Source organism: Pieris rapae, chromosome 21, assembly GCF_905147795.1.
Source record: "Pieris rapae chromosome 21, ilPieRapa1.1, whole genome shotgun sequence".
NCBI classification, from domain to species: domain Eukaryota; kingdom Metazoa; phylum Arthropoda; class Insecta; order Lepidoptera; family Pieridae; genus Pieris; species Pieris rapae.
Genome location: NC_059529.1, coordinates 7,621,896 through 7,747,961, shown reverse-complemented (window position 1 = coordinate 7,747,961; position 126,066 = coordinate 7,621,896). Strand labels below are relative to the sequence as shown.

The following is a 126,066-nucleotide window of genomic DNA, read 5'->3' as shown; positions in this document are numbered from 1 at the left end:
CTCTTGATTTATATAAAATATATTTAATTTTTTCGACCCACAGCGTCATTTATAAATATTATCGACACATCGTCTGATAAAGCTCATGCATAATTCTCGTCGTAGCTTACGATAATTTCCCGAGAGATATCGTTAATTAAGTTCAAACGCTCGTTTCAATGGAAAGTTTAACCGGAAGCTTTTTTATTTAATTTCGAGATTTACGTCGATGCATGTAATGTACCGATTTTGCTCTTTGAAGAATACATAGGTCGCTGATTCAACGCGATTATTAATTACAAAATTAGTTTCACTAGCATCATCCGAAATTATGACATAATATTTAAACCCAGTCAGTGCACACGTTCGGCGCAGGCGCCGATCAGAAAGCAACTCAAGTACTCCACCGTCTACGATCGATTCTACTGACTAATAGAACAAATGACATCGTGTTCTATTATAACATAATGCATGCAAAAGTCTTTTTTAAAAGCACATAATCATTATTATACACATAGTCAAACTATAATGTTCTAGGAAATAACTAGTAGCTAACTTGTACGTAACACAATAAATAGAAAAAAACATGGACTATACAACCTTTTTACGCCTGGCTTTCAGGTTTCTATATATGTTTTTCTATTCATTATCATTTGTCAATCTGATAGGCAAGTACAGCCACATGTGACCGACACAGGCTCTCTACTTTTTGGGTAAGGCTACCCGGTTTCCTCACTATATTTTAGTTCACCGTTTGAGCGAATGTTAAATGCGGATATAGAGAGAATGTCCATTGGTGCAAGGATCGAACCTACGACCTCAGGGATGAGAGTCGTATGCCGAAAGCTCTAGACCAACACTACTCATCGTAGCACAATACAATTACTAAAATATACCAAAAAAATTTTTATATAATTATAAAATTATATAATAAGTTCATACTTAAATGAATAGCGATATCAGGAGGATTTTGATTTATCCTACCATACCTAGTTTTATGTAGTAATAACATGAAACAAATAAAACGTATATTAGTAATCACATCAGTCAGATATAAAAATCTTTTTTAAGCTATTTAGTAATCATAAAAATAATTTAAAGTTGATAAAAAAATAAATCAAATTTAAATCTGGCAGCATTTCCTAGTTGTATTGTGATACTGATTCGTTGATCGAGGAATGCACCAGCTCTGGTCACCGGTACTATCTACCAGACAACTTAAATCTTTAATTAGCGCCTGTGCACATGAACCCCTACCCCAAGACTATCTACCCCAAAGACTCGTTTATTATTTCCTGCCTGGTCTGCTGCCGCCCAGGCTTTTCTTTTCAATCAGCCTTGCCATCGTCTCTTGTGATGCCTGTTGGTTCCAAAATGGCTGGAACATTGACGGAAATAAGAGAGCGGGGTTTAATGTCGTTAAGCGCGGCAAACTAACAAAATATTACGTTTCTCAAAGCTAAAATAAGAACGAAACATTTAAAATTCACAACAAAATAAACCTGAAACTAAAATAATAATAAAATACCCTCCACAAAGTTATAACAAAAATCCAAAATTGCATACAACACAAGGAACAATTTCCAACTCAAAAGCGGCAACTTACAGCAATCACCGTCAATGTCTGTCGTTTCGTCCCTACTCTCATCCTATTATAAAATGTCGAATTAAATATGCCAAAAATATAATACGTGGATGATACTGAAAATGTTTAGAACTGGCCAGTTAGAAGCATTTCAAATAAAACCTTTTTTTATTTCAATTTAAGAACTCTTGGGTAACGTAACGTTATACATATATTGCAATCATTTTTCATTTGTTTTTGCGAATTGGCGGCAAATCTAAACTCGAGAAAATTTTCGCTGAATGATTTATTATGATGTTCGTTGTGGGCTTAATAACAAAGCTATAGGCTAGTAGCATAAGATAAAAGAGAGACCTATCAGCAAATACTGGCAAGCCTAGGCATTGGTATGAGTTTTTGAAGTCATTATAACGATGGATTTCCCATACTTTAACCGACGACCAGAAACACTATTGCATGAACTGATATCGTCAGTTGTTAGATAAGTTCAACGGCGGTGACTCAAATACTGTATTTGACATCGTCACAGGTGAAAGCTGGATACTTGTGGCTGATAATAAAACTAAACCAAATGCCAATCAGCACAGTGGGTGTTTCCTTTCGAAGATCTGCCAACTAAGATAATGAAAGGAAGAAGTCAAGGTAAAAAGATGATTGCCTCATTCTTTGGTCGGAAAGCTCATTTCGCGACAGTTGTGCTAATAGATGGAAGGACAGTTACTGCAGACTGGTTTGACAATCTCTGTTTGCCTGTTGTCTTGAAAAAAATTCGACAGCAGCGCCCTCGAAGCCCTCCTTCCCCACGACAATGCTTCAGCGTACTCCGCAAAATGGACTGTTATTACTACTACGGCAGTACTATTATGGCAGGTGTTGAGATAAGTCCTGACGTGGCACCCCGCTGCGCTTTTCATTTATTCCCAAGAACAAAAGATAAAATTCCAGGTATTCGGTGTACTAGCCCTGAAGAAGCTTCCACCGCATGGTTCGCAGCTTCTTCAGGGCTATTACACGGAAGCGTACAAAAACTCTATAGTAAGGAAGAATAGGCCCACTGCTTTTCTCAGTGGTTCCATTGAATGCGACGATGTGTAGAGAGGAACGAAGATTACTTCGAAATACAATACATATTTTTAAGGATTGGTAATGTATAAACATTAAGCCCTTTTTCATTTTTTAACATTTTCAGTATTACAGAGGTATACTTACATGTAGATCTAAGTTCTAACGTACACAAAACTATTTCTATCACACCAGGCAGTTTGGTTTCATTGGTTCACTAATTCCCCGAGAGATGGCGCTTAATTGTGAAGAAGATGGTGCTTAAAGTGAAAGAATTGTTCGCGTCATTTACGAAGACTCAGCAACAAGAACTTAGAGAAATTAATAACAATCTCAAGGAAATGCAATTAACTAACAGTAACATAGAAACATCAATCACGCGTTTGTTTGCTCAACAAGAAGAGTTTCAGAAGAAGATAGAATCACTAGAGGTACAGACTAAGAAAGATAGGGAGTATATTAATATCCTAGAAGATAAAATAGAGGATCTGCAAAGGACAACTCGGAAGACATGTATTGAAATTAAAAATGTGCCAAAGAACGGAAACGAAAATAGAGACGACTTAATTAATATGGTATTGTGTCTCTCAAAATCTGTAAATTTTAATATGAGCCAGCAAGACATAAAAGATATTTACAGAATCCAGAGTAGAAAGTCTGGGGTAAATAACACCCCCATAATTGTCGAACTAGCCTCATCGATTCTTAAAATGGATTTACTTCTGAAAGTCAAGAGCTACAATATTAAAAATAAAACAAAGATACAGGCTAAACATCTCGGATTTACCAAAAATGAAGAAACCCCTGTCTTTATATCGGAACAGTTAACATCAAAAGGAGCCCGACTATTTTTCCTGGCCCGAGACCTTACAAAATCAAAAGAGTACAAATTCTGCTGGACTAAACATGGCCGAGTCTTCGTCAAGAAAGATGAAAATTCTCGGGTTATCCTCATTAACAGCGAAGCCCAGGTACACCTTTTGCTACAGGAAACGTGACTATACTGTGAAACTTCTTTTTATTTCTTACTATTCTTATCGCTTATTTTTTGTGCATGTATTAGTATTAAGAAAATAATTATTAGTCTATTCATACTTAAAGTTTTAGCATTTATAATTAACCTACATTGTTTTGATAAACCAAGTAACAGTAGTTCAAAAAGTTGTAATCTACGGTATCTAAAAGTATTATTCAGTGTAAAATCCCTTTTTTACGGACATACATACACACTTAAACACACATACACAAAATCATACACACTCTTACACAATAAGTTTAAATGTCTCAATAGCACTATATGTACTCTCAAAACATCGTTATCCTGCAACGGTACTTACATGCAACTATTCAATAGAGTAAAGGGCAAGCTACGCCATTCTGCACGCGTAACTGAATATGGATAATCATTTAAACACCTTATGGGAACTAGATAATACAGAAATTAGTAACTCAAAAATAATTGACATCGAAGAATTTAGTAACTACGTTGAGCAAAATAATTTCACTGTCTTGACACAAAATATTAGAAGTATTTACAGTAATTTTGACGACCTTCAGGTAAATTTACAGCAAATGAATCATGATGTGGATGTAATGATCCTTACAGAGTGCAGACTAAATAATAGTAAACGCTTACCACTCCTCCGTAATTACTCTTCATATCATACTACAAATCAGCTCAATCAAAATGATGGCGTTGTAGCATACATAAAAAACAACCATCTCTGTCGGGTAACAGAAGTTTCACTCTCGCACGCCTCGGCTATACAGCTAATTATCGCCGAATACGTTATTATAGGTATATATCGTTCCCCATCACACGCCTGTGCAGATAATTTCATAACTTCCCTAAATAGTTATCTCGATACTATTACTACACCTAAAAATATTATAATAACTGGGGATATAAACATCAACCTAATAGGTAGAGAGTCTGAATCCTTACAACAGCGTCACAATAGATTAAATTATTTAAACATGCTGGCAGGACATGGGCTGCTTCCCGGGCACTGTCTACCTACTAGAGAGTCGAACTGCCTCGACCATGTTTTTCTGAAATTCGATAAACTTAAGAGCTCTGCTTTTGTGGCTGTCTTGACTACAACTATCACGGACCATGCCATGGTAGTATTAAACCTAGCACAAAAAACTGTAACTAGAAACTGCCATAGGTATTCAACTTCTATTGACTTTGAAAACGCGTGTAAAGACTTAATTAACTCAGACATGTCATTTTTCAATATTTACAATGATCCGGAGACCTTGGCTAATAAATTTATCCATGAAATAAAAACCATATTACTTTGTAACACTAAAACTAAGACAATCTCTAATAGCAAGCGAATTCTTAAACCTTGGATATCACTAGGAGCCCTACGCTGTATTAAACTTCGCAATAAAATGCAACTTAAACTAAAGAAAAATCCTTTTAACGTAATCTTAAAAATAACATTTAGACGCTTTCGTAACTTCTGTTCAAACTTAATTAAAAAACTTAAACGACAATTTCATAAAACTCAAATAGCTAACTCAGTTAAAAATCCTAAACAGCTTTGGATAAAAATTAATGAAGTAACTCAATTTAAAACCCCCAAATCCTCAAATACATGTCTACTGAATATTACTCCGAATCCGCTTGACTCACTAAACCGTATCAACCAATTCTTTGTTAAAATAGGGTCAACTTTAGCTGAGGACATTTTACTTAACTTCGGTAACCCAACAACTACAGACATTTGTTCTCGGGTGTCTTCGTTTGTTCTTTTTGAGACTAGTCCTCGTGAGGTGGATGCTATACTCATGGGTCTCGATTCTGGGAGCGCACCTGGTTGGGATGGTATACCCACAAAGTTTTTGAAAATGTCCAGAGACTTTATTGTCCCGCTCATTAGCCAGCTGGCTAATTCCTGCTTCAAAACAGGAATATTTCCAGCCGTATTTAAGAGATCGTTGATTACGCCTGTGCATAAGAGTGGGGACCTGAACGACGTCAATAACTACCGTCCTATATCCGTACTGCCATGTATCTCTAAAATATTAGAAAAGTTACTGAACAATAGACTGGTCAATTACTTAAATAAATTCAAAATTTTATCCAACACACAATACGGATTTAGGAAGGGCCTGTCTACACAAGATGCCGTGACTGCACTTACTAATGACATAATTGATAATGTAGACAGAGGTATTAAATGCGTAACAATATTCTTGGACCTTAAAAAGGCATTTGATACCGTTTCCGTTCCCATTCTTCTGCGCAGGCTGGAAGCCATAGGAATTCGTGATACAGCTCTCTCCCTTTTTAGAAGTTATCTACAAGGTCGAAAACAACAAGTTAAAATTAATAATTTGATAAGTGAAGAAGAAACCGTGGAATATGGCGTCCCGCAGGGAAGCGTGCTTGGCCCGACATTGTTCCTGATATATATAAATGACCTTTGTAATATTCGGAGCAATGGCGGACGGATCTACACATACGCGGATGATACCGCGATTGTGTACACGGGAGCGACTTGGATGGCTGTGAAATCCGCAGCTGAACTAGGTCTGGCTGAAGTAGCTGGCTGGCTTAATACCAACTTACTTTCACTTAATGTTAATAAAACAAATTTTATATGTTTTACTGCGAATCAAAGATCTCAGCCGGGTTACGACTTTGGAGTTAGGATTCATAGGTGTGGTGATCCGATTGCCCAGAATTGTAGCTGTCAGACCATAGAACGTGTCAACTCTACCAAATATCTTGGAGTTACAGTGGACCAAAGGTTATCATGGCACTTACACATCGAAACAATTATGGCCCGGGTTAGAAAACTTATTTGGATATTTAAAAACTTACGCTACGTCATGCCCGCGTCATTGCTTAATAAAGTTTATCTAGCCCTGGCTCAATCTATTATAATATACTGCATTCCCGTATGGGGAGGAGCAACTAAAACTAAGTTTTTAGATTTAGAGAGATCTCAAAGGGCCCTTATTAAAGTAATGAACTACAAACCATATAGATACTCTACCGATGACCTTTACAGAAATAGTGGCTTATTGAGCGTTAGAAAATTATACATTTTGCATATCACCCTACGTATGCACAAAACACTACCATTTAGTCCAGGTAAACTAAAGAAGAGACGTAAAGATATTGTAGCATACGCCCCACGCGTGCACACAGTTTTTGCTCAACGTCAATATACTACACAGGCTGCCTACATCTATAATAAACTGAATCAGAAATTAAATATATATCCGATGTTATTATATAATTGTAAGAATACCGTAACTGGGTGGTTGAAAACTATCACATATGAAGAAACAGAATTAATTTTGACGAGAATCAGATAAACACACACACACACAAACACACACACACACGCACGCACACACACACACACACACACACGCACACACGCACACACACGCACACACGCACACACAAACACACACACACACACACACACACACACACACACATGCACGCACTCACACGCACGCACGCAAAGACCGTGCGTTATTATTTGTTTAATTTAGTTAGTTTTTAATTCAAAAATAAATAAATAGAAAAATAATATATTTTGTAACTAAGTTTGTCAAGTCATATTTCAGTTGTTTTGGTCCAAACATTGTAATCTATAATTTAAGGGAAGTTGCGAGGTTGCTCCATCACAAGTATTATTTAACTTACTGGGGCTACCTCAATTTTACATGTATGTTAATGTTTGTGATTCAATAAAATACTTTAAAAAAAAAAAAAAAAAAAAAAAAAAAAAAATTACGTTCGTAAATTATCCGCCATTAATGCGCTTGTGTCTTGTACGGGGAATTGAGCTGTTAATTGCATTTTGTCTCCAAGAATAGGTATTAGAGTTTGTATAAAACCGATTAAGTATGTCATTTAAGTTTTTCATTTTGCTGTATTATATGCTGAATCTGTGTCCTAATCATTTTAGGAGGCTGATCTTATAATAGGCAAGTAGATGATCAGCCTCCTGTGCCTGACAAACACCGTCAACTTTTTGACTAAGGCAACTCGGTTTCCTCGTGATGTTCTCCTTCACCGTTCGAGCGAATGACATCTTGAATATATGGAATGATGTTGAACTAAGACAACGTCTTTCCACTGCACAGGATTGAAAAAATGTGTGACTGTAGTAAGGCATATTAAACATAAATAAAATACATTTGTAAATATATAACAATGTCTTAATTGTGTCTATACCTACTATACTAACTGTCTTGTACTTTACGTTATGTTTTGAGTTGCTCGTCCTAACTATTATCCGAAATTATAACTCACTGTTCATTACTTTATTTCTGAACATGTGATATTAAAGTCCTTTTAAAGGTAAGTACCTAATCATCAGTAGAGCCTACGATCGCAACGGCAACTTAATTATTCTTCTTACTTTTGTTGCATATCAAAAAAATATTTTATCTTAGTTTTCCGACCTGTTGTCCATGCCATAAATAATTCATAATATATTAATTTTCAATAATGACGCTAATTTAAGTGAATTGAACGGCTAATTAAGTTAGTTGGCTGTGACATATACGAGAAATGAAATTTTTAAATCAAGTTCGTAAGGCGCACCAAAGTAACTAACACTAAACTGTTGGGGACCACTCTTTTTAATAGGCCGGTATTTTGTTTAATATTTTGCCTAAAAGAGCAGCATTGGCCTACTGCTTCAGCATTTATATTACTTTTCCTTTGTAATAATTTTTTAATTACGCACATAATATATGTAATTAGGTTGTCACGAGCCTAATCAAGGCCGTTAATTTTCTGTATATTATTTGATATGTGATTAGTATTTTTTTATCGCTTAGGTACACTTCAGCCATAATTGAATTTTCTTTCTACAATATTAATCTGAAAAACATTGTGTCAAAGAGATAGTGCGATATATCTGTGTTGAATTAAATATTATTATTAAATAATAATCAAAAGAATTGTCAATTAATTACACATTTTGAAACTGTTTAACAAAGCAATATTAGAAGTCTTATTAGCACTTAAGAAAATTTAATTTTCTACTATAAGGACACAAAAGTTGACTTCATTATCCGAATAACAAAAGAATGAAACGTAGTTAGCTTGTCTGAGACAATAATTGGTTTATTTTCTTTGCTAAGAATTCTTTGAAGTCTACGTCAGTGCTTATTAAAAGGTTGTAGCTAGTATATTAATCTATTTTTATTCGTGGTGCTTTAAGAACGATTAAGAAGACTTTTCAATGATTTAATATAAAAATTGCAGTTCCTTACAGGATTTATTTATTTAATTTTGATTCATATCAGTTACAACCTTTGTAGGTCTGGGTGTCTATGATAGTAGATAGATATTTTTGGTACGGGCAAGCCGGTTTTCTCACGATATTTTCCTCTTCCATTTGAGTGAATATTAAATGCACACATAGAAAGAAAGTCTAAAGGTGCACAGCCGGGGATCGAACCTACGACCAGGTATGAGAGCCGCACGCTGGAGCCACTAGATCAACACTGCTCTTACAGATAATCTTCTGTGCTACAGCTAGAGAAAAAATCTCTACTTAATTATTATTATTTAAAAATATAATTTAATAATAAATTTAACACATACATTTCAAGACCTTAATTGTATTGTTAGAGAAATGTGTCAATAAATACACTAAGAATATTACACTAATTAATATTACATATTTATTTGTACTTATACATGTCCGCTGTCCACCAGTATCTCGCCCCAACGTCTAATCATCGATATATTAATTAACTGAGGGCTATTAGAATCGCTTCGGCAAATATTGGAATCTGATTTCCCACATTTTTATTTGCGTTCATATGATGAAAAAAATCTACTGTGGTTCCACTCTACTAATATATAATGGTATATATCATATATGTATTTTATCGAGCTATATAAGCAGTATTGGTCGAGGGGCACTCCCGTCTCTACGTCTCTTTCTATCTATGTTGCTATGCTAATTTATTTAAATTTAATTTTTACACGAAGGTGAAGGAAATCATATACCATTTATTCATCCCTCATCCATCATCTATTTATTTCAGTGGGAATCGAGCCCAACCTGTGTAAGTTGTAACAAGAAAAATACAAAATTACAAACACAACGTTAATTACCATGACAGAGTAAATTCCTCAGTTTGCTTTTATGTTAGGTAACGTAGATTATCTAATGAATTATTGTAAAACAGTATTTATTACTCGTCAAACAAATACCCTTTTAGGTAAAATATACAGCCACTTACATAACAAATCAAAACTACAAAATTAATAGATTTTTTTTTAAATTCCAATATTTTAGCCCCATCGCCTGCTGGTGAAAAACCGGCGACAGAGTTTATTTAACCAGCGCAATCAGTCAGCCCGTTCATAGTAGGAGAGCCATGCTGCCTTTGGACTTCATCCAAATGGGCAAGCACGACTGTGTCAGTATCACTGTCTCACAGAAAACTGGTGAAGTGATACAATAGGTTCCTTATTTTACTCGCATTTCAAGCGGCTAATGAGATTTCTGGAGCATATCCTTAAGAATATATATAATAGAAACTAAACGAAAAACAGAAACTACCCCAGGCCCAAAAAAATATTTTTTTTAAAGAATTGCTTGATCATTGCTTAATTATATCGTCGAACGGAATGAGATGAAAATCGCAATCCAACAATAGTCATTCAATTTCGTCCCCCCTATGAACACGTAATCAAGTCAGTCATACTTTGTGACTATTTTATCCTTAACTCAGCCGTGACGTATACGTATACCAAAAAATACATATACCAGTAAAGGCTAATATTGAAACATTTATAATAAAAAAAAGTCAAAACTAGGATTAAATCAAATAAATGTCACATGAACAATGTAATAGTAAGAAACATTGTGGCCATGCCAATATTTGTGAAACCTGATCAGAGTTGCTGCGGACCAAAATTTAATTACGAACGCGTTTGCTTACATAATGCCACCAATAAAGACTCAATGTTTGGTACAATATTACTTTATTGATAAAAGATATATGGTTAATATTACTAGTTCTACGGCTTTATTTTAATAATAACCAATGTTAATTCTAACTACTAGGGACGACTAGGAAGACACAGGAAGAATAAAGACACTAAAAGCAATGAAACAGACGAAGAAATGCTTAGGACGCATGTAGTATTTGCGTTCGTTGGGCAGGTCACACACACAATAGAACATAAAAACCATATTTTTTATGGATACCAAACAGTATCAAATAAAAATTAGTAATACGTTATTGTAATGTAGTATCAAATATAAAAAAATAAAGTTAGAATTCTTCGACTTCGATTTCTATATACAGTGCGATGTGGTAATCAAATTAGATAGATAGTTTTTGTTCAGTTTTGTTATTTAATAGAAATCCTTACAAAGTCGTTTTGTACAAGGATTTGATATTTTAAAAGAGAACCGAGATTTTTTACGCCGGCTTTTTCTCTCGGCCCACACCCTCTGTCTTCTTTGTCGATGAGTAGGGATGTCAATTGATTCAAATTGAATGACGTGTAATACCTGTACCTTATATTCTATAATAAACATATTTTATTTTATTTATTTTATTGTATTTAAATGTATGCTTTCAAGGCTCAGATTTCGAGCTATGGCGGCTGCATCGACGAGATCAAACGTCGTATGGGCATCACGAGAACGGCGATGGACAAGATGCAAAAGATATGGGGAAACAGAAATATGACAAAAGCCACGAAGACCAGGCTCGTGAAGACACTCATATTCCCCATATTTCTGTACGCAGCCGAAACGTGGACCTTGCGAGATGTGGAAAGGCAGAAAATAGACGCTCTCGAAATGTGGTGCTGAAGAAGAATGCTTGGGGTATCGTGGACCGAGTTTCGTACAAACGTCTCGATACTTCAAGAACTCGGTGTTAAGCAGCGTCTATTTTCAACAGTACAATCTCGCATCCTTACATTCTTCGGTCACGTATCTCGGCGTGGCGATCAGTCCTTAGAACGCCTTGTCGTCCAGGGGAAGGTGGAAGGCGCTAGACCGCGCGGCAGATCACCTACACGCTGGACTGATCAGATTAAGTCCGCCGTAGGAGAACTACTGAATCAGTGCAGCAGGATGACCTCCAATAGGCAGCGGTGGCGGAGCGTCGTGAAGCGCATCACATCTGCGCCTTCTACTTCTACTACATAGCGATCACGACCGATCTGGCAAGAGCGAAACGAATGAGAAGAAGAAATGTATGCTTAAAATGTACAAGATTTCACAAATTTTACACACAGTTATGTTAGTGCATACAAATGTCAAACTAACAAAGAAAAAATAAAACAAAAGCAAAAATCTCACTTAATAACAAATAAAACCTCAGTGAAAGTGCAGTACATAAAATTACCGTTGATATTAAGTAGAAGTATATATATAGATTGTTATAAAATATATCAATATTTTTATAAATGATATTAATTAAGTTGTAAACGCGAGATAGCCTAATAATAAAGTATGATAAGATGGAAGAATAGTTTTATTTGTTTTAGTCCATATAAACATATTTTATAGCGTTTTTGGCACACAACTTCGTGTATTTATGGTTTGAGTCTCGGTCACATCTCTTGGGACGCAAACATTTCAGCTGAGATTGTGTCGGGTTTTTCATTTATTTTTTCTTCGTTTTTATTACGCGCGATTTTTTTAAATTTAGAGTCTTAACTTATATACATATATATATTTATTATATAGTCGAAGTGATGGTGAATATCAAGGAAATTATTATTATTAAAAATTTGTGTTAAGCGAGTGCTGCCTTTATGTCGTTTTGGAACGGATATGTTTTAATTCGGACAATAAAATAATATATTTTGTGGCTAGATAACAATAATACTAAAGGTTTCTCTAAATTCAAACATACCCGATTATATGTTTTGAGACCCTGCAGAAACAAAATTTAATACTATCTTTCGTCCTCATTATTTAAAATTTTACTGCATTATGATTGAAAGGATGCAAATCCCGTTCGGGGGAAAAATTATTATTATTATAATTTCAATAAAAACCGTAGGATTGCTTATACTTGTACTGCAATAAATTTCTGTTTTAAAACCTAGTTCTTTGTTTGTAAGTTCGATTATTAAGTTTCGCGGAAAGTAATAAAGAGTGATTATATTTCGAGATCTATTTTATTAGTATTATAGATAAGTTTGTGTGCTTATATGTATATATTTTTCGTAGAATATATACTAATTAAATATAACTAACAAGACCTTAGATTTAATAATATAAATATATATTAGTGAGGTTAAATCAATCAATCATCTCTTGATAGATCATGTGAAGTAACATGATCCATTAGCAAATTCATCAGCCTTACGTCGCCATTCCTTGAATCACGCCCCATTTAATACTATCAATAACATGATATTTAAGTACTTAAATAAAATATGTTTTATACATTATTATTATTGAACTATCCTTATTAAGTCACATATTGAATAGATATTTTAAAACCTTATTTAATTTTGTTTATATAATATACTATACTACTACTAATATAGTTACTTTTATATACATAAGTATTTTATCCTAAATTGGTGTCCTGAATACAAAAACAAAAGGTGCTTGGTTATAAATGAAATTACCAATGAAAAAGATAAACTCTATTTTACACACACATAAATCCTGTACATTTTTGTTGACCTTGCAATATGATGCGTTTTTAAGGATTTAGTTTTCCATTGTGCAATAAACGTTTACAAGAAATTTACCTTCACCTGCTGCTGGTTAGTAAGAGCAATCTAATGACAGTATTCTAAAAAGAATTTTAAAAAAAATGCCACGCCTTTTGTAATTCACGAGGCTCCAAATGTACTATACCAAGGTGATGTTGACCTTGAAGGAGATGTCGTCAAAGTTCTTGTTCCTGTAGTATACGCTATATACCGCTTCTATTTAAGATTTACTTACCATACCAATCGCTTCTACTCCATCAACGGCAGTATTCTTAGACATTATAACTCCATCAACTCCACGTTTCGTTGCCACTGCTGTAGCATTCAAAACGTTAAGTACCTACTCGCCGTAAAGACACAATTATGATCTGGTAATAAAACAAAAAACCATTGTAAATTATTTAATACATAATAATTATAATTAACAATTATTGGAATATAACTATTATTTACATTTCAACATCACTGTCTCGTCTTTCATTTACAAAATGTACAATTATTGAACGAAATTCTAACTCTACTATTTGGTCAATATAGTTTTGATTAGACAAAATAATTTAGTTAATAGAACATTAGTTTTGAATATTAATCGGATGAGTAAATAGTTAATAATTGATCCGCTCTCACTTACATAGTTAAAAATTTGTACGTTATAATGGCTATCTTAAAATATATAGTACCTAACTACAGTATTTAATCAAGCAACAGCATGTTAGCGTTTTTTAATTGAATCTCGTTTTTGGCGTTAAGGGCTGTTAAGCGAGCCTCCCTCGGCCGGAATTGGCGATTTTCTGCGTCAAGAACAAGGGCGTCCTGCGAGACTCGTACCGAGCAGACCCAAGTGGGTCAAGGGGAAGATAATGTTCCTTCTATACGATAGGATCGATAGCTTCAGTGAAGTCGTGTACGCTACGCAATAGTCTGAGTGGCACTTGCAGGTGGTAGAGCTTGCAAACCAATCCGTTGTGCCAAACCTTGTCGAAGGCCCTCGCTATGTCGAAGAAAAGCCCGTGGATCTCGGTTTTAGGGAGTAATTCATCCCGGAAAGGATATGGTCTGTTATCCTATGGAACTGGGCCTGAAGCCAAACTGCGGTCTAGGAGGCGCTTTGTCTACCTTGTCGTACAGCTGGAAGAGAAGGCTGATACAATTGCTTGTTAACTAGAAGGATTGTTACGGGACTTGCCTCGTTTACAATGGACTCTTTTCATTGCGTGGGGGAGCTGCAGTTATCGAGGAGGCAATTGAGTATGGCCATATCAGATGGCGGGTAATAGTGGGAAGGCTGAATTGCGCTTTTATATATTATATTGTTATTGTATTGTCTCATAGAATTGTCATGTTTTTAACATAAAACAGATAGATAATAGATATTATGTATGATTAAATAAAAAAAGACATTCAATATGGACTTCTATCTTCTCGAATAAATAAATTATTATTATAGCAGCTAGAGTAAGATATAGGCAACGAAGAACTAAAAAAACGATAAAATATTGTAACAGAAAAGATAATTAATAAAATAATGAATAGGAGTGAAAGCAGATGAATTATCTATATTAATTTCGTAAACATTTAAGTTTTCTATCTTAACAAGTATTATTTTCATAAAGAACGATTTAAATTTAATAAACAAAACAGTAACATGGGTCTAAACAGAATTATTATTAGGACTATCTTTACATGCATCGTTGTCTATAACATTCGAATTAATTTCACAACATTCATTATCATCTATAATTCTACCTACATCACAACACGTTTTGTTATCTACGTCTTCCGATTTCTCAACAATTACATCGACTGTTGGCTTAAAGTCATCTCTGATAATTTTGTTCAAATCCGGAGGTCGGACAGTTGACAAGGTGCTGGATAGAAATGATGATTGCAGGTTGTATCCTGGTAAGAGTTTTGGTTGCAAGGGTAGCATCAGATCTAATGATCCGGTTGTGGCAGGCCGTGGTTGTAAGGGCGGGGCAGTCATCAGGGGAGGTTGTAGTGATGCCAACGATATGGCAGCGCATTGCGTGTTTACTATCGGACTCTCGACTGTAAATAACAAAATAACTTTTAAGTTTTCTATACGCTGCAATTATGAAAATGTTTAAAAGCTTTACAGTCATTTTTAAAATATATGTATATTGGTAACTTGTGTATTCCTAAAAGGACGGCAACGCACTCGCGAACCTTCTTGCATTGAGAGTGTCCATGGGCGGCTGTACCACTTAACATGGTTTCGTCCGATTCTATAAAATTATCTAATTGATTTCGTTTTCTTTTTGTTTACTACTTGTGAAATGCAGTAAATTATATTGAAATTCTCAAAGTGTTTGAATAAGGTATTTGGAAAGGAGAGATAAAGTGATTAAGGTTGGAATCGAAAATTACCTATAGGAGCCCGAGCTTGTAACGGCTGTGCCGTGGGTGGAGGTCGAAGTACAGTCGGTGGACCTTGTAAAGCCAAACTAATCATGTTCATGCCGTTAACACCTGTAAATATAATAATAATAATAATACTGGAAATTAAATAGTTTAAACATTATTTCTTAACCACCTTCCTTCTTAGAGAGGAGGAAAAATAAATACACTTACAAAGCAAAGCGTTACTCCACTCACAGGATCGTGTGAGGAGGAGTACTTCAATAACGACCAGTATGGTTTCATGTCTTGCTACACATGAAATCATACTACGAAAATTAATAATAAAAAGAACTTCAGAGGTGTCAAGGGACACCCGGATGGAACGAAATTCCTTTGTATTAATTTATGTTAATATATGATATTTTATTGATCATCTATTAAAGTTTAAAGAGACCAGGAATTTAAAAGAGGAAGAAGGATGATGTCGTTGTGCCACGCAGGCATTAAATAACCTAAATATAAATTAAGTGGCACAACACAAAATGTGGTTCAGATGGCTTAATTCAGTCTCATCTGGTTCATCTCCTTGTATAGCTTGAATTCGCTGAATTTCATGAAATTTTCGTAAAACATTTTTTTTTTATTTATTATACACTAGCGACCCGTCCCGGCTTCGCATGGGTGCAATGCTGATACTAAATACACTACAGAAAATCTGTGAACGTTGTACATAAAAATGTGGGTTATCCATAAGAGATAGACATATACCAACACGGATTTTTCTGTAGACCTTTTCAATGTGTACAATACTTAGTACATTATTTTGATAAAACTCGTAGGGTTCAGCCTGCGTTTGCAATGTAAGAGGAAAAAATGTAATTATTTACGACATCACATTAGAAACCTCAAAAATAACAGTACTTCTCCACTATTTAATGGATGTTATTATACATACACCTATTATACACACCTTCCTCTTGAATCACTCTATCTATTAAAAAAAAACCGCATCAAAATCCGTTGCGTAGTTTCAAAGATTTAAGCATACAAAGGGACATAGGGACAGAGAAAACGACTTTGTTTTATACTATTAATATTTTTCAAAGGTGTAACTGTATTTTGCATTTTTTATAAAACAAAAACCAGACTAATTTAGTTAAGTTAAGTTATTCCAAAAATAATTTGGATTTCTTATCCCTACGAAAAGAAAAAAAGCCAACATCACGAGGTGTTCCCAGGCGGTCACCCATCCAAGTACTGACCTCGCCCGACGTTGCTTAACTTCGGTGATCGGACGAGAACCGGTGTATTCAACGTAGTATGGACGTTGGCGATGGGTTAGTCAAAAATATAAAATAGAACACCTATAGCAAGAAGTATCGTTACAACTTTTTATCTTATTTTTTTCCGTCTAGCCCCTTTCGCAACGCACGATAAGGAAATTCGTTCCAATCATATTAATTCTGATCAATCATATGCAACGTTGATAAGCATTTTTGGCGTTTTGGAATGGTTAGAGAATAATTTTGCACGAATTGCTTGAACTACTAATAATTTACTTATATACTTATATTTATACTTTTATACTGATATAAAAATACTATAATTTATGTGATAGAATACAATATTTATTTATTGCGCTATCGGACACAAACATGGCAATTTTTATTACATTAAATACGCCGCGCCAGCTGTCTACTGGAGAGTGGAAATGGAGATTCATCTTACGAATTTTCGATCAGGTCACGTGTCCTGCGCTAGTCAAAAAATTTTACCCATTCCAAAAAAAGGGTACAACGCCACTAAATAAATTTTTACTCAAAAAAATATAATGTATGTTTTCCGAATCCACGCCATCTATGATGTATCGACGATGATTTTGTCCTTACCGAACTTGTTAGCTCCCTGAAGGTCCTTTAACACAACCGGGTGTTTCACAGCGTTCACGCGACGATTTGAGGCAGTGGCGTCGCGTTTCCTTCGAGGTTGCTCAACGGGTAACACTCTACGTCTCTTCTTCGGAAGTTTTGACCGAGCCTGTCGATAGAGGGCGCTAAATTAAATTTAGTTACACAGTCAAATGTAAGTTATAAGAAATTGACCTCATTTGTAAAATTAATCAATTTGCAATGTGTATTTTTAGCTTCCATACAAATTAGGGTAACGAATTCTATTAAAGAGTGAAATCAATTTGACAATTTATAATTATTCGAATCTTATGCACTTACATAATGTTATAGACACGAAATGTATTTTATAAATTTCTATATATTTCTAATAGTTCAAACACTCAAATCGTAATAAAATTATTATTTAATATGTCTTACAAATATTATCTAAAACTATTCTCATAATTACAAATAATTAGCAATTAATTAAAATATGTATCGTAAATTGCATTTAATTCTAATTCTAGACTTAATACGTAAAGTATGTGTATATTTACGATTTTTCTATTTTGAGCAAAGTCTAGTGCTTAGGCGTGTAAAACTACGGAACACAACTAGTATTAATAATTGTTAACAGGTCCATCTTTTTATACTTATGCTATAAGTACTTTTAGAAAAGTCTAATTATATATATGTATAAAACTAATTATTTTTAATCACGAAAACAGTGTTATCTGTGTTTCTGTGTTAGTTCTGATTATATAATTAGTCTATAATAGACAAGTTAATAAATCAACCATCTAAGTTATAATTACAAAGACTAATCGCAAGATCGCTGGAGACACAAATGAAAGTTATAACAATAGCGAAACATTAATTATAAGTTTTAATCAAATATTTTGATAGCTTTTCCTCGAGGTTTTTAGGCAATTTTTGACAGCTGAGAGGGTTTCACGTTTTCCCGACAGTTTCAATAGGTCATTAGTAACTTTTTGGTGATTAATCGGATAAATTTCCAATTAAATAAAGAGGAAAATTAACTCTCAATCCGAATGAAATTAAAAAGAGTGGCAGACAGTATCTTGCCAGTTCTCGCCCGCTCTATGCACTTAACATGCCGAATGAATTTAGTGTGAAGCATATGCTATCACTTATGTATAAAACATATGCAATATGCATTAATTATATTGTTTTAAACATGATTAGGCCGCGAGTTAAATTTCATATAATTATCAGATCAATGTACTGTTTTGTTTTTACAGTTTTCAAAATGTCTATGACTATGACACCTATGATGTCTATGACATCTAACAATTTCTGATGGTTTGGAAATAAAACTTGGGAATTATCGACCAGCGTAAATAATCCTTTTAGTAAGCCTTAAAACCGCTATTGATTAGCTTGGATTTTTAACGTTTTTTGATATTAAATATAATCTTTATATGTTTTGTAGATTCAATGAAAGCCCGAGGAAAAATAAAGAGGAAGCCTTCAAGACATGAACATTAGTTTATAGCATTTTTATAGTAATATTAATAAATGCGGGCGGCGAAAGAGTTGAATAAATGATATAGAAATGAGATCGATGAGAAGTATGTGTGGCGTAACATTGCTTGATAGATTAAGTAATAGTGATATACGTGAGCATTGTGTGTTAAATGAGGACGTAGTTAGAAGAATACGAATGGGACTGGCCAAGTATACTCATACTTCTTAAGACATTTATCCTACTTTCAATCTCTCTCTGCACATGCAAGGCGTGAATAAATAAATAAATATAAAATACAAAATTAACAAAATCGTAACAGAAAAATTTCTACTATTTTTAGTCAACAATTAATAAGATCGTTAAATATTACTTATTTAGATATTAAGATACTTTATTTCGTGGAAAAGTAATTGAAACATTTATTTTATTCTTATATTAATTATTGAAAGCTTAATATTCTTGATCTGATTTCTAAAGTTCGCATGTTCTGGCACACAATGGCGTGCAAATTTCTCTTAAAATGAATTTTATGTATATTAATATTTTTAGAAGTTATCCTCCTTATTAGTTGTATGATTATAGACATTTCTTAAAATACTGGTAGTGATAAAATATCATAGTATTAAATTATATTATTACGTTATCAAATTAATTATAGTGTTTCACGTAAATAATCAGTAATAAACATTACAGATAACAAACAGATACAGAAACCTGAGGCCGAGACTTAAAATACACAAAATACATTCAGGTGTTTAAAAATAAAGTTTTGTGACTAAGATATTGAGATAGATATATTTCTACATCTGTTTAATATTTCAAACCAATTAAATAAAACCAACATTTGTATGCTAGCTAAGTAAAGCAAAATTTCCCCGAATATTCCGTGTATTTGAGACTTTGGGAGCACTTAAATTTCCGTGGCTTGAATTTATGCTATGATCACACTTGCTATATCTTGGTAGACCTATTTCCTAATTATAAGAATGAAGAAAAAGAAACAACATTGAAATAAAAGTGATTTGTAATTTTAAGGTAATCTTGTAAATATTACCTCCTTTGTTCTAACACTATTTTGTTTTACCAATTGTTCACCAGGATGTGAAAAAGAAAGGATAACTTTATTGACTTAATTTAACATCAAATAATGGGAACATTAAATAGTGGCTTGAAAATTCTTTATTTATTTTTTTTTCTCGCCCTTTTAAAACATAAATATAAAATCAAATCAGTAATTGGCCTTTAATTTTATAACTTTTAGAATTACGTTTTCCTTTAAGAAAATATTAATAGTGCACATAGAAAATCTAGATTTATTCTTAAAGGGTTCTAATTCGCTACTTCTTTCGCGTTTTTTAAGACAGTTTTTAAAACAGCTACTGTATTCCCGAACCAATTCGACATCAGGTCCTTCACGAAACAAACATACCAATTCTGCAAAGTTTGTTAACGGATTTACAAGCTTTCTGACAATGTGAGTATCACATCAGCCTATTGCCTGTTTGCCCACTGTTATATTAAAATAACTCCAAGGCTAACATTGCCCCTTATGTTACTGAAATATATACTATAACCGGGTTTTGCAGTCTATCCAGTGTAGCCACAGGATTAAAACAGGGTATTTTAGAAATATATTTAAGTGTATGTTTCGTTCCGCTCACACGAGCTATGTTTCAACCGTCAAGTACAATACCGCAATTTCAAGTAATGGCTTGCTATATAAAATCAGAAATTAATTTCTGCATAAAATGTTATGTACTTCGGAAACAGGGTACATTAACCAAAAAAATATTAGTACCTAATAGTATTTTTTGCTTGTAAATTAAATATATTTATTTTCAACAAATGTACAGTATTAATAATATTCTTAAACTACATACTAATTTTAATACTAATAGAAAAATAAAACAAATTAACAGAGTTTGGTCCCAGTGGCAGTGTACCTTTAACGCTGGCAACATTTTATCGCTGTATTTTGCCATACTTATTCCTTAATAAAATAACCAGCTCTGAGGGTCAACAGTAGCCTCCACCAGGTGCCAATGTAAAGCTTTGCCTATGCACTCGAACCGTAGGCTCATTCGGAATTTCAGACGGATGTTCATGAGCTTCATGAATTCGTACGCAAATATCACCACCATAATATACCTATATAGTAATAGGTATATTTATTATACCTATAAGACTGTTTCTTGGTCCACTTACTACTCCTAATTTCTGGTACTTTTTTTTATAGAACAGATGGCAAACGGGCAGGAGGCTCACCAGATGTTAAGTCATACCGCCGCCCATGGACACTCTCGATGCTAGAGGGCTCGCGAGTGCGTTACCTCTAGCATCTATCAAGTTATTTGCTTGTGGCTTTTTGGAAAAAAAATCACCTCGGCTGTCAAAAGTGTACTCTTATTGATTGGCGTTCTTCGTATTATCCTATTTTTTCCATTTTTGTACTCACCATTCGCATAGATTAGATTTTAATTTTCTATAAGACATTTTTTATTTTAACAACATCCTAAGCTAATAAGACACACGTTACAGAATTTTATTTAACCCTACAGTAAAAGTCTCCGTCATTTAATTTACAAGTCAATTTGAAAGACAACAATCGTTAAATTCCATTTCCTGAACTAGATTGTTATTGTCTGAAGTTTACAAATAGTCAACATGGTCTTGTAGAATCAAATTCTAAGCTCCATAAATGTAGATTGTATATGTATGTACAGAAAATATTGATATAGCGTGTTTATTCCTGATCAGGAAATAAGGTCTCGAATTGAAATTGCCTGAGGATCTTTCAACAAAATGTAGATAGTTTTGTCTTCACTAGACCATTAAACTCCAAATCTAAGTTCTGCTATGTTACATATGGCCAATTGTGAAGCTGGAGTTCGATTTAGAAGCATTTGAGATGTCGTGCTATCGTCACATGGTAAGCTGAATCCAGGTCTCTAACGAGAAGGTTTTGAAACGAGTTGGAATTTCCAAAACCTGATGCAGAACATTAGAGTTGCTGCACACCGGAAATCTGGCACAGGACAAGACACCCTTGAAAAGACTGACGGCCTCCAGTAATGGAGAGGCACTTGAAGATGTGTTTCGCATACATCAAGGTAAGTGGTTGATGGGTTTTCTCATTTCTAAAAGCAGTTTTATGATATCCGGATTATTAGTGCTGGTAATGATTAAGGTATTAAGGTGGAAATACAAATTCCGTTTCTTAATAGACATGCAATTATATGCTGTATTTATTGAAGCTCAAAGTTGTAATTGCTATAAAGTGCCGTACTAAGAGAGTCGTAAATTAACAGGTTGCTGGCAATTTGCACCGCCCCTGATTAAATTGGCCAAGAGTGATTTGTGTCTTCAATTTACACAGTGATCTACGACTAGGCTATATAGAAGTTCATTAAATCGCAACTACTGTATATCTACGTGTGAATTAACAATGGTGGAAATCTCCATAGACAATTTCTGGACTAACAGATTTCGGATTCCTCGTGATGTTTACAGCATTCTGCAGTAATTTATTTGAATTTTACTGCTGTACTTACTTTATCTGGAAAACGTTGTTTTGCCATATAAATTATTTGTATTTATTGCCCACTGATTATAACGTAGACATAAGAAATTTTATAAAAATCGATGGAGTCGAATTTAGACAGACATTCAGAACATTTATTACAAACAAAAACACACATAACCACATAAAATAACAAAAATTAACAAAAAAAATTAGAGATATCAAAAACAATAAAAAAATATATATTTTCCTATCCTATTCCTGTGGCTGTAATTAGCCCTGGTTCAATTTAGTACCTTACTTCTTTCATGAAGCACACGAAATGTCAAATAAAAATTTTTAGTTCAATAACGAACGTTTATTTAATAGTATTCAATAAAATTCAAACAAATTAGTACCTTTAAAATGCATTCAAACAATGCATTTTATTGAAACAGATGGAAAACGCAAACAATTTCCTCTGATGTCTTTCCAACGCTTTAATTTTATATCAAGTCCCCTCATTTGCGTTACCAATTCTGTTTTTGTCTCAAAGTTTCGCTTGTTATTCGTAACTTTGGCGCATTATGTTAATGTAGCTTCAAACGAATAGAATTCAACTTTTCACCAGAATTAAGCGCATGCATACTTTTCTATATAATAATTTCAATATAAATTGTATTGTATTTTTTTATTTTCACCTCATGTTAAGTGATATTCGACCATAGACACGCATAATGGCAGTGGCTCGCGAATGCGTTGCCACCCTTTAAGGACCTGTCCGGTTGCCAAACTCCAAAAAAGTATTTCTTTCGATTTTTATCATGGTTTCTTTAAGTAGAGCAAATGGAAAAAATATATGGTAGAGTTGAGTAGTTTATGTATCTATTTTGAAAGATTCAAATAACTTCGCTCGATAGAAAAAAAAACAAAGCCAATTTTTGACACTTTGTATTTATGATGAAAATTTATATAGAACATGATTTTGAAATTACATGCTAGATATTTCAGTGTCTCTTTTAATTTACTCACTAAATACTTTAATTGTTTCATTAAGTTTAATACTTTCGAACTATATTGCCAATGTTACAAAAAGGCTGCATTGCACGATGGTTTTCTTTCCACACACCTTACCAGCATGACCAACTTTAGTAGGGGTTGTTTCAAATGATTAGATATTTTTGTAAATGTTAATGTTTTTTTTTATAGAACAGGGGACAAACAGGCAGGAGGCTGTTTTTAAGTGATGTTAAGTGATACCGCCGCCCGACCCTCTAAATGCCAGAGGGCTCGCGAGTGCGTTGCTAGCCTTTTAAGAATTGCAATTTTAATGTATTTGAAAACTGATATGCTTCGCAAATGGTAGCTTCTTAAGCTTAACTATAACATTTTAAACTCGTGGTGAACATTCTCAGTTCATTTGCGATTCGTCTAAACGACGAGTGCTCGCAATAAAATACAGGGGAAGTCGCGACAGCACTTATAACGAATATATTACGGTATGCGTGGCTTCTGTTAGCAGCGGAAGCGATTTATAAATTATATTAATTGATATCACTTCTTTTACTGATGTGTGGAGTCGTAATATCAATTTAAATTAAGATGAAGTTAAGAAATTATCTTCTTTACGTTCTTCTGGTGCAACTTTATTTCTAAACGTTGGCTGTAAACAACTTAAATTTTCGCGTTACTTGCGCAATTCTAAATAGTTACTCGGCGGATGTGATGCTGTTTCACTCTCGTATGTTCCGCAACTTCTTCCTTCAACCAGCCCGTCTCTTGTCTTGAACTTTGCTGCTAAACGTGTCGGAGATAATATATATGCCTGCCGTATTTTAAGTCAGCATGTACTTCGTGTCGTCCCGATTCGTTGAAGAAAATTATACATTACAAAAATAATAAAAATAATTCTTTATAACAATCCATTAATGTAATGTAGAAACGCCCTTATAAGTGACAATTTTACCAAGACCCAATATCAAACTTAGAAAAGTGAATAAGATATGATTTAATAAATATATTAAAATATGTTTTTAGGTATTGCATAGATTTTATGGCGTGCTTTGAGCGCTGCGACCGAATCAAGAAATTCCGTAACGAAAATAAATCTAACACACGATGATGTCATATAGTTGCGGCCAATTAAGCGTTAGCGCGGGATAGAACGCATACGGCGTACACCTCTCTCTGATGAGTTCGGTGACGTTACCGGTACGCGTCAGAGTAAAACAGACTCTATAGGTGTGTTAGTCTTTGTTTGGTAGAGTGGTAGATTGAGTTAATATCAAAGAAAGAAATACCGCATAAGTAAAAAATAAATAAATAATAATAATTTCATAAGTTAATAAAAAATGTCTACGAGTGCCATATTGTTTTTTTTTTGTTTCTTTTTCTGTGTACAGTGTGTTCACTGTTCCCCCATGTAAGTGTGAGAGAAATTATAAAAAAATATATTATCGCTATTTTTGAAATTGAACGATATATTGTTAGAAATAAATTATTATATATTCAGTGTTAAACTTATAAAAAAAACTAAGTATTTAATTATTATTCCAAAGTACTTATTTAAGGCGCGGGGTTTATCAAAATCGTCGACGTCCCGAGTGTATTGCCAGTCGTCTCTTGCTTAAGCAAGAGACGACTGGCAATACACTAAGCTTAAGCTTTTTAATTACGATAATCAAAGTCAAAATTAACTGTATGCTCGAAATTCATCGCATTGCTTGTATGATTAGCATAGTAACAACCCATGGCCAATGTTTTTTTTATTCCAGAACCTGTCTTCTTTCCGCCTGTGTCACTGACTTGGACGCCACTATTTTATTCAGACAGAATTTAATTGAATTTAGCCGTACCTCTGTACAGTTCGATTCTAATATATTCAGCACGAACTACACTGATATTATTATTTCACTGAGTATATAATGAAAAAGTGAACAGTTAATTGAAATGTTATTCTTAAAGGTTCACCAGTTAATATTATGTTATAATATCTTAAATAAACTCAAATAAATATGTGAAAATAACTGGTATTTTTCTTTGGAAGATTTCTGAGCTTTCTGTGTATTTTTTGGCTGTTTATAACAGAATTTATAAATAAGATAAGTATTATTTTCGGTCGAGGGTTTATTGAGAAAGAAAATAATATTTATTTGTTTTATATATTCACAATATACTACAAAATGTTTAACCAAAGTTGGCATATTCAAGTTGCTGTCACATTTAACACTGAAATTCTAGTTTTCTAATAATTAAAACTACAGATAAGCGGAATAATACCTGCACAACGAAAATACATGCGAAATAAACAGTAAAATATTCAAATTGTGAAATAGCATTAAAATAAAGTACCTTAAAACATTGTTTATGGACAATAACTTAGCCTGACTACATTTCCTGAAAGCTTATGAAATTTTATGAGATGCATCCCACTTCACAAACTGTAAATATATACTGTGGTCTAAGGAAAATGTCTTGTTGTGAAACATAAAAATATTTTTTTATATTTAGGTCACTGATTACATATACATATGTTTAATTGCTTTGTGTTGTGACATTCGTTTTTAAATAAATATATGGCTTATGCACTATTTGCTAACCTTATTATTTTATTATTTTAATTTTACAACAAAACTTTAATACGAGTGCGACATTTTTTTTTGTTTTCTTTTTCTGTGTAATGTGTTCACTTTTCCCCCATGTAACTGAATGTCTGAGAAATTATAAAAAATATATTATCACTATTTAGATTAATATCTACTCTAAAGCGACGCATTTAGTGCTTGATTTTCTTTTAAAATGTACAAATATATAAACCGACTTAAAACTTGCACCACACAACACCCATTAAAAATATAATAGCTCACGCATCAATACAGTTTGTTTATTTTACGAACACTTAGAACAAATATCTCAATTCCAAGAAATTGTTTACAAAATAAATCGTTTCTTTGCTTAATGTATCGCTAAAAATATTACTTAAAACAAAATACTTCTAAAATGTACGTTAGGATGGAAAGATCTTTGGTCATAGGTGATACCGAACACTTATCAATTCAATCAATAAAAAAAACAGTGGAAGTACAGTCTTTTTAGGTTTAGGTCTCAGATTTCTCTTTCTGCTTCATGAGCATTTGTCAATCTGTGCCTGACACATGCCGTCGCGTATTGGATCTAAGGATAGCCATGTTTCCTAACGATCTTTTCCTTCACCGTTCGAGCGAATGTTAAATGCGCATATTGACAATCCATTGGTAAATAGCTGGGAATCGAACCTACGACCTCAGGGATCATAGTTGTATGCTGAAGACACTAAGCCATCAGTGTAATTCAATCAATAGCCGCGAATATCTAATATGAAGACTAGAACCTAGTCATGCCAGTTTTATTTCCAGCCCGCAGTTATATTGCATTAGAATCCCATGTTAGGTTGTAATTAAGTTATTTTTTTATCCAATTCGATTAAAGTAAAGATAGGAAAGAAGTTGAAATAATTAATGCCACGAGCAACAAAAAATCTACGAAGCTTACAAAAACAAATATCAGTTTATTTTTAACCCGGCAACATTTTATTAAAACAATTTAACTTTTATGAGTTCAAACAATATTCTGGCACCGGACAGCGGTCGTTTTGTAACAGAACTGAGTTAATTGGAGAAAAGCCCTGTCAGCTGTTGTATTACGAAAAGTTATTTTGGTGATTGTAAATTTAATAATATTTAAATATTATTTAATTTAATAATATTTAAATATTATTATTAAATTTAATAATATTTAAATATTATTAAATATTATTATTAAATTTACAATCTATATAATAATATTTAAAGTAACAAGAATTTAAGAGTTAAAACAGGGTTTGCTGTCGTTCTTTATAAAACAAAAGAACTGAAATGGAAATGGGCTGGACATACAATAAAACATAAAATTGCAACACTATAGCAACCAAGAGGCCATTAAAGAAACCGAGGTAGGCAATTTAAAAGGTGGGCCGACTAAATCATGGAAATGTCTGGAAAGGCCTAGACGAGATTGATATACAATGAGGAAAAATGGAGGAGGCCTTTGCTCGTGGACGCAGATTCAATAATCGTAGATTACAAAAACAATAGCTATTATGGATATATTTTATATTCTGATATAAGGCTATAAATAAATATTATTATTACTACGTATTAGGTTAAGAATTTTGTATACGTAAATACTGTGTTTTGTAAAAATAAATGTTATGAATTTCTGAGCATAATGCAATCAAATGCTGCTTATTTGATTTTTTTTATAGAAGGGGAGGCAAACGCCAGCCATGTCGTAATGGTTCGGAAATTGGCACAGGAAAAACTGCATATTAATAGTAAGATGGTATTCTGCCATGACGTCCAATGATGAAGCTCAGCTGCAGGTATTAGTCCAAACAACTCCTGAATGGAGATCCCACATCTCTACAAAATGCTGATTTCATTATTTTTAATATATTCAAACTAATTACTCATGTAAAATGTTAAACCTTGAACCTTTGTACATTAACGGAAACTAGAATTCTTTTTAAATACCAAATTTTTAACTAAAACGGCATTATTTAGCCAAACCAAGAGTGCTACAAATGCGTACCCGCTCTACGCCCTTGACTTGCGAACTGGTTGTAAATGTAAATTTACAATTAATTTAATTTGTTTTTCTTGACGTTCATAAGTGTACATGTTTACCCATATGAATAAATATGTTTTTGAGTTTAAGTTTGCGTACGCTGGCTAATCGTTAAACTATCTGATAAAACAGTTTAATAAAAGCTTTAAATATAAAGCCTTTTGCTGAAATGCCTTCATATCCTATTAAGTTGCCTTTTGAATCTGAATTTAACTGTAAAGCGTTCAAAGAGAACTCAATTTTTATTTCAATTACTGTGGGCTTTTTGAAATCTGAATATCTTTTGTCGTAATAAGAAAATATTAAATTATCCGACTTTATACTTATCGCATTATCAATTTCGTAAAGAAAACGTTTTGTACCAGAGTTCGCTTTGTGTTTCTACCTGTATACAAATATATACTCAAACTCAAAATAACTTTATTCATGTAGAGTTATAATTACACAATTTAAAAAAAAATCCTGAAATGGCATGGTATGGTTCTTGGCATATTTATATAGCTTTTAAAACTAATAACATCACAGTGATTTTTTTAAATGAAAAAGTAATATATATATAATTTTCTTTACGTAGAAATGAATTATAAAATTACAAAATAAATACTAATATTTCAACAAAGCAGTAGTAAAGTTTATTAACCTTTATAAAAACTTCGTGAGCCACACACCCGAATGATAGATTACATGTTGGTTAACTTTCTGACTGTTCTCTATAAGTTTTGGCCCATAAATTATATAGGAAGGCAGAGTTCAGTTGTTTTTTTCACAAATCTGAATAACAAACTCTTAAATAATGAAAATATTACTAAGAGTATTTGTTCAAAAAATAATCTAAACGTTTGAAAAAAAGCGCTAAAGTTATTTTAGTAAGAAAATAGTAGTCCACAGAAGGTTTAACTAAACAATAGAAAACATTTCGTGAATAGGATTTATTGCAACACAATCACCCTGATTGTTCCACTATTAAATAATTCAATTGTAATCAGACCTCCCTTTGACTGCTCAAATTGGTCGGGCCGGAGCTGTGAATTTCGGTTATGGCCTTTCCTTAACAGTATTTATTTATTAAGGAAACAAAACAGATACACCTCTATACAATAAAAATACAATAAATACATGGGGTATATCAATAAAAAGTTTCACTGACAAAAAATCAGCAAGCAAAACAAAACATGACAGCACAAAATTATAAAATCAGGAGAACGACAAACTTACTAGTAACTGTAATAATGACGGAATATACAAGGCTTAGGACATTAATAGTTATTTTAATTTATTCTTAAATGAAGTAGTAGAGGAGTGCAAAAAAGTAGATATAATTATATTAATAGGGATAGAAATTGTTTTTTTTTAATTTTAAGGAAATTTATGTTAGAAACAGCACTCATTTGTTTTTGATAACCATTCTAAATTCTTCTACGGACGTGTTTTTGATCATTCAAATGACTCTACTTGTTAATTCATAATCGGTGGATCGTTTTCAATAACGTTAGTAGTTTTTCTTAATAACACAAAGGTGCTGAAAATATTTATATGTGAGACTAAACAGGGCTATAGAGCCACGTGTGTTACAATATCCAAAAACACAGTTTTCAGAAAAGTGAGATAAATTGCCAAAAAATATAAATTGTTATTGAGGTATTTTAAGCTTTCCCGATGTTGCTTTACGTGAGAATTAACTTATCCCGCAATATATAATATATATATAACACGGTCAATTTGTCAAAAGATTTAACAAAAAGAGTAGGACTTGAGAAAAATAATTTCTATCGTTTAAACTGCTTACTGCACGGAAGCTTACAGGAGCCAAGTTTGTGAACTAGTACAACAATATTAATCATAATTATGTTTTGTTTTACATTTTATTATTATACGTAAATAAATAGTGGTCAAAGTTTATTGTGAATTGACACGTTAAAGTAATAAATTGCGATTTAATACTGTCAGATGAAAAGCTATAATACTGGGACTGTGTCTCTCGGGAAATCCGATTTTAAATAAAAGTTAAAAGCAAATATTACCCCGTTAAATGTTAACCGTTTAACCATACTGTGTGCACGGTAAATAAATCACTGACATTTCGGCTTTATTTAAAATTTGTATGAAAACAGTGATACCTAAAGACAGATTGTAATAACATAATAGCTTGACTTGCGAACGGGTAGTAAATGTTAATTAAGAATCAATTTAACATCTTTTCTGTTGATGTTTATAAGTCTATCATTACAAATAAAGTAAGTTTGAGTTTGATCCGTATATTTTGGTCCTTCGAGCCGGATAATCTATTCTCATCCACCCACCAACCCACATTTTTAATAGCGGTATACTGTAATTATATTTATTTGGCAAATCAATGTGTGGTGTGCCAGCTATCATATATCGATAAGAGCAAATCCTTACCATAAATGGGAAGGGTGTCGAGTTAACAAGATGGGTTTAAAAGGGATTCGGTTTTCGGATTAATTACTTTATCTACATCAAAGGGACATTCACGAGTAAATTGTGGAGGTCTATAGGGATAACTAAACGTTGATGTGCATGATTTAATTTCAGAATTTGAACCCGTACAGTTAGGTTTCGGTGTAAAAGGAGGGTGTGAGGCAGCCGTCCATGCCCTACGCTCTTTCCTAACTTACGGCAAGCCAGACGTGTTGCTAAAAATTGATGTAAAAAATGCTTTTAATTCAGTTAATAGGGATACCCTGTTGACGGAAGTAAAACAACATATACCTGAAATATATAATTATCTTCTTCTCAGTTACGCTGATCCAACAAAATTGTTATATCGTACAAATGAACTGTCCTCAGAAGTAGGTTGTCAACAGGGTGATCCCCTTGGGCCTGCAATTTTTAGTTTGGCAATAAATAAAATAATCAAAAATTTAAATTCAAATTTCAACGTTTGGTATTTGGACGACGGCACACTAGGAGGTGATGTGGACACTGTTTTTTCGGACCTATTTTTAATAAAATCTAAATTTGAAGCCATTGGTTTGCAGCTAAATCTCAGCAAATGCGAACTGTTCATAAATAACTGCGACTTAAATTTAAATACAGTAACACAAAAATTTCAGATTTTGGCTCCAAATATTAAAATAGTTAATAGTAATTCCCTTTACCTTTTAGGTTCTCCAATTTTTGATGAATCTATTTTTGAATATATTAATAATTCTATTAATAAATTTAAAAATTCTGCTGATCGTCTCCTTGAAATTAGTCCGCATTATGCACTTTGCATCTTAAAAAACTGTCTTTTTGTCCCAAAATTTACGTATGTGCTCCGTTGCTGCTCCTTTTGGAATCACCCAGATCTTTTGACACAAGTAGACGACGTAATCAAAATTAGCTTAGAATCGCTTCTTAATATACAGCTGAACGAGCAATCGTGGACCCAAGCATCATTACCAATCCGTTATGGTGGTTTGGGGATTCGCAAAATTTCCAGTGTCGCTTTACCAGCCTTCCTATCTTCTGTCCATAGTTCAGCAAATCTCATAAGTCAAATTTTAAGGGCATCCCCTTCAAACTTTGAGATTGCTGGCTTGGAAGAAGCTAGAAACGCTTTCTTAATTGCATGCCCAGGTCAAAATTTTCCATTTTCTCTAAATTCACAGAGGAGCTGGGACGACATAGACAGTAAAATGACTTATGACAATCTTTTGAGCCGTAGTACAGGTTCAGCACGTGCTAGGCTTTTGGCCGTGGGTACGCATGAGGCCGGCTATTGGCTTCACGCTTACCCTTCGTCAAATACAGGAACATTTCTTGAACCTGACACGCTTCGAATCGCAACCTGTCTGCGGCTTGGGGTACCGGTCTGCGCTCCTCATACTTGTCCCTGTGGCAGTGATGTCGACAAACTAGGACATCACGGACTATCATGTCAAAAAAGTGCTGGCCGCTTCTCGAGACATGCCGCACTCAACGATATCATGCATCGGTCCCTTGCCACCGTCAACGTGCCTAATCTACTTGAGCCGACTGGAATTGCTAGAGACGATGGCAAGAGACCGGACGGTATGAGTTTGATTCCATGGAAGATGGGTCGGGTTTTGGTATGGGATGCCACCTGTTCAGACACACTGGCCCCTTCCAATCTTCACGGAACTAACAAGAGAGCTGGTGCGGCTTGTGATGCGGCTGAAAAAGCTAAAGTCTGCAAATACAGGGGTCTAGGCTCTGAATATGATTTTGTCCCATTCGGTGTCGAGACCCTTGGTCCGTGGGGTCCTAGCGCATTAAAGCTTTTTAGGGAATTATCAGAAAGGTTAGTCGACATCACAGGAGAACGAAGAGCTGGCAGCTACCTCGCACAAAGAATTAGTCTAGCTATTCAAAGAGGGAACGCTGCTAGTATCTTCGGAACCTTGCCTAAAGGGACTCCTTTTAATAATATTTTTTAATAATTAAATTTTAAGGTTAGTTATTAGATATATTTTTAGTTTGTAATTGTATATTAATATAATGATACATTAGAAGTTAAGATAGATACAATTTAAATCAAATTGGTCTTGTTTATTATTAACCCTACTTTGACAGTATAAATACTGCCATATAGTGTATTTTTTATCTTAAATGTGTGTGATAAACATAAATAATATATAAATCTGTTGCAAACGAAATGGACATAGAAATTTGTTGCATTTAAGGTTCGATACACAGTTTAAATATTATTAAACGTATAAAAATTCGACTTAGGACCCTTCAGAAAATGTTAAAGAGCCGGCAGCGCACTTGCGAGGACAATGTTTTATTAGGAAAGAGATTTTCAATGAATAGCCATGTGACACTAAAATTAGTATCAGTTAAGAAATAGTTAAAATTTTAAAATAAAATATTTTGCTTTATGAAAATAATATGAGTTACTAAATGATGACTTTACTTTAATGAACATTCCGCTTTCATCGCAAGCACAGTTAATTACAAACAGTTTAACATTTAAAAACGATCCTTTTTGGTATAAGTAGGTAGTAGACTCAGTTTGAGCTGGCGGAGTAAGGGTAAGAATTAAATCTTTTGAAATTCATATTTTTAATTTGTGTATTCGATCATTTCCACTGTCTGAACCAATCTTATGATTGGCACGTTATAAACAAATACATTCTCTTAAATTATCATTGGTGATTCTTGCATTTTCCTTAGAATTTGTTATATTGTGTTTTTTATTTCAATTTTGGTTTAATTTCACACATGTTAAATTAGAAGAATTAGAGCACACTATCGCGGTCTGCGTTATTTCTAGACAGCCTGTCCTGGCTTTGCAAGGTTGGATTTTATTAATTGTTTTAGAAATATTTAAAAAAATTAACCAAGCCATTCATGTTACTAATAAGGTAGCATTATAATGGTGAAAGATTTTTATTTCTCATGAGTTTTAAAGTTAATTCGTGATAAACATACCTATCTTTCTTCTTTATAATATATTCACTTTAATTTATAACATTAATTTATTGTACAATATTATTAAAATGTATTGTTACCGCCAACTGTTTAAATAAGTCTGTGCCGCTTAAAAGCCCTTAGGCACGCGTTTCAATTACCCTTCATCACATGAACGCTGGCGAACTTCGCAAAGTTTTGTGATAACACTTTTAGCTCTTAACACTACATAATTTATACGAACCTACAATCTTGTTCACATCTACACTTCAACATTAAACCACCATTTATTATATTATTTTAAAAACCTTATTAAAAATAAGGTTCTTAACGAGCGTAAATTTAATTATAAAGTAAAAGTAAAATAGCGTTTAATTACTTTACTTTATTATCAATGTTTTCTTACTTAGTTAATGTAAATATATAAATTAATCTTTTCTTTTTCCTTTTTGGAGGAGGCCTTCGTATTCGATAGAAGCCTCCTTGAAAGCTGCCCATCTGTATCAGTCGTGTGCGACTCGAGTTATGGTCACCTGTTCTTTAAATTTTGTTTCCCACAAGTCAGTTTTCTTCGCTCGCACGTTTTTTTTATATAGGATACAAACGCACTTACGGGACGACTAAAACCAAAAATCGCAGCCCATAAAAACCCATTCAAGTGGCTGCGCCGCCGACCTTTGATGAAGGAGTATACTCGTTTTTTAAACAATTGAAGATCGTATCTACCAGGGAAGGCCTCTACCGATTTCACACATCGCTAGTTCGCTAAAGAAAATGTCTTGTGAAGCAGACCGTGGAAGACTTCCAGACATCAAGGTGATGCGGATGAAATTTTGAATTAATACGGTTTGTAGTTGAAACGAGGCAGGAGGGATCAACTCAAACAACTCTTCAGAACATCTAAAAATTATACTAAATGTAAAACGATAATTGTTATATGCCAGCGGTTTAACAGGCAGTTTTCGTAGCTACGTTATCACCCCAGCCGCCATACTTAGAAATTCAATTGGAATAACTGATTCCTATGACAAGTGGTAACTGAAACGAATGGCGTTCTCGTCTCGGTTTTCTACGTCTAGTTTAGCGTTTAACATATTCTTCCAGTAATTAAACTAATCAATAATAATCAGTACCAATTTTTAAAAGGCCGGCAACGCACTCGCGAGCCCTCTGGCATTGAGGGTGTCCATGGGCGGCGGTATCACTTAACATCAGGTGAGCCTCCTGCCCGTTTGCCCCCTGTTCTATAAAAAAAAAATCAAATAATTTAAACAAACAAAAACCATTTATTTAGGTTACATAAGATAGAAAGAGAAATCTTTGTTTTTAATTTATTTTATTATTCTTTATTACTCAAGATGTCATATGGAACATGGTGTAATGGTTGCAGCTCCTTACAAACGTTATGTAAAAAAAACTTGGCGATGAAAAAGAGTTGCGGAGAGTTTATTGCCAGTTCTTCTCCTCCGTTCTACGCCCTTGATTTGAGAACTGGCAGTAAATGTAAAATTTGAATTATTTAATGAATATTTCTTTTCTGGACGTTCATAAGTGTACATTTTGTTACCTGTATGAATAAATTATTTTAAATTTTAATACAAAAAATATTAAATACATTTAACTTACAAAAAACCTGATACGGGTGTGTTGTGGAATGGTGTGAAAGTGAGAGTGTGAGAGCAAGTTTGAGCTATATCACTTGATATATATTATTTATATCATTTATTTTATGTAATTTATGAAAAAGCCCAAAGCCTGGTTTACTGAGCGTTAAATAATATGTTAGTATATAAAAACTTTTAACCGTGTAACAACTTCCAAAATCCTATTTTCCACTGCGGTGGTAATATTTTAAAAATTAAATTAACTTGTCAAGCCTATCCAGGCGAACGGTTGCAAAAAATTGTAAAATGTATAGCTGTTAGTTTAGCGGTTAAAGGTGAAATAGATAGTCTAATAAAGTCTTGCTCGTATGTTTTATTGAAGATCAGATATTTTACAATAACAAATTGTATATGCCTGCTTCTAAAATTGATTAGCCTGTATGCGCCTGAAATGTATTTCAGATTCCGGAGGCATGCCCTACTGTTAGTGGAGCTCACAATTTGTTCTTCCCTAACAGTCGCCAATTCCGCTTATAAAATTGCTGATTTACCTATTCGTCAGTGCACGAGAACTGGAAGTATTAAGAATGTAAGTTAGAAGAATGTAAGTTGTTTTTATTTTTATGAAGAAATAAAGTTTGTTAGTAGTTTAAGGTAGTATGTAAGTCTATATATTATATATTGCAATCTGTTTCTTACGTATGAAACAAAACAAAAAAAAACAAAACAGAGTCAAGCACACACGCCCATCCACATACTTATAGGTACATAATTATATTTTGTTTAATTAGATGTTTTTAACACTATGATAGTTTTTTATTTAAGTAAGGTTTTAAACATGCACCGTGGAAGAAGGAATAATTGTAATCTAGTTACCAGCAACACACAACGCAGTTTGGGGACTAGAGTTGGATCAATTGTGTCACACCCATATTTCGCGCAAGAATACAGTTTTTTGTAAAGATTTGTATTGTTACTGTGAGTTTAAATAGATAAATAATTTAAAATATAGTTAAAATATTAAGCTCTCAATGAAAATATAAACATTTAACAAATTGAAAAACAAAAATCCGTATAATAGGGTGAATCTATTTACAAGTAATTATTATAATTGACCTATTTAATAATATAATTTAGACATAGTAATTGTTTCATTTTAAGATGTAAAATTAATTTCATGAAATTTTCAAACTTCTTCAACAGATTAGTCACTCTTATTTTTAAATAACTGGACGGAACTTGGTAATGTGAGGTTTATACTACACGTTTAAGAATAACTAATTTAGAAACTACTAAAAAATACAGTACTTTCCTCCACACAATATTAAAATGTAGAAAAATCTTTAAATTATTATCTAACATTGAGTTATACCGAGGTCAAACACGTTTTGAATCCCATTCTTATTTTGAACAAAAATCCGGCGCAAAAATTCTGAATACAAAAATATGCACCGTTTAAGGCACTTAGTTTTGTTGGGAATAAACAAAAACGGCAACCACAAACAAGGCCCAAATCAAACAACTGACACGAATTCAAAGAATAAAAGATCTGACCTTTCTATAAGAGTATTCGGGTCAGCGGGAAGCCTAATTTCTGTCTGCCACTTATTGATTGAAAATAATGCAACTGCACTGCGCTGGTTATATTTGTTCTGTATCTGATTAATAAGGTAGATAAGATAGAAATATATAGTATTTCTGTGCTACTGCTTGAAATATCTAAGTGTGCAAGAGAAGCGTTTTTAAAGTTTTTTTTTTATGTTACAGGAGGCAGACGGGCAGGAGGCTCACCTGATGTTAAGTGACACCGCCGCCCACGGACTCACGCCCTGCCAGAAGGCTCGCAAGCACGCTGCCGGCCTTTTAATAAAAAGTTTAAAAGTAGTATTCTAATATTTCCTCCCACGCTAATGCATAGTTATAGGAGTTTACGTACTACCGGTTTGGGCAACGCTTTCAGATGGTTCGCCAAAAAATACACACGTGCACAAGTTTGATTGTCAACAATATGCCCAGTACAATCCACCACAGTCAAACCTGCGGTTTCTTTCTTGTCTCTTGTCTTGCATCACGATATGTTTTTGTGTTTCAATTTACAGCGTTACGTTCTCATTAATTGTGAAATGGTCCAATTCAGAACAGTAACATTGTCATCCATTATGATACCCAAGATTCAAAATCAGCTTAATTTTACAAATACCATCTGCAAAAACCAAGTATTTCAGGCACCTTTTATTGATATCTCATCCGATGTTTTAAACATAAACAATCTAAAATTGAAAGTGCAATATTTGTATTATCTAAATTTCTTAATCTTTTTGTAACGGTAACTTTTTGTAAATGGTTATGCGTACCATAATTAACAAATATAAAAATAGCTTATAACGAATACTGGTATATATATCATTATTTATGATATAGTGAACTTTAATAAATATATACCCGTTTCGTTTTTTACGAGTACATTATAATATATGTACCTTGTTATAATGTTTCTAATAAGTTAAATATTCTATAAGTTTGACAAACTATTTATTAACAACAAATAGAAGTTGGCTTTTAATTTATGAATTAAAATTAGTTTTCCCAAGGAAATGTTACAAACAATATTTCACTCATTTCTTTGACTTATAATATGTTTATTGAATAATGCACGTTATTCCTGAGTGCATAAGAATGATTTTCGCGAGAATCAGAGTTATGTACGCGTTAGTTACCGCTCCATTGGATCGCTCGCTTCATTAATTTAAAATTTATCTTATGAGATATGACTTTGAAAGTCATTTGATTAGAAACAGACCTATATGTTTTTGGGTACATATATATTTTAGAAACCGTTTGTATGTACACGTAATACTTACGAATTGTTAAACCCTTAAAAGGACTATAATTGTACGATAAAGATACTAATAATACCAGTACGCCTTTAGTAACACTTTTTATTCAATTGTTTCTATATTATTATATATTAAACGAAAACATATTTCTTTTATAAACATAAATCCAAAGAGTACATACTTGGAGGACTCTAATTCGAATTGGTTCGGAAATACTTCAGCTGACAACTGGATTCACATAGTGGTGTCGCGCGGTAAAAAAATTCTCAGTTGTGCTAAAAAATATTTTCATACTATGCTTGTTTTAAAACCAATATTAATCGAAATAATAATAATACAGAGACTCTAGGTCTTCTAGTCTTAAATGATCCCTAGTAACTTACTTGCGTATGTGAATAAAACATGGAGAAATTGGACACGATGACCGGCACTGGTAGAGCTATCGTGAGCACCCCTGCCAAGGCACACAGGGCCCCAACAAACATCCCCAAATAGGTCTTTGGAGCCATGTCTCCGTAGCCGACTGTTGTCATGGTAACGATCGCCCACCAGAGTCCAAGTGGGATCGATTTGAACTGATTGTCAGGGTTGTCCTGAAAAGTAATTGGGGTTATTATTAATTTATTCCATATTAAATAGATAGATAAATTAGTGACCCACATAACTGAATTCGTGGGTTCGATCTCCGGTTGTACACAACCCCCGAAATGTGCACCAATGGACTTTCTGTGTGCGAATTTAATATTCGCTCAAACGGCGAAGGCAAATACCGTGAGAAACGGGTCTTCCCATAGATCCAAGTCGATCACAGTATCGCAACAACAACAGGCCATCACTCGCGAGCCCTTTGGCATTGAGAGTGTCCATGGGCGGCGGTTTCACTTAATATCAGGTGAGCCCCCTGCCCGTTTGCCCCTGTTCTATAAAAAAATCACTTTTTATAGCTTCTCATTGTACGTACGTATTCCGTCAAAATTTATAGATTCGGTGTATTAAATATCTGGTTTACTACAGAATAAGACAATCATTATACAAAAAGTATTATACAACGATATATAATTCCAAAGATAATCGCAAATCACAGGCTATAAGGCAAACCCACAACGACAACGTTGCCATGCACATTAAATTCAATTAGATAGTCTATGTAAACTGTCTGAATATGTTTCTTTAAATAAATATCAAGATTCGATTCTGTCTCCAAGTCGTTAAACAGTTAATTATAGAAGAGCCTTCACATGCGTGTGGCGTCCTATTTTCTCTTTATCCCTTTGGCTCGGTAATCTAATAGAAAAACCAGTGATACGTGCATATCTGACCTCAATACAACGTGTACGTGACGTCACACAACTCCTTAAATGCTCCTAAGGGTTCCCTTAAGGGATTTTGTATGTTTCAAATTGAGCAAAATAATGCTGAATATTATAATCAGTCTTTAAATTGTTGAAGTAAAAGCGATATTGTATTCACGACCGTTTAGTAACCGGACTGCATTGTAAAAAATCTCGTTGTAGCAGTATTCTCATTTTTTTTTAATAAGTCTAAAACTAGGAATACAAATTTATGAAAGTTGTTTATAACATATATTATAACAACACAAATAAAACAGGTGCAAAGGTACGCAAAACTAATTATAGACTTGTCAAATCATTTTAAATAGCACAGTAATTTTCTCCTAAATACATGCGCATACACACCCACTACACACATTCCTATTTAGAAGTAAACTGTTTTAAACATGTACCATGCACCACAAAAATAATTGTTATCGAGTTACCCACAGTGTGGGGACTAGCGATAGGTATATGAATTTTGTCTATTGTCGTAAATAAAGTTTTTATTATTATTAATACAGAAATATTACTTGAGAAATCTCCACGTTGTTGGAGAGATTATTGTATTTACTATAATCTTCTTAGTAAATATCAATTCAAAAAACATACTAATCAAGTTTAAATAGAATAACAAATTGTCGTATTTTTAAAAATAAAATAAAATAAATAATAAAATATACTATTATACTAATCTGGGTCACCTAATAAATACTATGTAAGCTTATATTATTCAAATTCTGCCATATTTCCAGTTTTAAATTAACGCCAAATCCCACTCATTATAATAACAATTTATATTCATAAACTTAAAATTTTGTTACAAAATGTTGTTATACACGCCATTAACAATGTAAGTTAGACGTAATAGGTGTTATAATTCTATAAACGATTTAGATGATCAAAGATATTGTATTGCGATAATATCTCTTTTGGGATTAGGATGCTTGAAACGAATGATAATAATGGTTATTTATGAAAATAAAAATATATCTATGCAATATAATTGATTGGCAAAAGATATTGCTTAAATAGGTTGATTAAATATTGATTGATTTAATTATTTTTCATTTATCAGCGGTGTGTTAAATTACTTTGTTTAACTAGCTTTCGATTCAACCTTTTACTTTGTCATAAGACCTAATTTCGCACGGTGCTCGGGGTTCTCAACCCAACGCATGCTGATGGCACACAATTAAAATTATAATAATAACAAATTTTTTAAAGAAAATATAAAAATAATATGATGGTACAATCAAAAGTTATAAAGTATATTCTGCCACACATAATGGCGTACAAATTTGTCTTAATAGGAATTTTACATTTCACATTATCATATCAATTAGTCAATTCCTAAATTATTTGTATCATACATAATATCATATTATGCGTCAACAAATTGATATCAAATATATTTTTTTACGCAAATTATCAATTAATGAGTAATATTTTTATTAAAAGTAGCATCATAAGTCGATTATCAAAAACTCTAGTCGGAAGATGTTTTAATGTTTTTGGTATATTATTGTAAACTTTGATTACATTACAAAAGGTGATTTTCATATATACAAAGTGATAAGTAAATAATAACGATTTTCATATATACAAAGTGATAAGTAAATAATAACGATAGACTATTGACGAACAAAAAATATTTTTATAAAAAATATATCCCAGGCTCCAATTGTTGTCAGAACTGAACTTCATTCCCAGTTACATAAAAAATCTCGATATAAATCAAATTAACCTCAAAATGTATTCTGTATTCCCGCTTGTAAGATTTTGTACAGCCAGATGACAGATGACAGCTGACAGTGATTTGCGATACTAATTAGAAGAGTGTCAAAGGCGCTTGAGTGTTCGTAAATCAGATTCATATGGGACTAGGCAATTTTAGCTTTATATCTCTTGGGAGTTTAAGACTAATTTATGCATGTTTAATTTTTAATTCGTTAAGAAATAGGCACAGGTGTTAGAATACTTATGATAATTCGTTATAATTCACGTATATAATAACTTTGTGACTGGTTGTACTTGAATTCGTGTACGCTGATATTAGTTGTTTCTACTACGTATTTACGAGTATGTAAGTGCGTGCTCCTATTTCACCTCCCCCTCCTGCTGATAGGACAAATCTTTGTTTTTAACTTATTTTATTATTCTTTATTACTCAAGATGTCATATGGAACAAGGTGTAATAGATACAGCTCCTTACAAACGTTGCGTAAAAATTTGGCGATTAAAAAGAGTGGCGGAGAGTTTATTACCAGTTCTTCTCTTCCGTTCTACGCCCTTGATTTGAGAAAAGCAGTAAATGTAATTAGAAGCATTTAATTATATGTATAATTCTGCTTTTAACGTTTATATGTGTACATTATGTTACCTACATGAATAAATGAATTTAAATTTGAATTTATCTAAAAATTACTAAATATATGCTTTTGCGCAGGCGTTTTTTCGAAATACATATTTGAGATTGTATAATATAAAACTGCTTGTTTGTATAGTATAGAATATTTTAAAGTATCGTTCCAAACAAACATTTATCCAAATGTATTGTGTATGTAAATGTAATGTAACTGTAATTCAATCGCAATTATTGAGATATAATGTAAACTGTCGTCAAGAAAAATTATTTGGCATTAGTATAAAACTAGCAGGTGTGCCGAAGAGCCGCAATCCGTTTCTTTGATTGATAATATCTCATTTTTATTCATTATTTACTTTTCGGCGTTAAGTCGCGTAGCTCCCTGGTTTACATTTGTTCTGCACCTTTATATATTTGGGGAGGGAGGTACTACATGCGCTCGATGGGAGATTCCCTTCTTGACGTCTTTCTGACAATGTGAATGTTCATGGACGGCGTTATCGCTTAACATCCGATGAGCCAACTGCTCGTTTGCCTCCAATTACATAAAAAAAACAACATATGGCACTAGAAAACTGGCGCGGTAAAGCTATTGCATAGCATTTTTATCAAGTTATGCAATTATGTAAGTTTGATAAGTCATGAGATTCATTAAATTATTATATAATGCTTTGCCAACTAATTTAATCAAATGGAAGGTTTGTGGGTACATTATATACCATGAGTTTTCGTAGTTCAATTACTCGCTGCTAACTTCAAGGCCTAGCATGATAGATATCTACATAGAATACAAATGTATTATGGATTTTGCAAACTTTATTACTATAGACTAGGGGTAAATTTATACTGAGTATGACTAAGTATGAGTATGACTATTTTTCGTCCTTAAATAATTTTATACTGAGTCTTCCTCTTTTCTAGCTACATGCCAATATATTGTAAATTTGAAAATCTAAGAAAACCTATTTTTTTTCTATTATTACATAAAACTTTTACATTTCAAGGAATATAAAAAAATATTTGAATCCAGTCGTCTTCGTTTTTTATAATTAGTTTCTATCAAGAAAAACGTACTATTCAGTAATCAAAATTTGACTTTCGTTCCCGGGGATCAAATTAATTAAACAAACCAATTAAACTACAGAGGAAATAGTGTATACTTACTTGTGACTTCTCAGCATAATATACCAGGCTGGCGAATATCACGATTCCTAACACAAGGAAAAACACAAGAAGTGTCAATTCTTTCGCAGACGCCTTAAACGTATGCACCAATATCTTCAAACCCGGACTATGCCTCGTCAGTTTGAATAAACGCAATATTTTCACGATCGATATAAATTCTAATATATCTGATTTGTCTATTTTTCGTCTCACTACTGCCAGTTCAACTACAACGTCCATATAGAAACTTAGTGTGGCAATGAAGTCTATTATATTCACTGGAGATTTCACGAATTCGATTATGTTTGGTGCTACCTGAAACAAAAGAGAGATATATTATATATTTAGAACATATACAAATTTAAAGTTCACATTTCAGGTATCATCATGCTCGCTTAAATGACATTGCTTAGCGGCGTCCATACGTCGGGTTGCATCTCTCCCTAAAATATGGCGAGGTGGCCGATGGCTGGCCATGCGTCATGCTGGTGAACGGGTGGTATTTGTGGTGACTGTTTGATTTTGACAATGTATTTGCGTATTCTTCCCACGAGAGTTTATACGCTCGCACTTATGTGCGTGATATTATTTCACCATGCCATCTGCTGATAGAGAATAAATCTTTGTTATTTTTATATTTCTAATTGAATATATTTATTTACTTAAGATGTCATGAGGAACGTGATGTAATGGTTGCAGCTCAACAGACAATTTGTAAAAAATACAATCTGTGTTACCTAAAAGAATAAATGCTTTTTACTGACTAAAACTCATTTTATTAGAAAAATTGCAATACCTAAAACATACACGCCTTCACTAGATAACCCTTACAAAGAGTGATTTTTAAAATATAAAATACAATTAACTTAAAGCCTGGCAATACCTGTAAGCATTGCAAAACACACACATAACCACACAAAATAACAATTATCAAAGAAAAAAAAATAAACCTTAAAATGAGATATCGAAAACAATAAAAAAATCTTTTCCCATTCGGCTCGTTTCAAATGTGTTATGCGTGTGTGCTGTGGCTGTAATTGGCCCTGGCTCAGCATTATGCTGAGGAGCAGAATGTTCCACAGCGCTGGTCATTCTGTCAGAGACCACAGCAGCTAGTTTGCGCCTCATGAGGAGAAAAATTTAAAAGTGTTTGTGTTTCTTTATATATAAAAAAACGCGGGTTATTAACGTTGAAAGTGTTACAAAAAGTACACAGCAAAAAAACTGTTTCTAACAGCTGAGCGGGCGTATAATATCTATAAAGAGAGAACGTTGCGGTATTTGCTACCGTGGCTAATAAATAGTCTACCCAAACACATAACAGATAGCTTAACACTATCCAATATAAATTATAAACTAAAAAACTACTTTTACATGAAGTTGTCGCGCTCCTAAACAAGACTGCTATTTACAAGACATTAATAAAAACCAAAGCGGTTTTCTAATGTAACATATTGTAATATTATATATTATTTTGTAAAATAAAGGAAAAAAAATCACCGTTTCTAGCATACAATAAATATACTCCAGCAAAATATCCAATTCTCGTTACGGTAACAGACAAAGAATTCTACAATAAATGGTGGTAATAAAAGCGTTATCAGAAATTCAATATGCTGGAACAAATTGTACTGAAACCTGTTCAGTGCTCCAATTTTAGATATACGATAAAATATTAAGTGATAAATCGCAGTGATTTCACAGTTATAATTCTTGTTATACTCAAATAGATTTTAATATTTTAAAAATAGAATCTATTTAAATGTTTAGTATACTCAAACGGTTTTAATATTAATTAAATTTTAAGTTAGGTGAACTGAAAAATTCGAAGAAGATAGACACATTATTAATTTGATATAATTTCAATGAATTATAAAATACAGCGATCATACAATTTTTCGAAAGCGTTCTTAGAGTACGATTTTTCTTCTCAAAACAGGGTTCAGTTTCGACAATTACCTCTTCATTCAGCGAGCATTCTCTTGAGTCTGAAAATATCGCTGTATACTGTAAGAATTGGCGCTGGAATTAATCAAAATAAATCAGTAATCATATGGTTGCTTCGGCTTAGATTGCATTTATGTCTGTGATTATTTTATTGTACCTGACACAATATGTCAAGATTACCTTTAACGTTTAAGTGTTATTTGCGCACGATAAATACGATTGGTGCACTGCGTTAAAAAGTGTTTTAAAATAGTATATTTCATTACAAGTGCGGAAAGCCTGTCATTGCAACGAGTTCCGACGAATGTCTACCCGAGCCGAGGCGCAGCCGAAGGTGAGGGTTGACAGTCGGGACAAGTTGCAATGACGGTTCCGCACGTGTACTGAACGACTATTTTTAATACAGTTGCGAAAAAATTAAGCAATTTAATTAAAATATTTGCTTTTTTTCTATTCTCTCTACGGAATAAATACGTTGCACGTAGATATGTAGCGACTTATATGTTTCCGGTAAATTGTTCTCCGAAGCATTTTATGCAATTATACTGCATTCGGGTGGTATTCATTCAAATAAAATATCGTCGAAATTACTCATTTTGTGCAACAAATAACTCAACTCGAAAGAACATTTTTGGAAAATGGCGCCAACCGCAAAGAATATGAGCAATGCTTGTTTTTTCTTTTCTTCACCCATTCTGGGTAGGCAAAGGGAACTTGGCCCATACAGCCAATTCTTCAGTAGACTATTTTTATTGAAAGAAAAACAAATCTAACTCATTAAGTCCAATCATTAAATCTGATATTGAAACAAATAGTAGCTTCTTTTTAAAATATTTGCATGAATCATAAAAACTTCTGTGATTTTTTTTAGTAAAAACTTCATGGTTAGTTTTTTCTTTTTAATATTTTTTTTATTGATATGAAATAAAATAAACCTAACCTAACTTATTGAATCCAATTATTAGTAAACTTTTTAAAAATACGTATTTGCATATATTATAAAATTCTTTTTAATATTTTTTTAATTGATATGAAATGAAAAGAAACCTGACCGAACTTATTGAATCCAATTATTATAATATTTAGAAATCATATATCATAAAAACTTCTATGAATCTTTTTAATAAAACCTTCGTGGTTGGTTTTTTCTTTTTAATACACATTGTTTTGACAGTTGGCAAAGAAAACGCACGAGTGCGGGAATGGCAAAGAAAAAGCACGAGTGTGTAATAGCCCACTTTCCGAACGCTATACCTCCCTGCAATATGCCACTTTTTGAGCAACTGTATTAAAAAATATATTTTGATCACAAAGCCTTTTAAAGTAAACTGAGAGCTAATGGCCATTACCAAGAAATATCACAGAGTAAATCAAATTTAAATTCGACTAATAAATAGCAGTCAATAGCTTTTGAGTACTTATTCACAGTTATTTCCAAAGTGAATTTGTACAATTCATTGAATCCTTAATGCTCTGGCGTCGATCCAAAGTGAAGTTTTGTTTGAGTCTTATAGAAAAGTATTATTGCAGGAGATTTCGTGAAATATAAAACAAAACATTTTCAATTTAGTTATTTAAAGTTTCTCGCGATTCAAGCTGGTAGAGATGAGTAGAAGTTGAGAGCTTTGAATAACACTTCAAGGAATTAAAAATTCAGAGGCTTCTGCTCATTAATATATTTTTTAAACTAGATCATGTCATCGTCGATTTTTGGTTGGTTCTCAATGCGCAATTTATTGACATAAACGCATTGAAGCCTATAGGGGCCTGTATTGGTTGTGCTACAGGCTATAATTTGGTAAATGAATATTATAAGTGAAATTCACTTAGTAAAATAATTGTTCATAGTATTGTCTTTTATTTACATAACTTTTACACATTTAAAGAAAAACACTTTTTTAACGGATTATAGATATGTATTATTATATTTAAACTTATAATTATTTGTACATAATTTTAAATTTAAACCGACGTTTCGCGTGCTTTACAGCGTGCGTGGTCACGGTGACTGAAGACAAAGGTGTTAAATGTCAAAAAGTATTACAGCTGCAGAAAATGTTGTGTTATCTGTATTTATTTCCCCGGAGTTGGTATCGACTAAAAGATGTAGGGTTTTTGCAGAAATTGCTCACGGTGTCCTCCATTTTCGCGGGTTGTTTATTTTGAGATTTTAATTTGGATATTATTGGATCCCAGGTGTTTGATAATTTTAGGCCGTCCTCTCTATTGAAATTGGCGTGTTTTTTGATTTCAATGGCTTCGCGTACCAATCTTGGGAAGAATCTTTTTTCTTTCGCAAGTACTTTCGGTTGGTCAAAGCGTATGTAGTGATTAGGCCTATCTAGTGTGTGTTCACAGACTGCCTGTTAGCAACAGCCTGTGTAAAACCTCCAAAAATGTATGGATTGCCAAAAATACACAAACTCAACAATCCTTTAAGACCAATAGTCAGTCATATCGACTCACCCACATACAAATTAGCCAAACACTTAGCATCAATATTATCCCCTCTCAGGGGGCACACTAGTGCTTATGTCAAGGACTCTTACCATTTTGTGGAAACATGTAGAGATCTCAAATTACTCCACAACGAAACTATGGTGAGTTTTGACGTTGAGTCACTATTTACAAACTTACCACTAAATGACTGCCTAGATATAATTTCAAAAAGACTTAAGGAACAGAACATGTCACCAGATTATGTAGATATTGTAAAACACTGTCTCACATCAGGGTACTTAATGTGGAAAGATGAGTTCAATGTGCAGGTTGATGGAGTAGCCATGGGTTCTCCGGTGTCACCTATAGTCGCTGACATCTTCATGGAGGACTTTGAGGAGAGAGCTTTGGCCAATGCCCCGGTTAAACCTAGACTGTACAAGAGATATGTCGATGACACATTTGTAGTACTCCCCAATGACAAAATATCTACATTTCTAGCGCATTTAAATTCAATACACAAGAACATTAAATTTACTGTTGAAAAAGAAAACAACAACTGTCTGCCCTTTTTGGACATTTTAATTATACGCAAAGCAGATGGCACACTAGGTCACACAATACACAGAAAGGCAACCCACACAGATAGGTACCTCAATGGTGAATCCCACCACCACCCGTCACAACTGCTCTCTGTCGGTAAATGTTTGTTTCAGAGAGCCCAACGTCTTTGTGATGCGGCCCACCTCAAGGAGGAACTACAGCATGTCAAACAGGTGCTACACCGAAACAAGTTGCGCATCCCCCGGCTGCATCACAGAAACAAAAACAAGACACAAACAGTTCCTCGCCAGCCAGCTTACCTGCCATATGTGAAGGGAGTTACAGATAGAATTAGCCGGGTCCTAAAACGAGCTTCCATTAATACAATTTTCAAGCCGCACAAGAAGATTCAGCAATTCCTAAGACCAATCAAAAGTAACACCCCATTGCAAGATGCAGGTATATACAAACTGGATTGCGACTGTGGCCTGTCTTACATAGGGCAAACTAAACGCAATATGTCCAGCAGACTCAAGGAACACATCGCGGACATAAGACATAGACGACACACAAAATCAGCAGTCTGTGAACACACACTAGATAGGCCTAATCACTACATACGCTTTGACCAACCGAAAGTACTTGCGAAAGAAAAAAGATTCTTCCCAAGATTGGTACGCGAAGCCATTGAAATCAAAAAACACGCCAATTTCAATAGAGAGGACGGCCTAAAATTATCAAACACCTGGGATCCAATAATATCCAAATTAAAATCTCAAAATAAACAACCCGCGAAAATGGAGGACACCGTGAGCAATTTCTGCAAAAACCCTACATCTTTTAGTCGATACCAACTCCGGGGAAATAAATACAGATAACACAACATTTTCTGCAGCTGTAATACTTTTTGACATTTAACACCTTTGTCTTCAGTCACCGTGACCACGCACGCTGTAAAGCACGCGAAACGTCGGTTTAAATTTAAAATTATGTACAAATAATTATAAGTTTAAATATAATAATACATATCTATAATCCGTTAAAAAAGTGTTTTTCTTTAAAAATAATTGTTGTCAATGTTTGCTTATTAGCGTGTATTATTATTATCAAAGTTAATTTTCTTTTGTGTTACTCTAAACAAATAAGATACATTAGATAATTTTCAGTCCCTTGTCCATTTGCCCCGTTCTGAAGAAAAGTCATTCCATTTTTAAACTTGAATATTGTCAATATAAATTCTATCCTTTTGATTCTGCTCTTTGAAGGCTTTCAAGGTACGTTTTTCAAGTCCCTAAAAGGAAAGTACCAAAGCCTGAGATAACGAGGGTGTGATTAGGTTACCGACATAAAGGCGCTTCAGACCGAAAACGTTTATTTGCATAGAAATGAGATTGTTATTGTAATGACTAAATAAACAAATTGCTTTGATAGTGATTTCGTTTGCAATTTTAAATAGATCTTTGGTTTTACAGCCTTAATTAGAAATCTCGACATAAATAGGAGGAATAGCTCAGACATAAATAGGGAGAGTATCTATGTCAACTGTGTGACAAATATATATTTAATTAAATTTATATTTTTCCTTTTTGTTTTAATATTTTTTAGCAATTTTATCACAAAGTATACTTAAATTATTTAAACTAAAATTTAAATTTTATAGACAAATGACAAAACCTATCTACATAGTAAATTAATTAATTAATTCGCTTTAAAAAAGTCGCGGCGTTTAAACGCTTTTGTACGTAGCCCTAACGATAACACACACGTAACATTACGACGTAAGGCTGTGTAAATTTGACGGAAGCAGTACAAATAAATAAATAAATTGCGACCCAAGTCGTCCTGATTTCATTTGAATTTAGCATCGAATAAAAATACATAATTCTTCTCTTCCGTTCTACGCCCTTGATTTGAGAACTGGTAGTAAATGTAAAATTAGAAGAATTTAATGTATATTTCTTTTTTTGGACGTTCATAAGTGTACATTATGTTACCTTTATGAATAAATGATTTTTGACTTTGTTGAAATTTACAACCACTGATGTCTTAATCATCAAAATGCCCTGAGTTCGTGCATTCAAATCACGGCGGTGTTTTTTGATGTAAGCACTTAACACAGTGTAAACAGTGTGAAAATAGATAAACAAATACATGGAGTGATCATATACTGGTACTGATTTTATCTATTGGGGCTTTTACCTAAGTAATAATTAATTTACAAAGAAGTTCCACTTCTGACATGTGTACTTTGTACACACGCACTTTTTATACAGTTTTTGTATTGTGCGTTGCCGGCTTTTTAAGAATTATTGGTACGCTCTTTTCTGGAAAGACTCTAAGTTTAACATTTAATACCAAATAAATATACCCGTATATGATAAGTCCTCGTCGTATTAATTCGTTCTCTACGATACTATCCAGGTTGAACGGTAATATATTTATTAATATGTTGTCTACATTGGAACTTTAAAGCCTAAGTACTTACGCGAAACAGGCCGAGCTTTCTGAAATCTCTTTGAGTTCAACAAAGGGAGTGCCGTCGAGCGAATCTATCGAATTTCACAGTCGCCTGCTGCAACGCTCTTAACAGATTTATATACTGCAAGATTAGATTAAGTTCAAATAAAGAATTTATTTGAATTTAGAATATGCTGGCTTTGACGAGTGTTTTTTAGATTTGATGTTATTTGGATACGTTTTTGATAATAGTTTTTTTAAACTCATAAATCCGCTAAAATTTAACCAGGTATGAATGAATAACATAATTTTGGTGATCATACAATAAATCAGAATGTTGCAAGTTTTTGGTCACAAACTGCCACCGTTACAGGCAAATGGATCAATTTGTTTATATTTGTTTTAAACATTTAAAATTCTATTTATCCATTTTGAATAAATATTATTACTATATAGGGTGATAATATTGTAAATACATATATTTGACTTTTAAATAAAAAAATAATAAGTGTAAAATAAAAAAAACTGAAACGAAAACTATATCAATAACTGCATAGCCTTTTGTTAACTCCAAAAAATCTTTTTCTCTAACGCTTGATTTATTTTTTCTTGAGGTACTTAAGAAGCAAGTCACTTCAGGCAATAAGCTATGAAGATCTGATTAACCTCTTATAAGAACTAGATAGGTCTAATTACATTGTTTGTCTTTTTTACCCCTATAGCTTTATCTGTAATGAAAAGAGACAACAAGTCTGTCTTACACATACATACAACTTTTTACAACTTACATAGGTAAAGTTCTTTAAATATATAAAATACCTATATATATATAATCAACTTCTATTTCAAACCAATATCAAGAAAATATGTTACGTTATGAAAACAAAATATAAAAATTGGGTTTCTATGCCCAAGAAGATCTCAAACGACTAATTTGGGAGTGCGGCAAGTGGAAATCGATAGACCATATATTCCAATCATATCTACAAGATGGCACTTGATTAGAATCTGCAACGTAAGTGAAAGTGTATCTGTGCTAAGCAAATCTGGCGTAGTACAGATTTGCAGATGAGGTAAAAAGAGCCAGAAAGAATTCGACCGAGATGAAATACGAGTCTGAATACCCGATCGTTGGAGACTCACTTTGTTTTATTTAGGGGTTATAGATGACCGTTATTTTTTTTATAAATTGTGTTTTTTGGAAATTATATTTCAATACGAATTAAAATACTAATAAAATAATGAAATATGAATAATATTTTTCGATTTTACCGACAGAATAATAAAAAAATATGAACTGGTTATTTAAAGAAAAGAATCGTGAGTGTGATAAAACACGAATGAAATGACATTTTCTAGAAATGATTCCTAGCTAGTTCGATTTATCGCCCCTGAAACCCCCCGTATACTAAATTTCATGAAAATCGTGGGAGCCGATTCCGAGATTCCAATTACATGTATATATATACAAAAATTGCTCGTTTAAAGATATAAGATTAAGTATGACATAAAAAACTGACATTATTTCCACATCAATGACCAAATTCTTTTTTTAAATTTTTTTATCGGTTTGAAAGCTATAAATAAAACAACCCATTTTAGAAATTAAGTCAATTACTCAATTGATCTTTACCAAGATTAAAATACGTTTAATTCAAATTAATTAAGATAATTGACGAACAAATGGAAAAGCTCTATCTTTGATCTTAATTATTGCGAGAAAGAATTAACTTTAAAAGCCTTTTTTAATTATTTATAGAATGTGCTAGCAGCGACTTTGTCATTAACGGTATTTATGTTTTTAAAATTTCGCTATTATTATTTTTTTGTTTCCAGTTGTTAAGTGATACCGCCATGGATACTCAATACCAGAGGGCACGCGAGTGCGTTGTCGGCCTTTTAAGAATCAATAGGCCGTACCCTAAGTCAAATTGGTTTGGAAATACTTTATGAGTAGCTGATGCTGATTACATACAACCGCTGAAAAAGCGACGTTTGTTAAAATTGGCGGTGTAAAATATCCCTCGCTTCGACATATCGTTAACAAGACGCAAAGCACACAGTTCTCAGTTGTAAGGATATGAAGAAATTATATTACTTGGTCCTTCAAGAAAAGAGCATACCAATTCTTAAAAGGCCGGCAACGCACTCGCGAGCCCCCTAGCCCTCTAGAGTGTCCATGGGCGGCGGTGACACTTATATCGGTTATAGAGACACTATCAAAGTGCTCCTTGAATAACGAATAGGTACATGGTTAAATGTGCTACAGATTTGGAATAAAATTCCATGAATCTTTAAAATATAGAGTTTCATTTCCATTTGTAAATTAACCTCGTTCATCGATTGAAGCGAATATTTTTCGATAATTTTCCTTTAAGCCTTGGATTTCGACAAAAAGATACATCGAAGCGTGGGGGCATGTTAAATGAACCAGCTGACAAATTGATACACGGTACTGGTTGGACATTTATTTATTACGTGAGGTTTTGTAATTATTAAACACTCAGAGGCTTCGTATCACGATAATTGAGGTAAATGTTTCCATTTGAAAATATCTGACCATACATTATTGAATCACAGATGTGTTATATTAGCCTACACCAGAGTTTCCCAAACTTTTTTGTGTCGTAGACCCCTTGCCATGATTTTCCGTGTTGGGTAGACCCCTAGGGGTCGATATTGGTTGCTGATCTATTGTTACATATTTTTTTCTTATTTTATACCACGAACTGTTATTGTTTAATTTTATCTCACACACTGTTTTATTGTTTTTTATGTTATAACTCCTCAATGTATCATATTTTACGGTTTTCATATATGTCGGTATGTGAAGAACAATATACAACAATACAATCATTGACCTAACCGCTGCATTGCTTTTAGTAAGTAATACTTTGTGCCTATTTTAATTATTACTATTTTTTTAACTGATTAAAAAATAAATATGAAGCCATACATTTCATATTGCTTTCAAGGACATACGAACTATCAACGCACTAAGCCATAAATAAAATTCCTTTCACCATCTAAAAGTAATAAAAGACGATAAAAATATTGTTCTTTACGACTTAAGACGCTGCAACAAGTGGCACCAATGTTTGTGTGGCTTTGTGTGGCAATTTATTGCTTTAATTAATTATTTGTTTATTTTCTAGTTTTTCAAAGTTTAACGTGTACGTAATAATTATTGTTCATTCATGTTCCAAATTAAAAATGTCTGACTCTATGAGCAATAAAAACATTTAAATTTAATTGGCATCGTTTGAATCGTATTATAATTAATTTTAAGCGAAGTAAATTTAATCTAAGTAAGCAGTAAATAAATAAATAAGATAAGAAAGCTTTTTTAAATATTTTTTCACAGAACAGGTGCAAATGGCCAGTATGCTCACCTGATATTAACTCTTATCTTTGTAGTCGAATTGGTTCCAAATATTTATGTATATTCAACGAACTTACTTACATTTGAAGTATATTTTTTATCTTAAATATATACTATTTTATTTATTGAAAATGATTAATAGCTAACTTACTTAACTTACTTTTTTTTCTTATAAATACTTATCATTATTTAATGTATCAATTTTTATACATACTTATTCAGATAATATTTTTTTTTATCATACCAAAGTTTTTATTTGAATAAAAATAATGAAACGCATTTTCTGTTTTTATTTAAGCTTTTAAAAATATTAAGGGCCTGTTTCACAATGTATGGATAAAGTGCCAAATAGCTATGCAACAGATAAATTATTCGAAAGATAAAAGTTCCGAATAAGATACTTCGCATTTCATGACAAATAGCGCTATCTGACAGTCGTGAAACGCAAAAATATTGTTTATCCTACGAATAAGTAATAAATAGTTTAAATGGAACTTATCCGGACATTGTAAAACAGGCCCTAAGTCTGATATCGGTCAAAAGTACTTACGTCATTGTTGCTGCGCTACGAACCTAGATGGGCTTCATAAGTACTGCAATATGCTGCGAAATGGTAGTATGCTCCGCTACGCTCAGAAATTGTAGAGTTTTGAGAAGTTAACATTTCTGGGTTAATAACGCAAGTTGTTTTGTTAAAATATATAATTATTTACATGAACTTTTTTGTATAACGACATTTTAGATTTCACTTAATAATGAAGGTCTTTTGTTTGCAAGCATTCAATAGGTGTACATAGGTTTGTATTTATTTAAAAAAATGGTTCTAATATAACCTTTAAATTTAATAACTATATATTATTAAATGAAAGACTTTTTATTTTGTATAATAACTGTTTATTTGCTGGATATGTTAAACGCCCATTTTATATAAATATAAACCCCCATTCTATATAAAAAATTAGTTTACCCAAAAGATCTAAAGAAACCACAGGAAATTTATTTTAAAGATTATTAACAATTAAACCTTTGCAAGAAAATAATATTTATTTCGCCAGATAGAAGTTTTTTATGTTACATTTTTTTAATATTAAAAATAAGGAGTGTCAGCTTTTGAATATATACAGGCTTATATAACTTCTATTAATTGTCGAGAAGCATAAATTATTCATATTTCAGTATTGTGGCTTTAGAAGCTCGACTGAATATGCCTCTAATTGTAACATGCAAATTAAAAAGCTCTGAAATGAATAGTTGAAATGTGTCAAGGCGAGAAATTATTTTATCTATGCTGATTTGCAATTTAAAATACTTTTAATACATTGGTATTCATATAATAGACGTTTACATTGTCCTGAATTTTACGCATTCATGTTTTGCCTAGTCACATCAGCGTGAGGTTCTCATCACAGCAAATGTAACATTCGCTCGAACGGTGAAGGAAAACATCGCAAGGAAACTGGCTTGCCTTAGACCCAAAAAGACGACAGCGCGTATCAGACAATAGAGGCTTACTCACTAACTTGCCTATTAGATTCGACTTAGGGTCATTCAAGAAAAGAGTAAAATTCGTAAAAGGCCGGCAACGCACGCGCGAGCCCTCTAGCATCGAGAGTGGCCATGGGCGGCGGTATCACTTAACATCAGGTGAGCCTCCTGCCCGTTTGCCCCCTGTTCTATAAAAAAAACGAAGATTGACAATGATGAAACTGATACAAAAATCTGAGGCTCAGACCTAATAAGGTTGTAGCGCCACTGATTTATTTTAATTTTGTTGATTTTTACGAAAACACAATAAGTTTAGGTTACAAGAAAGAGAAGATTGTTTGACAGAGTTATTGCTGAATAAACAATTTAAAGAATAAACGAGACTGAATATTTTTAGTAAAAATACAGTAACTTTACGAAATTATCTAAGTAATATAAAAACTTTAGAGGTGTCAAGGGACACCCGGGTGGATGGATGGTTCCTTTCGATTAATTAGTGAAGGAATTGTAATATTTTTTTCTTTGAAGTTATAATATTTTCTTTATTATTCACAAATATTATGAAATATGAACTATATTAATTTATTGACACTTATGTACACATGAGATGTCGCTAGGTTTGTTGTTACAAATTTTCGTCTTAGTTTTTTTCCGTCTAGCCCGCTTTCGCAACGCGCAATAAGGAACTTCGTTCCAAGAAAAAATAATTTAATAAAAAGCAGCTCAGCTTGCGTGACTGAATTTCGTCAGATGATACAGAAATTGAAGTGAAGCACATACACACATACACACACATACACATACACACAAAGCAAATAAACAAAATTGATAACATGACTTGTGGGGCTTGTTCAATTAATATATTTTATTTATTTTACATTAATTAAAAAAAGTCAATTAAAATAAGAATACTTTGTGTGAAAAAGCAATCAAGATATCGTTTATGAAACGTTCAGTTACTCAAACCTATTTAATCGAAGTGTTCAACTGACAGAGGATTCTCATTATACGAAAAAAAGGTTTCATTTAAATGGTATGCCAGCAATGCATGGACGTGCGAAAATAAATGAAAACAAACACGTATGTCATTGAGCGGCATGTGTACAAAGTGTTATTTTAACGAATTCATACAAGAATATGAGAGGAAATACTTGCGAATTGACTTAATTTAAACTTTGTTGGTTTTGCTGCGTATTCTGTGGAAATTTCGACGAAATGTTCAATTATTTTTGTCACCTCCGATTTTAGTTAAGGGAAGTCAATGTGTGTTATTTTTGAAGTAAAACTTCTTTTATGAGGGTAATTTTTTTTATGGATGAAAGGCCACGAAGATGTGCAGCGTTTTTGTGGAAGAAAAGGGAGAGAGCGATTGAGATCGATTAAGAGAGAGTGAGAAAGGGAGATCGAGAAAAAATTAACGTTAAAAACGTTATTTATTGATGTATTCGTTTAGTAGTTACATATTAGAACTTTAGATTGCAATTCTGTCGCATATATATTTATATTACCATTATCAAATATATAGTGTGAATATGAATATACAAATACATGGAGTTGTCACATACTGGTCATATCATCATCTATTTTGATACCTTAGTACTAATAATTTACAAAGAAGTTTTACTTCTGATATGTGTACTTTGAATGCACGCGCTTTTTTAAAATTATTAAAATATGTTTGCAGGACAGTAGACAAAAATAAACAAAATCATATTTAGGGCCTGTTTCACAATATCCGAATAAGTTCCAAATAAGCTATTTATTACTTATTTGTAGGATAAACACTATTTTTGCGTTTCACGACTGTCAGATATACGTCGCTATACGTCATGAAATGCCAAGTATCTTATTCGGAACTTTTATCTTTCGAATAATTTATGTGTTGCATAGCTATTTGGCACTTTATTCATACATTGTGAAACAGGCCCTTACAATAATAAACTAACAGACACAATTGTGGTCGTTTATAACTTTGAGTAATTATATTAACGTATTTTCTAAAGAAACCCACTTAAACTAAACAGAAGTAAAAATACAAGCAGACCCTTAACCCGTAACACTTTGAAAAATATCAAAGTAATTAATTTTTAATTATACCAAGCCCGCGTTAATAGCGACCGATATTAAAATTCAACGAAGAGAACTTTTTAAATCATTTTCAATATACTTGCCAGTTGAAAGCGTTTAATATGTTAATAAAGTATATGGTTTATAATGCACGTGAAATATATATTTCTGAGTACTAAGCGTGCTTATGAAAGTAACGATTATTTTTTTATTAATTCGTCCTATTTTTATGATGAAAACCTTAACAGAACTAATCTCAGTACTAAGGTACAATCACGGGCCATTGTCCCCTCAATAAACATCTTTTTGTCCTAGGCTCGACAGATAGCCCCATGTGTAGAGGCTGTTTCAGCGCAGAGGAAACAGTCACCCACGTAGCAATGTACAGAAATCCTCGGAACAGTGAGGTCGCTCCGAGAAGCCTGCGAAGTGCCCAAGAAGCTTCTGTGCTTTTGGAAGGAGTTAGGCTGGCTTAGTTAGCCATGGTTTCACGCACAACGGGCCTATTGAAAGTCGAAGTCCGGAAACGGTGCCCCTACATACATACATACATACCTATTTTTATGGCAAGCAAGATGACTAATAAAGTGACAATCACAGGTGTGTTGCTGGCATTTAAACATATGGTACGCCCTCATTTCGGAATCATCTTTACTAGATTTCTTAAAGACCCCTATATCGTGGAACGCCCGTCGTCGAGGACAGAATTTAGCATTCTGCTTAGACGTTCAATAAATTCACTTGAAGAATTCTACAGCTGTTATTTGTCTGAACAATACTTCAAAGCACAAAGGTAACTAAGTCAGAAGCAGCACAGATATACCTACTACTCGTATATTTGAGTTGAGAATTTCTTCGTTTTTATTTTAAGAACTTGGCGATTGAAAAGAGTGGCGGAAAATTTCTTGCCAGTTATTCTTTCCCGCTCTACGCCCTTGACTTGCGAACTGGTTGTAAATGTAAATTTACAATTAATTTAATTTGTTTATTTTGACGTTCATAAGTGTAAATGTTTACCTATATGAATAAAGATATTTTTGAGTTTGAGTTTATACATTTACACTTTGATGTAGTAATACAGAAATACAGTATAAATAATAACATAAAAAGGACGGCCACAGGCGGCTATATCGCTTTCGAGCGATAACTTCCAGGCCACCATTGTGAGAGAAAAAATTATTTATGGTGAACGCAAGAAGTGAAACTACATCTATACTCGTTTATACTAAAATTATTAAGAGGAATTATTTGTATGTAAGTATGTCTGTAACGAATTGGCTCAAAAATTACTGGACCGATGTAAACAATTGTTGCACCATTTAAATGCTACATTATCACTGATTAATATAGGTTGTTTTGATTGCAACAAAAATAAGTTATCCCAATAAAACTACAATAATAACCAAGTTGTAAAAAAATGCCTATATCTTTCATCGCATGCGCTGCGAAAACTATTGATGATAGACCAAAAAATGTAACACAATATTGAAGAACATATCAATAACTACAAATATTTCAAAAAAATGTCCACTGATACGTAGCCGGCATGGGACGCTTTAAGTTCTTTTCCAAAGCTATTAATACTTTGCACTATTATATAATTGTAAGCATTGAAAGAAATGGAAAAGAAAAAGTGAACATGAATAACGATAATTTTAGCTCGGTTAGTACGTAGAGATAAGATGAGATGTTTGTACAAGAGAGATTTAAAGAAAAATAGGCAAGAAACTAAGGATATAGAGGAAGTTATAATATGAGACGTGTTTTTAAATAGCTTGATAAGAGGTTTTTTTGATTAAACAAAATTAACAAAAATATACTAAAATAGGCAGGGTTTTCTCATACCAATATTTCCTGAACCTATTAGCACTATTAATAGTGAAAGGAATCTGGCTGATAGCCATTTTATTGCTTTATGTAACCTGAAGTGATTTACAAAGATTGGCTTTCGCCATATTTGGAAAGGTTCCAGGTTTAAAAAAGTGTTAGAAACATTGACTACAAATAAATCTATATATCAAACTCCTTTCTTTTTATAGAATAGGGGAGCAAACGAACCCGCCCCAAAAAGGGCAGTTATCGCAGCCCATGGACCGCTTTTTTTTAATGGGCCAGCCTTTGAGGGCGGTAGTATAAAGTAAAAAGTAAGAGTACTTTGGACAATTGAAGGTCATATCTCTCAGAACAGCTTTTCATTTGATCTCGTCTTCCCATCGAGTCAGAGGTCTTACACTTTGTTTTTATAGAATATGGTGTCTAACTAGTCTAAGAGCGCCCAAATAGGGCAGTCATCGCAGACCATGGAATCTTCTTTAGTAGGTGCATTGCCGGCCTTTGAGGGAATAGTAAACTCTAGTAGTAGTTTTGATTTGATAAAGAGGGACATTTTGTTATTCTCAGACATATCTGCAACTACGTAGAGTTTAAAGCTAAAAACAGATCTAAGTTCGCATTCGCTTATTTACCAAATCTTATGTATATTATATTATAATATTATGGTTTGATTGAGTCAGTATATTTATCATATAAAATTTAATATAAAACCAATAAAGTTAGCATTTATATCGGGAATGAAGTTATATTTAAACAAAAAGTGGTTTTCTGAAAAACGTCGGCTAAGCAATGAGTTTCCTAAAACAATTCAGCATTAGGCAAATATATAAACAAATATGTTTACTTACAATACTGAATTCTATTTTTATTCTTAAGACTCTCAAGTGCATAAAAGCCACTCCAACTTTTGAGGGCCGTCAAAACCGACAAAAGACTCGCGACCAAAGCAGCGGAAAGCGAAACCTCAAAACACTTTTCCAAAAACCAATATTTTTATTGCTTTGAAAAAGTTACCCGGAAATTATATTTGACCGGAAAAACAAACAATTGAACTCAGAAGTATTTTGCGTTAAATGTCACTCGCAATCTTGAATCAAGTTGGGGACGTATTAAGGGTCGATATTTCAGAGTGGGTAATCTACACGGAACCAACAACAGAGCTATTAGTGATGCTGAAAAAGCTAAAGAACATGAAGGGTTCTAGGCTGCCATTATGATTTTGTCCCATTCGGTGTCTTGACTCTTGGTCCGTAGGGTCCTAGCGACATAAGGCTTTTTTAAAGATATAGCAAAAAGATTAGTCGACATCACAGGAGACCGAAGAGCAGCAGCTACCTCGGAATAAGAATTAGTCTAGCTATTCAAAGGGGGAACGCTGGCAGTACCTTCGGAACCTTGTATAAAGACTCCTTTTAATTAAAAAATACTAAAAAAAATAATAAAAAATACTTTAAGGTTAGTTATTGTATCTTGTTACATCAATTTATGTCAGCAATATCTATATATATAAATGAATCCCTATTTCCCTTGATCACGGCATCACGATTTATTGGTAATGGTTCTAATATAGAAAAATAAGAAATTTAGATTTTTTTTTACAATTATGGCGTTTGACCTAACATTTACAGAGTGCGTGCTGAAAATATCGTCAAAGAGGATGTAAGAAAAATGAATATCGTTTAAAACAAATGCTTCGATCGGAGAAACTATATTGATAAATACGTATAAAAGTAATTGTTTGTAGCATTACAGTCGCTATTAGTTTGTGGCATTAGTCTTGAAAATCCATGTTTTTCACATGACCAGTAAATTTATGTCACAAACATATAAAATAAAAAATGTATTACATTAAGCATTAGATTAATAAACACATTGTTTCTGAAATATTTTTTTTAGTTAATTATACCAATTCAAAATATACATTCATAGTTAAAACACAACAATGTCCGTCGGGTACGCTAGTGCCTAGCTCATTTTTATTTCTTGAATAAAGTGGACACATTAAATTGTATGAATAATACGATATGGAGCTGATTATGTTTGAAATGTATCGATTTCTTTAAAAATCAGACTACTATACGTAAAAAAGCCCGAACTTTTCCTGTTACATAAAGTAAAGAAGATTTTAAGTGAATAACGTGTTTATCGAATTTATCTTGTAGATCACGTACCGGCTGTTGACACTCGACCCCAACTTGTGACTACAAATTGGTTTCGGATTTCTTTCAAGCTTCGAACACATTGAGAACTCTTTATGGGGATACCGTTAAACCAAAGATTCTTAATATCACGTTTTTAGTTTAATCCAAATAACCCTAAAATAACCTTTGAACTATTACCAGAATAATTAATTGTTATACCTACCTATAAATAATTAATTATTTTAAAAAGGGATTCGGAGTTTTGCTGGTTTTGCTTTCAGGTTACCTATATCTCGCTTTACGCTATTAGTTGTAAATCTAATAAAACAAATACATGTTGTTTAATTCTTATTAAGTTGTTTATTTATTCTTATTGATTAAGTTATTTACATTAAACCAGTTAACTATACGAGAGATATAATTGTTAACATCGTTCAATAATACGTTTTTCCTATTCGCTTTAAATAAAAGAGACGTGTCATCAGCAAACAATACCATCTCATAAACTTCGTTGACAAAGATTGGTCGTTTATGTAAATCAGAAATAAGCATACATTTGAACAACTGCTGACACGGCTCACGTCATCCTATACTTTAATAGGTGCTGATCAAGCTTTTAAAGAATCAAATAAGTGTATGTATGTGTAAATACATTTAAGATATTGTTTTGTAACAATAAATCAGATTTGAATATTGCTCTGTCTTATTCGTTTCTCGCTTCCTCTCAAAATGGTGAAGACTACTTCAAGACCTTTTCGTGGAGAGACTGCCCGATAGGATATGTCTGTAGGGCTAAGGGTTAGGTTAGTTTAAGGTTAGGTTAAGTCTAACCCTCTCATATATTGAGATATCTAGTGCAGCTTGCTATATAATACGAGTACATATACTATACAAATACTCCTAACATTTAATACATATAAATGTAAACACACATTTCACAGTCCAGTAGGTTTAGTGTTATTTTATTTGTTTATTGCTTTTTATTAACTTATACATAAATTGATTGGAAATGGTCTGGTTTTATTATTGCTATTACTATATTAAGAAAACTTACCACAGATCTAACAAGAAGTTCAATTGTGAACCACACGTTGCAGAGTAGCTCTATGTAGAAGAAAGCGACGTGTGGCTGCTCGTTTTCATGCCATAGGGTCGCAACGGCTGTATCATTAATCGTGAAATTCAGAATATTGTACGGCTCTGTCACTCGAAGGTCGGGGTGGGTTTTCAGGCAGAAACAGAGGACTGAGACGCATATGAAGAAGACGGATGTGCCGGATATCATCTGAAAAAAAACCGTATCGTGAATTCATATTTCGAGGTTTTACTAAATAAATATTATTATAACATGACTCGACTTCATAGGAAACTGTTTACATTACATATCAGCTATATAATTATAAAACTAAATTATGTAAAAAAATAACAATAAAATAAAATATGTTTTATATGGTATCATTTATTCCAGGTCATTAAATTTGAATCTGTAGGCATCACCACCGAAAAATCTCTCGGTACTCTTTTAAAAAAGTAAATCAAACAACACTTATTTTAAAACAAATATCGCAAAATAATTAAAGTAGCCAGTCTATCACTAGTCCAAGGCCCTTATCAACTAGATAATCGTTAAGTTTAAACAATTACGTTTACATACCTTCTACAAAATTTTCTTAAATATATTGAAAAAAAAATGTCAATATCTCTTTTATGGATCTATATTGTATCATTTGAGAAACAAATTTAACAGAAAGTACGTTGGTTCGTTTAAGAAAAATCGGCTTTCCGGGACGGGAAATGCGTCGTAAATTATTGTATTATTTCCATGACAGTAAACATTTTTCTCAGAGCGTATCAAGTTAAAAGCTAGGAGCAAAACGATATTTGCATTCAAATATCCCATTGATCATACAGTACTTTATTTTTCATTGATGTCTATTATACAACTGTTGTGGCTGCTGGCTTATAATGATTATGACAATTGAAGAACATGCTAAAAGATGTTATTATGTTCTAAACGTTTTGAAATCATTAAAAGATAAAAGGTATATTACCTTCGCCCTTTGCCAAACATAAACTTGGGGATTAAATTAAGTAGCGATGAGGTTATTGCTCCCCAATACCTACTGTTTTATAACTAAGCATCGTGTTCGAAAGAAATTATATGTTATGTGTTACAATATAAACAATTGGGTAGTCAGTGATAATGCACATGTACCAAACAAGACTGTATATTTTGCTCACCCGGCTTTCTAGATTTTATAAGCGTGGCGATTATCTAAATTGGAGTAACGCCCCAAGAGTTTAGCCAGATGCTCTCTTCAACTGTTTCTGTGTAGTTATTCGTTTCATAACAATTAACTGAATCGTGGGAATTACGCCCCAGGAGTATAGTCAGACGTAGACACTCACTATTAATATTCATATCTTATTATATGTATAAAATTCTCGTGTCGCGGTGTTTAACTATGGTTACGCGGTGGTTAAACTCCTCCGAAACGGCTTGACCGATTCTCATGAAATTTTGTATGCATATTGGGTACGTCCAAGAATCGGACAACATCTATTTTTCAACCCCCTAAATGTAAATGTTAATCCACCTCTAATTATATATAATATTTTTTTATGATACAGCATTAAAAAATACATATAACCCTGAATTTTCAACCCTTTACAATCAACCCCTATTTTACCACTGCGTTTTTTTTATTTTTAATAATTTCTTTTTTTTCTCAATTCAAAAAATAAAAATAAAAAAAGGTCTAGAAATTCAATTAAAATGTATTCGCTTTTATTGTTTATAACGCTTTCCATTATAAGTACATGCCCGAACACTTTCTTTCCATTTCGACTTCTAAACAGTATAAAACAATGTTGATTTATACTGTCTTCCCTACAGGCTAGAGCTTTATACTTGTACCACACGTAAGCTTAAATTTTTACACTGTTAAGGCTGATACTCAGTCATTGTGCCAGAGGTTATTGTGTTTTAACAAAACCTTTGATAGTAGGTTTGTCTTAATGAAAGCCTTATTCATCGTTTTTGTACGAATTTTTAGAAAGGTTTTGCGAGATTAAATATCGATATATCTTTTCTGTTTTCAACAATAAATCAAGCATTGTATGTATTTTATTATCATGCAGTTCCAACTGTAGACTTATATCGAAGGGTCTCTGTCAGATGCAGCGTACATATGCATACGTACTTTTTTAATTTATTTGAGGAATGCAATCTAATTAGCGATCTCTTCCAGGCAAGGCAAGGCTTCAGCAGGCAGTAAGGAAAACTAAACAAACAAATATATGATCGGTAATGTGCAAGAAATGCAAAACAAATTCTTATAATAAGTTATAGAATCTGCAATCTTAATATTAAATAATACAAAAATATAATAAAATAAACTAAGAGCTTTTGCAACACTCTTCAGAAAATATCAAAAATTTCTGATATCTTTCAAACTTTTACAGTGCAAGTTGAATAACATGTTTAAACAAATATAATATACTTTTATAAGACCCGAGTTAATTTTCGTTTTTGACATATTGCTACCAGCTTCCGCATTGATAAATGATTTCTTTTGAGGACTCAGTTTCCGCACTTAGACGCTCAATAGGTCCATTGTACGTAAAGTCCTTGCTAACTAAGCCAGTCTAACTCCTATCAAAAGCACAGAAGCTTTCTGGGCACTTCGCAAGCTTCACGGCGCGACCTGTTTCGAGGATTTCTGTAAGTTGTTTAGCCACAGCCTCGCATCCCAAGACTACGTGGGTGTATAATTGATAGAATGAAAGTGATGGAAATTTTCGATAGGAATACTTTACTACATTTTTTAAACAGTTTTTCTGCCATCCGTCGTTCGTCGTTCTATGATTATAAAAATGCTAACAGGTATATATTAGTCTGATAAAATGTAAACAATAACTTTCTGTGCTCAACAATGAAGTTAATAATTGGTTAGGTTTAATATTAACAATCTTTAATTAGTCTGAAATTAACAATAATTTTAATGTGACACCGTTGTATATCAAGTAAGCTTATACATAGCTGGTGCATTATTAATAATAACCATTTTATGTCAAAGTTAAAGTTCCTAAAATCTTAATAAAGAGTTACTTATCTGTGTAGTGCAATAAAACCATCCAACCGGCAAGTCTTAGAAGTATCAGTGTCGGAGAAGAAAGATCAATTGAACATAAGAAACGTTGAACTACCGCTGCACTATCATGTACATAAGTATAGAACAAATACTAAACGAGATTGAGCTTTCACAATCATTCTACATTTAAGTGCAGAGTACACTTTTTCAATATTTGCTTACAAAGGAATAAAACTTTTCTTTATTACAATTTTATTTACATTTCATTACAGTGAAGGTATAAAATATATTCACTAACATATATTATTGGATATAATTAAGATTAGTTACATTTTATGTAAGTGTATCAGGAAATAAAATAAGGCTCAAAAAAGCAGCAAAGGTCCCAATTTAGAAGTCATACCATAATAAGAAACAGATGGTACATGGCAGAAAGTGGCACAGTGCAGAGAGGAATGGCGGGATTTGGAGGAGGGTTTGCCAAAAAAGGGGACACAGATAAAAACAATAAGATATATAATATAAATGTGTTGAAAAACTATCTAAAATAAAAGGCTATTAAATTTTGGCGAATTTAATTTGAACTGTGCTATAAAGATCTCGGTGCTTGTAAATAAATGAATAATTTATGTGTATAAATTTTGTGCCATTGTCATAACACTAATTTCACACACGAAGAGAGTTTATTTAAATTCATAATTCCTAACTTATTAGTTGGAAGTGCAATTTTCCACCGAGGTCACATGTTGACTTCTCGCAATGGCGAAAAACACGTTTAATACGTTGAAAAAAAAACATCGTGAGGAAATCAACAGATTATATATTTTTGATAACACAAGCTTTTGTGTACAAAAATCTACGGCTCGTATCGATCAGAATAAAAAAAAATATTTAAATAAAAAAAGTATGTACATAAGAGAAAGTGTATTTTATTTTAAATTAAAATACGCTAACAGAAACTTTAATATCGTTTATGATCTTGACTAAATGTGAAAAAATATTTATTTATCGAATGCAAAATTAATTTTAATTTCTTATCTTTATACTTTATAGCAAGTTTTTCTTAAGAAATTTATTTAAAATCTACGACCTCTTTTCATATAAAAAGTTGTTTCACATAGAACTAAATTAGTGTGTCATTAAAAAACTACGCAATATGAAGCAAGATTAATCTTAGATTATGGGATTTACTTAACAAAAATTGCAATTGTATAAACATCAACTGAAAAACGCTTTCAGTTCCTAAATTGTACTAAACGTATATCATAGTAAATTATTTATGATGTGCAAACATAAGCCACACTGTTATTAAGAGACCAAAGATAATTAATTTTCAACTGCTATCTCTATCTATAGTTGTATATGTTTTTGAGAGGGAGAACATGGCGGCGAATCACGTGTTAGGTGCAAGAAATTGCAACCCTACTGTAAAGACTTCTCAGGCGATGTCAATGTAATGGAAGATGGTTGCTGCAGCTTGCTTGCGACCCCAAGTTTCCCAAATAGTGACGTGATTGGTGGGAGGAGTTTAATTAGGGCTTTTAGAGCGAGTCCCACACTCTGTGCGGAAATGCATTTCCCTCAATTAAAAAAAAAGGTAACAGTCCTCCAAAGAGAAATTTTTCCTAATATTGCAATTTTGTTAGTGTAAGTCGTATACCTTGTACCACAAAGGTAATTTATCAAACGCTAACATCGAAATGGCTATTTATCTAATGCCAAAAGGCCCCGAGAGGTATATAATACGACTCTGTTGGTGACAACTGATATTTATCACTTAAATACATATTATTGTATGTTTAATACATATTTTTAACATAGATTTATACCGCAACGCTCAATGTTTATTTATCTTACAGCTTTACATATTATAAAAAAGACAATTGAAATTAAACATTAAAAGAAAACCCTAACTTATTACTACTACTAAATTGTACATATGTAATATAAATATACAAATACAGTATTTTAAATATTGTAACTTAAACTGTTAAAGCAATAACTTTTGTTTGCAAGCTTAGCGACTGGTCCTTCAAGAAAACAGCATGCTAATTCTTAAAAAGCCGGCAACGCACTCCCGAACCCTCACTTAACATCAAGTGAGCCTCCTGCCCGTTTGCTTGTTATATAAAAAGAATTGTAAATGTGTAAAAATAGCAGTTAAGACTTAAGAACATCCTTTTCACAGTTTTTAATTTATTTATTAAGTTTGACATCATACATAGTACTAAATCTAGGGATTATTTTACAAAATCTTCCATCTTAAATATATGACATTATTAAACTAAACATTAGTTTAAAAATTAAATTATATTTGATCATGAACCTGAAGGGTTTTCAAACCACATGCTTTTTGTTAACAAAAATAAAGTGCTGGGAACCTCGTTACGTTATCTATTTAGATATATCCTGTAGTAAAATTTAATTTAATAAAGGTCTAGGCATTTTGTATCAGAGACCGTTATATATTGCTTTTTCGATGATTGATTATCCTTAAGTGATAACTTTTTATATCTACCGAAGAGACAGGTGACTCGGCAATAAAATTTACACAAATACCCCATCTATGAAGTAAATAAAAATAATATTATTAATATAACCGACTCCTAAATTCACTGAAAAGTATTAAATAACATATATATATATATAGGTCTAAATGTGACTCTAATTTACTGAAAAAATTAAATTAATTTGCGATTTAAAACACAAATTTATCAGATTATGGCAGAAAATTGATTTAAAAATGTAAACGTATATATTATTTCGAACAATATATAATTTTACATTTATGAAATTATACTTGTATTAAAATTATACAAGTAAATTATATTTACTTATATACGTAATTAATTCAAATCCCTTAAATATTCTACTCTTCACTTGAACTCATTAATATAACATTGTGAGAATAAGATTATTTAATTCTGCTGTCCTTGTTGTAATAAATTATAACGTGTCACGTGTTTTTAACATAAGGAATGCAATAAAGATTTGTTTAAGTTTAAATATGTAACTACGAAACGAATACATCAACCATTAGCGTTTTTTCTCCCTCGGTCTCAATCGCTCTGTCTCTTTTCTTCGACTAAAACGGTGCAATTATCGTGATATTTTTTTGGTTAAAAAAAATACGCTCATGCGCCTAAAAACCTGCCCGTAGGGAGTATACTACTCGCTAATAGCGATTCCAATGAAACACAAAATTCACTTAACAAATGGCAGAATTTAATTTTGGGGAAAATGGGTTAAAATAATTAGAATCAGACGCGCCGATACAAATTAGCTAATGCAGAACATAGATGGCGCAATTTGCTCAAGGAATTAATAATGTTGGTTTTTAATTAAATTGATAACTTATCAATGACATGATGACATGTACGTAATAAAAATACAATGATGAGACAAATTTATATTTAATTCACAAAGCCTCACAATCAAACCATATATTTTTAATTACAATTTTAATATTACCGAAACAATTCGGAATGCCTTCCCAATATATTCTATTTCCCTTTTCAGCGATAGATCAAAGGTTTAATCAAGAACACTCGTAAAGTGCTTCAATATTGAGTCAACAAACGGTTACAAACATCGACTTATGGAAGTTGGTTGGAAATAAACATGAATAACAGTTCTGTTATGTAACCAAATAATTTATTTTTCTGCAGAAAACAAAATTAGCAGAAATAAAACATTGTATTGAATAAGTTTCTATTAACTAATTCATTAAATTAATCATGCTTATGGAGGCTTCTAACAAAAAGCGACGGAATGACTTTGCCGCTATGACAAAAGAAAAAGGACAAAGAAAAGGAGGATGATATAAGTAGAGCAGTTGGCCCTGTGTGGCTTCGTAAAGCTAGACACCGAGAAGAGTGGAAGTATTTTATATTGAGTAATTTAAAAAGTATCTTGATGATTTACTAAACAAATGGCTTCGCCCGAGTGGATTTAGTTAATAAATGCTTTAACAAATAATAGCTAAGAAAATTTTCATAAAACCAAATTAATCATTAAGTTATACGACCGTTGCTTCTTTTGATTTTTATATCAACTATTATTGCGACTATTTTTATTACAACTATATTTGCCGACCACGGTCTTACTAATAAACGTGGCAATGCAATATGTTATATATTTTTCAAGGATATTTATTGTGTATTTATTTAAAAATCTTTGATTTATATTACAGTATTTGAAATAAAGTTTTAATACCTTAATAAAAAGGACACAAAATAAATATGTTAGAAGTATAATATCACAAAGAATGGATCACCAATACAAGGTAAACATTTCAAATTCCTCGCTTTAGTACAAACTATTGAGATAACTAAGTCTGATTCCTTCAGATTATAACAAAAAATACAAACAATATAATTATATAAAACCTCTCTATTATCTATACATAATGGCTTATAGATATTATATTATTTATATATTATATATTATATATCTCCAGGCTCCAGCATTGAGTGTCCATGGGCGGCGGTATCTCTTAACACCAGGTGAGCCATTTTTGCCCCCTGTTCTATAAAAAAAACCCGATCAATTCATATTCAAAGGAACACTGTTATAAACGTAAATTACAATTTTATCCTATAACAGAAATATAGCCAGCCATTTACAAACTTAGCTAAAAAGTAACGCAAGGCTTTAAGTTGACAATGATAACTGGAAAAAGAATATTTGTAATCTGAATAAAAACCTGCGACCACAGTCTTAAAGTTTACACCAGATGCGACAACTTCGTTTACAGATCGGAAATGAATTTCTTCAATAAGTATGGAATCTCAGTTGGCAATAAACAGCGCTTGCTGTAATGAGTTTTCACTTTGAAAGGCTGCGGCTTCCATGCAAGTTTCTATTGAAGTACGACTCGATAAAAAGCTCAGAGCGGACACGACGACAAGCGGAGCGAGATGTGAGATTTCAAAGCTTTTGCAAAGTTTTTATATGACATTTTAGATATGTTAACATTTACATACATAGACTCTTTTTATAAAGATTAATGTAAAATATATTGCAATATTATCAATTGCACCACCACTGCTGAATTGTTTCGTAAGCGCATGAGAGTAAATTTTTTACGGAACGTCACGAAGATGTGCAGCGTTTTTGTCGAAGAAAAGGGAGAGAGCGATTGAGACCGACTGAGAGAGAGTGCGAAAGGGAGATCGCGAAAAAAATACATATTTTTTTTATAACGCCACGCAACTATTTTATTATAGTATAGTAGTATTATTTTGTTATACGTATATACGTTATCATTTCGAGATGTTTTGCTTTAAGAGCCACGGCAACAATTGTAGTATACTTTTTCTATAAACTTAAAGCGTAAGATTAAACGTATAATATTTTTGAAAAGATTTTTATCTTGTCCAGGAAATTTAACTTCTAACGCGTGTATATAAGTACGTTGTTTTTTATAGAGTCAATCAATGAGTTATTTGGACAATGAATCACGAAAAGTGTTAACGAATCCATTCGAATGCTTGTAACGGAAACAGTCAAAAGCGAAGCGGAAAGCGTTTTTTAAGCGGTATGTGGTTAACACATATCCAAATTAAAACGAGTTTAAAACAATTTAAATAACATTAATTTGGTTTTGTGTGATCAGTGTTAAACTGATACATCTTGATATATATTTCTACTGTAGGTGTGTATGTAGCTGAAGTTCTTTTAAACGGCTGGACCGATTTGGATACATTTTTTCGTTTGCATCTGGGTGGCGCCCTGGTTTGTTTAGATTCACAAATCAGTCCCGCATATGACGCTGCAGTCGGTATCTATGTTATTATCTATACAGCAAATAAAAAGCTGGTATATATATATAAATATTCTGTGCATGTGTTCGTAACAAAACTCCTAAACGGCAGGACAGATCTTTTTTGTGTAATACGTATAGTATAAATAAAAAATACTATAATTACAAGACAAGAATCCCAAACCTTTTTAAAACTTAATTTGAATTCTTATTTATCTTTTGATCATGGAATAATAGGGTACACCTGTAAGCAAAATAAAGAAAAACGGTAATTCGAAACAACCTTCAAATTTTCCGACGAAGTTTCCCACAGAGATAAGAGCCAATAATTCCATATAATGGATATAACTACAGGAAAAAATTCTAAGCAAATTATATTACCCAAGTTAATCCAATATTCAGAGCTTCTAAGAAAATGTCCTTTTATTAAATTATATGAATGTGGAATTTCCGATAAAATATTTTCGTCTGTGAATTTAACGCAAATCTTTTAGAGTTTCGACGTTTGTGTTTGATTCCCGGAAAATATATTTTATTTTTTAGATAGAAGTTTCAGGAATGAAGCTGTTACGTAATCGCCGGCTTGGTATAGCATAAAGCATTCTGGGTTTGATTCTCGCAATCGAAGATTTAAAAATGTTGTGAAGATTTAAAAATCAGAACTCTTTTAATTTTTTATTTCGATTATTAGATAATTTATCTGAATGAAGGTTGAAAGTCCAACAAAATATCTAAGTTTGATTCCTGGGGAATATTCCTGCTTTTGGCTGATTTTTAAATAGATGTTTCATTCGGCTTGTAGCTGTCCCATAATCGCTAACTTGGCTTAGTGATTACTGGCATAAATAATATTAAAATATTTTTGAATTATTTCCAGATTTATGTTTTTAAATTGGTGCAATATATGACAGTAGAACATAACGCCAGAAAAAATATTCGAAATGAAAACTGCTTTAAATTACTACAGATCCATGTATTATATTTATTACATATAAAAAACAGGTTTATTATGAGACAAATGCTCAGGTTTTGACACCAAACTCCAGAATTTGTTGCCACAATTTCGTTGCCCGGAAACCAAAATGGGTTTCAGAAATTTAGCAGCTAATAAAAAGTGAAAACGTTCTTGAATTCGAGATCTCCTTCAAAGATCCTTTGGGAATGCTATGTTTTACGATTAAAGGATGAAATGGAGTCCCATAGTCCCATAATGGGGCATAGGGCACTTTTTGACGCATAACTACTTTAAAATTTAAGTAACATGCGACGTAGAATAAAAGATTACAGGCCATTTTATATTACCTAATTTATATATGTTTTAACAGAAGAAAGTGTTTTTGACGTAACGAAAGTAATATATATTATATCAACTACTGATGTATAGTTTAATAATAATAAAGTTCATTTTACAATATTGTGTATGTTATTTGCTTCCTGTGCTGTATTAATATACTTGGTATAAGCAGTAGATAAGCGACAATTTAATTAAGTATGACAGTAATAGTTATAAAAACATGTATAGTTATTAAAATTATAATTTTTTAACGACGTAGGTAATACGTTTTAATTATCTACGTCTTTTCCTTTTTTCTTACTTGATCAGTTTTGATCTGAGAATTGGTTTTCTATCGTTCGGTGTTTCGTTCGTTCGGAAACCTGTAAATTCTGTGTTTTATTAAAACTACAAATGATACAACATGTGTAGAATGTTGCAAAATGGTATTTTTTTAATCAGTCGTTCAATTCGCAGCTGTTCTCCTTTTATTTTATAAACGCCATATAACATTCGAGTGAAGGAAAACATTTGAGGAATACATTTAGACACCTACCACTTACTTCTCATAGATAATTAATAAGATTCATATTTTTATGTTTGTTAAGAATACATTTTTTTAAACATTCTAGGTCAGTTAGAATGAATAAATTAAACATGTTACAATTTTTTTTTATATATTAAAGGGGCCGTTATCGCAGCCCAGGGACAACCACTTTTTAGTGGGTGCTTTGGCAGTCTTCGATGTAGGAGAACACTCTTACGTTGAATAATTGAAGATCGTATCTCACAGGCAAGAATCGTCGATTCCTCAATTCGCCAGCTCGCAAAAGAAAGTGTCTTGTGAAACGGACTGTGGAAGACTTCCATGAAGTTAATATTATTTGAGCACCGCATTTTAATTTTTTTTAAATAAATACAGTATTCTGTTGTAGACTAGAGATAACTAGATAAATATTTTTATGAATATCTTATTTTATAATTTTGACTTTCAAAAATGCCTTTATGATGATGAATGATGAATTGCCTTGTTTTATGCGTAAAGTACTTTGCATTTCGACGATCCCAAAATGTGTATTTATATTTAATATTTGCGTACAATTTAAATATTCCGAAATCGGCTTAGTAATTTATGCGAGTCCCAACAATTTGATTTGTTGAGTCACTCCCCAATCCAGAGTTATTTGCGATTCACTTGATTTATTACCGCAAGGTATGGGAATAGGAAAAAAATATTTTTAGCTAACGCGAGTAAGTGATTAAAGCATTCGAACGGCTTTAATTTTCCCAATGTTCATTGACTTTTTTATTGGACATGAGGCAAATGAGCATGGACAACAACTGAGCGTATCTTAACCAGCTGCCCACTGGCGACCCTGCTGGCAAATGTAGTGTACATGGGTAGTGGTGTCATCTAACATCAGGTGAGTCTCCTATTACATAAAAAAATCGTTTGTCAATAAAGTCGGTTTGCTCACGATAGATGAACGTGACAACGTCATAAATGCTGATGGAATGGTTGCATTTTTCAATAGAAAATTTTAATTTTATTTGTTTGATAGATATTTTGTATGGATATAGAGAAGGAGGTAAATGGAAATCACAATTGAATTGATCGAATTACATTTATTTGTACCGAGTTTGGCTGCTCGGCCGCCAAGTAGGTGAGAGACAGATGTGAACGCTGGCGAACGCGGAGGCCGATTATGCATGCCTCTTTGTCGCTCGTTCCGCGCTCTCACTTGCACTTCAAGCACAAAACGGAATGCCTCAGAGCGAGGTAACGCCTCATACGACATGTTTTTTTGTGCGTTGCGCCGGCTTTATCGAATTATCAGACTTTGTCACGTCAAAAACTTCCGCAAGTTATATAGTTTCCGCTTATGTATATTTACAAACTATAGTCTTAGCAATATCTGAATAGCTAATTTTACATTCCCTAGCCCTCCAGCCAGAGACAAATACAAATTACAGATCTAATTATAAAATACGCTTCTGCCAGTATTCGAAACCGATACCTCAATTTACAACAGCGTTAGGCCGCAAAGCCTTCAGGCAGTATTAGTAGGTAACTCCAGAATTTGTTGTGATTTGGTTACCGACTCGATTCCGTATTTAATTTTCCATTCAATCAAAAAATCCTAAATCGAATCGAAAATCCAATACTGGCAATTACTCCGTTTTGTGGTTTTATTTAAAGATCTGTTATAAATGTCAGAAGCATTTACGTATAACATATATGTCGAAGTGAATAAAATTTGTCAAGTTGTCGTCACATTAATCATCTGACATTTTTATTTACAAGTAACTTCGCGATTCCGGCGCAGACGCCGATCAGAGAACATCTGAACTCATCTATCAATGTTTTGATAAATGTTGCGTGGCGAGCCTTTCTAATAAAACAATGACATCGTATTCTCTTACTATATAATCTCTGTCATATTTGTAAATAACTGTTCTATAATAGAAATAAAATATAAACACGTAATTTTTTATCACTGTGACACAAAAGACCATTGTATTAGAATTTATTTCTAATGATTCAGATTTCGGCATAGACAAGAGGTCCAAGACATGGTGAAGGTCACGAATAAGTTTTAATTGAGCAAATAAGAAAAAATCCATGGATTCAGTGGGGTTTTACCAGTGAACGAACAATCATGCCAAGACATACCATGCTAGCTATTCTCTAATAGGTTATCACAGACGTTTAAGCAATTACCTTTGCAGATGGTGAACTGGAAGGTTCGTCAAATAGAGCCCAGACCTTGGGCTTGATCCTCTGCCAGGGGCCGAGCTCCCCAGCATGGTAAGATTCTTCATACCCGAAGATTCTTGCAATCTCTTCTTCAGATGGCTTTTCACTGTCGATATCGAGTTTATCCAGGATTGCCAGAGTATTCTGAAAAATAATCATTTACCATGAATTCCATTAAGTAATATTAGTGCCTGCTATCGGTAGATTTTTGTGTCTTTCAATTCTGTATTTACTATTTTAAAATCAATTGGGCACACAAAATCATTTATTCATGTAGGTAACATAATGAATATAACTTCATTCATAACACTTATGAACGTCAAAAAAAGAAATATACATTAAATGCTTCTTATTTTACATTTACTACCAATTCTCAAATCAAGGGCGTAGAACGGAAGTGAAGAACTGGCAATAAACTCTCCGCCACTCTTTTTAATCGCCAAGGATTTTTTTACACAACTTTTGTACAGCCAGGAAGCACGACTTTAGAATTAAGAAATTTATCTTAGGGATTAGATCTCTTAACTGAAGAATTTCAGCTGTTTTTGCGATTTTCAATCACTTAAGGCCTTTTGACTTTGAGGCTCTATAGGATCTTAAGGCTTCCAACTGAATGATTCAATAAACTGCCTCAATGGAAAATTTCTTATTATGACCTTCATCGACTGTTTTTAATTTGTCTGACCCAGTTTTAATGTCATGATTGATATGACTAGCAGAGGATTTTTTGCAGAGGTTTTTTTGACGTTCATAAGTGTATATTGTTACCTATATGAATAAATAAATTTTGATTTGATTTGATTGCTTCCGAATTTTTGCATTACCGCACGCATATAGCGTTAATTGTTCATCAAGGCAGAATACTAAATACAATCCGTATCAATTCGACGTCCTCCTTGAGGTAGTTTTTGCCATGCACTTCTGCTATGTGAAACAAGCTAATTGAAGTATTTCCAAACCAATTCACCTTGTGGTCCTTCAAGCAAAGAGCGTATCAATTCTTAACCAGTCGGCATCGCATTTGCGAGCAAAATCTATCAATGTCGCAGAAGTATCACTTCACATCAGGTGAGCCTCCTGCCCGTTACCTCTTGTCAGCTCTATACATCGAGAGCAAACAACTTATATGATGCAATGCTACCGCGGCTAATAAATGGTCTACCCAATCAGATATTAGATAGCCTAACCGTAACCAACATAAACTTTAAATGAAAAAAAACTACTTTTATATGCATTTGTCGCGCTTCTAAACAAGACTGCTATGGTTACAAACCACAGCGGTTTTCTAACATACTATGACATTATATTTTTTGTAAAAAGTAAATATAAAGAATTATTATATTATACAGGGTGTCCCAGAAAAAATGGATAATCCTTGAACCCCGCACGGAACAGCTCTCCAGCGCTCAGAAATAATATAAAATAAACTTCCAAGTGATAACCAAAATATGATTTTTTTTTAGAAAAACATACGTTATTTTTACTTTACTTCACATTTATGTGCACAACGGCCAGAAAATTCATATAGGTAATTCAATGTACACTTATGAACGTCAAAAAAGAAACATGAAATGCTTCTAATTACATTTACTGCCAGTTCTCAAGGGCGTAAAACGGGCGTGAACGTTGAAGAATTACAAGAATTACAAGCGTAAACCAAATTTTAACATTTATCTTACACCTGAAGCCAAAATGAGCCCTTTAGTTTTTCCCACATTGATAATTATAATATAGCATTCTTGTTTCCCATTAAATCCACTTGTAAATGAAAGCGAAGTTAATCTTTTTCTAACTGTCGCGACCCACTACCCCATATTTTATTTTAGTTATAAGATCATATTTTAAATGATTCAAGATACTTTACACCCAGCTTCAAACAAAGTGTTTCATTTAACATATCCACAACAACCATCACCGAGTTATATCTTAAAGTCAAATTTGTTGGGAAATGCTATTAAAGAAGTCAGTATAGCTTATCCTAGCCTTGTTTAATTATATGAGATAAGACATATAATATAGTACCAACCCCTTTGACTTCTAGCATATAAAATCTGACTTTATTGAGTCGTAAATTGCTATGTTGGCCCAGATCAAGTTGAGTTACGAATTGTATGGTCCAATTAGAGGCTTTAGCGATAAACCGTATAATAATATTTGTAGATGTATGTAAAAGGCTAAGGGAGGTTTGACTTATAGTTTCATTATTAATTTACGACAAGTGGGCTATAAATATGATATTAACAATTATTATTTCGCTTGGTATCAAACCCAAATAATCTTTTAGTTGAACGCCATTACTATTAAGTGATCATTATTATCTAAACTATAATCATTAATAATTTATATTTTGGTATATTTTTTTGTTCTTATATATGTTTAATTTTGGTGGTAGGATAAGGAAATAATTAAACAGGTTTTTGCAATATCATATTTTTGCAGTGTTGGCATAGTGGCTTGATTGATTCTCATGACTGGTCGTAGGTTCCAACCCAAGCTGTGCACCAATGGACTTTTTATATGCATTTATAAGAAACCAGCAAGCCGTATGGATATTCAGAAACGAAACTTAACGCTAAGTCAGAATCTCGTAAGTAAAAAATGTATTCGAGTTTGACAATTGACACCCAAAAACGGCGTGTTGCGGTCACCGAGTTGCCTACAAAATCTGAAGGTTGTATCGCAATTATTTTCGTGTTTCAGCTTGACAATGGAAAAAGTTAAAAGGTCATATGAGAAAATTATCTTGTACCAAACACAATAGCCCGAAGCAACAGATGGTCTAACAAGAAAAGTTTGCCTAATACAAATATAAATGACTTTTATTCGAACAAAAATTATAATTTACTTTAATATCTCTTAAGTAGGTCAAAGTCAAAAGAAGCGTCTTATTAAAGCAAAATAGATTGGAGTAAAATTATTCTAAATGTTGTAATTAAAACGACCTATTTGGTTCAAAATAAATTGAGTTTATGTTAATGTGGGCTTCATAATGCGTGCTTAGGTATATACTTCATTTTACATCACTACATAGTATAAAACAAAGTCACATTCTCTATTCCTATGTATGTTTAAATCTTTGAATCTACGCAACGGATTTTGATGCGGTTTTTTTAATAGATTACATTTTACCTTACGAGATTTCTCAAAATAATGTACTAAGTATTGTAAGCATTGAAAAGGTCTGCAGAACTTAGAATTTAGCAGCAATTGGACGCGTTTAATATCGGAGCTCTCTAGCGATAATAACAATACTTAATAAAACGTGCTTTTCATCAGCATTGCACCCGAAGCCGGGACTGGTCACTAGTATTTATAGTGATAAAAAAAAACTTTGGAAAAATGCAACCATTCCATCAGTATTTTCTTATGACATTTTCACGTTCAACTATCGTCAGTAAGCCGACTTTACAGACAACCAATTTTTTTTTATCTAAACCCGGAGAAAGTGTGAAGAACAGAAACGAATTTTAGGGTACATTCTTTCTACACTCCATGATATTTCTTAGTTACGCATAAACTATGAGCCGAAATGGGGTAAATTGTGCAAAGCCATAAAGCTGGCGAGAAACTATTAATTATATAAACTCATCATGAACACACTGTAGTCATTAAGTTATCGTCGTAAACGGAGTTGATAACGAGTTAACCTTTCAGCAGTAATGGCGTCCAAAATTTTATACACATTCGTAGTCAGCCTCTGCTTCGAATGGCTATAATCTTAATATATATATTTCTTGTGTGCGTGTGTATGTGACTGAACTCCTCCTAAACGACTGGACCGATTTAGACGAAATTTTTTGTGTGTGTTCAAGGGGATCTGGGAATGGTTTAGATTCACAATTTTGTCCGCTGGACAATGTTTTTTAATTAATTTTCAATTTATTAGTTGTTGGTTGATTGATTTTGGAATGTTTTACATTGGATCCGACAGACGGCGCTACCATCGCAGTGTCAAATTTTAAATAATATTCGAATTTTAATTTTAGTCTGTCCCGAAATTTAAAAAAAGTTTTGTTAATGATAATGGTCACACACGATATAACACAATGATGTGTTATATCGTGTGTGACCATGTGCTGGATCGTTAGATATTGTCATAACATTTGAATAATAATTTTCATCAAAATGGCTTATTAAAAATTGAAATTTTGAAATTAAAGACGTGTAGACAGGACAACGTCTGTCGGATCCGCTAGTAATTTATATAATTTGAAAATAGATATAACTATGTTACTCATAGATAACATAGCAACGTGGTCATATATTTTTTGAATCGATCCAGTCGTTTGAGATTATTTGCTATTAATACAATATAGAATAGGACAGTATATACAGGACAGAATTAATTGGAAGAGTACATGTGTATAGAGAATGAGTATGGTTCAAGAAACATTTTTATTAATTCGATTTTGTATAATAATAATACATTTTGGTAACAAAATTTTGCTTTTACTGTTGTACAAAGGTAAAATTTTAAGTTAGGTCACGGGACGAAATACATCAATATGTCGCGATTCTAAATGGGTAATATATAGAAATGTAGGTAGGTAAACAAAGTTATTAAAATAATATAAATGTAGGTTTTTTGCAGCGACACTGTCACAAGTTGACGAATTACTATTTTGTCCGATTAGAGTTAATTAAAACGTTATATTTTTATGGCGGAAATAAAAAGCAATCAAAGCAAAGCTAACAAGCAAATAAAAAGTAACAAAAAATATTAATTACAAAATTAAATTGTATACTGCTGACGTGTGTAAAGATTGAAAATGAAACATTGGAACTATTTTTTGAAGGGCCTATTAAAAGGCAAGCAGGCTAGTACCACGTAGTGGTTGTGCGAAAAAGCAATAAACTTTACAAGCTCAGATTTACATTAATTTTATATACATACGATGATATTCAATTCTTACATTGAGACTCTTGGCAAACAGACACACGGCTTGATTCTTAAGTCCTTTTAAGTATTCTTCAACTTAGAAAATAAGTTGGCTTTTTCACAAAATATTATGGAAATGTGACCTACTTGTGAAATCACAATTTTCACTCAAAATTAGTTTGAAATTTATTTTCAAGTTTATAATAACATATATGCTATAACTACTATGTATGAAAACATCAGTGGCGCTTCAAACATTTTAGTTCAGGACCTCAGATTCCTGATGATGATCATTTGTCATAGGAAAGTAGGTTATCAGCCTCCTGTGACACGCCGATGACTTTTTGGTTCTTGAGCGAAGGTTAAATGCGCACATAGAAAGAAAAAATATATCACAGACGAGGATCGAACCTACGATTCCTGTCTTCAAGGATGAGAGTCGTACGCTAAATCTACTAGGCCAATACTGTAGTGAGCCTTATTTAATTATAATACAACTTTATATAAACGACTTGTCTTCAAGTAGTTATTTTTGTATCATACTATAAAAGTATGGTATCATACTATAAAGATGTTGGTATATGAATTAGTATTTAGTTATTAATTATTATAATTCAAATAAATGTGAATGATAATTGCAATTGCATATTTTTCAGTACAAGAAAACTGTTATTAACTCAATGTTATTATTTTTTAAAACTTTGAATGGATCGTTTTTAAACATACATTACATACATATTAAAAAAAACATTACTGGCAAACAAAATCAAGTCTTTCCTTTTTAAAGTGGAAAATTTTAACATCTCTATAATAAGTATTGTTACGAGCTAGGGGATCGGATAGAAAACGCCGTCGATTTCTTCAAGGGTTTATTTCAATAAAATCTACGAGGAATTCGTTAACACTAATATCTGGAAATTACGCACAGAAAAGCACTAAAAACACACACAATGAAACACTGTCACTAATCACTTAAAACACTCAGTACTTTATCACTGGTATCACTTAATCGCACTTTTTCTCTTCGGTGTTTATCGCTTGGAATCGCATTCAAAACTGAACTGAGTGGTCGCGTTTTGGCTCGCTTATATATCCCTGGGAAGAATCTCGAACGATGTTTCCGATGTTTACGAGAACTTTCTAGGCGGGAGCGCTACTGAGTAGCGATCGCCTAATTCTAGAACGCGCGTACTTGCTATCTCTTTCGCACACTGCTGCGTGCTTGTCGTACGACGTTCTAGAGTTCTCGGTCTAGCTTCGAGAAGGTTCTTATCTTTTCTCTCTTTCGCGTATCAAACAGTGCTTGTCCCACACCTAGAAAATTCGTTCTAGAATATGCCTTCTTCAAAGGGTTATAACCAGGCCTGAAAACGCCTGAAAACGGGTCTGCCGAAAAGTGTACCATTCGTCTATACGTGTTCTGAAACCGACTGAAAAAATGTTTCAGCCTCCTGAAAACTAAGGCAACATTATGTAAATTTCGAATTTCTAATATGTGATTGACCCTCTCCTGAAACGGTCATAAATCATATTTCAGCCTGCTGAAAAGTTCTCTAAGTAGTGGAAAAATCTAAAAACATTGCAGTTGACCCGTCTTCGTAACACTACCCTCTCCTTAGACATGCTCGTCCCGAGCATCATCACTTCCTTTCATCATTATCCTTTTCCCTCGCGACCGAGTCTGCGAATCCTTATCGCCTGCACAAGCTTTACATTTCTTGATCCAGTCTTCTACATCTTCACGATAATTAATCCAGTAAAATATTTCTTTAACCTTCCTAAGAGTCCCTTTTACTCCTAAATGTCCACTAGATAACTCAATATGACACATTTCTAGTATGTCGCGAACCTTGGATCTTGGCACCACTAACTGCAAATGATCGCCTTGAGCATTTTTTAATTTGCGACATAACACTCCATTATGTAGAACTAAACTGTCCCATTCAGTCCAGTAACTCTTAGTAGTGTTACTTGTAGATGCAACTTCACTCCATTGTGGCTTGACAGCTGAAGATTTCATCCAGTCCAGAATTGGTTTAATGTCACAATCCTCTTGCTGTTCTATCTGCATCAACCTACCACCGAAATCTGAACGAATGGTATCTGTTCTAAGCATCCTCACGTGACCATCCCTTCCGTCCTGTTTGGTGACTTTTTCACTTGGCCTTGGAGACGCATCATCTGAACTCCTTATTAGCTCTCTTTCATGGATCGATAACATATCAGAAAATTTCTTTAATTGTTCCTCTGCCTTTGATAGGTGTATTGACAAGGCTTCCTCATAGTTATCCGGAAATGTTCGAACTGCGTTCAACTCTTGTTGTTTACTGGCCTGTCCGTCCACATCGATTACTCTACAGATGTCATAACCACAATTTGAAGAATTGCCTTTTAAGGAGACTTCCTGTTCTCCACACTTGAAGATCCCTTTTTCCAGATCTATTTTACATTTGTAAAACTTCATAAAGTCTAACCCGATTATACAGTCATCTACTATGTCAGCAAGAACTACCTTGTGTCTGTAAAAACGTTCACCAATCTTGAAGGTCGCGATACCTTCTCCCCGATCGGCTATGCGTTGACCCGTAGCTGTAACAAGATGTGCAATTCCTCTAGAAGGGCTTCTAGAAAATGTCTTCAGAAGTTGGTGTCTGATTACTGTTCGTGAAGCTCCAGTATCAAGTGTCACATTACACTTAGTTCCATTGACTTCCCCGTCGATGACTAAGGTATTTCCACGTCTAGCCTTTACATCACCTCGGAAGTCTTTCTTAGGGCACGAAAACCTCATGTGACCTACTTCCCCACAGATGTAACAGGTTGGCCCACGTTGACCAGTAGCTCTTTCCGTGACAGCCCTAATGCGGTAAGGTCGAGGATCTTTCTGAATCGCCTCTACCTCCAACGCATGGGCTAGAGCGTCCTTCAGGTTCTTGTGGTGACCAAGTTTCACTCTCAGCCTGACTTCACGATCTCTTATTCCATCTATGAAGGTTTGCACTAATATCTTGTCTGCTACATCTGGTAAGGATGCGTAAGCTTTCCTTACCAGCTTCTCTATTTCCAGACCCCATTCTTGCAAGCTCTCACTTGATCGCTGCATTCTCTCCCGTAATTGAGCCCTGTAAACTGGCTCTAAATGTGAGTCTCCATAACGTGACTCCAGGGCATTCAGCAGTCGCGTTAGCGTCACATCTCCTGTCATAACTTCCAACACGTCCAGGGCTTCACCTCGCAATCCCAACATAAGGGCAGCCGCAGCCTGATTATCTTTCCAACCGTTTATCTTGCATAAAGCCTCAAACTGTACCTTGTAGGCGTCCCAAGAAGAAGAACCATTAAAAGTAGGTGCTTCCAGCGTTCCAGATGATTCCACAAATCCAGACATCTTAAGGCACTGAACCTCCTTTTCTAACTCAAGCAAGCGTTTCTCCTGTTCGGAAAACCTACTGTCCAGGTTTTCAAACTTTGATATTAGAGTCTCCGTTTTCTTTGTCTGCATCCCTGCATCTGCTGCAGACACTGTCACGAACTTCTCTTGACTCTCCCTTGGAGTAATTGGCATTTTTCTATCCCCAATTCTGACACCAAAATGTTACGAGCTAGGGGATCGGATAGAAAACGCCGTCGATTTCTTCAAGGGTTTATTTCAATAAAATCTACGAGGAATTCGTTAACACTAATATCTGGAAATTACGCACAGAAAAGCACTAAAAACACACACAATGAAACACTGTCACTAATCACTTAAAACACTCAGTACTTTATCACTGGTATCACTTAATCGCACTTTTTCTCTTCGGTGTTTATCGCTTGGAATCGCATTCAAAACTGAACTGAGTGGTCGCGTTTTGGCTCGCTTATATATCCCTGGGAAGAATCTCGAACGATGTTTCCGATGTTTACGAGAACTTTCTAGGCGGGAGCGCTACTGAGTAGCGATCGCCTAATTCTAGAACGCGCGTACTTGCTATCTCTTTCGCACACTGCTGCGTGCTTGTCGTACGACGTTCTAGAGTTCTCGGTCTAGCTTCGAGAAGGTTCTTATCTTTTCTCTCTTTCGCGTATCAAACAGTGCTTGTCCCACACCTAGAAAATTCGTTCTAGAATATGCCTTCTTCAAAGGGTTATAACCAGGCCTGAAAACGCCTGAAAACGGGTCTGCCGAAAAGTGTACCATTCGTCTATACGTGTTCTGAAACCGACTGAAAAAATGTTTCAGCCTCCTGAAAACTAAGGCAACATTATGTAAATTTCGAATTTCTAATATGTGATTGACCCTCTCCTGAAACGGTCATAAATCATATTTCAGCCTGCTGAAAAGTTCTCTAAGTAGTGGAAAAATCTAAAAACATTGCAGTTGACCCGTCTTCGTAACAGTATTATAGTTGTATAGACCCCAAAACATTAACGAACTTTGCAGGTAGGTAGTTTGTGTTTGTACGAGGCACATATTATATACAGTTTATATGTTATTTTGAGTTTTTTTTTTTAAATTATTTATGCAGTTCTTGTAACTACCTTCTATAGCTGTTTCTTTTTTTATTGTTCCAAATTAGGGTTGTCTGGAAGAAATCGCTTTTCTTCCACCACGGCCGCCCGTTGTCTCATAACTTATAATGTTTTTTGTAAGGTAACAAATCGTAAATAAATAAATGGTACATTTGTGAGTATCTTGTCGCATATGGTGGAGGAATTCATAGAGAAATTAGGACTTAACACTCCTTTAAAACATTAAAGATACGTAGTGATAAATCAAATTAATTCATCAACAATTTTTTCAACTAAAATACTTCGGCACTTTCTGTCAAATGATTTTTATGCTAATGAGTAAAAGAGACAATTAGAATGCTGTATATTATGACTGTAATACTTAAACAATATCGTGTGAGCCCTATATTGTTACAATTACGGCAAACTCTCGAACCCAATTGGAACCCAAAACAAATGCCATCATACAAAACAAATAAACGTTAGTCGGAAATTGGAAATTGGTTATCTTTGAGGGTAAATGTGGGCCTTTGTGTTATGAAATAATATTGTTCCGTATTCACACATACAAAATGTATATGGCTATTTCTAAACATACTTACAACCCTACTAACGTCAATGATTAAAAAATAAAATTACACAATTATAGTAAATTTTATTTTAGTTTTTCTCTCAAACATGGAACACAAGGAAGACAACCAGATCTCCAACTTTTTCCACCCTAATTTATTTAGTGCCATCGACATCCAATTTCTTCCAGATACCCTCTCGCTCCCGTCAGCCCATCGCTCTATTTGTCTTCTTTTGTTTCTTCTTCCCTTTCCCGTCCATTCGGTTATCAGTAAAATATTTGTCCTTTTTGAGAAAAATTGGCCTTAATAAAGCCATATCATAAACAAAAAATTAGTAAGATATCAACTTAATAAATTAATTACACTGCAAATATTGCATTGTTTTTTATTATAGAACAGGGGCAAACGGGCAGAAGGCTCACCTGATCTTAAGGGATACCGCCGCTTATGGACACTCCCGATGCTAGAGGGCTCGAAATTGCGTTGCCGGCCTTTTAAGAATTTGTACGCTCTTTTACGAATCGCCTCGAGGTAATGATTGGAGAATATGAACATAATTATAGTGTCAATACACTTCCCCTCCCCGTGCAATATTAGAATAGCAACTTCCCAAGAGCAAGCAGAGCAAGAGCAAGCAGGCGCAACAAAGCCAAATAAAAAAATGTGTGCTTGAAATAGTGTACACAGGTGTGCGAAGTGTAGTGATATGTTTTTTTATATTTTTTTTAAAGAGCTTTACAGAAATTGGTTAAATAAGTTTAAATTAGATAAAGTTTAGCAAATAGCTGTTATAGAAATGAATACAAATAATACAATTATATCATTTTACCTTATTACTACTAAGATTATTACAGAATTTAATTAATTGTCATAGAATTATTATTTTCACCGAAAACTACGTATGAGTTGTTATGGGTAACTGCAGTTGTATAACTGTATTAATTGAAGCAAATTAGGATGGTGAAAAATTTCATATGTATGTAGGACATAATATAGTATTATAAATAATGAAACATATTTTAATATTGTATTAACAAAAAGATTGACTGATCTTAATCCCGCCGTTAGCAAGTTAAGTATTCACGCTGTTAAATATTTAAAGCCGAGCTCCCACGAAAAACAGAATTTAACTTAAAGTAAATAAGACTCAAGCCACTATGCATTAAACTTTATACAGAACTTTGTATTGGGGAAAATTTTCATGAATTCTCAAAGGATTTCAACTTGGCAAAGTAAAATTTTGAACATTCGAACTATATTGCAGTTCTTCGCGGGTGATAGCGTTAATATGACAATATTTTAATTATTTTATAATTATAGTACATATTATAGTGAAGTTAAATTGATGACTAATACGACAATATATATGTTAACCATAACAAAATATTTAATTATTATTTGCATTAATTAATAGTCACTAACCACGTAGGTTGCCGGATCGGGTACACACCTAATTATATTTATTTTAATTTCTCTGTACATTTGTGGCTTTTTTTTGAAAGCGATGTATCGCAGTACACATATATCAAATGTATCAAAGGTGCCTCTTATAATAATGTAATATATTTATTATAAGTAAATTATAACACATAACAATTTATCTCTTCGTGTTTTCACGATTAACTTCAATACTAAGCACTAAATTTGTTCAATTATCACATGTTGTTAAAGTACAATTTTTATTATAAAAAATGTTTCTTCTGTCAAACGACAAAAAACGTATTAGACGCAAATGAAGTCGCAGGTACAAGCATATTAATAAAGTCGAGGCTCCTTGGATAAAAGAAAGTCAAATAAAACTTGCTTGTTAACTCAGGGAAAATTTTGGGAGACACAAACAAAACTTGCCATCGTTAGTTTCAACTTCGTACACTTATAACGAGCACATATAAGTACATTACATAGATAAAACTATTTTGCAAAGAAACCAAACGATATCAAGGATTAAATCATCTTCCTTAATTCTAGATTGCTTTTGAAATAAACAAAGGAATTATTTGCGTCACTGTTTCACAGTATTTTGTTTTGTCTCCAGGTGGCGGTATAAGCTCATCAAAACTGACTGCGCACGCTGGAGACGTTATACACAACTTCTATTCCATAATTCTTATAATTTAAGGAACACAATAGAAATATGATATTATGAAGACTCAGTTACGATAGTTTTAATTTAAGTGCATCAATGCCCCCGGTGTTCAAGCAGCGCCTATTTTAAGTATATGTAAAAAGAACCAAACGGGTTTAAATCATGTCATGCTAACTACTACACCCGAAACAATTATGACATGATGTATTAATCAAGAAGTCATTAATGACTATATTCAAAACTAAAAAGTGATCAATAAAATATATTTTATACGAACATTTTCGCATTCGACGAGAGCGTGCTAAATTTACTTTGTTGTCAATTTTAAAGGTTTTAACTAAATCGTTACGACTGTGAATTTAAAAAATAAAAAAAGAATTATTACTGTTTACGATCTATGTAATATGGATGCTTTAAGCTTCAAATATTGACAGGATTCTTGTTACTTTATAATTTTATAAGAAGAAATATATTTTAAGTGAAGTTAATAGTTTTTCAATTAATTTCAGTATATTAGCTAATGTTAAAGTTGAATGAATACGTTAAAACTTATTTAACAACTAACAATTTTTATTGTTTAACAAAAGTTTTTGCAGGGTATATATTCAGACAATTTAGACCAAGTAAAACCGCATGTCCAGCGCCTCCTCTCGTTACGCCATGGTGTATGAGATTTATGAACAAGAGAGTGTGTGCTTATATCTCTACATCTTGCAGTCCTAATAAAGAAGTCAGCGTCACCGAAGCGGCACCTTCATCGCAATGAAGAACATTATTTTTTTACGTTTGTTTTTCATTACGACAAAATATATCTTGATAGCTTTGGCTATGTCGTGTTACGATATCGCAACGACTTTATATAAACGAAAACCTGAGTTGCAGCGTTGAACGTTTTACGACATCTTTATCGAGAGTGAAGTGGAGGAAAATAAACCTTATATAACCTGCTGTTCACTTCATTGAAATTCAAATATCGAATATTGAGCGTATCTCACGAGCAATGCAATTTGCGTATGTGTGTATGCAAAGTACACACAGTTTACGACTTTCGATGAGTGGCAAAAGAATTGAGAATAGTTTTTAAATATAAATGATGACTCTTAAAGTATATGTATTTTATAAATCAACAAGTGACCCGCCCCAGCTTCGCACGGGTGCAATGCTGATGAAAAGCAGGTTTTTATTGTGTATTGTTATTTCCGTCGATCGTTGCAAAATAAGCTGTAATGGGCTGTATAGAACTATATTAAATGAACAATGTATTCAAGGTATTTAATTGGTTAAGGATTAATGCTGTCTTGGTTAAAATCGCTTCGAAAATTAGCCATTATTTGTCGTAAAAAGTAAAAGACAAAAAAAAGTTATTGTGGTTTATCCATAAGAGATAGACATATACCATCAGGGACTTTTCTGTAGACCTTTTCAATGTGTACAATACTTAGTACATTATTTTGATAAAACTCGTAGGGTTCACCCTGCGTTTGCAATGTAAGCGGAAAAAATGTAATTATTTACGACATCACATTAGAAACCTCAAAAATAACAGTACTTCTCCACTATTTAATGGATGTTATTATACATACATGTAAACCTTCCTCTTAACTCACTCTATCTATTAAAAAAACCGCATCAAAATCCGTTGCGTAGTTTCAAAGATTTAAGCATACAAAGGGAAATAGGGACGGAGAAAGCGACTTTGTTTTATACTATGTAGTGATGATATATATTAAAAATAATTTTTAATTTATAACAAAACTAAATAATTACAGTACGATACGAAACATATAAACTTCTTTGATTTCATTTCTCATTAGTCGTATAACTTTATAACTTTTGATGTGAAGTACTGTATGTTTGTAACGATCAGACTCAAAAACTACGGGCAATTACATAATATAGATATTTTTTTTCTATATATTATAAAACCTAATTTTTTTATGTTTTTATACAATTTATATCTTTATTATTATAGTTAACTTTTTTACATGTAGTAATAACACATAGTTTTTATTTGTTTTTTATTGTTTTTGTTAGTCTGAATAATCGCACACACTCCATAGTTTACATTTTTAACAAATTAACGAGGCCGGCAACGCACTCGCGAGCCCTCTAGCATCGAGTGTCCATGGGCGGCGGTATCACTTAGCATCAGATGAGCCTCCTGCCCGTTTGCCCCCTGTTCTATAAAAAAAAGTTCTCTTTTACAAGATATAAGAACCAGTACATATTCTGACCATGACGCAGTTAGCTAAAAATATTACCTGCTTATTTCTGAAAAGCCGAAGTGTATTTCTGTTTAATATATAAATAAACTGTATTTCTTTGATCGTTAGTATTAGGTTAGGTATTTCAGTAACATTTGCAACATTGTACGCCCGAATACGTTAATGCCATTTGGTTATCAAAATCAAAAATAGTTTATTCATGTAGGTAACATAATGTACACTTATGAACCTTAAAAAAGAAATATACACTGAATGCTTCTAATTTTACATGTACGCCCTTGATTTCAGTTCTCAAGGGAGTAGAACGAAAGAGAAGAACTGGCAATAAACTCTCCGCCACTCTTTTTAATCGCCAATATTAATAGAATTATGAAAAATCTCATACGATTTTTTTAAATTATTATAATGAAATTGCAATCAATTTGTTCTGTACACTACACCTGCTTGGATAATACGCCAATGTTTTTATAGTAAGAAAGAAAAGAACGAAAAGTTTTTAAATACATACTAAAAAAATATATTTAGTTAAAAAGAAGTGCATTAGGATTTACTATCGTGTGTGGTTTATTCTAGTACTAAACATAATAATTTCTACATATCTCTGACAATTAACTGTATGCAACACTGTACTATTAAAAAAAACCTTTGTGTGCACATACTTCGATATTTACCAATATCCAATTTTCTAAGTATACATGTAAGCTATAAACATAAAACCTCCGAGGGTCGTAATACGGCTGAAATAAGGCAAATCGAGTTTGTCCCAAACCCCGAGTAATCTTATACCTTTGTGTAATCAGATGTGTCATTTTTCAGTACAGTAATGCGGCACTATTTGTCTTGCCTCACAAATCTGAAAACGGTCTCGCGAATGGCATAGCTTTATTCAAGGTTCGTGGGTTATTTGTACTCCATATGAAATGTTATCAAGATGTCCATATATTTAATTACAATATATTTACTTCAGAAATACAGGCATAGAATTACCAAAGGACACATATTGAAGAATAGGCTCTGTACGATATTTATTTATTTATTCACAAAAAAAATGTCGGATTAACGGCGCTGGTATCAGCTGCCATTTTTATTAATAATAATTAATATCTACAAATTTACAGACAGTAATGTAAGTCTTAATTAATTATGTTGAAGCAATGGTGTCAGTGTCAGCTGCTATTGTCATTATCATTTAATAACGTCAAAGTCAAATTAGTGCAAAACCGTTAGTACGAATGGTTAATAATAGTCATGATTATCCGTCCTGCCCTTCAGGCAATTGACCACCCCGCGACTGCCCAAGCCGAGGTTCGAGTCTCACAGGAGACGCCGGCCTTAGACCGTGCTGAACTGTAAAGGCCCTTAAGGCCAACAGCGAGATTCCTCACAAAAAAAATGCGGCCCTAAATTCGATTGAGCAGTCGAACCAAGCAGAAGCCTTTAAAAAGTAGACTCTCACATCGAAATTAAATGGCTGATGCCAACAAACCAATCTATGACGTCAGTGTGCTTTAATATATAATATTAAATATTAGATACAACGCTACGTTACCACTCGTTATATATTGTCAGAACATACAAAGCAGCATTCAGTAATTGCCACGTTTGTATTGACGGGATCTGTGGGACAGCCTGGTTCTGGTCCTTTGAAAATAACCTTCGCTTTTACTGTCTCAGATATAGAGGACATTTGGGTTGATCAAGACTTAAAGTAGATCACTGAGAGAAGTAGGCCCACTGTAAATCTTGTTTTGTTTCATATTTTTAAAAACCCCGCCCAAATAATGTTAAGTGCATTAGCATTATAGGGATATATGCCAAAGATGATATAATAATTTGGTAAAAAACTCAGTTTTGTATCGCGCAGCCTGGATATAAAACAACCAATATTTAAGCCTAGACTTCTTAGAGCATAGCTTACTATGGCAGAATACTTACTTATTTAAAATATCCATATTGCTAAATCACTTGCATCATGAGCATACCCCTCAAACTTTACTTTTACACCATCAGACAATACAGGCTCAATAATTTGGTCATGCATGGACTGTAAATAAATATATATATAAAACGAGTAAGGTTACTTAATTTATTCAAGTATGTATATGCTTCTTCCCTTTTGTAAATGTTTAAAAGTTTTTGTAAATACATAATTAATCTTTGCCTATATTTTTAGTGTAATTGTATGTTTTCTATATATATTTTATAAAGCTAAAGGAATACGAAATAAATAAATAAACATTGTGTAATCCCTTAATCATTATCTTAAGTTTTTTTATCTGAATGAAAGGTCCATATTCTAAATTCAAAATCAAGTTTACTTTTTAATTCGCTGCCGGAAAATAAGGTTTGAAGTCCGCCATTAAATTAAACTAAACCAATATAATTATCATAATTCGACTATTCCAGACTCTCGCGCTGAAACTCGTTATAGATTCACGAATCGATTTTAAACTCTAACTTTAAGTGTGTAAGGTTTGTTTTTGTATGCTAGAATAAGCTTAGTAAACTTGATGTAAGCAAAGTTGTGATTCAGAAAGCTAAGTATTTTATTGATGAGATACCTCCTCATTGGCAGTTTAAAACTCATGTTGTCCATCAGTACTTTAATAGCATTATTCACTTTTTGATTTGTAACTACTGGATTTTGGAAAATATAATTTATTGTATATCCTAACAAGCAAGGTTGAGAATACATTTATGTAATATTCCTAATAACTTAACTTAAAGATTTAATCATTAAAATATATTATTAAAAGGAGTCCCTTTAGACAAGTTTCCGAAGATACTGGCAGCGTTCCCCCTTTGAATAGCTAATTCTTTGTCCGAGAAAAAAGCATTCGAGAATTCTTTGTAATTTTTTTGTTGAGAATATATTGTTTAAAATAACAAATATAATTTATATTTTTATGCATAAAGAACAATATAAAATTATTTTGTGAATAAATATAATGTGTAACAATTTTTTTGCACTATATCGGTGTCAGTCAATGATGACATTCCACGGTTTAAACTTTGACACATGAACCGGAAACGGTGGTGTTCGTCCGTAATGGCGCAAGGATGAGAAATTAACCATGTTCTGATTTGATCTGATTGATTCTTGATTATACTGACACGCGATAGCCGAACCAGCGCCAAGTATTTTTTCGAGGGAAAGGAATAAATACTGTAATCAGCAAATAAGACAATTAAAGACCCCCTCACCCCTATAGTGCTGTCCCCCTAAGGGTCGACAAACTTTTTTATTGTTATGACATGGCATTAAAAATAACATAACTCTCAGTGGTTGATAACGCAACGAAAAATATATAAAATAAAATATCCCTGCCGAGTCATTTCGTTAACACAAAAAATTCATCGTCGTAGTACGGGGTCCGAAGACCCAAACACTATCATTTTCGTCATAACTATATTTAAATAACCATTCCAAATGATGGAAATTGTGAAATAAAAATAAATTTTACTTTATTCGCTCAGCATAAGGTTTAATTTAAGCTCATGCAATAAGGCTTTTATGAATAGCAATAAATATAAATCTCGAAAGCTTTGTCAGCACTTTTCACGAGTACGTGAACATCTGGTGTTTCAATTTGTTACAGTCTGTCTTGTAATAAGCCGATTATATGTACGTATGGGCCTCTACGGGCCATGGAGCAGGTTTTTCCTACCTTTTAACATATCTGGGAAATGTTTTCGACAGTTTCGGTCAGACTAAAAGAGAAGAATAATTTAAAAGAGTGAGTAAAAGAAGTAGTTGTATAGACAATGATTCGTTTTCTACTTGGCCTCAGAATTCGTATTGGAAGTTTATACGATACAATCAGGCTACGAGCAAAGTAATAACTAAGATATAAAATTCAACCGACGTGTACACTTATGTATGTCAAATGTATTAATGCCCACACGTTGTTATCAACTATGTATTCTTGAACTCTGTGATATGCTTTTTTCATTGATGTGAAGTTTAAACTTATGTAACGAAAGTCTGGTTACATGATCTAAAATTGTGTTTATACATATACCCCATAAATGAGTAAGCGGCTTTATGAAGTCTGAAAGCTGGAAGGCAAGTCTATTCTTACTTCTTATGTTTAAATTGTGACAGCCACTGGGTTTTAGAAATGTATTCATGTTTTAATAAACGTTCATATTTTCATACACATATTGGGAGGCAACTGTTAAAATACTGATTTATTTAAATATTAGCGCGCCACGTGAATTTTATATATAGCGCGTACTGCATTTTTCTGTAATACATAAATATTTTAAATATCTAAATTACACTATATAAACACTTAAAAAATTCATTACGACACAGTGAATTTTTCAATTAACAATAGTTTTATAGATGTGTCTTTGTGACCTTATGCTGAAGGTAAGTAGTACCTGTGTATCTCTATGTATACTGTAGGTAGACCAGCAGCACGGTTCCACCTGGTTGGAGTCCAGACCCCAGAACTCCAGCTCTTCTTCGAAAAGAGGCCCACATACATTTGTTGGGTAGTGCAGTTTACCGGTTCTGGAACAAGTTAAAGATACAAAACATTATATATCCATTTATGTTCATATTGATTGTAATATTTATATAATTAATATTCAAAATAAATTAGTGTTACTACGTATACCGTTTTAGCTAAAGAATATCTTGTCTTCATAGAGTAAAAACAATTTGAACGAAAGAGTTCTCAACCTAAAGTAGTACAGTAACTAGTGTAGGTCTTTTTTTTAATTTTTATCCATCTGTCTCTTGGCTTTTATCAGATTTTATGACTCTTGTGTAGTTTTAAGGAAAATCAATTAAATCAAAATGTCCAAAAATGTATACAGTCCACTACTGTCAGTTCAAATAAATGTGTCATACGATTCGCACGTCTTATTATTGCAATTTATTCATTTCAAGACCCTCAATCAACTAAAGAATAATTCTCAACTTATGGTCCTTCGAGCCGGATAATAAATAATTAAAAAACGAAAGGCGTTTACATAACTTAAGATAATTGGCCTGAAAATTATTTATTATATTATTTCATATTCAACAGATTAAATTAATGATACCGCAATAACTATCTCCTGCTTAATTATTTTGTGTAATTACTCGCCTCACCGAGTTCCAATCAAAAATTCATGCGATTACTTAAAATCGATGATTGATTAAATATTCAAGGATCTACGGTTTCGTGATTAATGCTCGTGATGTATCCAGGATTTGATTTTCACTGGTCTGGTTGGTCTGGTTTGACTCCAGATTATATTATAAATAATCAATAATACAATTCTAACTACAAGACTGTATTTTAAAAGCGACTGGAATGTCCTCACTTTAATGTAAGAGGAAAGTCTGGTCTTTGTTTTTGATTTTTATAAATATCTGATTGTCTTCCGTGTAATATTATGTATGAGGACGAAAATAAAATAAAATAGTGTTAATTATTTATTTATTTTATAACATATACATTATATACAGGCCTATATATAAACAACTTACAAACGTAACAATTACAAATGGTATTTTGTATGTACGTAAGATAAACATATCTAAAAGTCAAGAGTTCCACGAGTGTTGGCTTGATGCCAAACATTGCCCATCTATGTAACAGTATGCCACTTAGTTTTCAAAATTCCCATTTCACTTTTAGTGGAATTATCTACGTAATACTGTTTTACTGTATCGCAACTTTTTTTTATCAGCGAATATTTCCAAAATAAAAAAGTGCTTATTCATTTTAAGTATTTTCATTCCCAGGTGGATGATTTGGAAACCCTTTTAAGTAAAAAATATCTGTGTCAGGGTTCCCAGCTCTTCAATATACAAACTTAATTCTTAATTACATAAAATAATGACATTATTTAACCTTATTTTATTTATCTTTTTTCAATCGTTATCAACACGCCTGAGTGCATGAGTAAGTGTGTGAGTGTGTGAATGAGTGAGTCAGTGAGTGAATAAATAAAGTGTGTATTTACATATTAGGTCTTTAATATGGGAGTACTACACAAAAAGGAATAACAGGATAGGTTAGATAGACATCTATTTCATATAAACTTATATATATAAGTATTTATTTAATGTATACATTATAAACATACTTCAAAAGAACACTCTTATTTTAAAATTGATCATTGCAATGAAAAGTATTGAGCGGTTCTAACCACGTAAAGTCACGAATGCTTTTCAGTAATGTGGTCTGCGTTTGACCACATCTATTTCATAGATAACTATTTGACAATTTGATAAGAACCTATTGAAATATTGCCATATTAAGGCAATCTATTGTTAATTCACAATAATTCCACAACTGCCGAATTAGGTATTTAGTTAAATGTAATAAATAAACTTTATGGATTTTTTTCCTTTTGTAAATATTACTGATTCCATCTTTGGCTATATCTCTAGTAAATATTTATTATATTTAATTTATCAACTAACTTAAATATTAGCGATTTCATACTAATGATCTGGTATGTATTTTTAAGGAAAACATTTTCAAAGAAAATGTTTTGTTATCCGCTATAAATTTGTGGTGACAACATAGAAACTTTCGCAACATCTTTTTTCACCAATAAAACTGTCCAAACTCAGTCCAGTGACGTCCATTTGGGACCAAGTTATTGTTTGTCCGAGTTAATAACGAAAACAAACACAGCGTCCAAACAGTTAAATAACTATGATATTTATTGAGTGTAGCAATAACTTTCATAAATTGCTTATTAATATTAGAGAAGATTTTTTTCGTGTAACGTATAAATATACCTAATAAGCCAAGACATTTTTTTCTACAGAGAAGTGATAGCTTATATTAAGAGCGGCCAACCCGTCTATCTCATTTTTCTTTGAAACTTTTGAACTAATAGGCACCATTTGCACTATATCTAGGTTTCTATTAAAACGCGAAATTAAAATTTTAATAAACAAATTCAGTACAATCCTCCAAAAATCAGCTTTTTGCACCAATTTTATGTGAAGTTTGGGCGTTTATAACGTACTTAATAATTGAAGCCTGAAAAAAATATTTGCATAGAAACCTCCTCACCTCTAAACTCTCTCTACAAAATATATTTGTACTACGTAAAATGTTATTTATCATGTGTTTGTAAAGAATAAAAAGCACTACAACTTTTTAAAATCTAGGCTTTCTGTATCTGTTTCATGATCATTTATCAATCTAATAGGCAAGTCACGGATCAGTCATATGCCTGACGCACACCGTCATATTTCAGAGTCAACAAGCCGGTTTCCTCACGATGTTTTCCGTTCTTATGAAAGTTAAATTCACCCATAGAAAGTCCATTGCTGCACAACATCACGCCAATGCCAATAGGCGAACTCTAGTCATCATGTGTTTATAGTCCCTAAAAAAGTTGATTTTTACTAGTTTTGATATACTGGAAAGCCTTAAAAATCAGGCAATGTAATTAATGTGGTTATGTATTGTAAAAAGGTCTGAATTATGGATAATTATATAATAAAATATATTTTCACTTTCATATTTAAGCTTTAATAATTTAAAAGGATTTTCCGACCTTTAAACTCGAAAAGCAATAAAAATCGTTACAGAAATCCCTAATGAAGATCTAAGGTCATAGAAGGAATTATGAAGCAGACGTTTACGATGACGAGGGTTGAACTCTGACACAGCTAATGTTGGACTAATGTTGGAGACTGAATTAGTATGTGAAATATGTGCTTTTCATATAGCGATACATTACTGTTTTGTTCATAAAAGATCCACTCTTATCTTAAGTTAAAGTTCTTATCTATCGTTTATCGTAAGCAGAATTTTAAATTATTCTTTTTAAGGGCAAACGGGCAGGAGGCTCATCTAAGTAGACTTCCGCCAACAATGCGTTGTCAGCCTTTTTAGAATTAGTACGCTCTTTTCTTAAAGAGCCCCGAGTCGAATTGGTTCGGAATTACTATAATGGACAGCTGGTTCTACATAGGCAGTTAAAGTAGTTTCCTTCGCTTACCACCAGCGGAGGAAACTACTTAAAAAGAGATACAGGTGGAACTTCGTGGTTGTGGAGCATTCATTGTTCGTCAAATTAAAAAAAATACATAATATGTGCGTAGACTGCTTTGCAGAGCCCCTCTCCACTATAGGCCAAACATATTATATCGAGTTCCTGAATATCGTATAAAAGAAAAATATTTTTTATTGTAACGACCAATCTCATACATAGCTAATATAGAAAGATTTTTTTCTAATCAGAAGTGATAGTTTGTAATAAATAACAAAATAATGTACTCTAATTCAGTAAGTAATTAAGTATCTTCGGAACCTTGCCTAAAGGGACTCCTTTTAATAATATTTTTTAATAATTAAATTTTAAGTTTAGTTATTAGATATATTTTTAGTTTGTAATTGTATATTAATATAATTATAAATAAATATTACTCAATATGTCATATGGAAAAAAAAAAAAAAAATCAGTAATAGCTGTTGAATGTGTTTATCTCACTTTTATTGAAATTGAAAAAATAATAATAATAATTGATTGCAAGAATATGTTACAAAAAATGCGTAAGGTGGTTGAATCGTTAGTTCTGATATTCTGCCACAGAGGATAGAGCGCAAATTTGTCCCTAAAGGAATTTTACATTTACAATCGAAGTAAATACTATGTATGTAACCCTATTCATACTTGTGATAAATTATATTTGTCTTATTTTGATAGTAGACGAAATAGTACAATAGGTAGCAAATTTTGGGAACATTTTCTAAAAAGATTTAGTACTGTATCGTTTACATCTCACCAACATAAATATCTGTCTATATATAAGTACATCTTTATAAATGTCTCTAGCCAATAAAACAATTGAGATATTTACTATATGAGGCGTTTTATTTATTAAATTGTGGACAACTCGAAGGTCAAAGAATTTAATTACTCCATACGACCCATTCCCTCGTCATGTGGAAGATACTGATCATTAATTAATTGTATCTGCGCCTTTTAAAAGGTCTTATTTTCTGCCACAAGTAATGATGGCTATAATTGAAAGAAGAAATTCTAATTATATGTGCTTTTGTTATTAACGTTTAAAGAAAAACACTTTTTTAACGGATTGTAGTTATATATTGTAAACTTATAATTATCTAAACATAACTTTAAATTTATCCGAGGTTTCGCGTGCTTTACAGCGTGCGTGGTCACGGTGACTGAAGACAAAAGGTGTTGAATGTCAAAAAACTCTCACAGCTGTAGAAAATGTTGTATTATCTGTATTTATTTCCCCGAAGTTGGTATCGACTAAAAGAAGTAGGGTTTCTGCAGAAATTGCTCACGATGTCCTCCATTTTCGTGGATTGTTTGTGTTGAGATTTTAATTTGGATATTATTGGATCCCAGGTGTTTGATAATTTTAGGCCGACCTCTCTATGGAAATTGGCGTGTTTTTTGATTTCAATGACAAGACTCTATTTAACGTTTGGTTATTATTATTAATAGTTCAAGTCAAGAGATGTATATCGCAGTGGCAGTCTCATGATAGGGAACGAACAAAACTAAGCGAAACTGTGGTGAAAATTAAAATAAAAATATTTTGCTATTGAATTTATCTATAAACACTGTCTACAAGTGGAACAAGTTATTAAACAGTTATAAAATATCGTAATTATGCATACCAATTGCACGCATAATATGTAAATGTACTTATTTTCAAAAATATGCTATTATGCATTTAGTAAGTAGGTAATAAATGGTTTAGGTTTTAAGTTTTTACTTGATATGTTTGTATTATGTTTTTAGCTTAGTTTTCTATTGTATTAGTATTAAGTTACTGTAAAAGTAGGAAATAAGGAAATAAATAAATAAACAGTTTTTTGTGCACCAATGGTCTCTATGCACATTTAGTTCTCGCTCGCACTGTGCAGGAAATGCCCCAAACCCAAAACGGCTGACCTAACCTAATTGACTATTAAAAAAAATCAAGCAAGAGAAACAGAAACCTGAGACAAGACCAATTTTGTACCACCATAGGTTTTAATATATACAGTAAAATAAATATCATATATTCACATAAACTAAGCATAAAAATAAATAAAGTAATACTAAAAATCCTTGCGAAGTAAAAGTAACGGTTAAATGGAGAGTATTATTTAATATTTATTTAGAATTCGTTTCATAAAAGTTATTTTCAATTAGCCAAAGGTCGAACTAATCACTATGGGCGTTTATCATTTAATTAAAATAAATAAGGCATGGAAACGTTTCAAAGAATAATTTAATAATTAATTAGCGAGTCTCCTTTATTTTCAGAGAATTTTATACTAATTTTATTAGTAAAGCTGCTAACGAAAAATGTATTTAATTTACTGTACTATATCTCTGTGTTTTTGTATTAGTTATTAAAACTACCTGGCTCGTTATCTTACCTTATATTCAGGATATTATATACGTGGTATGAACAGTCAATTTTATTATCAGTAGAATTTTATCTTTTAGTTTTAGTTATTATTAATTTTTATTTTTTTGATACTATTAATATTTTTTTTGTTTTATTTTATTTTTGTTTATTGTGTGGTCGTTTATTAGCTTTTTCCTTTCATATATTGCTTAAGTTCTAATGTAATTGATGTGTATGTGTAACACATACTTACACATACACATCAATGTGTTAAATTTGTGATGTCATATTTTCTTGTATTTTTTGGGCATACACAATGTTTTAGAATGTATATATAAATAAATTAATGTTGAATCGAGACATTGGAATCTATAATAAATAGGACGGTACCTTTACTGATTAAAAAAAATACTTTTAGTCAGTGAAAATTAAAAAAAAAAATCTGTATATTTAACCACATTTATTAAGGAGTCCGGCAATGTACTTTTACTTTTTTTACTTTTACTACCTTATCGCAATGTGAGTGTCCATGTGCACTATCTCTTAATATTAAATGCCTCCCACCCATTTCCCCAACACCAAAACCAAATGTGTAAACTCGTTTCCAATTATTACCAAAAATAAAAAAAATCAGCCATGCAAGACAGGCCGCTATTAAAAAATATAGTGCAGACAAAAATGTACATAAACATTTCTATACATTCAAATTTTCACTAATTATTCTAATCTATTCCGCTAAATACTAATTTGAATATAGCCTTTATATTCATAAAATCTCTGGAATTCACTTTTAATTCCCTCACATTCAATCCTCCATTATTATTCCAAGCATAGGCCATTATTATTCAAACAGAGTGCCACGATTTGGATATGCCATATTTAATAAGAGGTTCTTCAACAGAAAATGGCCATAGCAATGTATTTTTTGCCTGCAGCTTCATCCACACAGCTACATAGAGTATTAATGAGTACAGAAACCTAGCAAAATATATACCAATATTGATGATATTGATAATAATATGATACTATTTTTAATATAACCTTTATTTCTCTATACAGTAGTAGTAGTATAGAGAAATAAAAGTTATAATTCTCTAGTTATAATACAGAACAGTAAAAGTAAAAAAACAGTTTAGACGTTTAGTTTTTTAGAATAGGGTTAACGATTCTACGGGACGCTCAAAAAGGGTCATCACCGCACATGGGCACCCATTTTAATACGTGCGTTGTCAGCCTTTGAGTTGGGGTACTCTTTCTTTGAATAGTTGGAGGTCTTATCTCTTAGGGAAGACACCTATCGGGAGTCAATTCCAGAGCTCGCTAATTCGCAAAAGAAAAAGCGGTTCGTAAAAGACTTCCAACCATCAAGGAGATGCTGATGATAAGCATTTCTAATCGCTATTCGAATATATATCCGACCCACATAAATTATTTATCTTCAACCTTTAAAATGCCTACAGAAACGTCGTCTGTATAGAAATTGTAGATTTGCTTTTTGAAGTTACAGAATACTGGCCCTGTCCAATAAAAGTAACAATAAAAGTATAAAAAGCCATTTTCCTCTAAGTAAACTTTTATGGAGTGACTCCATTAAAAATACCTTATACCCAATTGGGCTCTAAACTTCGGGTCCATAAAGAGAGGACAATGATCCCTCTGTGATTCCACATCTTCATTATATTTTTATTAAGGAAATATTTCTTAAAGAACCCGCTTTATATTTAACCAAATGCAATTATTATATAGCTGGAAAACACATTATATAGGGAACGAAAATCGCGTTATACAAAAACGCGTTATAGGAGGGTATACCATATTGTTATATGGTATGGTATAGGGTTACCGCGAAATTATACCCAAGATCTCTGGGCCTTCTTTATTTTCCCGTTAAGATATTTTAATATATTTGCTATGATTCCGCTAGTATCTTAAAAACGTGGTTAAAAACGCGATCGCAGTAATAAACATTAACTGTAACAATAAAACTGTCGAATGATTGAAATATGAGCGTAAATACAACGTAAAACATCGATTAACATAAAATTCATTTAACGTTTTATATCACGATACAAAAATAGGATTTCTAAAGGTTCATGACGTCAGCTAAACATTTTATTCGAATACATTCAACACGTGTGAATGTAGCGAACTATTAAATGAAAACTGTACTGCGATTTATAGACCAGAAAAGAAATATTTTAAGAAGCCGGAAGACATTTAACTCAATACTTTTACGCCATCCTTTTATGTGGAATGGTAGTGAGTTTATATATCCTTGAAGCAGCTATAACTGTAAAAAAAAACTGTTCAAAACGTTTAAAGATATATATATATATACCATCCATCCAGGATCCAACACAGCTGTCAGTGCAGCACGATGTATTCAAAATATTGTTACGCCATCTATCAAAGTATTTTTTATTAGGAAGGTGGTCCTAGAAATTATATATCGCTGAAGTGTTTTCAAGGGGAAGGTAATTACATTTTTAAAAGCAAGGTGCCTTTATGGCGAGTACGGGCGAGTGTTTAGACCATAAGTTTGACAATAGTTTAAGTTTTTACTATGCCATTGTGTTGATGTTTATATTATATGACCTAATCAAAGTTAATATAACATCTGCATGCCTATTTATATATGGCTGATTGTGCGGATTCTTATAATTGATGTATCGAAATAACCTACAAATAACTTACAAAATCATTAATATCAATTATTTATTTAGTAACAATTTAGTTTTCTCTTTAAAGTTTCTTCATTATTAAGTCATCGTTTTTAATGTTTAATGTACAAGTACTTATTGACTGATGATTTCTACTTCGTTTATTTTTTTATCAATGTAATCTGTTTTTTTTATAATATGGATGTGTGTAGATATGAGATTACTTTTAAATAATGACATAGATAAGTCGTAAGTTCAAGGCAAAGTAGGGAATATATTTAATATTTATTGCAACTCCATAAAAATATTTAGTATAACAAAAATCTTTACAGCTAAAAAGAGCAGTGGAGAGTTCATTGCCATTATTTCTATCTCATTTACGCCATTTGAGAATATAGGGAACATATGTAAATTTAAAATAGAAGCATCTCTAGTCAATCCCCATCTAGTATATTTGAATAGTCATTAAATACAATTTATAAATCTGTTGGAAAATTTGTGAGTTAGAGTTAAAGGAAAATGTATGTTACATTTTCCTCGCTTTTAGTTTAGACTTTTTCTTGAATATTGAAAACGGTTACCCCGGATATCCGTGTATGTGGGTACGGATTTCCTGTACGTGATGCTGCAATAAATAAAATAGTTTTTCGTATGTCAGGTAGGTACTCGTAGTCAAACCTAAAAACCTATTTATTTTTAAGCAAAATATTTAAAAATGTGTGTTCTTTACACAGTTATTTGAAATGTCTGATTTAAAACAATTTTTATTTCATTGATATCAAAATTATAGAAATGGTGTTAATTTTTAATTTCACTTTAGTATATGGGAATTTGAAATTTTCTTAAAAATATCTTGTAAAAAAAATAGGTTGTAGCGCCACTGATCTTATTACATAGGCAAAATTATCAATGTAGCTTAAACTCGTATGCTGAGGGAAAACTAATATGTCTGAGAGCCACTAATTACATGCCAATAAAAAATATTATCGACTAAATAGATACAAACATCTGCGCCATACATTATACAGAATTGAAATTCAATTTATTGAGTCTCAATTTATGATATGTTTATACAGTAGTAGACCTTAACTTCAACGTATCAACTCAAAGTTAAATAACCATCTACACTTAATCTAGGTGTAATAAACCATCCGAGTTCTATCGTCATAAAAATGTAAAGATACTCTCGTTATGATCGCCAAATGTTTTATTGAAGATTTCATTTCCATGTATTGAATATATACAAATTTCTAATTTACTTGTACGCACAACATAGTTATGTTTTATGTTTAAGTAAGTTGCGCTTATCAAGGTACTTTTGGTCAAAGTAATCAAACAATGAAACGCCGGCAGCATTGTGAAATGTCGGAGTACCTACATTGTTAACATTTATGTTATATATTCAAATACTACAAATTAAGCTTTATGTTAAATTATTAAGGGCTGACATAAAATGATATATGTATTCTTAGGTTCTACTTCCTTAATATTTTTTTTATTATGGCTGGATGTTTTCCACAGTCCACTTCAAATGACACTTTCTTTTGCGAACTATCGAACACCCGGCGGGCGTCTTCCCTGAGAGATACGACTAGTTCGCTCTTCCCTCAAAGGTCGACAACACACTTAAAATGGGCGTCCATCCATTTTCTATTTTAATATTTTATTCAAAACAAAAAAAAGATTCTCCTAATCATTATCATCAGTTAATGAAGGTTATCAACTAATGTAAGGCATGATGGTTTCCTCATAATGTTTTCCTTCACTAGCAAGTGTTGCACATAGATAGAAAGTCCATTGGTGCATAGGTGAGATTAATTAAATATATATTATTTTTTTTCTTTTACACTAGCAGACTCGGCCAAGCGTTGCTGTGGCTAAGGTTTTTCTTATATTACATAGTAGTAAACTATTCAACTGAAACGGTTGGAGAACTTAGGTGAAAGGTAGATAGTTTATGTGAAACGTTGGTACTATTAATACAGCGCCATCTGTTAGAATTGTATCAAATAATAAACAAATAATTAATAAAATTGCGACTATAATTAAAGATCTAAGCTATCCTATCTCTTAATCTGGACCAGACTGCTCACGGTGTGCCAATTTAATTTAAAATCGGTAGTTTAGGAGTTCATCGCGGACAGACATCTTGACAGGAGATTTATATATATTTTTTTATTTTAAATAAAACCGTGTTATCGGAATTTCGGACATTTAAGTCTTGTACAACCCCGTTACGTAGTACCCCCGTAATAATTATGTAATTGACTGACCTACCTAGAATTCTGACCTTATGTATCAATTGATTTGCCAAGTTTATAACAAAGCATTTAGCCATAAACAACACGTTAGTTTTAACTGTAACCAAAGTTATAAACACGACCAGTTTACGAGCGATATTCTAGAAATCGCCAACTGTGAAAGCGGCTTAGCAATTTAGTTTTGATGTGGCCGTATAAATCGATAGGGTAGCTATCATTTTTATTATATTCGTATCTCACATTCTGTTTTCTGTAGCTCTGGATGCATTTGTCCTTGTTCTGTGCTTTACATTCTCGAGTTACGTAAAATTTATTTTTTTATTTATGTACTCTTTTATTTGCTGTGTTTATACATTTGTGTACTGAAACCTATTATTAGAAATTTCTGATGATTTAAGTTGTTTTCTACTGTAGCTCTAATAACATTTGACTAATTTTGTGAAGCGATAAATTAAGTTATAAATTTACATGCTATTGTTATTTCGAAAAGAAAACAATAGTGACAGATTATTACCTCTTTTGTAATCTATTCACACCCAGTTTAAAACATAAAACTGTTTCATTTACTTCTACATCTAAATACTTTCTTTCTTTTTGTATGCTGGGAAATTTAACTGTTGATCTTTATAAATAAATTTTCCTATTCACTAACAAGCCCAAACTCACAGACTAAACGATTCTTCTTGAAATTTGACACGACATTTGTAGCATGTATGTCTAAGAAATAAATTGTCGACAATTATTTGATATTCATTTGTAAAAATGCCTAATAACATCGCATAAACAAAACGAATCATAATATATTCATTTCTTCACAAGGTTATTATTAAACTAAGATGATAATATTTGGAAGTGTATGTGTGAGACTGGTCTCTATACCTGTTACAGAGACCAGTCTCACACATACCATACACTGACCGGAACACGTACAATCAGGTCATTGTCATAAGATACAATAGAAGAAAATAAGTAAGTGCTAAAATGTGTGAATAAGGGACTCGAGTCGATCATAAAAACCGTGCGTAGACATCTTTGTATTAATTTTTATTTTTATTCTTATTATTTATTATTAATAAAAACGCCAAGACAAAACTATTAAGAATACATAAAGACTATTGCTCCCAATTTTCTTATAGGCACTGAATCTTATACCGTTCGAAAGACATTGAAATGTGTGGAGATGTGCCGGATGCACAGGGAGAAAGACAAAGTCAATCGTAAGACAACTACAAGTAACAACCCATCGTTAATCAGTGAGCCTAATGGTGAACTTCAGATTCTTTGGACATCTTGCTACTTTGGTCCGGAAAACTTTGAAAATGGGGGAAAACTATGCAGGGAAGGGAAAAAGAAAGAAAAAGGGTGTGTGTTAATAAATATTAAAATTAATCAAATAGATTTTATTTAATTAAATAAATAAATTATTATAAAAAAGGTATTTGTTTTTTTTTATTATTGTTTCCAATATTTGGTATAATTTGTTTCATAATTTGTACATTAAAATATATAAAAAACATGTTACTATATTCAATTCCAGCAGTAGACATTTTTATAAAATGTATAATAAATTTCATATTTCATTATACATGAAATCTTGTAATAAATAAAATTGTAATTCTTAGGCCAGTCACGTTTGGTTCGGCGGTTTGTGTATTTTTACAGAAAATGTGGTCTCTCAGTGCTGCGTATTTATACAATTTTAATAGATTTAGAAAATATTTCTTTTGTAAAAATAATAAAAAAAATATTCGTGTATCTTTTTTAACTCCAAAAATTGTGTTATGGAAATTTTGGGTTTAATAATCAAATATTATACACCTGCTGTCTCTACTGAACTTTAACTTATTTTATTAATGAAATACTTATGTTAAATTCATAAATGCTATAAGTACTGTTTTTAGCACATAATGCTATCCATATGATGTATAAGAAACAGGCATATTTTTTATGAAAATTTATTTTTAACCGGGAACGTACACTAATAATCCATACCAAAGTTATGCAGACGAGACAAGTTTCAAAGATAAACAGAGGAAATTCATGAGTATTATATAAGTAATTAGGTACATTTTACATAAGTAAAAAAAATAGTTGCTATACGCAATTGTGTGAAAAGCTTTAGTAAAAATAAATAATTTAATATTGATAATGTCTTCTTTAAATTTGAATGAATAACATTTTTTCCAAAAATAAACATAGAAAGATTCACATGTTTTATATAATGTTTATGAAGACACTGTTAAATTATACAACTCATTAATTTTTCCCTTTTAAATATGCAAAAAATAATTATAAAATACATCAGAGATTTCATTCTAGTCTCAACAGTACAATTTTGACATAAAATCTGGTGACCCCACTGAGTTTGATAACTTTGTTCCGAGTCTGTAAACAAAGTGAGATAAATCTCACTGTATTATTTCCGCTTTACACGCATATAAAACCGTGATAAAACGTGAGCTTGTAGAAATAAACAAAAAATTAACGTTAATTTTCTCCAAATATATACTTAATTACTAATAAATAACATTACAGATTGGAAATTTTCTGCAGTTCAGAATATAATAATATTGTACAATGAATTTCCAAACTTAAATGTTATTTTAAAATATATATTTGAAGAAAATTAACATAATACATAATCAAAAGATCTGAGTTTTTCGCTTGTATTTCTGAGATTGGGGTAAGCTAGTGAATGAAATGTTAGCTTAGGTAGTAAAAGTAAGAATAACATAGTAATTCAGTTACATTTGTTATATCTAGTAGTTTATAGTGCCTTAAAAACTTTTTAGTATAGCTATAGCAAATAAAAAGTAAAGCAATCAAATTAATTTATCAATTTAAAGTACATATTTTGCATTTCTAAGTTTAAGATTTGGAAACCCTTTTAAGTCAAAAATACCTGTGTATTCCCGGCTCTTTCTTAAACAAACTAAATTCTAAATTCCTTAAAATAATTATATTATTTAACCTTATTTTATTTATTATTCAACTGTTATCAACACGCTTGAGTGCATTAGTAAGTGTGTGGGTGCCAATGTGTGAGTGAGTAAATGAGTAAGTCAGTGTGTGAATGAATAAAGTGTGTAATTACATACTAGGTCTCAGAAGTAGCTCTAAGACATAGGGCGTGTTCATAAGCCAGTCCTTTAGTCGTGTTTTTAGATTGTAGACGATGAGCGAGTAGATATAAAGCAGCCTATATAATTTGTTATACATATAGTCTGCTTGTATATTCTGTCGTCAGGCAAAGTCCATACGCTCTGACCGACGACAACATCCCTATTTCTTTTTAAGACCATCCCACTATCAAACGGCAGCGCGCTGTGTTTTTATAAAAAGAAAATTACAATGGCAACTAGATGTTATTTAACGCAATAGATAAAGCCTACGCCTAGGCCATATAAAGATATTATATTTACTCTTTTATTCGTTTATTTATTATATAATTTATTTTCTGTTAACTTGATGTGGCAGTTTTTCGCTGACCACGATTACCAAAAAGCACTGGAAACGTTAAATTAAGAAATATTATACATTTTTCTTTAGGAAGTTTTACTTTATTAATATTACTTTTTCAAATAAATAATGTAATTTACTTTATATGGCTGAGTTTAAGTAAAATTGACATAACAAAGTGAAACAAAACGCCTATATTCATAATTTTACTTCCGTAGCGATCCTTAAAATCGTAAATGTCATAAAAAGAGTCTCATAAAGATCAAAAGACAATAATAATGATAAAGGCATAAATGTTTTAATGGCTTCGACTGTAGACGCGTAGCAGCATTGTAGTCCTACCAGCCTACGCGAATTTGTAGCAAGCTTGTAGGATTTAATGGGCCGTATGCTACGCAATTCTAGCATATTTGTCTTGTAGCAATCAATCTCAGTTACTGCAATCGATACACTGCCAAAATTTCGCGAATAGTGTTTTTTATATATTAGTAAATTTTAGGTATAGTAACTTTCATTATTTTAGAAATAATAAACCTAGTTTTTTTTTAAATCCGGAATTTCAGATTCATTCTTTCAGATATTCGGAATGAAAAGGAATGTATCCCTATAACACAGATAGCTACTTTAAAGACATATTGCCCACAATAGTGTTGAGACACTTTAATACAATTAAACAAAGTGTATCAATTTCAAATAGTTTTTTACTAATAAATAAATTAAATAAATAAATAAAAATAAAAAGCCTTTTATTTCCAGTATTTAAAGTTTACACATCTTTCAATTCATTTTAGTGTTAGTTCATGTAGTTTAACCTATGTTAGTATAAAGTCTCTTTCATGTCATTGTATGTTTACCTAAATTTCTATGTATTTTCTACTGGAACGCCAAGTTTGGTGTAGGCCTCCTCCAGTGACGCCCATTTATCTCTGTCTTCAGCTACTTTACTCCAATTTTGACCAGCTATCGCTTTAATGTTATGTTGCAATTATTAGTTTGTTTTTATGTATGTTTCCTTGCTCTATTGGTGGGTTCATTGGAGGGTCAACAAAAACCCTGGAAACTCACGAAGCGAACAAACAGATAAAAACCAGTAGCAAATACCGCCCCCCTCTCTCACATGAAAAAAGCCACAAGTACACAAATAAAGAATAAAAAACATCTTCCAAGCCGGCTGGTCACCGTGGAAGATTATGACCAAAACCCTCCAGTTTTTTACTAATACCAATAAAAAGCTTTATGGTCTAAAAATAAAATAAATCACTTAATCGATTGTGTAAAATAGATTAAAGTTAGTATTTAAAATTTGATGCCACTTTTATGAGGTTCTTATACTTGAGAGTAACACCATAAATAATTGCCACAATAAAGGCATAAAAGTGTTAATTTTCTTATATTCTCTAGTTAGGGCAGCTGGCGTCCGAAGGCTAGCTTTGGGTATTCGAAAAGAAGTATTGTCATCAGTTCCACCGGACGACGAATGATTTGCTACAGAAGGAGAATGGTTTAAAAAAGTATGTCACTATAACCTGACTGGGTCTCTGACTTCTGTATGTAAGAGATCCATTGTCTGACCCACGCCATCGCTTTTTCAGTATGTTTTCCTTCACTCATTGAGCGAATGTTAAATGCGCACATTAAAAAGTCCATTGGTGCACAGCCGGGGATCGAACCAACGACCTTATGGATTAGATTCGCTCGCTGAGGCCAACAATCTAAGTTTAATTTACTTTATAATGCCCACCCAAGCTAATAGTACATATAAAAAATGTGCCAATAATATATAGATATGCCAACTGTACTTAAAAATAAAATAAATAATATATTTTGAGAATCTTCACACATAGGCTGAACGCGAACGTATTACAAAATCAAAATAGATTTGTAAAACAAAATAGTGTATGACGTAAACATTTTATTACTAAGGTCATGCAGCCAATATATCAATTGTCGATACTAATAATGGATAAGCAAGTATTCTTTTACTGTGCATTTTAAATCGAAATCAAACTTTGAATGTGGAACGATTAAGTATGTATTGTGTTAATAACATACATTTACTGCATATATTAATTATTTTACAGTGCTGTAAAAGAAAACAATCCAATTCATGATTCCAATAGCCAAGCGGCCTTATTGTTAACAAAAGAATTCTTTCAGGTCTTTCAATAAATGCTATTCCCAATCAATAGCTTTTCATGTACGCTTGGGTTGTAATGCGAACTTCGACTCGAAAATCAGGAGATGGCATGTGTCAAATACAGAAGCTGTTCACCTACTTGCCTATACGGAAAATGTCATTAGAACAATTTTTCTGTTGCGCCACTGAGTAATTTTATACTAATATTTCATAAACTATAAAATTATATATTGAGTAATAAAGTGTAATTATTATTTGAAACATTCATCGCACCTTCTTTATGTGAACCTATATAATAATAATTTTATAAATTTCACAAATATTTAAATGGTCCTAATCTTTGCTCCAGTTCAAACAATTTGTATGACTCAAAATTTTGCGATTAATAAAAGTGGCGAAAATTTTTTTGCCAGTTCTTTTTGCCCGCTCTACGCCTTTGACTTTAGAAGTGGTAATAAATGTAAATGTAGGATTAACTCAACTTCTTTTCTGTCGACCATAAGTGTACTTGTTAACCTAATAATAAAGTTATTGACTTTGACTTTGAATATACGGAATATTATTCTAATAACTTTGTCGGACACCAAACCTGTAAGCCATGTATGTCCATTGTAATATTTCTAATGAAGTTTTATTATTTATACGGTTTAGAAACTCGCGTGAAAATAATCATTTCCGAAAATGGGATGAAAGATATCCCTTCATGTGCAAACCCGGCTGCCAGAGATAACCAGTCCAGCCATTAGTTGTTATTACATACCAAAACGTAAAAAAATCCAGCATATAATAAAATATATAAAAAATATCTACAATGCTACAAATGTATATACAAGCTAAAATGTCAGCAAGTATATCTAATATTTTCCCTTCATATTCGAAAGCTTTGTTTATGATGAATTATAAATCTCTTTTGTCGTGACAGATTAATCTTTATGTATAAGAAATATGAGCTAATGTAAATGATGTATAATTATTATTATTATATAACCCAACTTTGCCAATAGCGACACGCTTTGGTTTCGCACGGTAAAGCTTAATAAACTTAAACCTTTCTCATAAATTACACTATATTGTTGAAAACCGCATGAATTTTCATATAAGCATCGCGAAAACAGTTATAGCGGAACCTTATAATGATAAACAAAATGATATCTCTTATAGTTTGATCAAAATCAGAATAATTTATCATAGTTTATTTATCGGTAACTATGTACACAGATGATTGTCACATTATTAAAAAACCCGAAAAGATGGACATAAATAGGCTGCCAATGATTACCTGTAATAGTTGAGCACCTGCGCGAAGACACCCGGGTGTCGATCAAAGAAGTATTCATTGAGGACAGGATCGTAGTTAGCGAGCGCCTCCGTCAGACGTGACAGTCGAGTCGCAGGGATCTTCTTCAAAGTCGCTTTGTAGGTTTCGTATCTGAAACATTGATTTAGAGTTTATAATAATAATGTTCCAATCTTATTAATGATAAATTGAGAGGATGAGAGACGAGTGCAAAATTTTGAAAGATGTCGAGTACTAATATTAAACATAATCAAAGACTTAATGTAATTTCTTTTATGAGGCTTTTTAGGGAAATATCAAAAAGGTTAGTCGACATTACTGGAGACCGAAGAGGTGGCAGCTACCTCGGACAAAGAATTAGTCTAGCTATTCACAGAGGGAACGCTGCCAGTATCTTCGGAACCTTGCCTAAAGGGACATCTTTTAATGATATATTTTAAGGTTCATTGTTTAATTTATTATCCAGGTTTACGGTCTATTTTAGCAAAAGTTCATTTCTTTTATTTTATTTATTTATTAACAATTCGTTGCATTATAATATAAAAATTTAACATAATTAAATAAAGAGTAGGGCAACTGGCGACCTTATTTCGAGCGATCTCTGCCAGGCATCCACTGTGAGAAAAATCTAATGTAATACTAGAATAAAAACTGATTTTATTTTATTTAATAATGATGTTAATAGACGATGGCGCATTTCGTTTATTATTGGTCTACTCCAGTGCTGCCACACACAAGAAAATTGCTTGTGCAACTTATGTAGTGATACCAACTTTAGGAATTTTTTGAAGTAATTTCAATAAACCAGTTTTCTCAATCGGTTGAATTTGATTTGAAATTTAGTAGCAAAATATATTATATTTTAAAATGTATTCATATAAGGGAAAAGGTTAGAGTGAAAAATCAGCAATTTGTATGAAATAAATCCTCAACGTTCAGTTGAATAGAATACTTGTGGTCCAGGTCAAGTGGAATTGTGTGCAATCAGCATCTAAGTGTAGTTGAACTAATATCTTAGTAGAGGGGTTTGAGTCGCAAACCGGGATTCGTGCGTTCAAACCGCGGCTCGTACATTATCTGTTTTACTGATCTCATGAGCAGTGTTGGCCTAGTGGCTTCAGCGTGCGACTCTCATCCCTGAGGTCGTAGGTTCGATCCCCGGCTGTGCACCAATAGGCGTTTTTTGATGTGCGCATTTAAGATTCTCTCGAACGGAGAAGGAAAACATCGTGAGGAAACCGACGAAAGTCGACGGCTTATGTGAGGTGCAGATGGCTGATCTCCTACTGATCCTACGATGCCGTGATTACATTGAATGATCAACAAATGATCCTGAAACAGATACAGAAATCTGAGGTATATATATACATAAAGGTTTCAGCACTACTTATTTATCTTATCGATCAGATTGTTATGCAAAAAACGTTTATAATTTAAATAACTTATAAAAATATTAATGAAAAAATCCTATACGAAACTGTATTGACATAAAATTAGTATAATGAAGACATAGTTAACTTTCAAAAATAAGACGTTAAAATTTGTATAAGTATTCGTAGTTTAAACTAGTTGACTATGTCAGTCAACTAGTTTACATTACATTAACATCTCTGTAACATAATCAAGGATAAGATTGACAGTTGACAGTTCCTGTTACGAAGTCATAAACATCTTTATATAATCATCGTAACTGGAACACGATAAATTTTTACAAACTTTGAAACTTCTGTATTTTAAATGGCAATTCGGTAAATTCAGCAAGAAGCCGTGGCAACCAACTTTTTGATTGGGTCAGGTCGTTTTTATAAGTTAAACGTAAGTCATAAAAATAAAGTGTTATTGAGATTTAAAAAATAGCTTCAAAAACTATATGGAATAAAATAACATTAGTCTGTCTAATCCTTAGTCTTGGAGTTTAATTTTGTCGGAGATTGTTTTTCATTGAAATGTTACATGTGTAGTTTAAGATCAATGATTATAAGCACGTAAAATCTTGACTAAATCTAATCTCAATCTTTTTTTTTGCGTTGGAATGTCGTTGTTCGACGCCATCTTGTGCGATGAGTTTTGGCGGGTTCTTGATTATGATATATGATATTATGTAGGTTCTATATTTACAAAAAAAAAATGAATTGTTTCTTAATTCTTTTTAAATAGCAGTAGGTAAGTTAAACGTGTCCTACATGATCAAACTAAAACATTACGCGTTCAATTTTATCATACAAATTTAACTGTTTAATTGGTAATACGCCACATATCAGTAAGCATTAATAAGTGCTTGAAATATTCTATCAATCATGTGCTGATGTTGATTTGTTATGCATTACACTGATACCATTTCCGTCGATTCAATCAAATTAAACTATGCCTGATGTATTATATAAAATGTAATGTACAATTTTATTTAAAGTTACCACTGAACTGCACTTTACCGAATTAACTTTCTGAACCAGTCTGAAAGATCGAATCATATTTTGGAAACGTGACGTATCGCCTTTGACAAATAAAAGGACAGTTCGATATATGACAATATTTGTACGCTGACAGTGTACTTTTGTGTCAGTATTTTTTATTTATAAGTTAGCAGATAAGAGTAGGTAGCCCTCGTGTACAAAATACCTTCTTTGCAGAAAATCGCATTTGGTATTGCGATAGTAGGCGTTAAATCAAAAAGGAATTGTAAATATTTTCATAAGTCAGCAACAAGTGGAACTGAACGGAAGATGAATTTGCAAGATGAATGTATGAATACAAATAGCTGTAACCTGCTATTAGACTAAAGCGCAATCGGTAAATTTGCATAATAACAGGTCCACAGAATAAGTGAAACAGTTTCTAGCTGGACTAACAAAAACTAAATTTCAAATGACCTAGGCATTCTAAACGCTAATGTATGTATGCTAAGTAGAAAATACTATCTTCCCGGTAAGTGTTTTTTAAAGCTATCGCATAGACTTAAACCCCGAGTGCCACATTGTGTTTTTTTTTTCATAATATACATACATAATGCTAATAATACAATAAAATAATGTAATAGTAAATATTATCCATTAGTAAATATGATATATATAGTAGCAAATATTATATAAGTAATATATTAATAACAATAAATAAAATAGTTATAGGTAAATAATATAGAAAATAAATAAAAATAAGATGGTATTAATTTTAATTAGATAAGTAAGCGCTTGAAGATGGACCAATGTAAAAAGTTATATTTGTAGGAAATAAAAAGGCTTTTTTATTTTATTTATACATACATATATTCGCAGAATAGTTCATTAAATTCCCTTTTTATTAAACTTATAACCTATTAAAATTGTTTAACTTATCGCGTAAATGAATTATAATAAATTATTAACGTAACTTAATTTACACAACAAATGATATCGCAACACATAAAAGTAGACAATACAGACTTAATTTACAAAACAAATGATATCACAACACATAAAATAAACACCGTTCCTTCCAGACGATCCTTATATTGCTATAGAAGACATCGCTGGCTCAGAATATTGTAAAGCACTTAACATTTAGCTCTGTAAATAAATTTATCCGAAATGAGAATTTTCCAATGCTCCCTGTTCTGTGCAACCCAGTAATTGCTTGCCTTCAGCTGAAGTCGTCCTCCACTCTGTTGATCCAGCGGGACCTAGTCCGACTGAGAAAAGCCTCCTTCACCCATTATGGCCCAAACGCTGGTGCCCTTGGTGCCCCAGCAAACTTAGTCGCTGAACCTTATATTATAATGTTACTGCTAAGCTACCAAGATTTTTTGAGTCAAGAAGCCAGCGGAGTTAGTAAGTAAATTTATATTATACATGTTGTTTATTTAGGCGTGTCTTATGTACCTGTATATTATAAAAGCACACGGCTGAATTCACAAGAACTACATTATTTATTTATAAACATGTTTAGGTTTCATGTGTTTGTGTTTTGTTTATTTTACTGTTTTTTATATAAAATAATTATATCTCATATTATAAGTTTTATATTGTATTAGTGTTAAGTATATCAATAAAAAAGTGTTGAAAAAAGCAAAGAAATTTCTTATATTGGAAATCGTTAATGTCGTTATGAATCGAATATGATGTAACAGAAAAAAAAACTTCTACAAAAATCAAATACAAAACGCACTGGAAATTGAATTCCGGAACTTAATCGTATAAAAAGCTACAACTACAAAAGTACGTCCTTTATGTCGCTGAAAAGGTGAGCAAATGAGAATGGGAGCACTCCGAAAAATATTAACCCTGAGATAACACTTTGTAAGCGATAAGGTCGTTTATACACGAGGCATTTATCGCTAACATTTTTATAAAAGCTTTGTGCACTTTTTAATAAGTAAATGGACAAATGGGTCAGCAATTTAAGTGGGATCAAAACTTACGTCGCACAGACAACTAAAGAGGTTGAATGTTATTTATACATATGTATGTGTATTTTATGTATTCAGTAATGGATATTTACAGAATAAAATATTTCTTTTAAAAGCTTCCCTCAGATTCCCTCCCCTTTTTTGTTTAATAGTTAATTTATTGGAAAGGATTGTAATATATCCTTTATCTTTTGCTAGTATTAGCTTTGTAGAAGAGTTTATCGTCTGCTCTGCGTCTCCAGGGCCAATTACAACCACAGCACACACGCATTACATACAGAAAACGTAACTTGTTCATTTAAAAAAAAAATTATCTCTAATTTTTTTATTCTTTTTTTCTTTGATTATTGTTATTTTGTGTGCTTCTGTGTTTCTGTTTTGTTAATAATAAAAGTTATGTCTATGTCTAATAAAGTAAAAAAATAAAAAGCAATGTCGTATCATATGTGGCACGACTAGCAAAGTAAACCAAGAATACAAAAATGAGTATAATAATATATAATAGCAATTACAATTAATAAGCAGTGTTGGCCTAGTAGCGTCATTCTCATTCCTGGAGAGAAGAAACCAGAAGAAATTCTGCGGTAAGCAAACCGGGCATGTGTGCCTTACTTACTTGCCTATAAGAAACAAATCACGAAACAGTTATATATACAGTTGTATATAACCAACATAAACTCTAAACTGTAAACTAAAAAACTACTTTTACTTGCATTTGTCGCGCTCCTAAACAAGACTGCTATGGTTACATTAATACAAACCACAGCGATTTTCTAATGTAACATTTTGTGATATACTATATTATTTTGTAAAATAAAGAGATAAAAATATAGTATAAGCAAATCTTATGAAGCTTATTTTACTGACTATAAGTGTGTACTACAGAATTTGAATTGACAACCCTTTAGGTGTATACGAAGCTTAGTCATAAAGAAAATGCCGACGCAAAGTGCTCTTAAAATATGACTAAAACTACACATATTTCACGGTTACTGAAATATTCACGATCTTAAAAGGGACTCAATCTTACGTGAAAATTCTCTAGGAATAAAGTAAACTATAATAAATCAGTGGCACTACCACAGCCATTGCGTCAGAGCCTTGATCAGATTTTCTCTATATGCAAAATGTTTGGTTACATTTTTTTTTATAGAACAGGGGGCAAACGGGCAGGAGGCTCATCTGATGTTAAGTGATACCGCCGCCCATGGACACTCTCAATGCCAAAGGGTTCGCGAGTGCGTTGCCGGCCTTTTAAGAATCAGATAATTATATAATTAGATAAGTAGGTTGCCATGTTTTAAGAAACAGCGGTAAGAATCTCTCACCTAACTTTAGGTGTGACATATGGTATATTCAACAAAAGAACGTACCAATTCTTAGAAGGCCGGCAACGCACTCGCGAGCCGTCTGACATTGAATGTGTTCAATTAAAATATACTATGCAGTCCCCGAGTGCCACATTGTTTTTTTATTAAGTATTTTTTTTAATTATAGTTATATACTACAGTTCACCACAACAATATTATGCTATATTTTATAAAATATATCAATCACCATTTTGTAAATAAACATAAATATAAAAAATAAAATTTTACACTTCCAATTTAAGATTTAGATAGGCACTTAACAATACTATTTTTAAATTGATCAGCCTAATACCGAATACGTCAAGCTGTTGATAAGTAGTGTATGTAGTCTGTGATATTCGTATGTGAGGTGCCTGAACTCCTTGGTTGGTTTCCTACCCTTTGTTTCAGTGGTTAATTGTAGTATAGAATATAGATATACAAATAAACACAGAGAAAAGACTACACTATAAAATTCAGTAAAACATTATTTAAATTGTAACAGTCTCTACCGATTGGGGGACAGAATCCTACTGTAACAGCTTTTACTCCGACGCAAATCTGAAGCGAACCTAAAGGGTATTAAAGGCCAAGTGGGCAAAAAAGTAGGCACCCGAGGCATATTATGACTGTATCTTTTAGAGCTTTCGATGTTACTGCACTCTCTTCTTTCTATGTAGACATTGGTGTGACAGTTATGGAATAAAGAATTATTTCTGGCTATTTATATTTAATATGTTTATATTATATATAATTATAAAGTTGGTATAGTTGGTATTTATATTAAAGTGTTTATTGGGGTATAAAACTAACTTTCTCAGTATTGATAAGTTATAAGCTTAAGCGATATAAAAATCATGTCAAATAAATGTTACTGATCGAAGTTCTTTGGGGCTATTAAGCAAATTCAAATTTCCCTTTTTTTTGTAGTGCTTAGATAACGGCGAAGTGAGTCAGAACTGTAATAAGAGAAATATATTTTTATGAAATATTCAAAGACAGACAATGACCGGCCCACATCCCGCAGTAGCATCACACTATTTAATTCGAAACGACCACTGTAATTATATAGTGCAAAAATTTTATGCCTTATTATTAAGTAAAATATCCTTCCCTCTCGCTCCTAAAAATCCTTGGACTTTCCATAATATTAATAAAAAAATCGCCATCTGTGCGAAGCCACTCGCTAGTCTTAGCCTCCAAAAATTCAAAATTCGAGCGTACTCCTCCCTTAAAGGGCGGCAACGCACCCACTAAAAATGGGTATCTATGGGCTGCGACGACTGTCTTTTTGGGCGTCCCGCAGGCCCGTTTGCCCCCTTTTATATAAAAAAATGACTTAATGTACCTACTTTAATACTCAGCTCAAATATCTTATAACTTAAACCATCATACCACGGTATATTAAAATTTTACACCGCCATAATGTGGTTGCATTCATCTTATGACTTTCTATATAAAAGGATTAGTGCTTATTTGTTACGATAACAACGTATCAAAAATCCTTTAACAAGAAATCTCTGTTATATAAATTTACAACTATACTATAAATATATTTGTATATGTGTCTAAGATATGCCGGTTTTCTCGTATTCACCGCGTAATTATCAGACGCGCACTTCAATGGAAAAAGCCATTTGTGGACACTATCTTAGTTTCAGAACTTTTTATTAAATATATTATTTAAATCATCATAAATTTGAGGCTCTTAGATTTTTTCCTGCTATTACATTGGCTAGCTGGATCCAAAAAGTGATAATATGTATCGGACGTATGTCGGTAGTTGATAAAATATATGCACTATACACAGTTGTATGTACGCACACTAAAGGAAGCACCTTTTATGCTTCTACAAAGTACATTTGCATAACTATAACATTAAAACTTTTATCTTATAACTCGGTTAAATGGAGCTGTTGGGAGAAAATAAACAATAATTTTATACCGTCTTTGAGTGTACTCTGTAACCTTTAAAAGTAATACACAAACTGTATAAGACCTTAGACAAACTGTACAAGACCTAAGTGAATTCACAGTAGCGATTTTGTGTAAATTATGCGTCTAATTTTTATGTACATTATTATATTTTTATTAAATGTTTCTCCACATTGTCATATTGGCATAGGCTGTAAAGATAATGTGTGTATGTTTGAAATAAATAAATAATCTGTACAAATACCATAATTTAGTTTATATTCCGTCGCTATCTATACATTCTTTTGTTAGACTATTTGATCTGAAGTTCACACAGATTCATCTCGTTCTGCCAAATTGTTTACGTTGTCATGAATAGAGGACGATGTTTTTGATGTTTTCGTGAAGTAACTTGACCTTGGATTTTATTTCTCGTCTTTACCGGGATTATACATACAAAGGACACTTGAAAATAATTATTTTTTGTTATTATGTATTTATTTGGAATTTAATATCAATCTCACTGTGTTTACTTACTTACGTATAAGCTTTCTTATCTCCCACTTTACTCAAGTATATTTACTCCATACTCTTACTACTTCCGAGTATAATTAACTTACAAATAAAAAAATTACTGCTGACAATCGAGTACTGAGAGTACAATTCCCACAATTACGTATATGTAATTAAATTATATATATTATTGCCGTCATAATTTCTTATGCTTAGTCATTGCTTTGCATATTATTTTCTTTACACATCTAAAACATAAAATAACCTTAAAATATTACTAAAATATATTAATTAATAAATAATTATATTTCTCAGATTAGATTCTTTAGATTACTGATTATGTATTAACTGATGTTTTATATAATTTGTTTGTTAATCTAGGTTAAGGCACTAGTTTTGGCCTATCACATAACACACATACACATAGGTAATTTGCAAGAAATACGTTTTAATTAATATACTTGGAATGTGTAGCTCCTATCACGCGTGGAGCATGGTCAGGGAATCAATATTATCTATAAATATGCATTCCCTGCATCTCGCAAGAAGGTAAGGTAAAGAAATATACAAATATTAACATATGTATTTTATATATGTTATTGGCTTATAGGATACAATCAAGGATAAAGTATTTTCAATTTTGATAACCAACCAAGTAATAATTAAAATAATTAAAAATTTATAGAACAGAAAATCAAAACAAATTTAAATAGTTTGGTCCCTGTGGAAATTTACAATTAACATTCAATTACAATTTTAAATTTTGTATCGCCTAAAATAGTTTAAACTTAAAATATAAATTAATTATGGTCAAATATTCAACCACTAGTATATTAAGTTTCCAAAGTGAAATTTATACACTTAACTCTATTCCAACTAAAAATTTCCACCAATTACCCGAAGTTTTAGATTCTCGTAGAGTCGAGGTGACGGAAACGACCAATTTACGGGCGCTAAAACGTTATCTTAGTGCCCGGCCAATCTGGAATGTTCTAGACGGAAAAATATAGCCTAGGCTAATAGGTATATATATATCCATGTTTCTATTCGTTAAAGTTTTAACATACTATAGATTTTTTGAATTAAACGCCGTTGGTTAATAATATTTGCATACGAATTTCCGAGTTTTCCGACGAATTTCCCTGAACGGTTTGAAGTTTTCTACCGATTTTTACAAAACACTTCAAAGCATAATGGTCTTCTGAATGTATAGAAATTTTGCATGCAACCAATTTTCTTTTTATTCTACTTTATCTATTTTCCCAATAAAGCTATTGCTAATTAAAGTTCGTATTTATAGGAGTTGATGCATTATAGAGTATATAAATCCATGTACATAAGTTATTTAAAAAAATAATACAGGTACAAAGTTCTTTAATAATTTACCTAATAAAAATTTAGTTTTTTTGATACCAATGAAACAGGCAAATGAATGTCTATTTTAAATCTAGCATCAAGTACATGACTCATTGGCGAAACTTATATGTTATAATTTACAATCTAAATCTAAGTTGTTATTAGTTTTCTTGTAAATCAAACATCCATCTAAATTTTCACTTTTGTTATATTGCTGAAACTGTTTTGTAAAGCAATTCAAACAGACAAAAACGGTGTCACGCCAAAGAGATTATTATAAAATATTGCCATACTAAAACGGGTGGCCTGAAAACCATATTAACATTCGCCTCGCATTTTGAAAGCATCGTGTTCTCAAGTAGAAAGCTCGATAAGAGCTTCCAGATCAATGGCATAAAACATTTAGTGAATATTTACTAAATTTACATGTGTTTTGTCAATTCCATCACAAGTAATGTAGATGAGGTATGTTCTAGTGCAGTGGTTCTCAACATGTGGCCTTTGCCCCACAAGGGGGCAATTTGATAGTTAAGGGATCAAAATCTCACATACTGGTTTATCGTTTTTTATATATATAATATTCTACGATTTCGTAATTTGTAAATATGGGAGGGACATGTATACAAACAATACAATAATAGACCTATATAGTAGTTTTATTCTAGGAGTACATTGTCTTCACATATAACTATTTAACTAATACAAAATATCGTAAATTCTATTTTAAATGAGTAAGTGTGGAGTTTCTTACCTATTCTTCTTCACACGAAACTACCTTTTGGTAGGGGCAAGAATCTAGAATCATCTCTAAATTTTATTTATCGTTCAAAACTTGCATTTTAGATGGTCTAATTAGAATAAATAACTTGATTTGAAATATAAATCTGCTTAATATAACACAACAATGAGACTTGAGACTGAAGGTAAATTGGAACCTAATATAAAATCTCTGAGCAGCAAGCATGAAGCGCAAAGATCTCACTAAATTAATATGGAAAAATCTTTATTAAAATATGTTGGAATTTGAGTCCTAGTTTTTCATAATGTTTTGAAAATTTATTTCGTTAGTTATTTCGTTTACAAATTTCTAGTAATTTCTTCGTAAAACCTACAATTTAAATTATTATATGAATTATGTGTGACAAAAGGGGCCAAAATCATTTTAGTGAGTTGGGAATTTCTCATACATAGACCAAAACCAAAATAATATATTATAATAGCCAGCAAAAGTTATAATAAGTGCTAAAATATAAAATACCTACAACATTAGTTTTTGTACCACTCTTCGGAAGCGGATTGACTGATTTTTATAATTTTGTTCTTAAGACCTCATTAGAACAAGAAAGTTATTACTACCGGATAATTGGACGGATCAATGTGATCGTCTTTCTTAGAATTGAATGTATTGCAGCAATTTTTCAGCAGTTTGATATAGTTCCAAACGAGTACACGTGTCGGAAAAGGCGTGATAGTACCGGAGCCTACTCAGTAGCACGTATGCAGCAGCATTGGGGAGATGCCATCAGGATCGCTCGACTTATAAATGTCCGAAGAAGATAGAGATCTTCTTCGGACATTTAGAAGGACATTTTTCTGCGGAAAGAATATGATTTCCGGCAACAAAGTATCACACAGTCGGTGATACTTTGTAATGGTAAATGTTTACAGCCTTTCTTTAAAGAAAAAGTAATCAAACACAAGTACCCCTAGGCCTATTCCTAGTATAGGAATAGGTTATCCTAATTTATTTATTTATTTCTTAAGTCTAAAAAACATCGTCAGCAAAACAGCGAATTAGGTTCGAGAAAGGCTCCCAACAATGCTTTTTCTATAACTGATAAATGAGCCTAACAGAGGTTATTAAACAAAACCAATTATTTACATATTGTAATACTTGTTGTATTACGAGAGTTCAATCGAAAGTCAATTTTGCCTCACACGTTCCTGCTATTATTAAATTGATTTAATCAACACGATTGTATGGGTTTCGCAATATACTTGAACTGTTTAAATCATTCGTTCGGTTGATCGTGGGAAGTCTTAAACACTATAAATCGCAAAACATATTTTTTATGACATTAATGTATAAATAAATAAAAAATATGTGAAAAAATGAAATTAAAATTTTTTTAGTTATTATTTCTTGTTTTATTTTATTTTTTATTTATTTTGTGGTCATTTCTTTCTAGTTTTTTCCTTTGATATATTGCTTAAGTTCTAATGTAATTTATATGTATGTGTAAGTGTGTTAATTTTATGTCATATTTTCTTGTATTTTTAGGCATACACATTGTTTTATAATGTATATATAAATAAATAAAAAGTAATAATATATTAAGTAGGTAATATATAAGATACATTGTATTATCATTCGATGGCCAAGTCAATGAATTTAAATTTGAATACCATGTTTATACAATCCTTGCTTGGTAACTGAAAGTTCAGGATTCCAATTTTAATCTTCAACGGAGTTCCAAAGGGTCAAAAATGGCCTTACTGTTTCGAGAAATATAATAGAAGAGAACAGAACAGAAAAGAATGTTGTTATCGAATTACTATTTTTACCTTAGTGCCTTAAAAACTATTTGAGGGATGGAGACGAATGAGTACTTTACAGAAAGGATATACCACACACACACACACACACACATATACACAGTGTTTATTAATCCTTATTTCATTTGCACAGGTGTGCCCGCAGACACAACTCATGACTCTTTGTATCAGGAAGCATGGGCCCGCCAAGCATCCGCGAATATACACTATAAATACACTAAAAATGTATAAATAAATAAAATATCAAATTAATTTATATAGCAGGGTTTTTTTATAGAACAAGGGGCAAACGGGCAGGAGGCTCACCTGATGTTAAGTGATACCGCCGCCCATGGACACTCTCAATGCCAGAGGGCTCGCGAACTTATACTCATTAACCACCTTTTGTATTTTTTTTATACAGCCGGGGGCAAACGGGCAGGAGGCTCACCTAATGTTAAGTGATACTACCGCCCATGGACACTCTAAGGCGACTTGAAATACTTCCTTATTTATATATCTGAGCCAACGGAAAATGCAGTAAACCTATCAAGCAAATTATAGCCATTTGAAAATGGAAGCTTGCAATGGAATTTTTATTTTAAGACTGAAATTGACAAAGCGTCGTTAGAGTTATGTCCTTCCTACAAAATTAATATGTTATTTATATCTGTCAGCTAAACCGCTCCTAAACTCTTAATTCTACGTTATCGCCAAGAAATTAGTTAACAAATATAAAATTTTAAATATTGTTTTTCATAATCTCTAACATAAATATAATAATTGTCTTAATATGTTTAAGTTAAAATTTATAAGAAAATAATCAAATGATTAAACAGCTAATCAAAAACATCCGCCATCTTGTCTGTCAATCAGATCCGTTTGTTTTTTGAGATCTGTTTAAACACCTCTCAACGCTGAATTTAATACTCAACTGTATTTAAAGTAGGTAAATAGGTGGGTAATAATTTATAAGTGCGTGGGTAGTAGAAATAATTTTGGTGTAAAATTTAAAAAAAACAATCATTTATTTTTTAGGCAACAAATGTACACTTATGAACGTCAATAAAGTAATACGGTAAATTAAATCATAAATGCTTCTAGTTTTACATTTACTACCAGTTCCCAAATCAAGAGCGTAGAACGGAAGAGAGAACTGCCAATAAACTCTCGGCCACTCGTTTTAATTGCCAAGTTTTTCGTTTTACAAAATGTAAGGAGCTGCAACCATTTCACCATGTTCCACATGACATCTAAAGTAATTGAGATTCTATGGAACTTGAAGATCAACTCTGATTACAATCATTCAAGGTAGTGGAAGCAGTGAGCAGAATGAAGTTATTATAAGTATAAAATATTATGTACGAACATTTTTATATAAACAAACCAGTGGGGTTCTATTTCATAAACTTTTGTCAATCTAATAGGTACATAAAAGTATTATATAATTTGTACATGTATTCTCTACGATTACATACATTATTTTTTTATTGATTTGGGGAACCGTTTGAGTAAAATATATGCATAATATATAAATAAGTGCCAGGGTTTCCGACTTTTCCAGGTATACATAACAACTCCTGTGTAACTTGCTTGAAATACCATCGATTTATAATATATAAAGTGAGTATATTTGATTCATAGCATAAATCAAGGCTTAGCAACGTATCGAGCTCACATGCAGTTCTAAGCAAAACAGACTCGCAATATTCTGCGACGGGATGTGATGACCATAGAAATTAATTGTGGAAGCTGAGTGTGTGTGTGTGGCAGATCTGGACAGAGTTAACTCACATCAGCATTGTGATCATCATGGGGTTAAAATTTGGTTTACAAAAAAATATGGGATTTTGAAACCGCTTACATATTTTAAAAATGTAATCGAAAATATTCAAAAATATCAATTACGCTTAATATACTTTCAAAGTACAATGACGTTACGTTTCTAAAACTAAGTTATTTTTTTCTACTTTTTCCTTTCTTCTCTTTCTATCTCCTATCAAGTTATAGGAACTACTCTTATGTACATCCATAAAAAAATTAAATGAATTAAGTCTAACTACAATTATTGCCCACAATTCACTTAATACATAACTTTAAAATAAGTGATTACTACAATTTGCTTCATCAATATGTAATTATGTATATATTATACAGTGGTATATATATATATTTAATAATACAATTTCTCACCTAATACCACCAACGTTAAGTATAATCCTATTTTCGCCATCCATTTTATAAACATAAAAACCAACAAAAACACATCATTCACATAGTTCGCGAATACTGCAGCGAAACCGCGTGCCCACTCTCCACAGCGGCCGATTCGGTACTGAGGCTGGGACGAGATGTAACCCCCCATCCCCCACCTGTGGACGCACTGCAGTCACCCCTTGGTTTAAAGCCTTTTTAGTCCCTGAACAAACACTAAGTTTGTGAAAATTTCTTTATATTGGTGCATTCGCAATATTCAAGCGTGAATTTTTGGCTGCAAATTCCCAGCCAATTAAATTTGTTTACCGAGC

General features: G+C 32.5%; 1 protein-coding gene and 1 non-coding gene across 2 annotated transcripts; both read right to left on the bottom strand.

Annotated features, from left to right (window-relative positions):
- Positions 1-14,946: 14,946 nt before the first annotated feature.
- LOC110993892 (potassium voltage-gated channel protein Shaw) lies at positions 14,947-125,851 on the bottom strand. Its single transcript, XM_022260295.2, has 10 exons — positions 125,732-125,851; positions 111,473-111,622; positions 93,715-93,847; positions 75,040-75,219; positions 62,241-62,471; positions 42,893-43,207; positions 38,413-38,622; positions 17,579-17,726; positions 15,717-15,818; positions 14,947-15,377 (listed from the first exon to the last, which is right to left on the bottom strand). Exons 1-10 carry the CDS (start codon positions 125,773-125,775, stop codon positions 14,980-14,982), a joined length of 1,911 nt encoding a protein of 636 aa, XP_022115987.1. The 5' UTR covers positions 125,776-125,851; the 3' UTR covers positions 14,947-14,979.
- On the bottom strand, positions 16,903-17,021 carry LOC123690127. The gene has a single exon (XR_006750930.1). It is a non-coding gene; the product is annotated as a 5S ribosomal RNA (ribosomal RNA).
- Positions 125,852-126,066: the final 215 nt, after the last annotated feature.

Coding starts and splice junctions, on each gene's coding strand:
- LOC110993892 (XM_022260295.2), bottom strand. CDS start 125,775: ATGGATGGCGAAAATAGGATTATACTTAACGTTGGTGGTATTAG. Junction 17,727..38,412: donor TGTTTTATTCACATACGCAA/GTAAGTTACTAG, acceptor CTCTATCGACAG/GCTCGGTCAAAACTTCCGAA. Junction 15,819..17,578: donor TCAGGGAGCTAACAAGTTCG/GTAAGGACAAAA, acceptor TTATATTTACAG/GTGTTAACGGCATGAACATG.